This window comes from Mobula hypostoma, chromosome 7 (genome assembly GCF_963921235.1).
Source record: "Mobula hypostoma chromosome 7, sMobHyp1.1, whole genome shotgun sequence".
In the NCBI taxonomy this organism is placed as follows: Eukaryota; Metazoa; Chordata; class Chondrichthyes; order Myliobatiformes; family Myliobatidae; genus Mobula; species Mobula hypostoma.
In genome coordinates, this window is record NC_086103.1 from 116,202,990 (window position 1) to 116,347,168 (window position 144,179).

Here is a 144,179-nt window from a genome sequence, read left to right on the forward strand (position 1 = left end):
TCATGGAATGAGAACAGGCTATTGGACATAAAGCAAAGAGTAGGTACAAAGAAATTGTATGAAGCTCTCTGGTTTCCTTGGCCGTGTAAGTCTAGGGAAGCCAGTCTCCGGCCCCACCATATATGTGACATTGAGACGCGAGCCCTTCCCCCCAAACCCCCAGTTTGTGTGGATACTGTGTCAATCGCTACCCTGTTACAAATTAATGCCATGAAATAACAGACAGTACACTGCATACGATTAGAGGAATTATATTTATGAATCTTAACTAAAGGGTTAGTAAAGAATAACAAAATATAAAGGGCCCATTCTAACTAAACAGTCGAATGTGCACAAGTTGGAGCTCATCTTTGGCAAGAACAGGAAAAAAGATTATTATCTGAATGGTGGCCGATTAGGAAAAGGGGAGGTGCAACGAGACCTGGGTGTCATTATACACCAGTCATTGAAAGTGGGCATGCAGGTACAGCAGGCGGTGAAAAAGGCGAATGGTATGCTGGCATTCATAGCCAGAGGATTCGAGTACAGGAGCAGGGAGGTACTACTGCAGTTGTACAAGGCCTTGGTGAGACCACACCTGCAGTATTGTGTACAGTTTTGGTCACCTAATCTGAGGAAAAACATACTTGCCATAGAGGGAGTACAAAGAAGGTTCACCAGATTGATTCCTGGGATGGCAGGACTTTCATATGGCGAAAGATTGGATCGACTAGGCTTGTACTCTCTGGAATTTAGAAGATTGAGGGGGAATCTTATTGAAACGTATAAAATTCTAAAGGGATTGGACAGGCTAAATGTAGGAAGATTGCTCCCGATGTTGGGGAAGTCCAGAATGAGGGGTCACAGTTTGAGGATAAAGGGGAAGCCTTTTAGGACCGAGATGAGGAAAAACTTCTTCACACAGAGAGAGGTGAATCTGTGGAATTCTCTGCCACAGGAAACAGTTGAGGCCAGTTCATTGGCTATATTTAAGAGGGAGTTAGATATGGCCCTTGTGGCTAAAGGGATCAGGGGGTAAGGAGAGAAGGGTTCTGAGTTGGATGATCAGCCATGATCATACTGAATAGCCGTGCAGGCTCATAGGGCCGAATGGCCTACTCCTGCACCTATTTTCTATGTTTCTATGTTTCTATCTTGAACTCTGTCTCTCACATGCTGGGCCCTCACTCAACGTGAAAGCACACCCCACGGAACATCGCTCGCAATCCGTCTTGAACAATCGGGTCTCCCACCATATCATATGCTACAACCGGATCTCCCCAGCTTCTCTCTCTATCGCCCCCCGAACACAAGCCCAAGACTAAGACCAGCCTTACTGCCCATCACCAAGAAAACCTCCTGCTAATTGGATGGCACACATTCCACATCATCCCTTATCTTCTACAATAACCCAAACAGCCTGAAAGCAGAACAGACTGCTCTTACTTTGCTGCTAAATGAAATATCTACAGCAAAACAGTAAAGATGTGAACCAGGGCATTACACTCCCCCCCCCGCCCCCTCCCCACAAATAGCCATGTCCTCACGACTTTGAAATAATTTATCATCCCGTCATTAATGACGTTGTTTTCACAGGTACTTTGTGATGTCAGAACCTCCAATTCATTTGTAAATGGTAGTGACATACCTCACTAGGGGGATAGTTGCAACCTTCTGTTCTCCGGATACTACATAGGCCAGCCTATCTGGGAGTCTCCTGACTCATTGAGACCTCCGTATCCCATCATCTACGTCTTCAGTTTCAGACGTTCCTTGGGATACTTCTGGTCTACCTGGCGAGGCCTCCCTGTCTATTACTCGTGCCTTCTGGCAACTCAGGCCCCTCTGCCACTTTGCTGAGCTCAGCTTCATTCCCAGTTACTTTAGAGCCCAGCCCTCCTTTGTGGTCCAGCTGCACACCTGCCTGTCCACAGATAGTCCCCCCGTTTCCACCGGCCTCAGCGTGAGAAGGGTTTGGAATCTCTTCCTCAATTGTTGGGGAGTTAGCAAAAGGCAGCGTATGCCACACCCCCATTTCCTCATCCTCCGAATCCATATCCCATTCGGGGCCAGGGGCTGGTCCACTCTTTCCTGCTGCTGATCCTTCAGTCTCTCCACGTCGTCACAGAGTTCTCTTACTAGGTGTAGGGTCCAGGTCAGGCTCTGGGTCAGCACGCACCTCTTGTCCCAGAGTAGAAGGTGGTTCCAATGGAGAATCTTGACACCCCCATTCCCATCCTCTGCTTTCACCCAGAACATTTGACATCTGACTTTCCACCACATTGGGCGTAGCCGCCCAGCCGTCAGCCAACTTATGCTTCCCAGGTAGCCCCAAGTTCTTTATGAGGACTCAGTCTCCAGGGACAAGTTGGGAGAGCCTGACTTTTTGATCATACCTCCTCTTGTTTCCTTGATTCTACTTGGCAGCCGAGACCTCAGCTAATTCATAGGCCTTTTTCAGCTGCCTTCTCATATCAGACACATACTTTTGATAAGTCTTCACTTTATCAGCCTCACTCATGGGTCTTTCGTAACACCCACTCAGGTCCAGCACACTGAACCCCATCGCAACATGCAGGCAAGCCAGTGCATCCTCGATTCTTGGGACTGTATACTGGTCAGGGACTGTATGCATGTTCAGAGTCCAATAGTCCACACTCATCCGTATCTTCCTATTCTTCTTCCTGGCCACTACTATTGGAGAAGCGTAATGGATTCTGGACTCAGTGTTGATCCCAGCTTCCTTCAACTTCCACAGATGCTGCCAAACATCCTCCACCTCTGCAGGTGCCAGTCGCTGTGACCTTTCTCTGAACAGGATGTCCTCTGTCACCCAGATGGTGTGGTGAGTTCGCTTGGAACAACCCACATCAAACTCGTCAGTAGAAACGACACCTTCCAGCTTCAACATTTCCTCTATCAACCTCTTCTTTCAACCTCCAGGTACCGGGAAGTCCCCACAATTGAATGACTCTTTTCAGAGTGAATTTCTCCTCGGCTTGTCTCATAGGGACACTAGACATTACCATCATGGGGAAGAGATGCACCACTGGCATCCCCCGTCTGAGGGTGACTTCCTGCTCCGAAGTGTTCCTGACACTCACTGTCATCTTGTTCACCTGTACAACCGAGAGCTTCTGCAATTCAATACCCCAGCAGGTAAGCCTGACTCCTCTTTGTGGCCTTCCAGAGCATCCCCGAAGAGGGCCTCGGCCTCAGGCATTCTGGGAAATTTGGGGTTTCCCATCACTGTCACTACTTCCCCAGGCCGTAACACAGCTGGTTTTGACTGGGTGAACCACACAGTCCCTCGTTTATGCTCACACACTTCCTCAAAAGCAACTTGGAACACAGGGTGAATGGACAATGTTTTCAGAAGGCCCTCTCCAACTCTCTCCTTGCTGGCTCCTCACAATAGGAGTATTTGTCCCCACAAGAATTGAAGCTTCGTGCCTCTTGACCGGGTCCGGACAAACCAACACTAATGTACTAAGGACGTAAGCTACTCCCACATCTGCGTCTGAAAACTCCAGCTTCAATGAGAAGTAACCATCGTATGGATAGTCGCCTGCACTAAGACTCCAGATCTCTAGAGCACTGAGTAGCATCAATGGTAAATGCGTCAAATACCAGTTGTAAAACAAATGGTACAGCAGAGTAACCTGACAGCCGGTATCAAGTATGGCTCTAACATAAATACCCTCAATCCATAGTGATACACTGGAGCTTGGCCCCACTAAGCCTTCAGGAATAGAATTTTTTGCTTTAGGGTGTACCTTGATAAATTGCTGGGAAAGTGTTCCTCCCGAGATGCCAGGCCGTTCTCTCACTGGATCCCTCTGCTTGGGTACCCAGGGGGTCACTTTCCGAGGGGTTTCCCGTCATTTGTGTTCCCAGCTGAAGTGTCCCTCTTCACCATGGTTATAGCAGACAACACCGGCCACTCCCCTTCTGGTGGAACCCCAGGCACTAGCAGCCCTCTGCATAGTCTGTCCCCTTAGGGGGTCTGCCTCCATATCAGCTCTATCGTATGGGGGTGGGTGGGGGGGACCCGCTGATAACAACCAGGACATCTCCGTCCTAAACTCTGCCATGAGCTTCTTCACCACTCCCCAGGGTGGGTCATCAGTGGTCACCACAGCCAAGGGGACCACTACCAAGGACTGTACCCTGCAAATGGAGGCCTCCTGTGCCTCCATCGCATTCTCCTCCCCTCTTACTTTTCTGATCGGCTCAACAAACGAGAGAGGGGGTTGCGCCTCATGAGACATTTGGAGACCCCAAGTGATCAGGTCCGGCGAAGGGGGTCCATTCTTAATTGATTCACCTCAGCCTTCTGAATGGCCCCTCTATGCCACAAGCAATTTAGCTGCCTCTCTAGCTGAAAAGTGCAGGCAGGAAGCTTCTCTCCCTTCTCCTGAAACATGTTCTGAAACCCTGTCATTAAGCTCCATTGGGCTTCCCGTCACACCAGACACCTTTTCTAGCACTTGTATGTAGGCTGCAGAGGTAACAAAGAGGTTCTGTGTCTTTATGGATCTCACTATGTCAACATCTCCTTCAATCTTTTAACCAGCTGCTGTCTTTTTTCGTCATCAGAGCACTGCCCCTCATCCAGCGAGAGAGAGGTCTGCTCTGCCAAGTCCCATACTGCACTTCCCCTTTAGGGGTGGGCTTCATTCCTGAGAACAGGCTGAGCCTACGATAGTTGGGACTTTGAACCTGGGCATTTTGCCATTTATTCCTCAGGGAGGTAAGGGCCGCTACCAACTCAGAATGCTCAGTCCTTGCTGGAGGACTATTTAGACCCTCTACATCAGACCACTCATTCCCCTCACTCAACAGAAACAAGAGCAATTTGTCTTTAAAGTCTCTGCCCCCAGTTAGGGGAAACTCAGCTTTTGATTTGACATGCTTGCCTTCACTTCCCTCCTCCTGGAAAGTATGGACAGCCCACGGCCCCCCTCTCCCGGGGCCCCGATAGTACCAGGCAGTTCTACTGCTGTTATGTCAGTGCTAGTCTGAACTAGAACAAAGTCTTTGCCTGCCCTTTTATCAAACCTCCATTCCACCCCTGCAGCATCCTTAACCAAGTATCGTAATCACTTTACCGAACAATAGTTTAACACAGACTTAAACACACAACCCACTGGATCAATGTTCAGGGCAATCACACAGCATCCAATCAAAGTGATCCCGGACAAGCCCCCACAGCTGTGTAATTCGCTACCCTGTTACAAATTAATGCCACAAAATAACAGACAGTACACTGCATACAATTAAAGGAATTATATTTATGAATCTTAACTAAAGGGTTGGTAAAGAATAACAAAAAGAAAATGGCCCATTCTAATTAACCAGTCAAATATGCACAAGTTGGAGCTCATCTTGAACTTCTCTATCACTCACATGCTGGGCCCTCAGTCAACGTGAAAACACACAACAGGCTATTGGGGAGAGCTTAAACTAGAATTTCTGGGGGGTGTGAACTGAACTGAAGAGACAGAGAAAGGGGTGTTTGGCTCACAAATAGAGAAAGCTTGTAGGCGGTGTGAGAGGGAGGATAGGCAGGTGATAGAGAAGGGATGCACTCAGACTGATGGTTTGAGATGTGTCTATTTTAATGCAAGGAGTATCATGAACAAAGTGGATGAGCTTAGAACATGGATCAGTACTTGGAGCTATGATGTCGTGGCCATTACAGAGACTTGGATGGCTCAGGGGCAGGAATGGTTACTTAGAGCAGCGGTCCCCAATCACCGGGCCGCAAAGCATGTGCTAACTGGCCGTGAGGAAATGATATGAGTCAGCTGCACCTTTCCTCATTCCCTGTCACGCACTGTTGAACTTGAACATAGGGTTGCCAACTGTCCCGTATTTGCCGGGACATCCTGTATATTGGGCTAAATTGGTTTTCCCATACAGGACCGCCCTTTTCCCGTATTTCCCCCGCTAAGGTAGAGCATTCCTATGAAACCTTTCGTGCCGAAATGGCATGAAGTGAAGAAGCAATTACCATTAATTTATATGGGGAAAATTTTTGAGCATTCCCAGACCCAAAAAATATCCTAACAAAACATACCAATTAACACATAAACCAAAAATAAATAACAATAACATGTAGTAAAAAGCAGGAATGATATGATAAATACACAGCCTATATAAAGTAGAAATAATGTATGTACAGTGTAGTCAGGAAGATGAAGGCAAAACCGATATGTGGGAAAAAAATCGGCATGTAGGCACATTCGCACGTCACGCATGCGCACACAGGTGCCTACGCAAGGCTTCATGGTCATGGTAGTCTTTCTTGGGGTAAACCCAAGTGCCCTGTATTTGACTGCTACTTTTGTCCCTTATTTGGGAGTGAGAAAGTTGGCAACCCTAACTGTAAAAGACATGCTGAGGTGAGCTTAACCCTACTTGAACACCCCCCCCCCCCTGGGTCGGCCGGTCCGCAAGAATATTGTCAATATTAAACCGGTCCGCGGTGCAAAAAAGGTTGGGGACCCCTGCCCTAAAGCAAGGGGCTTAGATGGGATGCAGTTTGTTAGGTGTGTTCAGGAAGGTTTCCTCACACAATATGTAGATAAGCCTACAAGAGGAGAGGCTGTACTTGATCTGGTATTGGGAAATGAACTGGTCAGGTGTCAGGTCTCTTAGTGGGAGAGTATTTTGGAGATAGAATTATGATCACTAGCTTATTTAACATTACTTTGGAGGGTGATAGGAACAAACAAGTTAGGAAAGCGTTTAATTGGAGTAAGGGGAAATTTGAAGCTATCAGGCAGGAACTTGGAAGCATAAATTGGGAACAGATATTCTCAGGGAAATGTACAGCAGAACTGTGGCAAATGTTCAGGGGATATTTGCGTGACATTCTGCATAGGTACGTTCCAATGAGACGGAAAGCATGGTCGGGTACAGGAACTGTGGTGTACAAAGGCTGTTGAAAATCTAGTCAAGATGAAAGAAAAGATATGAAAGGTTCAAAAAACTAGGTAATGATAGAAATGTAGAAAATTATAAGGCTAGCAGCAAGGAGCTTAAGAATGAAATTAGGAGAGCCAGAAGTGGCCAAGAGAAGGCCTTGGCGACAGGATGAAGGAAAACCCCAAGACATTCTACAAGTATGTGAAGAGTAAGAGGATAAGACATGAGAGAATAGGTCCAATCAAATGTGACAGTGGAAAAGTGTCTATGGAACCGGAGGAGGTAGCGCAGGTACTTAATGAATACTTTGCTTCAGTATTCTCTATGGAAATGGACCTTGGCGATTGTAAGGATGACTTATAGCGAACTGAAAAACTTGAGCATATAGACATTAAGAAAGAGGATGTGCTGGAGCTTTTGGAAAGCATCAAGTTGGATAAGTCACCAGGACCCGACGAGATATACCCCAGATTACTGTGGGAAGCGAGGGAGGAGATTGCTGAGCTTCTATCAATGATCTTTGCATCATCAGTGGGCAGGAGGGATTCCGGAGGATTGGAGGGTTGCAGATGTTGTTCCCTTATTCAAGAAAGGAAGTAGAGATAACCCAGGAAATTATAGACCAATGAGTCTTACTTCAGTGGTTGGTAAATTGATGGAGAAGATCCAGAGGGGCAGGATTTATGAACATTTGGAGAGGCATAATATGATTAGGAATAGTCAGCATAGCTTTGTCAAAGGCAGGTCATGCCTTACGAACCTGATTGATTTTTTTGAGGATGTGACTAAACACATTGATGAAGGTAAAGCAGTAGAGGTAGTGTATATGGATTTCAGCAAGGCATTTGATAAGGTATCCTATGCAAGGCTTATTGAGAAAGTGTTACATACCTCATGGATATCTTGTGACTGTCTTATGACCATGAAGTAATGGTTTTTTTTGTTGGAGGTCACCTGATGTAATTTTCCCATTGATGTGAGGTCACATGATGACCTGTTCTCAACAGGTATATAAAAGGGAGACCCCAGTGACGCAGTTTAGTTTTCCAGCTAGAACCTTAGCCAGAGACTCCGTTCCGTTGTGTATTTGCTTTATGACGCAGTTCCGATTTAAAATGGAGTTTTACATTCTCTTGTAAGATACAATAGTGCTGGACTGGCAGTTTACCCATTTCTGCCAGATTTGTTGTTTTCCCTTTTCAGTAGTATTGGAGAGTGAAGACTTCATCGAAGTACAGGACCTGAAGGATTAAAAGAAGTTGGTACCGTTTGGCAGTTTAATAAAGGATCGACCTTATTGAGTCTTCATTGAAGATGTAGCGACCTGCATCAAAGATAACTCCTGCCAAAAGAGCAAGGTAGTTCCTGCAGGATTTGCTTGCCAGAAGAAAGGTCAGTTGCTTTTAAGCTGTTTATTTCCTTCATTGTGAATCCTTTGGACAGAAACAGCAGGAAAGTCGCATCTATGAAGAAATCCTTCTCCAGAGAAGTCTCTCCTAATTGTCTCTATAAATCTCTTGGACTTTCGAATTTACCATTTTAAGAACTGTGTTTGACTTTACCGCTTTAATAACTGTTTTCGCATTTATCGCTTTAAGAACTAGTACGTACTGAGTGGTGGTTTGTGGAATGGCCACATAGCGGTTAATTTCTGGTTGAGGTTTTTGTTCGTTTTTATTTCATTGTTTATTAGTGTTTAATAAATGTTTGGTTGTTCTTATATAACCTGACTCAATTGATATTCATTGTTGCCAGTTACGTAACATAAATTGTGGGCGCTCGTCCAGATTTTGTTCCAAATTTTGAGCTTAAGTGCTTGTTTAATTTCCATTCTGATTTGGAAAAGGGAAATACCCAATTTTTTTTTAGTTTGATTGGTGTGTGCGTGGTATTCGACAGCAATGAATATTGATGACTTTATGACTTTGCCTGACCCAGAGGAATTAGCGAATGTGAGAAAACCTGAGGTATTGGAGATTGCTAAAAGGTTGAACCTTAAAGAAATTACGAAGGGTACAACAAAGCCCTTAATTCAAAGAAAAATCACTGAGTATTATGTAAGTTTGGAAAAGTTTGATGAAGAAATGTTAGATAGGTTTCCAATGAGTAATCTGGAAATGCAGTTACATCTTGAACAAATAAAGTTAAAGCAATCAGAAGCTGATTTGGAAAGAAGTGAGTTAGAAGCTGAAAATAAATAGAAGGAATTCGAGGCTAGAGAGGCCCATAAAATAAGGGAATTTAAAGAAAGAGAAGCTGAAAACCAGAGGAAATTTGAGCTAGAGATGGAGAAATTAAAGTCCGAGAATCGGTCTTCTGGTTATAAGAAACAGTTTATTGCTAGTCGTGGGGTTATTTTGGCTCCTCCATTTAATGAAGCTGAAGTGGACAAATATTTCCAGCATTTCAAAATTGTTGCTCTGAGTTTAGGGTGGCCGAAAGGGCAATGGCCAGTGATGTTACAAAGTGTAATTAAAGGCAAGGCACAACAAGTTTATACAGCTTTAAATGCTGAGCAAGCACTGGATTATGATATTGTTAAACAGTGTATATTGAAGGCATATGAGTTGGTTCCGGAAGCGTATAGAGAAAGATTCAGAAATTTGAAGATATCTGTGGAAAAAACTTATGTGGAATTTGCCTACGAGAAATCTGTGTGTTTTGAGAAATGGGTTTCCTCTAAAAATGTGAATGGGGTGTATAATAAATTAAAAGCGTTGATTTTACTGGAGGAATTTAAAAGGAGCATTCCTGTTGAAGTGAGGACATACTTAAATGAAAGGGACACTACTACATTTCAGGAGACTGCTAAATTAGCTGATGAGTATGCTTTAGTTCATAAGAATAAATTTTCTCCGAGTAGAACTTTTAAAATGAAAAATAGCACAGAGAGTCAAAGTAAACCAGAGATTAAATCTGAAGTTAGTGAGAAAGGTAAGGATGAAGGGAGACATGTGAAGAAAAGACATTTTGGTATTATTTGTAATTATTGTAAGTAACCTGGACATGTAGTAGCTAATTGCTTCTGATTGAAAGGGAAAGAGAAAGAAGTGGTCCCAGATGCTTGTGTGCAGCATATTGAAAAACCTGTAAAACCACAGGGTTTAGAAAATACTAATGAAGATGTGTCAGAGTCTGACCAAGTTAAGAAGGGATATGAAACTTTTATAATAGAAGGATTTGTATCCTTGAACAAGGGATCCAATTCAGTACCAATAAGGATGCTTAGAGATACTGGAGCTTCTCAATCACTAATATTAGACAGTGTGCTAAAGTTTAGTGATGAGTCTGACATTGGTGAGGTAAATTATATAAGAGGAGTTGGAAGTGCCCTTATGCCAGTATATTTACATAGAGTAAATTTAAGGTCAGGATTAGTTACAGGGGTTGTTAAAGTACAATCCAGTTTACCTGTGAATGATGTTTCTCTTTTGTTAGGGAATGATTTAGCAGGTGGACAAGTTTTTCCTGAAGTGCATTTGACAATAAATCCAAATTCTGAGGAACCACAGAGGGATTCTAACACAGATTCTTCCTGTGTTGTAACAAGAGCTATGGCTAAAAAGACTGATGTAAAGGATAAGGTAAAGGATGACAGTTCAAATCAAGATTCGAATTTTGAGGATGTATCAGAAACTTTCTTACCTACATTATTTGATCAGGATTTTGGTGGTAAGTCTGACCAGGAAGATTTGTCTTTATCTCGGAAGGAGATGATAGCAGAGCAGGGTAGAGATCCTGAGATAGTTAAATTAAAGGAGCAAGCTCTTCCAGATAGTGAAATTGAGAAGGTGCCAGTAGGATATTATTTTGAAAAGGGAGTATTAATGAGAAAGTGGAGATTGCCTATAATTCCTGCTAGTGAGGAATGGGAAGTTAATCACCAGGTAATAATTCCTAAAGTTTATCCAAATGAGATTTTAACCATGGCTCATGGTATACTTTTGGGTGGTCATCTAGGTGTAAAGAAAACTATGAACAAGGTTTTTAAACATTTTTACTGGCCTAGTTTAAGAAAAGATGTAGCGACATTTTGCAGAACGTGTCATACATGTCAAATTGTGGGTAAACTCAATCAAGTTACTCCAGTGGCCCCACTGCAACCAATTCCAGCATTTGGTGAGCCGTTTTCCAAAATTATTATAGATTGTGTAGGCCCATTGCCAAAAACTAAAACTGGACATCAATATTTGCTGATTATTACGTGCACAGCGTCTAGGTTTCCAGAGGCTATACCTCTTAGGAATGTAACAGCCAAAACTGTGACAAAGACTCTTATAAATTTCTACTTTCTTTGGGTTGCCGAAAGAAATACAATCAGATCAAGGTAGTAATTTTATGTCTGGATTGTTTCAGCAGATAGTTTATAAACTGGGAGCAAAACAGATTACGTCATCAGCCTATCATCCAGAATTGCAAAGAGCCTTGGAGATTCTACCCTAAAAACTATGATTAGGACATATTGTGTGGAAAATGAAAAGGACTGGGATGAAGGCGTACATTTACTACTTTTTGCAGTAAGGGAGGCAGTACAGGAATCATTAGGTTTTAGTCCTTTTGAACTTGTGTTTGGGCATAGAGTTTGAGGACCTTTGGCCTTGTTGAAAGAACAGTGGATTAATAAAGAGGTACACACTAATTTGCTGAATTATGTTTCAAATTCAAAGAAAGATTACGTAAAGCTTGTAGATTAGCCAAGTAAAATTTAAAATCGGCAGAGGAGAAGATGAAAACTTGCTATGATAAGGAAGCTAGAATGAAGTCATTTAAGCCTGGAGATAAGGTGTTGGTTCTTTTCCCGGTGCAAACAAACCCACTACAAGCTAAATGTCATGGTCCTTATGAGATTAAATCTAAAGTAAATGATGTGGATTACATGATAAAAATCCCAGATTGATGAAAGCCAACACAACTGTGTCATATAAATATGATAAAACCATATTGAGAGAGAAGCTGCTACTATGTTGTGGTCAATAATGAGTCTGATCTTTATAAAAACTTAATGGATGATTCATCTGAAACTCATTTTAAATCCAACTTTATTTCAGCCAGGTTACCAAATTCAAAAATTCTAGAAAATATTGATGAGAAATTAGCTCATTTACAGCCAGAGCAGAGGGAGCAGATGAAACAGTTAATTTTGAAATATAGGGATTTATTTCCAGACGTTCCTAGAAGAACCACCGTAGCTTCACATGATGTAGATGTTGGAGATGCAAAACCCATAAAACAACATCTGTATTGCATGAACAGGGAAAAATGTGAACTTGCTGAACAAGAAATTAAGTATATGTTAGAGAATAATATTATTGGACCTTCTCATTCGAATTGGAGTTCATCTTGTGTTATGGTGCCTAAGCCAGACAATAGTATTAGGTTTTGTACAGATTATAGGAAGATGAATGCTGTGACAAAAACTGATACATATCCAATCCCTAGGGTAGTTGATTGTGTGGATAAAGTTGGACAAGCCAAATTCCTTACAAAGATTGATTTGTTAAAAGGTTATTGGTGTGTTTCATTGATGGATAGAGGTAGAGAGATTTCTGCATTTGTAACTCCATCTGGGTTATATAAATATAATGTTCTTCCATTTGGGATGAAGAATGCACCAGGTACTTTTCAAAGGATGATTAATAGTATGATTCATGGATTAAAAGATACAGATGCTTATATTGATGATTTAGTTACAGGAAATAATACGTGGAAAGCACATATTAATGTGGTGGAGAAACCATTTGAGAGACTTTCAAAAGCTCACTTAACTAGTAACTTAGCTAAAAGTGAATTTGGCCATGCCACAGTGACCTACCTTGGTTATGTCGTGGGTCAAGGAAAATTAGCACCTGTTCGGGTGAAAGTTCAGGCAATTTTAGAAGTACCCACTCCAGCTGGTAAGAAAACTCTCAGAAGATTCTTGGGTATGGTAGGATATTACAGAAAATTTTGTAAGAATTTTGCAAACGTTGCTCTTCCATTAACTAATCTCTTGAAGAAAAATGAAAAGCTTGCTTGGACAGAGCCTTGTCAAGAAGCATTTGATAAATTGAAAACTATAATATGTAGTCAACCTCTGCTCAAATCTCCTGACTTTGAAAAACAATTTTCATTAGCTGTAGATGCTAGTGATGAAGCTGCAGGAGCAGTGTTACTTCAAACAGATGAGGGTGATAAAGTTGATCGTCCGGTAGCTTATTTTTAATGCCCATCAAAGAAATTATTCAACAATAGAAAAGGAATTATTATCTCTTGTTTTGGCTTTACAACATTTTGAAGTGTATATTAGTACTACTCATAAACCACTTACAGTTTATACCGATCATAATCCATTAGTGTTTTTCAGTAAGATGAAAAACAAAAATAGAAGATTATTAAATTGGAGTTTAATGTTACAAGAGTATAATATTTTGATCACTCATATTAAAGGTAAAGATAATGTGATCGCTGATTGTCTATCTAGATGTTACATGTACAATGTGAAATTTTTTGGAGTGGTATTTTAACATTTGTATATTAATTTGTAAAGTGCTGAACGATAATACTGTTTATATTGTGAATGTTGTAAATTTTATACTTTTTTTTGTAAATAGTTGTTAAAAGTTTTTTCTTAAAAGACCAAAAATTTTTTTTGGAGGGAGGTGTTACATACCTCATGGATATCTTGTAACTGTCTTATGAGCATGAAGTAATGTTTTTTTTTGTTGGAGGTCACCTGATGTAATTTTCCCACCGATGTGAGGTCACATGATGACCTGTTCTCAACAGGTATATAAAAGGGAGACCCCAGTGACGCAGTTTAGTTTTCCAGCTAGAACGTTAGCCAGAGACTCCGTTCCATTGCGTATTTGCTTTATGACACAGTTTCGATTTAAAATGGAGTTTTACGTTCTATTGTAAGGTACAATAGTGCTGGACTGGCAATTTACCCATTTCTGCCAGATTTGTTGATTTCCCTTTTCAGTAGTATTGGAGAGCGAAGACTTTATTGAAGTACAGGACTGGAAGGATTAAAAGAAGTTGGTATCGTTCAGCAGTTTAATAAAGGATTGACCTTATTGAATCTTCATTGAAGATGTAGCGACCTGCATCAAAGATAACTCCTGCCGAAAGAACAAGGTAGTTCCTGCAAGATTTGCTCGCGAGAAGAAAGGTCAGTTGCTTTTAAGCCGTTTATTTCCTTCGTTGTGAATCCTTTGGACAGAACCGGCAGGAAAGTCGCATCTATGAAGAAATCCTTCTCCAGAGAAGTCTCTCCTAATTGTCTCTATAAATCTCTTGGACTTTTGAATTTACCATTTTAAGAACTGGGTTTGACTTTACCACTTTAAGAACTGTTTTTGCATTTATGGCTTTAAGAACTGGTACGTACTGAGTGGCGGTTTGTGGAATGGCGGCATAGCGGTTAATTTCCAGTTAAGGTTTTTGTTCGTTTTTTTTCATTGTTTATTAGTGATTAATAAATGTATTAGTTGTTTTTATATAACCTGACTCAATTGATATTCATTGTTGCCGGTTACATAACAAAAGTAAGGTGACATAGGATCCAAGGGGACCTTGCTTTGTGGATCCAGAACTGGCTTGCCCACAGAAGGCAAAAACTGGTTGCAGATGGGTCATATTCTGCATGGAGGTCGGTGACCAGTGGTGTGCCTCAGGGATCTTCTCCTCATGATTTTTTATAAATGACCTGGATGAGGAAGTGGAAGGATGGGTTAGTAACTTTGCTGATGACACAAAGGTTGGGGTGTTGTGGATAGTGTGGAAGGCTGTCAGACATTGATGGGATGCAAAACTGTACTGAGAAGTAGCAAACGTTGTTCAGCCCAGATAAGTGTGAGGTAGTTAATTTTGGTAGATAAAATATGATGGCAGAATATAGTATTTATGGTAAGCCTCTTGGCAGTGTGGAGGATCAGAGGGACCTTGGGGTCCAAGTCCATAGGACACTCAAAGCTGTTGTGCAGTTGACTGTGTGGTTAAGATGGCATATGGTGCATTGGCCTTCATCAATTGTGGGATTGAGTATAAGAGCCGAGAGGTAATGCTACAGCTTTATAGAGCCTTGGTCAGACCCCACTTGGAGTATTGTGCTCAGTTCTGGTCACTTAACTACAGGAAGGATGTGGAAACTATAGAAAGGGTGAAGAGGAGATTTACAGGGATGTTGCCTGCATTGGGAAGCATGCCTTATGAGAATAGGTCAAGGGAACTCGGCCTTTTCTCCTTGGAGCGGCGGAGGATGAGAGGTGACCTGAGAGGTATATAAGGTGATGAAAGACATTGATCGTGTGGATAGTCAGAGGCTTTCTCCCAGGGCTGAAATGGCTAACACGAGAGGGCACAGTTTTGAGGTGCTTGGAAGTAGGTACAGAGGAGATACCAGGGGTAAGTTTTTTACACAGAGGTTGGTGAGTGCGTGGAATTGGCTACCGGTGACAGTGGTGGAGGTGGATACAATAGGGTCTTTTAAGAGACTCCTGGATAGGTACATGGAGCTTAGAAAAATAGAGGTAACCCTAGGTAACTTCTAAAGTAGGTACATGTTCAGTACAGCATCGTGGGCTGTAGGACCTGTATTGTGCCATGGGTTTTCTATATTTCTGTGTTTCTTCTGAATGTTGCTTGCAATCCATCTCAAACAAATGGGTCTCCCACTGGATCGTATGCTACGACCGGTTCTCCCTAGCATCTTCTCTCTTCATCTCCCGCCGAACAAAAGCCCAAGACCAACCTTATTGGCCCTCACCAAGAAAAATGTCCTGCTAATTGGATGGCACACATTCCACATCATCCTTTATCTTCAACAATAACCCAGACAGGCTGAAAGCAGAACAAACAGCTCTTACAGATCTGCTAAATGAAATACCTACAGCATAATTCGAAGAAGGAGTCTGAGAGTCTGAGTGGGAGTGTCGAGAAAGACATTTTTGAAATTTTCGTTATTTTTTTTTCTCCAACGGCGTTCTGAGAGGCGGGACTGCGCAGGCGTGTGACGTCGGGCAGTGCAGCGCGGCAGATTTAAAAGGGCAGACATCCTGCTTCGGGTTTGATTCGAAGAAGGAGTCTGAGAGTCTGAGTGGGAGTGCCGAGAAAGACATTTTTGAAATTTTCGTTATTTTTTTATCTCCAAAGGCGTTCTGAGAGGCGGGACTGCGCAGGCATGTGACGTCGGGCTGTGCAGCGCGGCAGATTTAAAAGGAGCAAAGCCTCATAGAGCGGGCAGCGTAGTTTGCGGGCTGCGGAGTGAGCTGGGAGCAGAGTGAAGACTTAAGGGCTTCGGCTCACCGGGCTTAGGCGGAAGCGGGCGAGGCGAGGAACGTTTGACATTCATTTTCTTTTGCTGTTTGAGGAGAGGGGCATTATGAGTGTGAGGGCAGTTTGCTGTTCTCGGTGCCGGATATGGGAGGTCATGGAGTCTCCAAGCCTCCCGGACGTCTACATCTGCGCCAAGTGCATCGAGATGCAGCTCCTAAGGGACCGCGTTAGGGAACTGGAGCTGCAGCTCGATGACCTTCGTCTGGTCAGGGAGAGTGAGGAGGTGATAGAGAGGAGTGGAAGGCAGGTGGTCACGCCAGGGCCACGAGAGGCAGACAAGTGGGTCACGGTTAGGAGGGGGGTAGGGGAAAAGTCAGGTGATGGGGAGTACCCTGGTGGCTGTGCCCCTTAACAACAGGTACTCCTGTTTGAGTACTGTTGGGGGGGACAGCTTACCCGGGCGAAGCAACAGTGGCCGTGCCTCCGGCACAGAGTCTGGCCCTGTAGCTCAGAAGGGTAGGGCAAGGAAGAGGAGGGCAGTTGTGATAGGGGACTCGATAGTAAGGGGGTCAGATAGGCGATTCTGTGGACGCAGTCCAGAGACCCGGATGGTAGTTTGCCTCCCTGGTGCCAGGGTCCGGGATATTTCTGATCGTGTCCAAGATATCCTGAAGTGGGAGGGTGAGGAGCCAGAGGTCGTGGTACATATAGGTACCAATGACATAGGTAGGAAAAGGGATGAGGTCCTGAAAGGAGAATATAGGGAGCTAGGAAGGGAGTTGAGAAAAAGGACCGCAAAGGTAGTAATCTCGGGATTACTGCCTGTGCCACGCGACAGTGAGAGTAGGAATGCGATGAGGTGGAGGATAAATGCGTGGCTGAGGGATTGGAGCAGGGGGCAGGGATTCAAGTTTTTGGATCATTGGGACCTCTTTTGGCGCAGGCGTGACCTGTACAAAAAGGACGGGTTACACTTGAATCCTAGGGGGACCAATATCCTGGCAGGGAGATTAGCGGGGGCTACTGAGGTGACTTTAAACTAGAATGGTTGGGGGGTGGGAATCAAATTAAAGAGGCTAGGCGTGAGGAGGTTAGTTCACAACAGAGGGATGGGAACCAGTGCAGAGAGACAGAGGGGTGTAAAGTGAGGGTAGAAGCAAAAAGTACAAAGGAGAAAAGTAAAAGTGGCAGGCCGACAAATCCAGGGCAAGCATTAAAAAGGGCCACTTTTCAACATAATTGTATAAGGGCTAAAAGAGTTGTAAAAGAACGCCTGAAGGCTTTATGTGTCAATGCAAGGAGCATTCGTAATAAGGTGGATGAATTGAAAGTGCAGATTGTTATTAATGATTATGATATAGTTAGGATCACAGAGACATGGCTCCAGGGTGACCAGGGATGGGAGCTCAACGTTCAGGGATATTCAATATTCAGGAGGGATAGACATGAAGGAAGGGGAGGTGGGGTGGCATTGCTGGTTAAAGAAGAGATTAACGCAATAGAAAGGAAGGACATAAGCCGGGAAGATGTGGAATCGATATGGGTAGAGCTGCGTAACACTAAGGGGCAGAAGACGCTGGTGGGAGTTGTGTACAGGCCACCTAACAGTAGTGGTGAGGTCGGAGATGGTATTAAATAGGAAATTAGAAATGTGTGCAATAAAGGAACAGCAGTTATAATGGGTGACTTCAATCTACATGTAGACTGGGTGAACCAAATTGGTAAAGGTGCTGAGGAAGAGGATTTCTTGGAATGTATGTGGGATGGTTTTTTGAACCAACATGTCGAGGAACCAACTAGAGAGCAGGCTATTCTGGACTGGGTTTTGAGCAATGAGGAAGGGTTAATTAGCAATCTTGTCGTGAGAGGTCCCTTGGGTAAGAGTGACCATAATATGGTGGAATTCTTCATTAAGATGGAGAGTGACATAGTTAATTCAGAAACAAAGGTTCTGAACTTAAAGAGGGGTAACTTTGAAGGTATGAGACGTGAATTAGCTAAGATAGACTGGCAAATGACACTTAAAGGATTGACGGTGGATATGCAATGGCAAGCATTTAAAGGTTGCATGGATGAACTACAACAATTGTTCATCCCAGTTTGGCAAAAGAATAAATCAAGGAAAGTAGTGCACCCGTGGCTGACAAGAGAAATTAGGGATAGTATCAATTCCAAAGAAGAAGCATACAAATTAGCCTGAGAAAGTGGCTCACCTGAGGACTGGGAGAAATTCAGAGTTCAGCAGAGGAGGACAAAGGGCTTAATTAGGAAGGGGAAAAAAGATTATGAGAGAAAACTGGCAGGGAACATAAAAACGGACTGTAAAAGCTTTTATAGATATGTAAAAAGGAAAAGACTGGTAAAGACAAATGTAGGTCCCCTGCAGACAGAAACAGGTGAATTGATTATGGGGAGCAAGGACATGGCAGACCAATTGAATAATTACTTTGGTTCTGTCTTCACTAAGGAGGACATAAATAATCTTCCAGAAATAGTAAGGGACAGAGGGTCCAGTGAGATGGAGGAACTGAGCGAAATACATGTTAGTAGGGAAGTGGTGTTAGGTAAATTGAAGGGATTGAAGGCAGATAAATCCCCAGGGCCAGATGGTCTGCATCCTAGAGTGCTTAAGGAAGTAGCCCAAGAAATAGTGGATGCATTAGTGATAATTTTTCAAAACTCGTTAGATTCTGGGCTAGTTCCTGAGGATTGGAGGGTGGCTAATGTAACCCCACTTTTTAAAAAGGAGGGAGAGAGAAACCGGGGAATTATAGACCGGTTGGCCTAACGTCGGTGGTGGGGAAACTGCTGGAGTCAGTTATCAAGGATGTGATAACAGCACATTTGGAAAGCGGTGAAATGATCGGACAAAGTCAGCATGGATTTGTGAAAGGAAAATCATGTCTGACGAATCTCATAGAATTTTTTGAGGATGCAACTAGTAGAGTGGATAGGGGAGAACCAGTGGATGTGGTATATTTGGATTTTCAAAAGGCTTTTGACAAGGTCCCACACAGGAGATTAGTGTGCAAACTTAAAGCACACGGTATTGGGGGTAAGGTATTGGTGTGGGTGGAGAATTGGTTAGCAGACAGGAAGCAAAGAGTGGGAATAAACGGGACCTTTTCAGAATGGCAGGCGGTGACTCGTGGGGTACCGCAAGGCTCAGTGCTGGGACCCCAGTTGTTTACAATATATATTAATGACTTGGATGAGGGAATTAAATGCAGCATCTCCAAGTTTGCGGATGACACGAAGCTGGGTGGCAGTGTTAGCAGTGAGGAGGATGCTAAGAGGATGCAGGGTGACTTGGATAGGTTGGGTGAGTGGGCAAATTCATGGCAGATGCAATTTAATGTGGATAAATGTGAAGTTATCCACTTTGGTGGCAAAAATAGGAAAACAGATTATTATCTGAATGGTGGCCGATTAGGAAAAGGGGAGGTGCAACGAGACCTGGGTGTCATTATACACCAGTCATTGAAAGTGGGCATGCAGGTACAGCAGGCGGTGAAAAAGGCGAATGGTATGCTGGCATTTATAGCGAGAGGATTCGAGTACAGGAGCAGGGAGGTACTACTGCAGTTGTACAAGGCCTTGGTGAGACCACACCTGGAGTATTGTGTGCAGTTTTGGTCCCCTAATCTGAGGAAAGACATCTTTGCCATAGAGGGAGTACAAAGAAGGTTCACCAGATTGATTCCTGGGATGGCAGGACTTTCATATGAAGAAAGACTGGATGAACTGGGTTTGTACTCGTTGGAATTTAGAAGATTGAGGGGGGATCTGATTGAAACGTATAAGATCCTAAAGGGATTGGACAGGCTAGATGCAGGAAGATTGTTCCCGATGTTGGGGAAGTCCAGAACGAGGGGCCACCGTTTGAGGATAGAGGGGAAGCCTTTTAGGACCGAGATTAGGAAAAGCTTCTTCACACAGAGAGTGGTGAATCTGTGGAATTCTCTGCCACAGGAAACAGTTGAGGCCAGTTCATTGGCTATATTTAAGAGGGAGTTAGATATGGCCCTTGTGGCTACGGGGGTCAGGGAGTATGGAGGGATGGCTGGGGCGGGGTTCTGAGTTGGATGATCAGCCATGATCATAATAAATGGCAGTGCAGGCTCGAAGGGCCGAATGGCCTACTCCTGCACCTATTTTCTATGTTTCTATGTTTCTATATACAGTAAAGATGTGAACCAGGGTACTACGTGTACATCTGATATTTTTTTCCCCAAAGAAAGGGGTTTCCCTTCCACCACCTTCAATGCTGCCCTCGCCCACTTCTCCTTCATTTCTTACACATCTTTCCTCACCCCATCGTACCAGGGACAGGGTTCCCCTTGTCCCTACCTACTACCCCAAGATCCTCTGTATCCAGAACATTATTCTTTTTGTAACTTCTGCTTTCTGCAACAGGATCCAACCACTAAGCACATCTTCCTCTTCCCCTCCCTCCTGCACTGCTTTGTGTAGGGATCACACTTCAGCTGACTCTTTTGTCACTTATCCTTCTCCACTGATCTCCTTCCTAGCACTTATCCCTGCAAACATGACAAGTGCTAAACCTGCTCCCATAATTCCTCGCTCACCACCATTCAGTACAGTCCTTCCAGGTGAGGCGATACTTTACCTGTGCAGCTGAGAGTCTGTCAGGGTCATCTATTGTATCCAATACTTCTGGTGTTGCCTCCTACGTTGGTTGGACCCGACAGAGATTGGGGGACCACTTTGTTGAGGGCCTTTGCTCTGCTTACTGCAAGACAGGCTCTGCCCAGCAGCTACCCATTTCAAATCAACTTCTCACTTCCCATTCTCTTATCTGTCAATGGCCTCCTCTACAGCCATGATGCAGTCAAATTCAGATAGGAGGATCAACATCTCATATTTCATCTAGGTAGCCTCCAACTTGAATGCTATAAACATAAATTTCTTTAACTTCAGGTAATTTCTCCCTCCTCCCTCATTATTCTTTCCCAAGCTTTTTGTTCTGGTTTCTGCCTCTTTTTGTTTTTAGTCCTGATGAAGGTCTCAGCCTGAAACATTGATAAGTGTATTCCCCTCCTTAGGTGCATGCTGATTTGCTGAGTTCCTGTGGTATTTTCTGCATGTTGGTCTAGAGCTTTAGCAGTTGCAGAATCTTGTGTTTACAAATTTTTAGCAAGCTGTGGCTATTGCTTTGTCACAGGGATCCATGCTTTTGGCCTCTAGCTCTATTAATAAGATGTGTATTTGTAGGTTGTTTGATGATACCAATGTAGATACCCAAGGAAGAGCATGTGATGAGAGTTCAAGGCGATAAAGACAGAGAATAAGTGAACCAGAACCCTTCAGATGAAATGTAATGTGGGAGAATGTCAGGTTATCTTCTTTGGTACAGGTTACACAAAAGTAGATGGTGAAATGATAAATGGTGAACTGACCAAAGATGAAGATGTGCTAGTAAAATATACAAAATGCTGAAGGAACTCAGTAAGCTAGGCAGCATCTATGGAGGGAAATGGACAGCTTGGTTTCGGGTAGAGATGCTTCATCAGGACTGGGAAGAGAGCAGATCAAGTGTGTTGGCACATATATTTTTGATGGTCAATAGATGTGGCAAGTAATTAAGACAAATAGTATGATACTTTTTATTATAGAGTTAAATAAAGAAGTCAAATCACAATTGTATAGGGGTTTGGTTACACAGTTTTGAAGTAAAGGACATATTTTCCCTTGCTAAGGAGTCTTGGACCAGGACGAGGGATTGAGATTTAACAGAGATGAGGGGAGAATACTGCATTCAGGTGGCTTGCAAGAAAGTTGCCCCAGTATCTTTACTTACTTCAGCGGGGGGGGGGGGGTCAAGGAAGTTCCGCTTATCATTGAATGCTCTAACAAACATCTACAGATGTACTCTTGAAACAATTCTGACTGGTTTCATCATGGTCTGGTATGGCAATTCCAATGGGTTGGAAAGTAAGAAGCTGTAGAGAGTAGTGTATTCTGTCCTACATCACAGGTACAGCCTTCACTCTAAGCTGTGTGGGTGCACAGCCATACAGTAATTATTATGCTCCCGTGTGCATAGCCTTTGTTGCCATGCTTTTATATAATGTTAATATAATTTTGAAATTAAGCCAATATGCTTTTGAAATCTGTTACTATATTTGTGAAATACCCTGTTATTAGTTGTGTTAATGAATATAATCCATAAACTTTCTACATAATGAATGTACCAAAACCTTTACTTTTCAGAGTATTTATATTGTCAGGGTTTCAAGTTACAACAATATTACAAATTGTAACAATAAACATAGAATAGAATTCGATAGCTCATTGTTGACAAACTGCCGGCCCGCTGAACGGAGATGCCATCTAAGTTTAAGTTTATGAAAAATGAGATTTTCTTTGTACTGTATTTCATTATACCCTTCAATTAATAAATAGAAGTACATAATATATAGATTTTCATTCTAAATAATCCTAGTACACATATTACAGGAAAAAAACATTCCAAGTGCCGCATATTTTTCAGGCCATGTAATAAGTTCCTGCTTAGAGCAATGGTTGGTCTGTGCAACTGTAAAAAAAATTAGAGGGAACATTGCTCCGCACCATCAGTAGTTTCAACAAGTCCATGATTCAGGTATTTGGACAATACAAAGTTTTCTATTGTGCCGTTCCAAGTGGCTTAATCTTGATTTTGTTCAAAGAAATGTTCTCTGTACGAGACCACTATTTTTACTCAGACATAGGTCTTTGGTACTGGAAATTTTGGGCCATTTTTGCTTCCATAATTTTATTCCACATCTAGGGATGAACAACGTCCAGAGAGCAGGAAAACTACCTGATGACCACGTAGCAAGGAACAGGAGCTTTCCCAGCAAACCGACTCATTCAACCTTTGCAAAACTGGGGAGATGTATACTCGGAACTCATCACATTTTCCTAGACATTTAGAGAAACTCAAGCAACACCTATTTTTAACTGGTAGGAAAACAGCAGAACTTTCCTGATCTTCTAACGGGATCATCAAACCTTTTCTAACATTGATCAGCTCTAGCCAGGTGATGAGTAACTAAAATAGCCATGAACTTTATGCCAATAATCAGTTGATATCTAGCAGGGTTTCTGCGAGGTCTCTAGGGATTCCCCGAGAAATCGTGATAAAAGAAATAAAACATTGTTTTTTGAACTTCACGCTTGCAGTGGTGGGCAGTGACTGAGTGGTCATTCAGTCCAGTATGGCAGTGCGCAGTAGGACCATGCTTATTCTTAGTTTTTGATGTGAAATGGGGAGGCTGTTGATAACTGGTGAGCGCTGTATGGCACAGAGGGGAGGACGGTAGGCCGATAACTGGTGAGCGCTGTATGGCACAGAGGGGAGGATGGTAGGCCGATAACTGGTGAGCGCTGTATGGCACAGAGGGGAGGACGGTAGGCCGATAACTGGTGAGCGCTGTATGGGACAGAGGGGAGGACGGTAGGCCGATAACTGGTGAGCGCTGTATGGCACAGAGGGGAGGACGGTAGGCCGATAATTGGTGAGTGCTATATTGCAGAGGGGAGGATGGTAGGCTGATAATTAGTGAGTGCTGTATTGCACAGAAGGGAGGCCATTGATAATTAGGGATCAGCGTATTGCATGGAGGGGAGGACGGTAGGCTGACGAGGAGCATGAAGTGCGTTTTCTGAGCATTGAATGGACTTGCCCAACTTGAGCTGTGACATCAGCCCCCCCACTCCTCCCAACTTCCCCTTGCTTGCTGCCGACCAACTTATGGGAGCGAACAAACTACCAGTGTAGTAGAAAACTGGAGTGAAATTTTCATTCTAAAGGAGGAATTTTTATGCACTGTGACTCAGCTGCTAGCCTGCCGCTTTGCTGTTGGACTGTGTAGAAGTTTATTGTATTGTGAAGTTTTTGTATTTTTTGTGGTTTTCCTGTTTATTTATTCATTATGCCTTTTTCAAAATATTTTATTAACCCCTATTTCACTGTGCCTAGTCTGCAGCAAACAACTTACAAATGCATCAATAGCTCCAGCAAAACTGAAGACACTTAACTGCAAATCTCAGCCATATCAAAGCGGTAACAGTGGGCCAAATGGCCTACTCCTGCATCTTTTATGTTATTAGATACTGGGGCCAAGAAATTCCTTCACACAATGATGAAAGAAAGCATTGTTCACTTACAAACAGGTTTAACTTGCAGGAGAGTAAAATCACATCCATTTGTGGGCATTTTTGTGACCAGCTTAAAATTTGATCACCAGCTTTCAGCATTTTCCTTGTGCTGGGAACCTTTAGGGCAAGCGTCCCAGTAACATTAATAGTGCAACAGTAAATGCTTGTCTCCAGTGTAATATTATATACACATATCCAATATTTCTCTCAGGCATTCCACTAAAATTACTTCCTTTTCACCTTACCAATGGAAATCCCAACTTACTGTAAGTAACACACTGATTTTTGTTTCAATGCTCTAACATCTCCCTTAGCGTTTTAGAATTTTGCAAGCTACATAGATGGAAAATCTGATACTACAGCATGGAAGAAGCAAAGGATTCAGATCAGAGTAATATTACAGCTAATGGAAAGTAGCTGGGTTATTTTACTCAACTCATTACAACAGAGTAAAAGACACTAACTTCAAAAAAAGTTATATCTTTTCACCAAAAATAGCAACACGTTTTCAATAAGTTGACTAAACACTAATTTATGGGTAAATAGGAAATTGATGGTTTTCATATTGATATTGTAACAGTTACAATATTAATTTAAACTTAGAGATGTACCTAATTTCCACCCAATAAAAATGACCGTGGGTTTGTGTTTAGGTGACTGTACTTTAAAGTGAGTCATTTTGGCCCAGGTACTGAATTTGTGCAGTGTTCTGCAATTTCAAAGAGGTAATAATGAATATTTGTTCGACAAGCAATATCATAGGCTGTCTCACCCAAGTTATTTTTTAGATCAGAATTGATGTAGTGATTCATTAACAACAATTCAATAACTTCCTTGGTGTCTTTACTTCCTGAAGCAAGATGTAATGCTGTATGTAAACCATTAGTCTGGGCATTGACATCTGCATCATGCTGCAGAAGAAATGAAGCTATTTCTGCATTGTTCCATTTACAAGCACTGTGCAATGGTGTCCAGCCATCTATAGTACGAGCATGCACATCTGCTCCTTGAGCTATCAACTTCCGAACCACCTCAATATGACCGCTGTAGGCAGCCCTATGAAGTGGTGTGTAGTGGTCATCGTCTTTAACATTAACAAGACCTGGGTTTTCTGAGAGAAGTCTGCTTACTATAGAAACCTATGAGAAAGACAAAACAGTTGTTATTACATACACATCAATCTGTAATGCCTTTCCTTAATGCAGAGTGTTCTTTAGATACTGAACCTACTATAGAATGCAAAATCATTAATAGCTATTGATAACCCTTTTGAATACTCTTCTTAAATACAAACATAATGAAGTTGCCGTTATTAACATGTATCTATATGCTGTACAAGCGTGCAAGAGAACATACAGATTCAACAATATAAAGTTTGGAAAGGTACACGGATAGTAGCGATATGGAGGACAATGGTCCTGGTGAAAGTCGATGGGAGTAGGCAGTTTAAATGGTTTTGGCATGGACTAGATGGGCCGAAGGGCCTATTTCTGTCCTGTACTTCACTATGACTCTAAGATATAGAAGAAAAATAAACTGAGTAATTCCAAACTATGTTTAAAATTTCAGACTGGCAAAATGTTGAAAATGATGTGCCCCAGGATTTCATTTGGGGTGGGGTGGTGTTATATTTTATTCATATAAATGTCAAAATGAACCATGAAAGGACTTTGTGAATTGTGATAAATTAAGTCAGGTAAGGTAAATTTCAGGATACAGAACAGATAGGTTTCTGGAAGAGGCTACTCGATTAGGAAAATACCTGGAGACACAAAACATGCAGCATATGAAACATGTTAAAATGCAGCTTATATTACTAAAAGCTGATTGCACATTAAAACCATTCCAAAGCAAACTGGATTAAAAAGGGCATTGGATATAACAAAAAAAGTCATTGAATTTGTACCAGTTAGTGCTTCAAATGGATTATAGCATGTCATTTTGGATATCTCCTTAAAAACTAATCCCAAGGAGGAAGAAAATTGAAGATTCTCTATCTTATGAGCATTTATAGATATAAAGAAAGTTTGGAAAAAGGAGCAAACATGAGGAAATCTGCAGATGTTGGAAATTCAAGCAACACACACAAAATGCTGGTGGAACGCAGCAGGCCAGACAGCATCTATAGGAAGTAACACAGTCGACGTTTCATGCCGGGACCCTTCGTCAGGACTAACTGAAAGAAGAAATAGTAAGAGATTTGAAAGTGGGAGGGAGAGGGGGAGATCCGAAATGATAGGAGAAGACGTGAGGGAGAGAGATAGAGCTAAGAGCTGAAAAGTTGATTGGCAAAAGCGATACAAGGCTGGAGAAGGGAGAGGATCATGGGACAGGAGGCCTAGGGAGAGAGACAGGGGGAGGGGAGTGCCAGAGGAAGATGGAGAGCAGGCAAGCAGTAATTGTGAGAGGGACAGAGAGGAAAAAAAAGAGAGAAAAAATATAATAATAAATAAATAAGGGATGGGGTGAGAAAATACTTTCAGTTAGTCCTGACGAAGGGTCCCGACCTGAAACGTTGACTGTGCTTCATTTTGTGTGTGTTGGAAAAAGGAGGTTTTTTTTAAAGCTGTAAGAGGAAAATAAGAAAATTCTGAGAAAGAGAATTTGAATCCAAGCAGCATTTTATCATATTCGGTGAAGTACTTCTGAACAGGTTCCTCCCACATCCCAAAGACATACAGATTGGTAAATTAATTGAACAGAGTAATCTGCATCAGGTGGGCAAGTGAGTGGTAGAGTTTATAGGGAGTCACAAGGGAGAATTAGATAAGGTAAGAATAGGACTAATGAATTGTAAACAGGTGCTTCACAACTGGTGCAGATTTGATAGGCTGAAGAATCTGTTTCCATGCTATTTGTCTATCTTGTAATTTTTCACCTTTAGATCTTGGATCTGATGATTTTGAAGATTTCAGTAATAGACAATCCTGTCAGACACCTACCTGGTTTTTCTCAGATGCCCAAAGTAATAGATTTGCTGGGTCATTTTCCAGCTCTTTCTCTTTCACTTTAAAATAAGCATCATTTTCAGCTTCCTCCTCTTCATCATCGGACTCTCCATGCCACAAACTGTGTGTTCCCACAGGTATCAGATGTCTATGTGTCTCTAATAAATCAAGTTGATTGAAGTAGTTTGCAAAGTCAGCAATCCCTTCAGGGTCACATTCTTGATTTTCATCTTCTTCAAGTATTTTACTTTCTTCTGAAGGTTTTGCAACAAAGGACTTTTTCACTTTACGGCTATTTTTCTCTTCCACATTCATTTTTCTCTGAAATACTTAAATTTTCATGACTTCAAAATATAAATCTTGATTCAACATTGTGATTGAATAAGATCCACTGTGATGAAAAACAAACAAAAATCGCAATTTGCACTGACCTGGTACCATTCTTACATCTTTGTAAACAGTGTAGTGGAGGATTTTGTTTTACTAATTATACTTTGGCAGCTATAGAATCAGAATCACTAGCATATGTTATGAAGTTCATTGTTTTGCAGCAGCACTACATTGTAATACATAATAAACTATAAATTACAACCAGTATATAAAAATTAGGTGCTAAAAGAGAGGAAAGAAAATAGTGATGTAGCATTCCTGGATTCGTTGTCCATTCAGAAATCTGATGAAACAGGGGAAGAAGCTGTTCCTGAAACGTGCATATTGGTGAATACATGATATTGTACATAACTACACTTTACTTTTGTGTCAATAGTACTTGAAAATGATGGAAGTTGGACAGTAGTGCTGATTGCAACACTTTCATGGAGTCCAGATGGATTAAAAGGATTATGTATTCGTAGAACAGACAATAGTAGATATATATAAAAGATGATTTGAATATAAAAAGAAACAAGGACTGCAGAGTGAATGGACGATATGAGCTTTTCTACTTTACAAGTATTTTTGGAGAAGCAAGAACATTCTTCTGCTGTAAATTACGTGATGCAGTTTTGTAAAGGTGGGACACTAAGAGTTTTCCTCCAAAGGCACAGAAGGAGATGGGTCCTATTCCCGTCAGCATTAAGGATACGATGTTATGAGATACAGTAATGGATTAATACATCTACATCAACCATGTTGAGATTTTTACATCAGTACTCTTTTAATGGAGGACAAACAGAAAGCGCAAATAAAAAGTCAAAACATTACGTTTACAGAGAATAAAAATAAGCATAAGTGTAATTACAATTTAATTATTAAAATGAGAATAAGTATCAAAATTCAAGCCACAACAGAGATTAGAGGAAACAAAGCACAAACATTGGAGAATGACTCAAAATAAAGGCCAACTTTTGTCATATGCACAAGTACACGTATGTACAGATGCAATGCAAAAACCTAACTGTACAGCACCAAAGAAAAACAAGTATAAACTGTATTACAAATAACATTAATACAAAAATAATCAAAAATAAAATGGAGATAAGAAATATGAAGGATGATTTGTGACCTACTCACATTAGGCCATAATTTGCCATCTAAACAATGACACAGTCAGAAGAAATTGTTTGGAAAATCTTCAAATGTGGAGTTAAATCAGAAATCCACAAGCTGCTGTGCATGATATGACAATATTTTACTGCTGGATCAAATACACAGCACATGAAGCACAGTGGGTACAAACAAAACACACCAAAGAAAGTCTTTCATTCATTATATTATGGTTATTATTCTATTAATGGATTACTGAGTATGTCACAAGAAAATGAATCTCTGGGTTGTATATGGTGAGATATGTACTTTGATAATAAATTTACTTTGAACGTTGAAATCAAATCTTTCCCATTTCACTCTCAATAGCCCTTTCAACATCGTTCTTGAACATTAACTTTTCTATTATTAATAATTAACTAGTACAAGCATTGAGATTCACTCATGTCTGCTATTATAGATTAACTCTGTTTCTTTTTTCTCCAATTGAATCCAGTATTTTATCACTAGTTATTTCACTTTCTGTAGCTGGTTTGACAAAGGAATGCATTCTAAACTAGATTTGTCATTTTTACAAACCTTAAACTTCATTGGTAGAGATGATATATAATTACTTACCCTTTTGACTTATACGACAAGTTAAATAGTTATATGGTTATTTGAAAAATTATGGTCTTATGGCACAGATGGGAAGTCAATCAGTCATGAGGGGCCTGTGGCCTATTTCTGTTCCCATTTTCTTGTACTTTTTTGCTGTAGCGTTTTCATTGTCCCCAAACTATCATGTAAGATAACTGAAGACTAAATATGAAATAACAAATTATGAAAGCTGCTATAGTCACTTCAACAGAAAATTATGCAGCAATGTACTCAACTATTATAGACCAGAAAAAGAATCATTTTAACTACATGAGGTGAACGCAAAAATCTTAAAAATAAAACCAAAAGGTTAAAATAGATTATCTGAGAAGTGTATCAATTATGCTGCTTTTCATCTGAATTGCAAAAGTATAACAAAATTCTTGGGAAGAGGAGAAATAATTACAACAACTCCTAAAGGAAAGCTTTGTGAAAGAAACGGAAAGAAAATGGGTGTTTGAAGTTGATTTCAGATATATTGGGTTTGCACTTGATTTAAAGAATGAAAAGTGTGCCTGGTGATTTAGATCAGTGCCGTGATAGAATTAGATAGTGCTTCAGTTTTAAAGAGTGGATGTTTCAGGCTCAGATTCTTCATCAGAACTGGAAAGGAAGGGAAGAAGCCAGATAAGAAGGTGAGGGAAGGGGAGGGGAAGAAGTACTAGCTGGCAGGTGATAGGTGAAACCAAGTCAGGGGAAGGTGGATAAGTGGAAATGAAGTTGAGAGGTGATAGGTGAAAGAGGTAAAGGGTTTGAAAGAAGTCGTCTGATAGGAGAGGACAGTGGATCATGGAAGAAAGGAAAGGAGGAAGGGCACCAGAGGAAAGTGATAGGCAGGTGAGGAGAGAAGGGATGAGAGAGGAACCAGAAAGGGGAGGGGTGAGAAATTACTTTGAGTTGGAGAATCAGGTTGGGGGCTACTCAGACAGAATATGAGGTGGCCACCCATTTCAATTCAACTTCCCTTTCCAACAATCAGTCCGTGGCCGCCTCTACTGCCACGATGAGGCCACACTCAGGTTGGAGGCGCAACACCTCATAGTCCATCTGGGTATCCTCCAACCGATGGACATCAATTTCTCTGTCCTCCCCTTCTCTCTATCCTATTCCCCATTATTGTTCCCCTCTCACCCTTTCTCTTTTCCTTGTCTGCCCATCGCCTCCCTCTGGTGCCCTTTCCCCTTCTGTTATGTCCACTGTCCTCTCCTACCAGATTCCTCCTCCTTCAGCCCTTTACCCCTTCCACCTGTCACCTCCTATGCCTCAGCTTTCACCCTGCCTTGTGTAGCTGGATCCTGGACTTCCTGACAGATCGCTGGCAGGTGGTAAGAGTGGGCTCCCCTCACCTCTACCCCTCAGGGCTGTGTACTAAGCCCCTTCCTTTACTCTCTGTATACCCATGACTGTGGCGCCACCCACAGCTCCAATCTAATTAAATTTGCTGATGACACTGCACTGATTGGCCTAATCTCAAATAATAATGAGGCAGCCTTCAGAAAGGAAGTCATCACCCTGACATAGTGGTGTCAAGAAAACCACCTCTCCCTCAATGTCGTAAAAACAAAGGAGCTGGTTGTGGACGACAGGAGGAATAGAGACATGCTAACCCCTATTGACATCAATGGATCTGGGTTGAGAGGGTGAACGGCTTTCAAGTTCCTCGGCATAAACATCACCAAGGATTTCACGTGGTCTGTATATATCAGCTGTGTGGTGAAAAAGACACAACAGCCCTTCTTTCACCTCAGATGGTTGAAGAAGTTTGGTACGGGCCCCCCAAATTCTAATAACTTTCTATAGGGGTTAAGACTGACTGGCTGCATCACTGCCTGGTATGGGAACTGTACTTCCCTCAGTCGCAGGACTCTGCAGAGAGTGGTGCGGACAGCCCAGCACATCTGTAGATGTGAACTTCCCACTATTCAGGACATTTACAAAGACAGGTGTGTAAAAAAGAGCCTGAAGGATCATTGGAGACCCGAGTCACCCCAACCACAAACTGTTCCAGCTGCTACCATCTGGGAAACAGTATCACAGCATAAAAGCCGGGGCCAACAGGCTCCAGGACAGCTTCTTTCACCAGGCCATCAGACGGCTTATTCATGCTGATGTTACGGTATTTCTATGTTACACTGACTGTCCTGTTGTACGTAATACTCATCAGAAATTACTATAATTGCACATTGGAATGGAGACATAATATAAAGATTTAGTCCTCGTGTATTTGAAGGATGTAAGTAGTCAATTCATTTTCACTTCCCCTCCCACCCACCCTTCTCCCCTCTCGCCTTGTACTCCTTTACCTCAGCCCACCTTCTTCTGGCTTCTTCCCCCTTTCCAGTCTTGCTGAAAGGTCTTGACCTGGAACACTGACTACTTATTTCTCTCCATAGATGCTGTCTGACCTGCTGAGTTCCGCCAGCACTCCCTGTACTTTGCTCAGGACTTCCAGCATTGGCAAGATCTCATGTACTTCAGTTATAGAAGTGAATATCCTTCATGACGAGTAAAAAAAAAGCTACTCACAATTGAAATTGCCAACATAATGTTTGCCTCAGCCAGCCGATGTACAAGGAAATGCAATCAAGGTGCAGGGAAGCAAAATAAAATTACAATCAGCTTTAAGTACTCTGTGGTGAGAGAAACAATATTTCAGATCAATCTCCTTTCACAAGTTTAAGTATAGTGGGGGCCAGATGGTGTAGGAAGAATAATTAAAGGAATAGGTGATTGGGTGCAACACCAGAGAGATGACAGTAAGAATAAGAGAGAAAGTCAAAGTAGTATAGCTTGGGTCATGAAAAGAAATGTATTATGGTGTCTGGAAGAAACAAAAATTATAATAGTAGAACAACTCATTTCGCATTATGTTCATATTCCTTATACATGGGAGAGTATTCAGCCCATCAATCTAAGGCAGCTCTCAAAGCTATCCCCAAACCCCGCATTTGTCTGTAATCTATTTTCTTGCACATGCCCAATATAACCCAGACAAACCGTCTACACTAAGGGCAAATTGCAGCAACTTCAGGCAACCAGCACGTCTTTTAACTGGGGAAGCGACGAAAATCACAGGGACCATGCAAACTCTACTCCACACATACCGACCCATCACTGGAGGTCAGAATCGTACCCGGATCATTAGAATGGTAAGGCAGTCATTCTCTGAACGTGTCTATTATGATCCACGATAGTTAAACACAACGTTACGGATTTGACAGGTTCAAATAAAAAAAAAGAGCCGTTCCTGGACTTTGGATAGAAGCCCGATGATTAAAAAGATGGGACAGAAATTTGAAGTGGGGTGGAGGCAATTGGCAACTCAGATGTTGTAATACAAGGCGGGCGAATAATTTCCATTTGTTCTCCTCACTGCTTGGCACATTACTGAAATCATTTTTAACCCGAAACCACCATTTGGGGCTCTGCAAATGGAGTATGCAAAACGGCAGTTAGACCTGCGTTTCCTTGGGAAATTGTCAAAGGGGATAAAGAGCATGCTGGGCATAATTAAGCAGCGGGTTCAAATTACCGCAGAAAAGGCGAATACTGGAATCTGAAACAAACTGCAGCTCTATGGAGGCAAAGGGCTGATCGTGACTTTGCATCAGGAATGATGCTCGAGGAATGTAGATGTTGATGCAAGGAAAAGTCATGTAAGACCTCAGTAAAAAGGGCCCAGGGACAAAGGCGTAACTAAGGGACACGAAGACTCGGACGCTGCCCGAAACCAGCGGAGTACTCACTGCAGTCGCTCGCCGCCGTGTCCAGCTTCCTCCCGCTTCTGCTTCCGGGTTGACCCGACTTTTGGTTCCGGCTGCAGTTAGTGGTGAAATTGGCGGTTCGGGGTAGTGCTGCAGTTCTGAGTGTGCAGGCATTGTGTCTCGTTAAGTCCCAAAGAAAGGTGAAGTGGGGTTGCAGCAGTTCCCGACTGCGCTGCCCATTTATGAGGACTGATCGTTTATTCACCTTCCCATCTTGCGGAAATCCGAGCCTTGTTTCCAGGTGCACGCGAATCTGTGGAGTGGAGCTGAGCAGCCTGTTGAGATGAGTGCTGGAAACACCTTGTAAGTTGTGAAGGTTTCACGTCTAGTTTTCTTTAGCCCTTTTGAGATTTTGGAAAATTTGTCAGTTTCGTTGCAAGGCCGTTTAGAGGAACGTGCAGGCTCTCAATGTCATTTAAATAACAGTTTTATTTTAAGACTGAATTGACTTTATTCTTACATCCTTCACATACACGAGGAGTAATATTTACGTTACGTCTCCGTCTAAATGTGCAACCATAGTAATTTATAATAAATAGAATAGTCAATACAACATAGAAATACACTCAAATCAACGTGAATTAGTCAGCCTGATGGCCTGGTGGAAGAAGCTGTCCCGGAGCTTGTTGGTTCTGGTTTTTTTGCTGTGGTACCGTTTCCCGGATGGTAGCGGCTGGAACAGTTTGTGGTTGGGGTAACTCGGACCCCCAATGATCCTTCGGGCCCTTTTCTCACACTTGTCTTTGTAAATGTCCTGAACCATAGGAAATTTTCATCTACAGATGTGCTGGGCTGTCCACATCACTCTCTGCAGAGTCCTGCGATTAAGGGAGGTACAGTTCCCACACCAGGCAGTGATGCAGCCAATTCTTAGGATGTGGGGGCCCATATCAAACTTCTTCGACCGTCTGAGATGAAAGAGGCGCTATTGTGCCTTTTTCACCATGCAGGCGGAATGTACAGACCACGTGAGGTGAAGTGTATGCTGAGGAATTTAACCCAACGTACTATTCGGGGCAAATTTGACCCATTTTGATATTTGACAGCAGTAAAAACAGCCTAAATGCCATTTTTAGCCGAAATTTGATGAATTTTCCTAAAGTGACCCAAAATGCACAAAAATGAAAATACTTAAAAATTTTATACTTTTGTACAGGTGCTACAAAATTTTGTACATTGGGAATGTTCCGGGTCAAATTTGACCGGTATCTATTGAAATGGATTTTAGATCTCTGAAACATTAATTAAGGATTAATCACCCATTTATTAATGTCAGATATGCGTTTTAAATAGATCTGTGGTTCAAAATTTGGTATAGACACTTGTTATGAGGGGATTCTTGGGCCGGGTCAAAATTGACCCAGAACATACTGTGAAGGTGTAGAATATTAACAGGTTGCCTGGGTTAAAGCTGTTACCCCTCTCAATCCCAGATCCATTAATGTCAATAGGGGTTAGCCCACCTCCATTTCTCCTGTAGTCCACAACCAGCTCCTTTGTTTTTGCGACATTGAGGGTAAAGTTGACACTGTGTCAGAGAGATGGAAATATACAGAGTATTGTTTTTTTCTATTCTGACTAAAGACAACAAAATCATGAACTTTAATCTTAATGCATTTTTTCCTGTACAAGGATATTTTTAAGGAAATTATTTTAAATTTTACTAATTATAGCTGATGATACCTGAATATTACTAAGATGTCCTCAAAGGGCACATACAGGTTTTATGACTGATAGGTTACAGTGATATTTGCTGCTGAATTGGATGCATTTCAAAACAACTTGGTTGGCTTATTGACTGAGTTAAAATGATAGATTTACCAAATGCTGTGATCAGAAAGTCTGAGAAAGTATTCCATACACATACAACAAGCAATCTGCCGGGTACTTGGGTCAAGCAGCATCTTTGGAAGGAAAAAAAATTGTTGATGTTCTGTGTTGAAACCCTATAACAGGGCCTTAATCCCTCTGCTGTTCATTCAGTCTTCTAATTTTAGTCCCCTTTCCCTCCCGATCCTGGTTCCATCCACACAGTTTGCAGCAGGCTCCCCCCTCCCCCCAATTTCCAGTTCGGTTGCATTTGCCATTCGCCTCTCTTGTAAAGGTTCCCATTTTTAAAAAAAGACAGCCATGATGTAAAGTTTCAACTCGAAACCTAGACAGTTCATTTCCCCTCACAGATGCAGCTTGACCTGCTAAATTCCTGCAGCAAATTGCTGCTCCGTATTACATCATCAGCGCTCTGTTGTGTCTTCGTACATACATTATGTATTTACAGCCTGTCTTAGTACTTAATTAGTGGATATACGATGACTCGGTGCTTCATGCACTGGACAAGTCTTTATTTCTCATTCTCGCTCCTGTGCTCCCTCTCATCAGGTATTGTTCTGTCCCTGACTGATGACATCATCACTGTACTTGACAAGAGTCAAACTACATTAACTGATCTTATCATTTCAATACTGTACATGACATCCCTCCTTTCCTGAGAAATGAATTTGAATGTTTTAGAACACATTCAATTCACAGACTTAACCATTTCAATTCAACACACATTCTCTAATATGCATGACTGTAACAAAAACATTTTCTGTTTCAACTTAATGATAACTCTGGAACTGTAAACTGCATTTTCAACTTACAACAGTTTTCATTGTTTCAAAACCCACAACTTAAAACTCTTCTTCAGTACAAGATCGTTAAACTTCAGAGGTTGTTTTCTAACCCTTTGAGGTCTCTCTACCGGTTTCTCTTTGGTTTCAGTGTGTGGTAATGGCTTTTGCTCACTGAATCTGAGCTTGTCTGTAACTGTCCATCATATATTGTCCTCCTGCCTCGGTACCCCATTGTCAAATCCTTGAGTTTCCTCCTGTTTGTCAAAAGTCTCCTTGTGTTGGGCCTTTTTACATGTTTGGTGTTCCTTGCATACTGCACCCCAGTTAGAGATTCAACTACCACTTGATTTCCTGTTTTCCTCACTACCCTGTGTGGTTTTGTGTTAAAAAGACTGGTGAATTTTTCCACTTTTCCTTATTGGATAAGCACAGTGTCCCCAACTTTTACAGTCAACTCTTGAGCACCTCTGTGATCAGCTTGTACTTTCTTGTTTGTTCTGCGTCCCAATCTCATACCTCCAGTTCTTCTATGTGTACCTCCTTGATATCTGGTATCTTTCCCCTTATTTTGCGGTCATAGAGAAGGACTTTTCCCTGTAGTGGTATGTTTCATGCATCTGTACACGGTCACATATTTTCTCAGTTCACGTTTCCAGTCAAGTCCAACTGCGTAAGCAATCCTAATCCTTTTCATCAGTGATGCATTTTGTGGCTGCACTTCACCATTTGCCTGAGCCCACTTTGGTGTTCTTTTCAGGTGCTTGATTCCATTACTCTTACAATATTCCTTGAACTGTTCAGGTCTGAATTGAGGTCCATTATCTGATTTGATAGATATGGGCAGTCCATGTCTATCGAAAATGTTCTCCAGACTATCAGTAACTCTCTGTGCAGTTGCAGAGGTCTAAATGTCATATTCATAAAATCGGCTGTAGGAATCAACTGCTACTAGAATGGAATGGTTTGTTGGTAATGGTCCAAACAAATCAACAGCTACCTCCTGCCAAGGACCATCCGACAACGGTGTCAGTTTTAGTGGTTCTGGAGGGTCAGGTTTAGATACAGTTTGACAGCCGTGACAAGTTTTGCAGTATTTCTCAGCTGCTTTAATCGTACCAAGCCACCAACCCTTGGTTCTGAGGTGCTGTTTTGTACCAACTATTCCCAAGTGTCCTTCATGAGCTCTGGCAAGTGCCCATGTGTGCAAAGCATGTAAGGCACAAGGTAACACAATTTGTGTCCTTCTGAGGATAAGTTGGCCCGCTACACACAGCTCATTTGCAATGGACGCATATGCCCTACAGTTCTCAAAGTGGCTATTCATGATGGCTTTACGCACTTCCTGCAGCTCTGGATCTGTGGCTGAGGCTCCCTCCACCTCTCATGTTGTCAGGGCTTTAGGCGTAGCACTCACATCTATGAACCTGACATTTCTCTGAGTAATGCGTGTCTTTCTCTTTTTGAGCATCCTCTCCCAGTAGCCCCGACAGTGGGTCTGCAATGTTCTCTTTTCCTGGCACGTGCATGACTTTGTAGTCATATGGCTGCACTCTCAAGACCCACCGCTCTGGTGCGTAGTTTAGATCTTGGGCTGTATATCATCTCCAAAGGTTTGTGATCTGTGATCAGGTCAAATTTTCCTCTCTACAAATAAGGATGAAGTCTCTCACAGGCCCACACTAGTGCTACTGCTTTTTGCTCTGTTTGTGAGTATTTTCGTTCACTGTCTGTGAGACTACGACTCACATAGCAGAAAGATACCATTTCTTCATTTTGTTTTTGTATGAGTGCTGCCCCCGGTCTGACTGGGCTGGCATCTGCTATTACTTTAGTTGGTGCATCTTTATCAAAGTTGGCCAATATACCTGCTCTTGCTAGCTCCTCTTTTAGTGCCTTGAATGCTTGCCTCTGTTCTTCTCCGAACTTGAACTGTGTGTCCTTCCTGGTCAATTGTCTCAGTGGTTCTGACAAAGTTGCAAGCTGTGATAAGAATCTGCTGCTGTAGCCAAGAAGACCAAGGAAACTCCTCACTTCTGTGGTGTTCTGTGGTTCAGAAGCCTCCATTACTGCTCGCACTCTCTCCTCAGTTGGTCTGAATCCTTTCTGTGACAAGAGAATTCCCGTGAAAGCTAGTCTGTCCATGTTGAACTGTTATTTCTCCAGGTTCAGTGTCAATCCACGTTCAGCGAACCTCTTTCAGTCTCGCATCATGCAGTTTTTGGTTAGGTGCATGTACACTCACATCATCTGAGATGTTCTCAACTCCTTCAATTCCAGCTAAAGCATTTGCTGTCTCATGCTGGTATTGCTCACTGGCTGATGACACACCAAATATCAGTCTCTACACCCCATTATGCACAGCAAATGTGATCATCTCTCTAGATTCTGGAGTTAGTTCCAGCTGGTGATAGCCCCATTTCAAGTCTAGTTTGCTAAATACTGTAGTTCCATTTGTACTCTGTAGTATCTCACTTAGAGTTGGAATGGGATATATCTCCCTCACAATTGTTTCATTTGTCCTTCTCACGTCTAGGCATATTCTGATGTCCTTGTCGAGTTTTGGTAAAAATTACTACCCGGTTAACCCCAGGAGTTGGGCCTTCAGCCTTCTCAATAATGTCCAGTTTCATTAGCTGTTCATTTTTTTTCCTAACAGCTTCCCTGAAGTTGTAAGTTATGCGTCTGAGTGGCTGGGCCACAGGCTTTACTTTTGGATCAATGTACAGACTGATCTGCTTAGTGTTCAGCTTTCCAACCCCTTCAGACACTTTTGGGTACTGCAGCTTAAGTGACTCTTTAACGTCTGTCACTGCTGACACATTTTCTCCAATCTTTAACACACTCAAAGTTGTAGCTGTTTCTCTACCCAAGACTGGTTCACCATTCCCTTTTATCATGATGAGCTCTGCCTGGTCTGTTCCGTTTCCAATACTTATTTCACATTCAAACACCCCCTTAACCCCCAGTGATGTGCTGGATGAATATGGGTACAGCTTCCTCTTCTGCTTAGGAATAAATGAATGGCACTTTATCTTCTGTGACTTTAGTTTTCCCACACATTTTCACCCAGTATATTACTTCTGGCTCCTGAATCTACTAATGTGCACAAATTTACACCCCTACACAAGAAAGTAATTTTTTCAGAGATCTGTCTCGTTAACAACAAATGCAAATGCTTGTTGTTCATCCTCAACATTGTCCACTTTTTGTGTCTTTAATCCTTTTGTCCGGCACATTTTTGCGAAGTGGTCCTTACTAGTGCACTTTCTGAACATCTGTCCATGAACTGGTCACTTTGGATCTCTACCCAGATGATCTGCGTTTCCTTTTATTTGTATTAGTAGACTGTTTCCCTCTGTCCTTTTGCCATGTGCTGTGTCCTCACAGTGTGAAACACGGCGCGCAGTCTCTGGCTGGCTCCCTTGGAGTGACATGGCTGACAACTATTCCTCTACTTTTTCACATTGTGCCGCTATTTCCAGCATGCAGGCAAGCATTAGGTCCTGCATATTCTCCAGTAGTTTTCTCCGGACATTTTCCCACTTTGGCGTCCCTGATTTAGTTGTCTGTGTCAGTTCGAAAATTGCTGTCTTTTGCTGCCTGCTGAAGGCGAGTTGAACCGTCTCACCTTGTCTTTGGGCAAGCTGATGAAAATGATGCCGGGCAAAAGTAGTGTTGACCCGGGGAACGAAGTAAGCATTCAGCTCTGCCGTGTAGTCCGTGACTTGTCCTGTGTTTGGTCGTGTTGAGAATATATCCTGCCCATCTGGTCCAGCGAGGTGCAAAAGTTCTGCTCTCCTTCTTTGTTTTGTATTATCTGTTGTGTTATTGTCCACTATCAGTCTTTTGCCATTGGCATAAAGTTCAAATGAGTTGACCCATCATATCCATCTCAGACCAAGTCTAGCTGGCTCAGTAAAACATTGGAAGTGTTGGATCCCGGATTTCTCCATTCTTATCAACTTACTTGCAAAATCCATATGCTCGTTGCCACTGTTGTGTATTTACAACCTGTCCTAGTACTTAATCAGATAGTGCATATATCATGACTCAAAGCTTCATGGTCTGAGAATGTCTTTATTTCTCATTCTCGCTTCCATGCTCCCTCACATCACATGTTATTCTGTCCCTGACTGATGACATCATCACCATACCTGACAAGTGTCAAACTACATTAAATGACCTTACTGTTAGTCTTGCGAGACCATGGATCTGCACCTGGAAAGTCTTCACTCTCCAGGACGCAGGCCTAGGCAAGGTTGTATGGAAGACCAGCAGTTGCCCATGCTGCAAGTCTCCCCTCTCCACGACACCAATGTTGTCCAAGGGAAGGGATTAGGACCCATACAGCTTGGCACCAGTGTCGTCGCAGAGCAATGTGTGATTAAGTGCCTTGCTCAAGGACACAACACGTTCCCTCGGCTGGGGCTCGAACTCACGACCTTCAGGTAGCTAGTCCAATGCCTTAACCACCTGGCCACGTGCTTACTGACCTTACCATTTCAATACATAACACTTATATTTACATTTCACATAATGGAGAGAAGAAAAGTAATATAAACATAATTTCAACTGGTATGTTGGTTAGGGAAATGGAAGATGGAAATGCATTCAAACAGGCCCTTGGGACCAACTACTCCCTACAGCACCCTTCCTGTTAGTCCCAGTTGCTCACGTTTAGCCTATAACCTTCCAAGCCCTAATGCTCCACTTACCTAACCAAATTCCTCTTAAATGTTGCATTGTACCTGCCTTGACCCCTTCCTGTGGCAGCTCATTCCAGATACACATTACCTTCTGTGTAAAGAAGTTACCTCTCAGGTCTCTTTTAAATCTTTCCCTTCTCTTGTATCTCTGCCCACAAATCTTGGGCTTGTCAACCCCGGGGAAAAGACTATGACCATCGTCCTTATCCATACCCCTCATGATGTATGAGCTTCTCTGAGGTGACCGCTCATTCTGTTGCGTCCCAAGGAAAAGAGATCCAGCATGGATAATCTCTCCCTATAACTTAGACTGTCTAGTCCAGACAGCATTCTGGTAAATAACTTCTGCACCCTCTGCAGCTTGACAGTGCCTTTCCTACAACAGGGGGACCAAAATTGTATACAATCTCCAAGTTGCAGGAACATCAGTCGTTGCTGTCACCAGCAATTATGTCACTGCAATATGATGTCTGTACTGCTGAACACGATGTGTGGAAGTCAAATCCGGATGAAGTCACTCAGAAACCGTATAAGTACCATCTCTTTATTCAAAGCACCCGGGGCTTACTCAGTTAGTCGCTCAGACAGGAACAGTCTGTAACTGTTCCTACCCGGTCCACCAACTTAACTCACAATTCCCCTTACAAAATGGATATAGTCGTTCAGATATCCCCCCACACATACCAAGCTGGAGTCAGACTTATCTATTGCTTGACAGTACCGAGAGACAAATTACAGAATAGGTCTAATGGCCTCATTAAACAGGCTGGAGTGGTCCTGTCTCTGTGCTTGACTGCACAAAGAAACAAGGATTTTGGAACACTGTCTAACTCCGAGAAGAAATGTGGCTCAGCGTGGCTTAGCACTTCTGTTGATCATCAGCGGTTTCTTTCAGAGAAAACAGCCTGCTATGTTTAACTGACTGTGTTAACCCTTTACATACTTTATCAGATGCCCTGACCAATGAAGGCCAGCATGCTAAATGCCTTTTTCGTAACATTGTCTACTTGTATGACTGCTTTCATGAACGGTGCACTTGTACTCCCGGGTCCTCTGTTCTGCAACACTTGTCAGTACCCTTTCATTCACTGTCTAGGTTCTATGCTGATTCGAATGTCCAGAATACGTCACCTCACACTTACCTAAGTAAAGTCCTTTTGTCATTCCTTGGCCCATCTCCTTAACTGATCAAAACCGCTTCACAAGTCATTAAAACCTGCTTCACTATCAACATGACCGCTTACTTTAGTGCCATCAGCAAAATTACTAATTATGACATATAGCTTCACATCCAAATCATTTACATAAATAACAAATAACAGAGGTTCCCACAGTGACTTCTGGGGCAACCCACTAGTCACAGGCTTCCAGTAGGAGAATTAACCTTCAACCATTATCCTCTGCTTCCTATCATCCAACCAATTCTGAATCTACTTCACTGTCTGCCTCGGAATCCCATGTAACCTTTCCTTCCCAGTCAGTTTACCAGTTGGGACTGTCAAAGCTCTAAAGTCCATGTAAACAACATTCACTGCTTTACCTTCATCTATTCCCTTAGTTACCTTTTCGAAAAACTCCAAATGATTTGTCAAACATCACCCCCCATCCACAGAACCTGCTGACTATTCCTGATCATGCCTTGACTATCGAAGTGATGGTAGATCTTGACCCTCCGAATTCCCTCCAGTAACTTCCCTACAACTGAAGTCAGGTTCACCAGGCTGTGGTTCTGTGGCCTGTCCTTGCTACCCTTCTTGAATAATGGAACAACGTTAGTCAGACTCCAGTCTTCTGGAACTTTATCAGTGGCTAACGACAAAGCAAGTATCTCTGTAAGTGCCTCTGGCCTCCCATAAGATCCAAGGTTACACTTGGTCAGGCCCTGGGAATTTGCTCATTTTAATGTGCTTCAAGGCTGCAAACACCTCCTTCCTCAGTTCTTATCACCCTCAGTAATCACCATGGAGAAATGAACATTCAAATTCCAGTCACCTTCTGCGGGTCCACATTTAGGCAGCCCTGATGGTCTTTAAGAGGACTTCATCTTTCCCTGGTCAACCTTTTATTATTAATAGAACTGAAGAACATTTTGGGATTATCTTGGGATTATCCTACCTGCCAAATCCATCTTGTACCCTCTTTTTGACCTTCTGATTTCCCTCTTAAGCCTGCTCCTCAAGTTTTTATAACTGTTGAGGGATTCATTTGTACCCAGCTACCTAAAATGAGCTAATCTGCTTCTTTGTTTTCCTGACCAGAGCCTTGATATCTCTCATTAGCCAGGGTTCCTTGAACTCGGTATGCCTACCTTTCACCCTAACGGGAACACGTTGCCCCTGGACTTTTGATATGATGCTTATAAAAGCACCCCACATGCCAACTGTTTCTTTGCCTTTACAGGTGCAGCACAGTAGTATAGCAGTTACTATAATACTATTACAGTGCCGGCAGCCTGGGTTCAATTCTGCCACTGTTTGTAAGGGTTGCTTGGGTTTCCTCTGAGTGCTCCAGTTTCCTCCCATGTTCCAAAGATGCATGGGTTTCACGGTTAACTGGTCACATGGGTGTAATTGTACAGCATGGGCTTGTTGGGCCAGAAGTGCCTGATGTTGTGCTGTACCTCTAAATAAACAAACAAACATAAATAGAGTTGCCCAGTCGACCTCAACTAGTTCCTGTCTAATGCCCTCAGAGTTGGTCCTGCTCCAGTTTAGGGCCTGTGGACCTGTTCTATTGTTTTTCACAGCTACTTTAAAACTAAGAAAAAGGTGTTCACTGGACCCAAAGTGCTCCCCAACTGCCACTTCAGTTGCTAGGCCTGCCTCGTTCTCGAAGAGGAGATCCACTATTGCTCCTTCTTCGGTAGGTTCCAATATATATTGTGTGAGCAAACTGTTAAGCCACCCCAATTCGGCCCCATCCTGGCCCTATGTACTCTGGGTGACTAGTCGATACCAGGAAAATGGAAATCTCCCACTAGCACTACCCTACCATTCTCAAAACTTTCTGTAACTTCTTGACACATCTGCTCCTGAAATTCCCACTAACTATTGGAGGAAATCTATAATATAGCCCTACCAAAGTGACTAGCTCCTTCTTATTTCTGGATTCTACCCAAATGGCATCCCTCAAGAATATCCTCTCTAAGCACGACTGTTATATCCTCCCTTTTTAAGAACATAACAAGCCCTCCACTCCTACTTATTCCTCTGTCATTCCTAAAGCATATCATTGGATCCTGGAACATTGACCTGGCAGTCGTGCCCTTCTCTTATCTATGTTTTTGTTATGGCTACTATATCGTTGTGCCTTGAGGTAATCCTTGCCCTCAGTTTGTCCACCTTACCTTTTAAATCTATGTGCATTGAAATCGATGCAATTTGCCATGTCCCTGTCAATCCTTACCAATTTTTATCAATGCACGTTAGAAAGCATCATATCTGGATGCATCACAGTTTGGTATGGCAACTGCTTCGCAAAGAGACTGCAGAGAGTTGTGGACACAGCACATCATGGAAACTTGTCTCCCCTGCATAGGCCTTGTCTATAATTTTTGCTGCCTCAGTAAAGCCAAAGCCTAATCATAGACCCCCAACCACCCCAGACATTTGCTCTTCTCCCTTCTTCCATCTGGCTGAAGATTTTTTTAAAAAAGCCTGAAAGCACATACCACCAGACTTGAGGTCAGCTTCTGCTTGCTGTTATAAGACTATTAAATGGTCACTTAGTTTAATAAGATGGACTCTATTGACTTCACAGTCTACCTCGTTATGATCTTGCACCTTATTGTTTACCCGCATTTCTTTACTGCGTTCTACCACAATGCACTCCGTAATCTTTTGGTCTGTATGAACAGGATACAAGACAAGCTTTTCACTGTATCTTTCAATTCCAATTTAAAGCAGAGGTCCTCTTTTTATTTTCAACAAGTAGAGGTATTAATCTAGTTTTGTATACTATATGCTGAATTGTTATAAATATTTGAGACACTTTATTAAATGAACTATTTAGTTAAAATACCTTGTACTTCTCTAATGTTAACTATCTGACTATTTCATAATTATTACAGAGATGATCAGGATACTTTGAAAATTTTGATTGCAACTGATATTCATCTTGGTTATTTGGAAAAGGATGCCGTAAGGGGAAATGATACTCTTGTAACCTTTGACGAGATTTTAAAATGTGCACAGGATAATGAGGTAAGTTACCATGAGCAACAGTGGTGCAGAGATGTGATTAACTTGATCATTAGTCTGTATGAAAAAAAATAGTTTGTTTTGCAGTGTTTATTTTAACACTACATTTGTTAATGTGCTGAAGTTGAGTTATACCTGTACATATAACTTTATTTATAAAATATAAATTGGAAATGGATCATAAACACAAGACATTTTGTAGATGCTGGAAATCTAGTGGAACACTTAATGTTTGGGGAACTCAACAATGGATTATGGCTTTATGATCTGATGTTAGTCCCACTATTCAGGATTTACAGAATCACAGAAAATTTAACAGAAGTACAGTAAATTTCGATAATTGGGCCATCAGTTAATCAGGGCAGCTGCTTATTTGGGACAACTCTTAAGAAGAAAAAGCTAATTGAGAAAATAGTCGGGATTCTCTTCGTTTATTTAGGACACTATGCTGCTTAATTGGAATGGGAGACGGTTGCCAGTTTCTAACTCGCTTTGGTTGTGTACACTTGTGTGGATATTAGAAACTACACCGTACTTAGAATGAAGTTTTTAAATAGTGTCAGTTCTGTGTGTTCACAAAACAATGATTTTTGCCACTGATTTTTGGCAAGAAATAAACAGTAAGGCAATTCTGAAGGTTTTGCTCACTGTGGTTTTAAACGTTCAGGCTTGGAGATGCCACAAATGGCTGGGAGTGAAAATGAAACAATTTCACTACTTCAAGTTATGAACTACAAAGAATTTGGAAGTATTGACGATGATCTTGAATGTTACAATGAATATGAAGATTTGGAGGATGCAATTGTTGAAAGCGTTGAAGGAAGAAAGTTGATTATCTGTATTATGTGTCTGTGTTGATTTTGTTCATTTGCGTTCAATCAAAAGAAGATGGCAGTGTATACCAGGTGAATTCCTCTCAATAACGATAAGGAACTACTAATGTGCAGTTTTATAGTACTGTAGTAGCATTGGCAGTATTCTAATTTGTTTTTTTGTTTCATTTAAATTCGTAAGTTGTTACTCAGTTAAATGGTAGTTCGTCTTTTTCATTTTTTTAACTATTTTCAGGAAACTTTGGCTAATTGGGGCAGCTGCTTAATTGGGCCAAAATGTACTGACCCTAGTGTGTCCCAATTAACTGCAATCCACTGTAATCCATTCCACTCATGAATCTATGTACCAAAAAGAAACTATCCTGCCTAATGCCACATTGTAGCACTAGGTTTATTACCATTAGGTCACAACTCTTCTAGTACTTTCTAAATGTGAATACTGGTACAGTTTCTGACTACAGTTCCATGCAGTCTGTTTACTGCATGCATTCAAATGTAGCACCTTCAGACCTTTGCCACCCTTCATTTCAACTTTGTCTCCATGTTACCTATAGTTAAATTTTATCCCTTTCTCAACTTTATGAATTATTCTTTATTCTAAAGACTTCAGTAACCTCTCCTGCACTCTTCTACCCTTTTACTTTATCCACACTTTTCCAAGCTGTTGAACCCATCTCCCTATTATTTAAAGTCCTTTCCACAACCCTACTTACGACTTTGTTAGGTAGGACTTGGCCTGGGTCAGGTGGAGCCCATCCCATCAGAACAACTCTCGCCGCCCCAATTACTGTTGCCAATGTCCCACAAAGTCAAATCCCACACTAATTTTTGAGCCGTGCATTTAGTTCTCTGATCTTATTAATTATGCAAATTTGCTTCTGGCTCAGGTAAAATCCAGGTTATTACCTTTTTAGTTCTGCATTTTAATTTAGTCCCTAGTTGCTCAAGTACCCTCAGCAGAACCTTTTTTTTCCTTGTTCTTCCTACATTGTTGGTGCCACATCAATTGCATCTTTCTCTTGTCACTCCAAGTTCCTCTGCACGTCAGATGAAATGAACCCAGGCGGCAGGCGGACAACACAGCCTTCGAGACACTCAATTCTTGCTGCAGAGAATTGTGTCTATTCCTCTGACATTATAACCCCAGTTACAACAACATTTCTCTTCTTTCCTTCCTCTTGGCTCCCTGAACTATGGTACCACAGTCTCACCTGCAGCCATACCAGCTTGTCCGTTGCCACAGACTGTTTTGAAGTATTGATCTAATGGGTATGCTGCATCCTGAAACACAGTGCCCAGGTTACTCTTCCCCCTCCCTGATGCATCACTGTTTGAAGCTCAGATTCCAGGTCATCAAGCTCGAGCCTGAGTTCCTCGAGCAACCAACACCTGATTTAGATGTGGCCATCAGGACCCACAATGGGATCCACCAGCTCTCGTATCATGCAGCAACAACACTTAACCTGTTCCTGCAGCCCAAGATTATTTTATTAGTTGTAATTTGATATCTTTTTAGTTGATTACTTTATATAAAAAAAAACCTCATCTGTTACTCACTTGTGCCTTCTTGCCAAAGCCTCAAACCTTGGACTTTTACATTGGCCCGCTCACGCAGCGGCCAGTCCAAAATGGCCTCTGGAACCTTAGCCTCTGCCTCTTCTTGCCAAAGCTTCAGTTCCCTACTCTAACTCTGTCCGCTAGCACAGTGGCTGCTCCGCTTAAACCCTACTTCTTTTTATTGGCCCAAGTGTAACTCATGCAGCGAGACTTGCTCTTTTCAATGGTTTCTGCTCTTACACAGATCTCACTCTGACTACTCTAGTGGTAGTGAGAGGAAGCCGTATCCTCCTTAACATATCTATAAAATCTCTTTTTATAAAATTTGTATTTTATAAAATCTTTTTAATTTTTCTGCCAAAGTTATCTCGTGCCTTCTTTTTGTCCTCCTGATTTCACTTGAGTACACTTCTGCATCTATTGTACTCCTCCAGGAATCTGCTTAATCCCAGCTGTCTGTACCTGACTCATCCTGATCCATGCTGCCTTTTCCCAGCCAGGGACTCGGTATCCCTTGTTATCCCAGGTTCACTACTCCTGCCAGCCTTGCCTTCACTCCAACAGGAATATGCAGACCTTGAGCTCTCACCTTTAAAAGTCTCCCACGTGTGTAGACCCTTTGCTTTCAAAAAACCTACTCCAATTGACTTTTGCAAGCTCCTGTCTCATGCTGTTAAAATTTGCTTTGCCCCAATTAGGATCTTGAACCCATGGACCAATTCTGTCCTTTACCATAACTATTTTAGAACTAATAGAACTATGGTCACTGGTCCCAAATTGCTTCCCCATTATTACCTCAGTCACTTGCCCTCCCTTATTACCCAAGACTAGGTCAAGCTGTGCCCTTCCCTAGTAGGTCTCTCTATATGTTGCCAAGAAAAGTTTCCTTAACATACCTAACAGATTAATCCCCCTTACCTAGGCTTTCCTCGCTCATGACCTTTCTGCTGCCTGTCTTACCTATTTAATTTGTTGTTACTGACATCTGCATCATTTTCTAGCCTCTCATCTGCCTTCCTGATGCTTGGGATCCACCACCAGTCTAGTTTAAACACACCCTAGTAACACCAGCAAATCTGCCTGCCAGAATGTTGGGATCCCTCCACAAAATCTCCCGTTGCCCCCCGCCCCAAACTGTTGAGTCCCTAATTGTGATACTCCTTTCTGCCTTCACCCATCTCTACTGAACCTCTGAGCCACAGAAGCCTAAACCTACTGCTTGCCTTCTCCTGAACAGTCACTACCCCCAGCTCTATCCAAAGTGGTATTTTTTTTTGAGAGGAATAGCCGCAGAGAAATCTTGATTAACAGCCTGCTACTTTAACCTTTCCTGATGGTTGCCTAACTGCTTTCTGCCTGTACGTTAGGTGGGGTGCCACAGTAGTGTAGTGGTTAGTTCGACGCTATTACAGTGTGGGTTGTCGTAGTTTGGAGTTCAATTCTAGCGCTGTCTGTAAGGAGTTTGTACATTCTTCCCATGATCGCACGGGTTTCCTCCCACAGTCCATTTAGTACCGATTAGTAGGTTAATTGGTCATTGTAAATTGCCCTGTGATTAGACTAGGGTTAAATAGGTTGGTTTCTGGGTAGCACGGTTCATTGGGCTGAAGGGACTGTTCCGCACTGTATCTCCAAATAAAATAAAAATAGACTACCTTGCTAAGACTCGTCTATGAAACCCTCCACATCTTAGACGGTCCTGAATTTGTCCATATCTACCCCCAGCTCCTCCATGTGTTCAGGCAAGAGCTGCAGCTGGACACACCTCTGTACAGATGAAGTCTCCAGGGACACTGGAAGTCTTCCTGATATCCCACATCCCACAGAAGGAAATGCCGCTGCCCTAATTGCCATTTGAATTCTCTGAGGCTGAAAACAAAATGCAAGAAACTTTACCTGTGCCTTTGCTGTCCAGAGCCTGTTAACTTACCTCTCAGCCAATGTCCTTTCACTGTTTTATACTCTTCAGTTAAGTTTCTTCTGTTCTGCAGGTATCTATTTCAAACCCCCCAACAGAACTCTTATGTTCAGCCAAATGCATTTATGTTGCACATCCCTGGATTAACTTTCATTTACTGTACGACTCTGCCCAGTTGACAAGACATACCATGTTTTCCTTGAGCTCTTCTCTTCACTATCATCCATGTAGCCAATTGTTGTATCATTTGTAAACTTGGTCTCTACATTTCAATCTAATTGATATATATTCTGCAGTGTACTGTATCTGGCTGACCGCTAGGAAGCAAATTTACCGTGAAGTAAGGTTTAGTTACTTTCATGCTTCATTATACATGTGTAACACATTTTTAAAAATGCCAAAATTCTATTTATAGTAATAAGAAGCTATTAGGTTTTATTAGAGTATCATCAAGAAATAGTCACTTGTTCTCATAAGTGCCGCTTTGAAATCAGTTGTTAAATTAGTTTCTGCATTGAAATCTTTGATTAAAGACTTCTACTCAGTGAAAATCCATATGTAGATCCCAGCCCAGCTGCTAAAGCATGAAATTATGTTGTCATGGCATTGTTTGAGTATCACAGCCAAAATACGTTTCCCTGAGCAATCCATGTACCCAGTTAGATTATTTCGATAATGTTAAACCTAAGAATAGCTCTGGAAAATGTACATTTATTGGCTTAGATACAAGATTAAACCAAAAAAAAATTATTAGCTTGCATTTCTTTCCATCTCTTAGGTTGATTTTATACTGCTGGGTGGAGACCTCTTTCATGACAACAAACCTTCCCGGAAGACTTTACATACCTGTATGGAGTTAATGAGGAAATACTGCATGGGAGACACTCCAGTACAGTTTGAAATATTAAGTGACCAGTCAGTTAATTTTGGTTATAGTAAGTAAGTACATTTTTATACATGATTTATTTACTGTAGTTTTTTCCAAAATATGAAGTAAGTATAATAATACTCTTAGCAAATGAATGTTTGGAGAGGAGTTTTGAACAGTGACAAAAACTTGGCAATCTTGTTACAGAATAAATTTAAACTCACAGTTTCAGGAGATGAATTTGGTAGGACTCTATTTTGAAATGGGAAAACAAAGCTTGCATGAATATATTGTTTTCATAGCCTCAGAAATTTACAATGGCATCTTATAATAACTTAATTACTTTTGGCATGTAGTCATTTGTGTAGTCAATTTACACACAGCAAGGTACCACAATACAATAATGACAGGTTAACCTAGTTTATAATATTGATTGAAAGGTAAAATTGGCTGAGAGATTGGAAACAATTTCCCTGTACTTTTTCAAAATACCTTCTGGGGTTTATTTTCTCCACCAGAGAAAAAGCTGTGCAACATTCCAACAATATCGCACAAGTTGTGCCAAATTCTCTGTTGTAACTCAGTTGCTGAAGTAACATAATCTTCTGATTTGGAGAGCACTGTCAACTGACTGATGCTGGCTGATTACCAGTGACCTCTGAATAACGATAACCACTGCTTCTACTGTTCACTTTATTTTGGTAGAAAATCCTAAATGTATTCTCATATATACTGCAAGTTATCCATTTGAAATCAACTACTCTAGTGCTTATCCACAGAACTGTAAACAAGACTAAGACTTCAGCTGCATTTACTTTAAATACGGTACAAACTTTAATTTCAAATAGTTTGAAAATGATTCTGTGGTTCAATTTCCCTTTTGTATTGTATTTAATTAATTTTAGCTGACTGTTCAATGAACTGCAGTTGACTTTAGTGCCGTGGGCTGATTATGGCATTACTGTCAGAAGTGCATTTATATAGGAGAATGAGGTGACTTTCACTTTGTTTTTACTTGCGATGTTCTTATTTTCAAGTATGCTATAACTAATCTCAGTCAAAACTCTAGATGCTTTATGGTTGATCTGACTGAAATGCTGGGAAAGTCTTATTAGAATACCATTGAAGCTTTAATAGATTGAGTAAGAGAAGGCAATCAACTTAAATCTAAAACTGAAACTTGGTGTTACTCAAATTATAACTATAAATTATTTTATTTTTTTCAGGTTTCCCTGGGTAAACTATCAAGATGGAAATTTAAATATCTCCATTCCTGTTTTCAGTATTCATGGTAACCATGACGACCCTACAGGGGTAAGATTTGTGTTTTTAATTATTTTACACATTCGGGATCAAATGATCAATCAATTCTTGGCAGTGTCCTTTCCTACTGCTGTAAATTTGGTACTTCAGATACTGCTCGCATTAAAAGCTGCACTTTGAGGAGATTATTTCTGTGAGCAGGGCAGTCTCCATTATATTGATGGATCCAGTTGGATAAAAGAAGAAATTGTCCACCTCATCAGCTTATAGTAGCAAATAAGAGTAATTTAGTCTGGTTTGTTGAATAGAGTTTAATTATCTAAGTAAGAAATAGTAATGTCCTATCAATGGGCTTTAGCCAATGTTACAAAGGAGTTAGTGGAAAGAATGTTTCATATGAAAAGTTAACTTAATACAACTACTCGCAGATCCACTGAGTATTTCAGCTTTTTCTGTTTTTAATTTGAATTATGAACTGCTAGACTCATTAACATTTTTAAAATGCTGGTCTACCTGCTAGGATTAGGTGTCCTGTGATCCACTTCAGACTGGAACTGGGTGCCGAATGTATTCAGAGTTTTCATCGCTTCCAACCTCCTTTCCTCTCATCCTGTCCCATCTGTGCCATGTACTTTCAATAGTCATAACTGTTGAGGAGGCCTTGGATTCTTTCTTTAAATGCACTTTTCAATTCTGAATTTATTTGAAATAAGTTGTAAGTGCAATGCTTATCTATTAAAATTTCTGAAACATTTAACCCAGATAGGCATTATTTAATGGGTGAAATCATGGAAATTAAAGCAAAGAAGAGATGATTAGATCTTTCATTTGCTTTGCTACTAGGGATTACATTTGGTGTATGTATGCCATCTTCAGCTGAGACTTTCTCTATATTTCATTTCTGTTGCAGGCTGCTGCACTGTGTGCTTTGGATCTCTTGAGCTGTGTGGGATTAATGAACCATTTTGGGCGTTCTATGTCAGTTGAGAAGATTGACATTAGCCCCATTCTGATTCAGAAAGGAGGTACCAAGCTGGCCCTCTATGGGTTAGGTGAGTCTCGAGCTTAGGGAAGCAAAAGCTATTGATTTAATTGAATAGGTGTATAACCATGCTTTATTATAAACTGAAAGTTTGCTCTTGCTCTCTGCAGACAGAAATTACTTGGATTTTATACAGTTTTGCAGTTTGTCTTTTAAATATTGAAAGGCAAGCTTCTCCAAATGATACCAACTTAGCAGCTTTGCACAGTGTGTATACAGACTTTGGCAGATGATGTGCTTTAAATGCGGGTTCAAAGTCACAGCTTCCACCACCCACCTCAGTCATTCCCCACCCTTGGACACCAGTTTGCCTCCACGCCTCCTGGTGGGGTATAGGTGCAGGGAGTAGGGGATTTCCTATTGCCAAGATGTCGCTGCTTTGTGTAGCCAGTACTATTGTAACTATAGAACTCACATTTTACATTATAATAATATTTGTCTTTGGGCGAATTTTAATATTCAGTCTAATCAATTAGCATATGTGTAATCAGAGTCAGTCCCGAAAGGTCAGGTATGTATAATGTTTAATGGAGAAATATGGAAATTATCGCACAGCATAGTGTTAAAAGAAATATGAAAATGATATTAGGAGAGCTATTGAAATTCATAGCCCTGTTAAATGATGGTCCTCACAAGTTTGACAATTGTTTATATTTTCCAGTGAGTGCAAAGTTCTGTCGAAAGTGAAAGCTGTGACTTTAAGCTCCCCCTGTAAATGTCACCAATACTGCAAATGCCAGTGAACTCAATTATTTAGAGAGTAATCTCCCTCACAGGGAGGCTTTTTGTGAATGGGAGAAACTGCAGAAAGCCAAGCAGCCTGCTTTCTTTCTCCAGCGGGTACATAATTAAAATTTTCGGATACAGAACAGCAGTACTTGATCAGAAGTGGAAAGTGTAGCACAGGCCTTGCATCGCATTCTGTGTCCACTCAAGTGAAAAGCCACCATAATGCTGAGAGCCCTGCACCATAATATCACCTGCATTGCACACCCTCCGTGTAAGCCCACACCCTCCAGATAATACTTACTGGATGTTTTTCCAAAGTCTCTGTTAGTAGTATAAGTTCCAAATATGGTCCAGCAGTAGTCTGCCATCTTAGCTTGCTGCTTAGGGCTGTCAGCAAGTGAAGAAAACCGATTGGATACATATTGAGGAAAGAGAGGAAGAAGGAGGCAATTGAGAGAAAGGGGAAGAGAGATAGAGAAAGAGGGCAAGAGAGAGAATGAGAAAAGAGAGCAAGAATGAGGAAGAGAGAAAGGGAGAGAGAAAAAGAGAGGGAGATAGAGAAAAAGGAAGTGTGGGTACTCAGTATGGGCGACTGAAGAGAGTGGGGTAAGAACAAGAAAGGGAAGAGTGAGGGAGATGGCACAGTGGGATGTAATAGAGTTGAGCAGGTGCTGGATGAGGAGGGAGGGTAGGGGAGAGTGGTGGGGGGGAGGAAACTGAATGGTGAGGAGAGATACAGAATTTCAGAGGGAAGGGAGTAGGAAAGAGAGAGGCAAGACCCTTAACAGTGTTGCTGAGCAGAGAGATCTTGGGGTTCGTGTATGTGGCTACACAGGATGATAGGGTGGTTAAGGAGGATAATGGAATGCTTGCTTTTATTAGTCGAGACATTGAGTTCAAAAGTCAAGCCATTATGTTGCAACTTTGTAAAACTCTGGTTAGGCCACATCTGAAGTATTGTGTACAGTTCTGGTTGCCCAACTATACAAAGAATATTGAGGCTTTGGAGAGGGTGCAGAGGAGGTTTTCCAGGATGCTGCCTGGTCTAGATGGCGTGTGCTGTCATGAGAGGCTGGACAAACCTGGGCTATTTTCTTTGGAGCTGAGGAGAGAGAAACCAGAGGGCATGCAATTAAGCTGAGAGGGGGTAGGTTCAAAGCAGATGTGAGGGGTAAATTTTTACTCGGAGAGTGGTGGATGCCTGGAATACACTGCCTGTATGGCGATAGAGGCAAATACATTAGAGGCTTTCAAGGGACATTTGGATAGGAAAATGGAGGGATATAGACATTGTGTAGCTAGAAGGGATTTTTTTGGGGGGGGGGTTTTGATTTACTTTTTGGCTGGTTCAGCACAGCATGATGGGCCAAAGGGCCTTTTCCTGTGCTGTACTGTTCTAGGTTCTAAGTTCTTTCTTCCTGAAGTTCCATTATGGTTTATACTGAGTTGTTTTTGAAATATAGAGTGATAGAGCAGCCAGTTTACCAAAAAAGAACAAGTAAACTTGATACTACAACTTTAAACTTGTGGCAATGAACTTAATTGTACCTCAAGGAGCAAAAGAATTCTTCAGACACTTTGAAACAGCCTGATGGAAACAAGTGTTAAATATTTACCTTGTTAAACAGGGGTCCCCAACCTTTTTTGCACCGCGGACCGGTTTAATATTGACAATATTCTTGCGGACCGGCCGACCCGGGGGGGGGGGGGGGGTGGCGGGGAGCGGGGGTGCTGTTAATCACGACCGGAATATCGGTGATAAGTCAACTATTAGTCACTTATAAGTGACTAATATGCTCAATTTCATTTCTAAAGGGGTTTATCTAACGAATTTAGTATTAAACACACAGCGCATATTTTCCTCGCATGAATATAACGATAAGTCAATTATAACAGTTGTCCCCAACCTCTGGGCTGTGGACCGATACATTGCTGCGAAGAATGCAGCGGTACAGCGGTGGTCGGAACGCACCCAGCACACCTTTAAGGAAAAAGCCAAAATAAACAAGTTAATTGATTAGGTGCTACCCGGCACATAAATGTCGGCCCAGATCAGAGGTGACGCAATCGGCAACCGCCTCTGTTCTGGGCCAACATTTACATGCCTGGCAGCACCTAATTAATTAGCTTGTTTATTTTGGCTTTTTTCTCAAAGATGTGCTGGGTGCGTTCTGGCTACCGCTGCACTGCTGCATTCTTCGCGGCCTGGTATTGGCCCACGGCCTGGAGGTTGGAGACCACTGAATTGTAAGTCACTTGTAAGTCAATAGCATCGTAACATTTTAAGTAACGTTTGGATATTAAACACACAGCACATATTTTCCTCGTATGAACATATAAAATCATTGCAACACACCAATATCGCTGAACCAGTGGGAGCCCTGGGCTTGTCTTCTTGCAACAAGACGGTGCCATCGAGGGGTGATGGGAGACAGCGATACTCGAAGGGGGTTCCTTATGTCCAGTCTATTCCGCAATTTAGTTTTCATTGCAGAAAACTCCGCTTCGCAGCGATATGATTTTGGAAATGGAAGCAACGTTTTCAGTGCTTTCGTGGCTATCTCAGGATATTCAGCCTTGACTTTGATCCAGAATGCCAGCAGAGATGTTATGTCAAACTTACTTTTCAGCCCACCGTCATTTGCAAGCTCGAGGAGTTGATCTATTTCCCGTGTTGACATGGATGATTCACCGGAAACATTCACAAATGGGTCACGGACCCATTCCTTTGCACATCTTGGGTCACTGATAACCTCACGTGCGTTAAAGTTCAACGGTGGGCGTGACAGGGAATGAGGAAAGGTGCAGCTGACTCATTCATATCGCCAAATCATATCGTTTCCTCGTGGCCCGGTAGCACATGCTTTGCAGCACGGTGGTTGGGGACCACTGTTGTTAAAGATGCAACCATAAATAGGTTTTTAAGAAGTTTCCATGATTAATCCAGGTCCACTATCCCTTATCCGAAATCCTTGGGGCCAGTTACATTTTGGAATTCAGAATTTTATGGATTTCAGAACCGCCCCCCCCATACCAAAAAACACGTATGCTCAAGTCCCTTATTTAACCTGACTCAGTGTGGTGGACTTTAGGACCCAGCGGCGCACCAAACCTACGCACATCCTCCCGTATACTTTAAATCATCTCTAGATTACTTATAATACCTAATACAATGTAAATAATTGTTGTACTGTATTGTTTAGGGAATAATGACAAGAAGAGATTTTATTTCCATCAAAAACATTCAATAAAACATAAAAATATACAGCTTCAAACGAACCGAATCAAACACATGGTAAATGACTTATTAGAATAAATGTAGAACATCACTGTCATTGTCACTATAAAACTTCAGTAACTTGTCTTTCTGTTTATTTAAATCATGTACAGTGATAATTCCGGCACTATTTTCTTTAGTAAGACGCCGCACAGACATACCACGATTAAGCTTCTGCAATAACTCCACTTTCTACGTTATTGACAGAGAAGATTCCTTCTCTTTTTCTCGTTGTTACCCATAGGGGTATCTGCTGCGCTTTTTGACATTTTCACAGTGAAATTAAACACAAAGTCAACAGTGAACACAAAATATCAGCGAACAGTAAATGCACATGTAACCAGTACGAGCGCTGAGCCACAACTGACGTCTGGGGGCCTCTGCTAGTGCTGCCACGTCACACCTGAGTGACGTCAGCTGTTGGCGAAAAAAACTTCAGTTTTCGGAGCTTTTTGGATTTCAGAATTTCCGATAAAGGAATGTGCACCTGTAGTGAGAATTCTTTTACATTTACATTTTCACTCCTGGCACCATGGCAGCTATTACACCTCAGAGCATTCCAGAATTCGGAGATCAATTCTGGCCCTGACTGTAAGGAGTTTGTATGTTCAACCTTGTGAGATGTGTGAGTTTCCTCCGGGTGCTCTGGTTTCCTCCCACAGTCCAAAGGTGACCCGGTAGTGGATTGATAGGTCATTGTAAATTGTCCTGTGATTAGGCTAGTGTTAAATAGATAGGATGCTGGTCAGCGTGGCTTATTGGGCTGGAAGGGCCTGTTGCTTATTATATCTCTAAATAAATAAATAATAAAGTACCCAGATTTTTCTTTGACTATATCAATTTCTTTCACAGTTGACCTGAGTTTTAAAAAGAGCAACTTTTCAACATTAGATTACTGAAGCATAGTAGGAACTTGTTTCAATGCAAGGAACATCTTACCTAATTATCCCTCAAAGTCTCGTAGTCATCCAAAAGAGCAAGTTAGAAACTGAATAGAACATCCCCATGAGTAGATGCAATCTGTGCACCAGATATTGGTGCATTGTTATGTGACAACTTCACCAATGCATTTTTCTCTCAAAACTTTAATGTAAAATTAAAGCAATGGCCATTCAAAGATCCCTTCAGACTCATAATCACATTCCCTTATCATTATTGGGTTAATATTTTTATACTCACAGCAAAATAGTTGGAGCACCTTAACCACATGCATTCAAAGAGAAAGTTCACCACCAGCTTTTTGATATCTCTAAGAACTGCACTCATCCCACAAACACTTAGTAATATTGCAGTCTGGATTGCTTCTTCTGGAGATGGGGAGGAATGAGATTTTGGATGCTGGTCCAAAGAATGAAGCTATACTATTTTAAACAAAGCCATCAAACTTGAAAATCTGTAAACTGTAGATGCTAGAAATCAGGTAAAACAAATGCTGCAAACATGCAGGAGGTCAGCCAGTATTTGTGGAAAGCAAAGTAGTTGATGTTTCAGGTATCAGAATGTTTTATTTCTCCCTGAACTACAAACCTTGGTTCTGTCATCGCTGTTTTGTCAGTCTTCTCAGTGGATGTAACCGACTGCAGTTCAGTTCAGCTCCTCATTGTTTGCCTTCATTTTCTCTCATTTGCCAACCACTTTATCTGCGTGACTAAAATTGAAATCACTTGTATGAAGAAAAAAGTACTACTCACTCCAATGTACTGACTAATCATTACCAAAATTTTCAAATCTTCCATTGTTCAAAATGTATCAACTGCCAATTTTAGGCTAACACTTCGGGACTGAAGACTAATTTTAGTTTTTTTCTCAGGTTGAATACTGAAATTTAATAAGTCATGAATCAGATTTATTGCAAACGGTAACTATTCCAGTTTAAGAAAATTGGGACAAAATATCAAGATTTTGCAATATCTGACATTTTAATTAAGTTGTAAGGGGGAAAAGAAACAAATGTCAGTGGAGAACAAATATTGACAACAATGCTTATGAGACTCATTTAACTGAAGATATTCAGGATAATGTAATAACACATTAAGCAGAAATAAGGCTGTTAATACCATTGTAGTTCTCAAAGTTATTTTGTAATGTACACCGCATTGAACATGAAATTCTGTTGGTAGTTTGGTGAAGTGCTTTATGTGCTTTAATTCGTAGGAGCCATTCCAGATGAACGTCTCTACCGAATGTTTGTAAATAAACAGGTCACAATGCTGAGGCCAAAGGAAGAGGAAGACAGCTGGTTTAACATGTTTGTCATTCATCAAAATAGGCAAGAAAACAATCATTTTATGATTTAGTGAAAAGTGACATTAATAAGCAACTTAAAAGAATTTGACTGAATAAAATTTCTCCTTTAAGTGAAAGCATATACAAGTACAGAATGTATAATCCCAAATGCTGCTCCAGTTGAGATTTTCAGTAACATTTTTGTGAAAAGGAATTTTAATTCCTGCTTCGTTCTCATAATGATTTACAAAACATTGCATGGGATTTCAATCTTTGGGCCATTTTGTACAGGAACATATACTCAGAAATTTTATAGATAATTTGACATGGGTAAGGTTTGGATGTGTGGAATATCATTTAATATAGAGGATCCCAAATAGTTTGAAGTACGTAATTTTCAGGGTCTATCTTTAGTACTGTTCTTTTTGATGCAATTTCAAACTTGAGAAAGAACTGTCTTCAAGGAGATGTTCATATCAAAGTGCTTTTAAATTCTGTAGTGAAATCAAAGGCTTATAAGCCAGTCATTATTTGTTCACGAGCGGAGCAGACTTAACAGGCCATGTGGTCTAATTCTGCTCCTGTCTTATGGTCAATTTAAAAATTCAGAATAATTTTATTTTCATCAGTAGTTATCACTGATAGATTAAAAGAGTGAAATAATAATTTAAAGTTAATGTTGTGCTTTCAAATATCTCTACTACTGAGCGCAATCTAACTTTGTAATTATGTGTTTCTCAAACAGGAGCAAGCATGGAGCTACGAGTTACATTCCAGAGCAATTTTTGGATGACTTCCTTGACCTTGTCATTTGGGGACATGAGCATGAATGTAAAATAGCTCCCACAAGAAATGAACAACAGCTGTTCTATGTTTCACAGCCTGGAAGCTCTGTTGTCACTTCCCTTTCTCCAGGAGAAGCTGTAAAAAAGTGTGCATCTTGTTTTTGATTGTTACAGCTTTTCTAGCACAGGGTGAAGAGTTAATAGTTATTTCTGTTGCATTAGCAATAGGTGTAAAAAATATGATTTAGAAGTGTTATTTTTATGGCCTATCGCTAACTTCCTTAAGAATGAGTTCCAAGCTTAGTTCTTGAACTCATGTAGAGCTTCCATGATGTACTTAGGTTGGAAATCTCTGCACATTAGCTTGACACAGGTGAAAGTATAACATGCGATGATAATATTCCTACGACCTTTTTAATTCCTGTGTTTGAGATGAGATTTTAATGTTTTAGCTCAGGTTAAAGCTTATAATTCTATTATTTAGCAAAATAGACACATTACTGAACCAAATAGATGTGGCAATGCAAAATGGTCCTCCCACAATAATTATTAAAATGTTCTGAGATATGAATATATCATGATTTATTGAATATGTTGTTAAGTCAGTGGATGGATGGACAAAATTAATTTTGTGGCAGTTCCTTAGGATGGAGGATGATTTGCTTCCATTTTATTTTTGTGGCTTCTGAGGTGGCTGATGAAGCCTGTTTGAAAATACAAATTCTTGCCCAGATGACTGACAGGGCAGTTAGATATTTGTGAGGTGGTGTGCATTTTCCAATACTTATGAAGGTTTGTGTATGTCCTCGGTACATGGACTCGTTCTTGGTACCATCCCCAATATTCAGTTTTCACCTTGAGCTGTCATGTGTCAAGGTTCCTTAGAACCAATGGAAATGTTGCACTTTTTTCTTCAGACACTGTCCAAAAAAACTAATTATATTATATTATTGGGTCCATCCATTGGTTGCAAAATATTTCTATTAAATGCTACAGAGCTTTCCATCTTAAACATCCAGTTGTCACCCAAAAGTAAAACAGATGTTGTATCTGCGTGCTTACCACAAAGTTTCATTGACCAAACGAAAAATAATTTGGCTGCAAAAGTCATAGTGCCAATCCAGTGACATACGTTGACTTCTGTGCTAAATTGCTGTTATTCTTACCAGTGGCATGTACTGTATAATTCTTTCCGATATTAATACTAAACTTCATCCACATAGTACTCAGTTATGTGCAGGTATTAGGTGATATTGATATGGAATACCATTTAAATATCATTTAAATGGTTACCATATATGAATGTTGTGCTTCCAATATTTATGGCTATTTATTTCTCTCATATAGGCATATTGGATTGCTGCGAATCAAAGGAAAGAAAATGAATATGCAGAAAATTCCTTTGAAAACAATTCGTCGGTTCTTTATTGAGGATGTTGTCCTGGCAGATCATCCTGCCATATTTAACCCAGATCACCCCAAAGTCACGCAGAAAATAGAAGCTTTCTGTATAGAGAAGGTAAGGCAATGGAGAGTAAGGCAAAGGTAAGGCAATGGCCACTTCATCATCATCATTCATAGAACATAGAACATAGAATAGTACAGCACGTTACAGGCCCTTCGGCCCACAAAAGATGATGCTGATCATATACCAAAAAAATAACTGGAGCAAGAGTTCTTTATGGTGTTGCAGGATTCTTGATTCTTGAAATATTTTAGCAAAGGCCTGAGCTTTCTTGTTCTTATAGCTGGCAAGGTATACAAGAACAAGGAGAAGAAATGGTTAAAAGGATAATAGGAGCTACATTAACGGACAAATTAATTTTAAATCCAAAGCACTGGAACTGAAAGATTTGGAATTATGTGATTAATTGTACTATTTTGACCAAAGTTAATGATTTCATTCAATAACTGTCTAATTCCATTCAATCCAAATGAACCTTGAAACGTTGACAATTCCTTCCATTCCATAGATAGTTCCCGACCTGCTGAAAGACCTCTGGTTATAGTCCCGCCCAACCTTAGTGGAAAAAGCCTGCTTGCTTTTACCCTATCTATACCCCTCATAATTTTGTATATCTTTGTCAAATCTCCTCTCAGTCTTCTACATTCCAAAGAATAAAGTCCTAACGTTTTCATCTTTCCTTATAACTCAGGTCCTCCAGACTCAGCAACATCATTTTTTTTTTGTACCCTCATTTACATCCTTCCGGTAGGTAGGTGACCAAAACTGTACACAATTCTCTGAATTAGGCCTCATGCAGAAGCCAGCATACATTCCTGTACATTCTAGTAGAGTTTCTGCTTAGCAGTGACTTTGGATATAGATGGAGGTGATGGCAGTACATTGAATATTGAGCATAGGTGGTTATGGTTTCATGGTGAGTAGTTGAAGAATAAGGTTAAAATGGTGAGAATGGTTGGAAGGTTCTTAATTAATCATTTATTTTGGAACATTAATCAGTCTTCATTTTGTTGTTGTATTTTATCTTTTAGGTGGAAGGATTATTGGATGTTGCTGAAAGAGAACGCATTGGAAATCCACGTCAGCCAGAAAAGCCTTTAATAAGACTGAGGGTTAGTTTGCTTAATTGGTTTAGTTTCTATTCAAAACACACATTCTAAAAAATAGAGCTAGTTATGAAGAACAGAGGTGCCAAAGGATTTTTCCATTTTGATTAAGTATTAAGTGGATCACCGCTCTTTTCTAAAGGATGAGTTGTTCAAGGCTGTTTCTAGAAGAAAATCTGGGTGTTGGAGTTCATGTGTCATTGAAGGTGTATATCAGCTTTTATGGTATTAATGGAAATGAGATGGGGAAAAGAACTCCAATGTGGTATGAAATAGGATGCCTTCATATATATGATTTAATGTGAAGTTTTCCCAGAAGGCCTGTTTCATCATTGGTCTGTTTATAGATAAAATATCTTGATTAGGTCTCATTTCAAATTCTGTTTTAATGAGAAACATAAAAATCCTAGTGAAGATTCAGTGGAAGGTCCAGCAGTTTAAGGACGTTCAGCTAACAGGATAAGATATTGGGGCTTTTATCTTGAGAGATACATCATGAAACTTTGAAGAGATTTCCCTAAGAACTTCTTTTGGAAAAAAATATAAATGAATTTGAATTAATCAATGTGTTAGACAAGTTGATCTAGATAAGTTACGGAGTTGAGGAAATAAGTATAAATTGGGAAAATCCAAAAGTAGATTTGATGCTAAGAAGTTCTTCATTTTGACCTTCGCAGTAGTAAATTGGAGAAAATTTGAAAGCCTTTTCATGATCAACGGACCTTAATAACTGAGCTGGCCAGTTTATGATCTTATTGGCTGGTAGAACAAAGTTGTATGCTCTACTTCTCTGGCGTTTTCATAATAAGATGAAGGAGAATAATGGCATCTTGTCAGAATAGCACAGGATTGATCTTATACATATATGCATTAAATAAATTAACCAAGTCAATAATTTCTTATCTTTCAACAGTGATTATACTTCAAGCGTCATAGTCATTTAGCAGTATAGCACAGATACAGGCCTTTCGGCCCAACCAGTCCATGCTGCCCCAGCTAGTGGCAGTTTCCTGCAACTGGCCTACATCCTTCCTCCACCTGCCTCAATACACCTCTGCATGTACTTTCCAAATAATAATGTGTCTTTGAAAACATTTAATGTCTGGGTTGCCTTCAGGTAGTGAAGGGAATTGTATAATTGCACTTCTCTTCTAAAGTTTGGACCATTTGAAAATTAATGAATTATAATGGTTTATAATGAAATTTTATGTCAATTTTAGGAATTATAATCAAAGTGCTCTTGGTCAAAAATTTGGATTCATAATTTTGGATTTTGCTGTATTTGGTTTGTGTACAAATATTGAGGTTTTGTTGCACTATTGCCTTAATTTGGCTGACAAGCAACCTATCAGCGGGGCTGCTGTATGCAACATCCAGCATCTAATTTATTATTAGCAGCTGTTATTGGAATTTTAAACAAGCTAATTTATTTATGAATCTAAAATTATCAGAAAGCAGAGTGCTGGGTGTTCAAAAATACTCCAGGCAGTTTATCAGATAATGAAAAATAAGTTGTGCTGAGCTTTGCAATTCCTTGTCTTGATATGGTTTAGGTGGATTACAGTGGTGGATTTGAACCTTTCAATACTCTTCGATTTAGCCAGAGATTTGTTGAGAGAGTGGCGAACCCCAAGGACGTCATTCACTTTTTCCGACAGAGAGAACATAAAGATAAAAAATGTAAGCCTTCATTCTGTAGTTGATGACAAATGTTTGTACGTTATTGTTTGCCTATAACTGTGATGGAGTTTGTACATTAGTGTTTGCCTATAACTGGGGTTTGTACACTATTATTTGCCTATAACTGTGACAGAGTCGTAGAGTTATACAGCATGTCCAACTGGCCCTTGCTGGCCAAGGTACCTTCCTGAGCTAGTCCCAGTTGCCTGCTTTTTTGGCTTGTATTCCTCTGAAACTGTCCTATCCATAAATCTGTCCAAGTAGTCTTTTCAATGTTTTAATTGTACTTGCACTTGCCACTTTACCTGGCGGCTTCGTCTGCCGCTCTCTGTGTGGAAGAGCTTGCCTCGTTGGTCTCCTCTTTCCCTTCTCACCTTAAACCTCTGCCCTTTAGACTTTAGACTTCCTTATTTTGACTATCTTCTTTTGAGGAAAAAAACTGTGACTATTTGCCTTGTCTATGCCCCTGTGGTTGTACAAATTCCTAAAAGGTCACCCCAAAGAGAAGAGTAAGGAGGATAGGAAACTGGGGAGGAAATTCATCTTTCAGCAGGACAATGACCCAAAGCACACTGCCAGCACAATCATGGAGTGGCTTCAGATGAAGAAAATTGATGTCCTTGAGTGTTCTGACCTTAACCCGATCGAACATATCTCGTAAGATCTGAAGATTGCTGTCCAGTGCCGCTCCCCAACTAACCTGGCACAGCTTGAGCAATTATGCAAGGAGGAATGGCAAATCTTGCTTAATCACATTGTGCGAAGCTAATAGAGACTTGTCCAAAACTAAACTACTGATTGTAATAGCTGTAAGAGGTGGTTCAACTAAGTACTGAGCAAAGTGGCGGTGAATACTTTTGAACTGCTGACATTTCAGTTTTTGAATTTTTGATTTTTCATGCTTTACTATTTTCCTTGTTTTTTGGGCTCTACTGTGGTGAGGGGGAGCATGTGATTCACAAATATCAACTCAATTAAATTGATCAAAATCTCTGGTTGTAATGCTCATTTATGTGAACAAGGGGTTGAGGGCAGAATACTTTTACAAGGCACTACATATCCTCTGGTCAAGGTGAAGAACCTTATCCAATCGGGTTGCAGAATCTTCTCTGAGACTTTAAGGAGGAGTTCATATTTCTGTTAGTGGAGGAGTTTGGGAATAGTTTAGAGGCTTAAAACTAAAAGAGTCAATATAGTGAATTTGGCCTTTTTACCTTGGAGCGACAGAGGTTGAGAGGTGACCTAATAGAGTTGTACAAGATGATGAGAGACATTGATTGTGTGGATAGCCAGAAGCTTTCTCCCAGGGCTGAAGTGGCTAACACAAGGGGGCATAGTTTTAAGCTGCTTGGAAGCAGATACGGAGCGGATGTCAGGAGTAAGTTTTTCACACAGAGTGGTGGGTGAGTGGAATGCACTGCCGGCAATGGTGGTGGAGGCGGATACAATAGGGTCTTTTAAGAGACTCCTGGATAGGTACATGGAGCTTAGAAAAATAGAGGGCTATGCAGTAGGTTAATTTTAGGCAGTTTCTAGAGTAGGTTACATGGTTGTCACAACATCGTGGGCCGAAGGGCCTGGAATGTGCTGAAGATTTCTATGTTCTATATCAAAAAATTGGCATCAATCTGCTGACTGTACTTAATCCAAATGAATTGGGTTGTGTGGTAATCTCCTTTTAAAGACATGTTATGGCAATTTCAGTTGTTAGTTGCTTGATCAACAATATTAAGACACTTCATTGAGGAATTGAATTTCTTAAGTTTTTCTAGATCTCAACAATAAAACTAAGATAACATGGCATTTCACTGAGACTTGATGGACAGATTTGGCAATAAATGCCATGACTGCTTACCTTAGTAACGCTTTATTGAGTTGAATGGAATGTGTTCTGATTAAGTAACACTTTTACTGATAGCAATTTATCTAGTTCTTTCTTTCATCAAATCCAATTTTTAAACCGTTGTGTTGGGTTTTGAAGTTAGGCTTTAGAATCGCTATTCATTTGTTTTTTTTGTATTTTCCTTTATCGGCATTGGGTGCATGTCTTGTTTTCCACCTCTACTTTAATGCTTGTAATGGCTTATTGTAATCAAATTGCAAAATTAATCTTGGTAATATGTCTAATTTACTGCATTTGGTGCTCATTGTGGTCTCCTTTGCATATGACCTCTCCAAAGTAGATTGGTGATCATTTTGGAGAGCACTTCCATTTGCTTTCTCAAGTGTAGACAACGGGTTTCCTGAAGATTCTATTTTCCTGTCACTTTAATTCTCCATCCACTCCTACTCTCACCTCTGTCTCTGGCTTCCTACACTTTTACATTGAGGCACATCATATGCTTGAGAGACAACACCCCATCTTCTGTCATAGCACATTCTGGCCATAGAACCCAATACCAAATTCTCCAAATTAAGGTGATAGAACTGGCCATTTTTGTCAGTCAATATTTTGGTTGTGTTTTCCTTTTTTGATTGGTATGCTGTGAACACCTGAGTTAGCAAATTTTACACAAGAAGCATATTCTGATCCTAATTGCTAAAACAATCTGACATTATTACATTTAACTTCATCCTATCGGAGATATTCCCTTTGTTCTATATATCCCTTTCCTACTTCCTCTGCTACTGAAAACTAACTTGTTTCCTAGTTTCTAGTTTTCAATCCTGAGCTATTAAATTTTTCTTTCCACAGATGTTGCCTAATTTGCTGAATGTTTCTTGAATTTTATATTTTTATTTCAATTAACCAGAGTCTGCATCTCTTGATTTTAATAGATTCCTACTTTCATTAATTTCATTCTTAGACATCCACATGTTAGCAATTGGAAAAATAAAAAAAAAAATTAAGGGTCTGCGCTGTAGAATGTATTACCATTTTTGGGATGAAGATGAATGTTTTGGCTCATACTGGCAGCATGAAGATTTGCACATGGTTCAAGTTATGTTGTTATCTTGACAGCTTGTTCTTAAGTAAAGCCTCCTGGTTTCTGTCTGGCACCATGCTGATGGTGTCATGTCTTGGAGCTTGGTACATTATTTTTAAAAATTTTCAAACATCTGCTGAACAGGAACATAATACACAAGGCATCTTTCCTACTTGTATTAATATATTTGGCTTTTTGGACACCTCTGCAAAGTTAACAATTGGTAATTTTAAATAATGACACTGAATGAGGTAGAAATAAACTTAAGAAACGAGATAATTCAATGACAAATTATCAAAAGTGAAATAGAGTGGGAAGAAAAAGCAGTACATTGAGATTGAAAAGCAAGAAAAATGTAACACTTATTCTAATAGTTTTACGGTCTTTTGAATATTCAAACTTGAGGAAGGATCGTTGTGATATTTAATTTTTGATGATGAGAAGATAGATTGGAGAATGGTAACACTCAAATCAGATCAAGTTTTATTATCATACATGGATACTGTCGAACGAGACAGTGTTCCTCTGGGGCCCAAGTGCCTAACGTATTTTCAAAATAGTGTGAGAGAAAACAAACACACATATTGTTACGTAAGAAAACACATGTATGGACCAAGTTCCTAAGCGACATGCAAATTGATGGTACAGCTCCTGGCAATCTAGCCTGTCCTTCCACCAGTCGAACACTGGAGGGCAGCACCAACAGGAGAGGCCAGCTCCCAACTGAACACAGACTGCACGCCATATCGCCTCCAGCATCGTCTCACTTAGACTGCAGCAACAGGCAAGCGTGCTTGAGGCCTGGTCCTCGCTACAACCTAGGCCACGCTGCTGCCTTGTCACCTGTCTAGCCACCAAACAAGGGAAACAGGTCTGCGGCATCTCACATTATCAACATCCAACAGGGTCTTAAAATTGCAAGAGAAACACCCAAGTCAGTCACAGTTACACTGCACGCTGCTTTTGTGCACCAACTCTGAGTAGCAGGCAGCAGCAACACAGTCAGCTCCCATGAAGTCCTCTCTTGCTCGTCAGCCAGCTTTGCCTTTTCTCAGCCTGTCGGCCAGCGCCACCCTCTCCCGGCCTGTCGGCCAGCGCCGCCTTCTCCCAGTCCATCCACTGAACCCATTATTCTTAGAGTGCAGTATAGTTTAACGATTAAACTAAAAAACATATTTTATAAAGAAAAGTGCAACTTCGGTTGGCCCCCGAGAAGCTGCTGTATTCGAACCCACCGCCATCTTACCAGAAGAACTTGTATTTCATAGAGAAATAGAACAATTGAAAAGAAAAGAAATGAAAGGTTGGGTGTTGATCATATGAAATAAACAATGGAACAGCATAAACTGGCCAATAATTTCAAATAATCTGTGGTTAGTTGCCCACCTTTTCTTTGTTCAACTTTGCTGTTCTACTTATTCTTAATGCAGAGCTCTATAAGCCTTGCAGTTATCTTAATTACAGTTAATCAGATTTATTATCATTGTTTTATTTCTGTTTGGCATGAAAGTAGTTGTAGTCTTAACTCTTTTTCCTCTCAAGGTAGTGGCTTTGTTTTATGGAGGGCTATTCATGGAAAGAGAGTGATGGAGTTTGACAATGTTTTATTTTGATTTTGCAGCAGATACAGAGATTAATTTTGAGAAAATTACAAGTACATCTTTAGAAGGGATGACATTAAGAGTGGAGGACCTAGTGAAACAGTATTTTGAGACGGCCGAAAAAGTAAGTTAATCTCATTTTGATACTCTGTCAATTATAAATATACCTTCATAGCAAGTTATAGAATGTTTAAAAAAACATTTTTGAATTTCATTAAGTGAATCCCTAAGATATAGTTTTCTTTATCTGCCTTAAAGTAATAGTCTATTTTAAAACGATTAGAGTTAATCCCACTGATTTTTTAAAAAATCCATTTTTTGTTGATGGCCTTTTGCAGTTAATACTTGTGAAATTACATTGTTTTTGTTCGGTTGTTTTAGATACATGTAAAGGTGATGAAAAACCGATTTTTTTTGTGCAAAGAGCAAGAACAATATAGATACAAATATAGGCTGCTTTTCATCAATTTTTTCTGTATTAGTATATTGTCTTCAAATTCTGCAGCTGCTGCGATGGATTTGTGAAGGTTTTTTTTGCTGTTACATAGTCCATTCGTGAACTTCTAGAGATGTACCAAGCCATTACTATTTACAATCCCAAAAACTCAGTTTTATGTATGTGCGTTGTTATTTTCCTGCATTAGTATTTTAAAATTAATGGATTTAAGCTATTTTTGAAATTGTGTGGTATTTCAACTATTTTAACATGAGTATTCAGCATTTTTAAGCATTACAGTAGCAGGATTCAGTATAAGTCCCTTTCCAAGAATATTGCTAGATTTTTGTGGTGAGGTTTTTTTTTCAGAGATGACAGATGACTGGGAAGTCTTGTCAATTCATCTGTGTCCTTGGCACGTTCTATTTAATTTGTGTATTTTTGGTGGGGAAAAAATGAGGCAAAGGATTCAGTGTTCAGCATTTTGGTTGTATTAAATAGACCTCCAGTATCATAGAGAGCAGTCGTTTTTTTTCTTTATTTCATCTCCATCATGTCAACCTTGATAGTATTTGACAATCTATGATTGGTTATAATCAGAATTATTCTCCATGTTCTTAGCTTGTAGAGTATTTACATGCCAATAGGTAGAACAGGTGATCAACTCACTTTGTATTAGAACAATCCACTAGAATACTGAAGCTTTACTTCAGCTGCCTTAACAAATATATTTGGCAATTTGCTATTTCATTTCACATTTAATATAAAATCTTCACTGCATATTATCAATCCTGTCTGGTAAGTTACAAAAACAAATATCAAATCTTTAACAACAGCAGTGCTTTCATGTGCGATGTAATCGGGTAATTAATATGGTTGTAGCTGATGTGTAAAGGAAGGCTGATCCTTTTACTTATAAGGTACCAGCGTATGGGTATTCTTGAACGTGCACAATACATGAAATGCTGCGCAGCATGCATTTTGATTTGAGTGTAATAGAGTCATAAAAATGACATGAGATTTGCGATTTGCACATTAAGGCTGTCTTTAGAATGTTGTGGACTGCATCAGCATTATTTAAAAGGTACCCTTTCTTCTGGGCCAGTGCTGGGGAGTTAGAGATAACCATCTGTCTTCCCATTCACCCTTAGCCATCTTCTTGACTGATGCCTTCTTGCCTCATTTCATCCCTTTTCCTCCTTCTCCTCATTCATCCATTGGTATCACTCTGCCTATAATAATATATTCACTGATTGCCTCTAAGCTGTGCACCTTAGATCTTCTTTCCTTGTCCCTAATCGCTTTCTCCCTTTTATATTTTTGCTTCTCTTTGCCATTTCCCTAAGTATCCCCTTTTTCCCCTGTGAGACACCCCATCCTCCTCCACTACTATATGTACCCCATCACTTAGCACAACACTGAGAAAGGTTATTGTTTTAATTATGTCTATGTTAGTTTTCAGTAGAGTAGTCTCATTAGTCTCACTCACTTTCCTTATTTCCCTGTTGCTCTCACATGTCTCTCAAATCTTTCTCAATTCTTCTCGCCACTTAAATATATTAAGGGATATTTTACTTAGCCAATTGATTTTCCAGCATATCTTTGGGAAATGGGAGCAATTTGGAGCACCTGATGAAAGCTCTCGCCGGGAGAACATGCAAACTCCACATACCATCCCTGGTCAGGATCGAACTTGAGTTTCAGAAACTGAGGCAGCATCATTAATTGCTACACATTCATGCTTTCCTCTCTCCCTTTGTGATATTCTTTATTTGCAATGGTGGGGGATTATTGATGAAACAGCAAATTTCCACTTCAAGGCTTATTCTGTAAATAACAACTTGGGACTCTGGTGTCAGACTATCATCTGAGGAGCTCTCACAAAATTGGCTCAGGCACCCTGTACAGAGGAGTTAATTTGTAGGCTCTCGTTTTTTAGAAAATCCATACAGATGAAAGGTTTGAGATTTATTTCTATTTGAACCATTGAGGTCAGATATAACACTTTTCAGTGATGCTGATGTCTTTCAAGGTAATCTCCTCCTAGCTTCGATTGAAAATGATATTTGTCTCAGGCTCCCTCCTTGCCTACATTAATACAGGCTCAGACATCCCACCCTGCAAAAACTCATTTCAGGGAGGTAGCACTATCAATATGCGGGAGACTCCCAGAACTTCCGGGAGAGGTGGAATGTCTGCAATAGAGTAGCTCCTTAGCAGCTAGCCAGCTAGTTTAAATAACGTTAGCTATGCTAATGAACCAATGACACCTGTTAAACTCACCTCAACATGTCTTTTACAGTCTTAACCCACCATGGGCAATAGAAAAGTCACTGTTGCAAACAGTGCAGTGAGCAACACTGTCATTATTTTGACCCCTATTAGGCAGGGGTACACTTTAGTGTCGTCTGGGGTGACGTACGTTTTATATTTTTTTTGGAACACTCTGCCACTCTGACTTCTTTTGGAACTCTCTCACTCTTGCTCTCTCCTCTTGCACGCACGTTCTCTCGCTCGTTGCTCACACTTGCTCTCTTGTGCGCTCTCTTGTCGCTCTCACTCGCGCTCGCTCTCTCGCACTTGCTTTCTCGCTTTCGCGCGCTCTCGTGGTCTCTCGCACTTGCTTTCTCGCTCTTGCTCTCACTCTCTCGTGGTCGCTCTCACTTGCGCTCGCTCTCGTGCTTGCTTTCTTGAGCTTGCTCTCTCGCTGGCTTTTTCGCTCTTGCGCTCACTCGCGCGCTCTCTCACGCTCGCTCTCAAAAAAATCAATTTCTGGGACATTGTATATAATTTGCGGGCGTAAGGGAGCCACTATTAATATTGTTACATACCCCGTAACTGGATTGCCAAACCAGCAGAAATGGATCACTCAGTTGGAGTTTGGATTACTAGAACTAAGAAAGTTTTATTAAAGAAACAAGCAACACAGTACTCTAATCAAAAGGATAATAAATGCAACAGTTCAGCAATGATAAACACACATGTACACAGAATTAAGATAACAGGATCAATCAAGCTCTATCGTTGTCTAGGGGTAAATGACCAGTTTCAAAGTGATGCAAAGTTCAGTTCAATTTAGTTCAGTTCAGTTCGCAGTAATCGCTGCCGTGGGAGATGGACAGTGGGGGGAAGGAGAGAGAGAGCAAAACGAATGAATATTCAAACGGCTTCCGCACAGACCTTCGATATTCTTCGCAATCAGCTTTCGGGCGAGCCCTTTGTGATGTCATCTGAGGTCACCGACTGTGACCCCTTCGTTTCCAGATACGATCGTTTCTCTGCGGTGAACCTGGCACCCAGGCAAGGGTGGACACACACCAGGTTCCCGCCAATCGTGCCTTTCCACCCTGTGCGTCTATGGCTTGTCCCGCGACCAGCCGTCCAAAACCTCCCACCAACTTGTGGGAGACGCACCACTTCCAGGGTCTCATTACCTCGGGGTGTCATGTGTGTTGCCTTAGCGAACCTGTCCCTTTTTATCCTCCTGCTGGGGTATCGCCTGTCCATCACTTCAAACAGTTCAGGGTTCAAAGGGGGAGCCGATCTTGACAGCTCTCCTTCCGTTAAACTTTCCCGTCCCTTCATTAACATCTCCAAATGCTGCTCCATTGTTTTCTTTATCTCTCTTTCTCCTGAAGACAGGTGGCAGACCAACTGCTGATCCCACTGGTGCCAGCACAGGACAGCTAACATCTTAATCTATGTATATTCTCGTCACAATATGTGGGAGACTCCCGGAACTTCCAGGAGAGGTGGGATGTCTGCAGGCTGCTGGGATGTATCTATCTGTTGAAATCCCAAAAGCCAAGGACAATGTTATGAGCATCACTGGGTAAAGTAAAAAAAATTGAATCTCAGTAACTCCTGTGAAGTTATGTTCTAGCCCATCTCTTAGAAGGGGTAATAATTTGAACATTCAGGGCTTCTTTCTGAATTGTTTCCACGTTTATTAACTGGAGTGCCTGACTGTCACAAAAATGTTTTTTTAATCCCATGGTATGGCAACATTGTGGAGCAAGCTTACTTATCCAACTGCTTAAAGTCACTGTGCTGCTTTTTGGTGCACAGGTGCAGCTTTTCTTATTTATGTGAGTTAAAGACAAGTAATGCAGAGCAATTTGAAGTTTCCCTCCAATTGTTCTTTAAACTTTCATTTGTCTATTTCCAGAAGTTCACAAATACCATGTTTGTTCATTTCTTTGTGCAACATTTTCCTCTCTCTCAGTTCTAATCATAACAGTTGTTGCAAGACAACGAATTCCATGACATATGTCAGTGATAATAAACCTGATTCTGTTTGTTTTTTTAAACTTTAAATGTATTTTTACGTTACCCTTCCTCCACTGCAGAGTATCCAATTGTCACTGCTAACGGAAAGGAGCATGGGAGAAGCAGTGCAAGAGTTTGTTGACAAGGAAGAAAAAGATGCTATTGATATCATCGTAAAATTACAATTGGAAAAGACTCAACAGTTTTTGAAAGAGCGTCATATTGATGGTATCGAGGACAAGATTGATGAAGTAGTAAGTAGTCCTGTTGCTTTACCATAACAATCTGCACTAGAAAATGCTGGTTTGCATTTTTTAATGCAACAATTTAGACAAATATCCCAAAGTAAACATAAGTGAACTAAATGTAACCTGAATCACAGAAAATCAGCAACATCTTGTTCAGTGGAGTGTTATGTTATTAATCTGGGTCTTACAGAAAGTGAGGGCTACGAAGAAGTTTAGGAAGAGAATTCCACTGTTTACAGCTGAGGAAGCTGAAGGTATAGCTGCCAATGGTGGTGAAAGTGAAAAAGCTGGGAAATAGGGCATATTGGTGAGGAAAGAAGACTGAGAAAGAAGTGTAGTGTCTGTAATCTGATCCAACAGAGTAATGGTTCAGAAAATCAAATACATATGAATACAATGAATGAGTTTTTGGTGACAAGAAGCCATTGGAAGACAATGAAGAAATGGGTTAAGAGCATAAATAGATTTGAAACTGGTATGTTCCAGCTTTCTGCAGAAAATTTGATAAAGCAAGGTTAGAGATGTGGAAGGTTATGAAACTATATGTAACTTATATTAGAGAATATGGAGTTTGAAGTAAGGTTTGCAATGAATGCTGTGGTTGCAAACAGCTTGAGCCTGAGATTTTTTTGGAGAAAAATAAAGTTTGCAGATTTTATGCCTTTCTATGCCTTCAATTTTTACTTGGATGTTATTGTAGCATTGTGACAAGGTGCATTGGTTTTAATTGTTCAAAATTCTCTATATTTGTAGAAGGAGCCAATAGGTTGTAAAATATGTATTGTGACAGAACGTTGGGCAGGCAATTATAAGGGACTTTGGAGAGTAGAGCTTGCCGTCTTCATTTTGAAAATGAAAACTGACGTGTCTGCAGATGAGAAGTGGTCAGAAGGTGGATCCCTGGTGAATTTGGAATATGTGGGGCAGAGGTATAAAGGTTTGTGGACCCTCTGGAGATAATAGATTGTGAAAGGAAGCTATGTCTGAATCCACTCTGCCAAAAGTTGAGTGGATAAGAGTGATACAGAGGTACGGAGAAGAGATATTCATGTAGACTACTGCACTAGTTGCTTAGTGCTACTCTGATTTAAATTTTCTGAACTGCCTACCTGTCTTCCGTTTCCATGCTACTTCTGGGATGTTACTTTGAATCTTTTACTTTAAAATACCCGTTTAATTCATCTGCTATCTACTTGATGTTCATTATTAATTTTCCATTCTCATTCTCTATAGGATTAAACATAACTTTAACATCAATAGAAACTTTTGCTATCTGTGTTGTATTTAAGGCTAGATTTATCTCATATTCTTAATTCTTTTCTTCACTCTTATAGTCAATTTTGTATTCCATCTGATCTTTTGATCCACTGTCTCACTTTGCCCAATCCCATTTCTTTTAAGCTTGATGCTACTTCAAAGTTCAAAGAAATTTATTATCAAAATACATACAAACGTATATATCACCATATACAACCCTGAAAGTCATTTTCTTGCGAGCATACTCAGTAAATCCAAGAACCATAATAGAATCAATGAAGGACTGCACCCAACAGGGCAGACAAACAACCAATATGCAAAAGACAGCAAACTGCAAATACAAAAGTAAAGAAATAATAATGAATAAATAAGCAACAAATATGAGTGAGTCCGTAGGTTGTGGGAACAGTTTAGTAATGGGGCAAATGAAGTTATCCCTTTTGGTTCAACGGCCTGATGGTAGAGGGGTAATAACGGGTCCTGAACCTGGTGGTCTGAGTCCTGAAGCTCCTGTACCACCTTCCTGATGACAGCAGTGAGAAGAGAGCATAGCCTGGGTGGTGGGGCTCCCGGATGATGAACGCTGCTTTCTCGTGACCTTTCTTTGTGTAGTTGTGCTCAATTGTGGGGAGGGCTTCACCCATAATGGACTGAGCTGTGTCCACTACTTTTTGTAGGATTTTCTGTTCAAGGGCATTGGTATTTCCATGTCAGACCTAACATCATATGATGGGTCATCCCATGGAATTATCTTTCCTGTTGGAGTGTTTATGTTCTGTGAGTTCTGAAAGACCCTCTGCCATTTCATTGAAATTCACTGATCCCTTAAATTAATTGTTCAGTTCAGTTTTAGATATTTTGATGCCCCTACAATTGCCCTTATTTAATTTTAATAATTTTCCTCTCAAGCTAAGAGGTGCCTTCATGAAGAGCACATTAACTGATTGTGCAGCAGTTCAAAATACCAGACAAGTTGCAATCCAGATTGTTTCATGATTGGCTCCAGAAAATCTTTAACAAGTGGAAAAATGTGAAGCTCCAGCTTTTTTGCAGGAACTATTTTTTTAAAAATGTAACTAATGATAATACTCTGAGGTGCAGAAGGATTTCCAATTCTAGTGCATGATTCACAAAGGGTGAGTACTCAGGTACCACATAAAGTTTCGAAAACTAACGAATTATTACTGTTTATTGCTTGGGACTTGAATGCAAAAGTAGGGAGGTTGTGCTTCATTAGGGCATTCATGAGACCTTGTCTGGAACACTATAAGGTAGCAGTGTCCCAAGGATAACATCAGCTTAAAAGAGAAAATGAGCTCATATAAGAAAGAAACAGAGAGTACATCAGAACTAGGATGGGAAGCCTTGGAGATTTAGCTTGATGGGAATAACAGCAGAGATAACTAAATGGATACTCTCCATTGCAATAACAAGGCAGTAGGTTCATGTCAGTTGAGAGAGAGGCATTTAAGAATGTAGTTTGAAATGAATTAAATCAAGTTGGGTTTACTTTTGGTACCAACATGATCCTGGATTAGTGATCAGTTTTTTTAAAAACGCAAACACGAGCAATTCTGCAGATGCTGGAAATTCAAGCAACACACATCAAAGTTGCTGGTGAACGCAGCAGGCCAGGCAGCATCTCTAGGAAGAGGTACAGTCGATGTTTCAGGCTGAGACCCTTCGTCAGGACTAACTGAAGGAAGAAAAGAGTGATCAGTTAGTGATCAGTTTTGCAGTTTTGTAAGAGAATTTGAAACACAGAGTCTGATTATGGATGTCTCAGAAAGTTTTGCACCAGAATTTATAACCCTTCAGTCATATGGAGTTGAGACAAGAGCCATAACAACGTGGGAAAAGCTCTACTTCAGAGGTATATGATTGGAAAACTAATAATTTTCAGTTTAATTTTTTTTTATATAAGTTGATAGCAATAAAAGAAACTATGCCTTTAGCTTCCTAAAGAAACATTACTCTGCAATAAATTACTTGGATCTAAGATTGGTGGTGCCTCCAGTTCCTGGTTATTGTCCAGTGTGTCTGGTGCACAGTTAGTTAAGTAGATTTTGAATAAAGACAGGATAGGAATCAAATGTGGTATCTGTGATCAGAAAGCAATACCAATATTGCTCAATTTCATGGAGAATAATCATTGAGGGAGGTTGTAGTAACCTGACTGTGCCAGTAGATGATGCAAGTGAGCTTTGTAACTGGTAAAACAAACAGTCCTTTTGCTCATGACCTTTTACTTCATACTTTATTGTTGCCAAACAATTGGTACTAGAACGTACAATCATCACAGCAATATTTGATTCTGCGCTTCACACTCCCTGGATTACAAATATTAAATATTAAAAATAAGTAAGTATTAAAAATTTAAATTATAAATCATAAATAGAAAATAGAAAAATGGGAAGTAAGTTAGTGCAAAAAAACCGAGAGGCATGTCCGGATATTTGGAAGGTATGGCCCAGATCCGGGTGAGGATCCGTTCAGCAGTCTTATCACAGTTGGAAAGAAGGTGTTCCCAAATCTGGCCATACGAGTCTTCAAGCTCCTGAACCTTCTCCAAGATATTAGAGCAGTTGTTAAATATAAATATTACATTATGTAGTGATTAACAGAAAAAAACTGCAAAAGAGCAATATCCAATTGAATTGTACTGAAAAGTTTTCAGAGCACCCCTGATAGATCACCTTACCTGATCTACAGCATTATTTGGATCCAACTAGGAATAATCCTGGTCTCCTTTTGCATTTTATGTTTGACCCACAACTATAAATCCATTTGTTTAGAGGCTCTGATTTGAGGCCGACACAGAGGACTGACATTCCTACTTCTGTAGGCATGCCATTCTGAAGTCACTTTAGTCATAGAGAGACCCTGCCAACTTACTGTCCCCAGGTTCATTTATAGGTAAAATGTACAAATGATTCTGAAAATTTGCAGTAAAATGTGTGTATAGGGTCAGCAGAATTAGTCAAATGGAGTTAGAATATCTGCCAAATTTTTCCAGATTGGGTTATTGTTAGAATCAAAGATAGTCAACAAGGTTACAGGTCCTTCAGCCCAATAAGGATCAGTTCAGAACAATGTGACACATCCCATTTTATTGCCCCCCTATTCCTATCAAATTCCCTCAGATCCTATTACTCCTATAACTTTAGTTAATTAATCAATCAAGTTGGACTTCTGTGGGATATGGGAAGAAACAGGAGGACTGGAAGAAACCCAGACTTTCAAACGGGGAATGTGCCAACTCCACAAAGATGGCACTAGAGGACAGGGTTGACTCCGTATTGCTTAAACTGTGATGCACATCTCATTACTGTCACAATGAATGCTGATAAATGCATTGCCTATTGAATTATACTGAGAATGCTGGCAAATCTAGGGAGAGCTTTCACTCTGATTGGTAATCTGCAACTTCTGATGAATTTAAAGTGTATAGGTATTAGGTGGTGATATGATCTAATTTAGTTTGATACTCATTGTAATTTCATTGCCAGTCTGCTTTCACTATCTAGGAATCCCATGAAATATTACCTTTCTGGCAAAATGCAGGAGGTGCCACATTGGCTGGTTTCACATGTGATATGTGGTTTTTGCTCTGTTGGTCTTTGAGTTCTTTATAGGGAAAATTGTGTGGAGTTTTGATTTTCTCTTATGACTGTTGTCAAAACAACAGTGCTGACATTGTGCAGGCAGGCATATCAGGTGTTGGCATTTTCAGGCTTGGATGTGATGTACAGTTGCAATTGTTTAGCCTGCTGGTGCACTTTTGAGAGGTGAGTTCCTAGACCTGTAACTACTTGGGCATGATTCCAATGGCTGCCCCTTCCTCAGGGAATTGGACACCACTCCCACTGATGTATTCTTGTTGAGTTTTCTTCTTATCTCCTTGGTCCTCCTAGTTTTGTCCCTGGCATTCTGATTTCCCCAGCCTCTTCCTCTAACTTGTTTAAAGCTCCATGTAGACTGCTCTGCTCCTTTTCATATCAGTCATTTCCATGTTCCTCTCCCCTCTGATCAGATCTTCCCAGCTCACTCCATTACCTTCCCCTACATCCCCTCTGCCCTTCAAAATGTCTGTATACTTTGTCCACAGCATTGTCTGTATTATCCAGTTTCTCCAATGCTGAGAAAACAGTTTATTAGTATGTTTAGAAGTCTATTAATATAATAAGCCTATTAGTAAATGAAGTTGATTAATATGATTCAGAAGTTGCATAATTAAAGTTATCTGTTAAACATCTAGGTAATACTTGACTGGTTTAATGTTGGGAGAATACCTGGTCTGGTTTTTGGGCTAGGCAAAGATTTGATCATTTTTGGAATGTATCACACAGACTGATTTGTCTCTGATCAATTTAACTTTCAGGTAAAGCAATTTCGTGAAATGAGAAAAAGTAACACAGCAGAAGAAGATAAAGAAGTTAAAGAAGTATGTATTATGTATTTTGTTTTGAATTGGTATAATTTTTTTCTAGCCTTCAAATAATATATCTGGCACTTTTCTCATTCCCTGCTTCTGAATTTGAGCAACGTGACATCACTCACTGGGCTGATTTTCTCTTCGTAAGCTGCAGTATGTATCCAGATTTTTACAATGACCTGTTGCTGGCCTGTGTACTTATGGATAATGCAAAGATCTCTTCCCGCATTCTCCAGCAATCTGGGCTACTTTCTAAGTCACGGCATTAAATAAACTTTTGATCAATTAAGTCAAAGTTTTAACAATGTGGAAACTTGTTTCAATTTGTAATCAAAATTGCTTTCACATTAATTGGAAATTTGATTAAATTGTGAAATCAACTTTTTTTAAGCTATTTTCAAATTGAATTAAACGTAAATTGAACATAAATGTCATGATCTGGTTGATTAATTCTTGCTTTGTGCCATTGCAGTAAATAGTTTTTCTGATTCAGTATTTTTCCCTCCATTATTTAAAGGCAATCATTCGAACTAGGGCACATAGGGTTGAAGAAAAAGGTGTCTCATCATTTCAGAGTGATGATGACATGGATTACATGGAGACTATTGAAGAAAACGTTGCAGACTCTGATGAAAATGTATTGGGACCTACGAGCAGGCGAGGAAGAGGTCGTGGAAGAGGCACCACCAGAAAACAGAGTTCCTCCACTGGAAGAGGAGGATCTAGAAGAGGGGGCAGTAAGAGTTGTTTACATTTTTACAAATGTCAAAAAATTGCCAGATTAGAGGTTGTCAGCTGGTCCACCAAGCCAGACCCCAGAACATGCTGACAGTGCCATCATTGTCAAGCACTTCTTCCCATCCTCATTGTCATAACTTCATTTATTAATCTCTCATAAGGTGCTATGTTCGCGGAATTCCTCTAAACTGGTTGAGTCAGGTAATCAGTATCACTTCAGGTAATCAAAATCGCTCCAGATAATCAGTCAGACCAAATGTTAGGAATTGCTTTTAATAGTATATAAGCAGCACTGTACTTTAATGGGCTTTCGGGCAACCATGAATAGGCTAAACATGCTTCTGGTCTGTGAGGTTCATGTAAAAAGAAAGTGTACATTAAATATTTGGATCATTACGATTACTGATTAACAGAGGATTATTCTGGCAAGTCCATTGTTCCCTGATTGTGGCAGCACATAAATTGGGTAACGAAGAGGGCGTATGACATAGTTGTTTTATCATTAGAGTGTTGACTAAACAGTCAGGAAGTCATGTTACGTTTGTCTAAAACTTTGGTGAGGCATATTTGGAGCATTCTGGTTCCCACACACACCACAGGAACGATGTGGAGGACTTGGAAGGGATGCAGAAGAAATTCATCAAAGTGTTATCTGGATTTGAGACTGTTGGAGGAAAGGCTGAATACACTTGGATAGTTTTCTGTGGAGTGTGGGACGCTGACAGGTGTTGTGACAGAAGTGTATAAAATTATGAGAGGCGTAGATGGAGTAGAGAGTCAAGAGTCTTTTTCCTGGGGTGGAAATGTCGAAAACAAGGTGATATACAACAAACAAGTTAAATTTATTATCAAAGTACATGTATCTCACCATGTACAACCTGAGATTTATTTTTTTTTTCGGGCATACTCAGAAAATCCAAGAAACATAATAGAATCAATGAAAGACTGCACCCAACAGGATGGACAAACAACAAACAATGCAAATACAAGAGAAAAAAATAATAAATAAGTAAGCAATAAATATGGAGAACATGAGATGAAGAGTACTTGAAAGTGAATCCATAAATTGTGGGAACGTTTCGGTGAAGTTATCCCAACTGGTTCAAGAGCCTGATGGTTGAGTGGTAATAACTGTTCCTGAACCTGGTGCTGTGGGTCCTGAGGCTCCTGTACCACCATCCTGATGGCAGCAGTGAAAAGAGAGCATGGCCAGGGTGGTGGGGTTCCTTGATGATGGATGCTGCTTTCCTGTGATAGTGCTCTGTGTAGATGTGGTGAGTAGTGGAGAGGGCTTTACCGATGATGGACTGGGCTGTGTCCACTAATTATGTAGAATTTTCCGTTCAAGGGCATTTGTGTTTCCATACCAGGCCATGATACAACCAGTTAATATACCCTCCAACACATCTATAGAAGTTTGTCGAAGTTTTAGATGTTTTGCTGAATCTTCGCAAACTTCTAAGGATGTATATGCACTGCCGTGCTTTCTTCGTAGTTGCACTCATGTGCTGGGCCCAGAAATTTAAAGCAGCTGACCCTCTCCACTTCCGATCCTCCAATGAGGACTGACTCATGGACCTCTGGTTTCCTCCTCCTGAAGTCAATATTCAGCTCCTTGGTCTTGCTGACATTGAGTGAGAGGTGGCTGTTGTGGCATCACTCAGCTAGATTTTCAACCTCCCTCCTATATGCTGATTCATCGCCACCTTTGATTTGACCAATGATGATGGTGTCCTCAGCAAACAAATATGGCATTGGAGCTGTGCTTAGCCTTACATTCATAAGTATAAAGCAAGTACAGTGAGGGGCTAAGCACACAGCCTCGTGGTGTACCTGTACTGATGGAGATTGTGGAGAAGATATTGTTGCCAATCTGAGCTGACCAGGATCTGCAAGTGAGGAAATGGAGCATCCTATTGCTCAAGAAGGTATTGAGACCAAGGTCTTGATGCATATTGATTAGTTTTGAGAGGATGATGGTACTGAATGCTGGCTGTTGTCGATAAAGAGCATCCTGATCTATGCATCTTTACTATCCAGATGTTCCAGGGTTGAGTGAAGAGCCAATGAAATGGCATCTGCTGTGAACCTGTTGTGACAGTAGGCAAAATTGGAGCAAATCCAAGTTGTTTCTCAGGCAGGAGTTGATATATTTCATCAACAACCACTGGAAGAACTTCATCACAGTGGATGTTAATGCTAGTGGATGATAGTTATTGAGGCAGGTCGCTATGTTCTTCGGCACCTGTATAATTGAAGCCTGCTAGAAGCAGGTGGGTACTTAGACTGCCACAGTGAGAGATTAAAGCTGTTGGTGAACACACCAGCCAGTTGATCAGCACAGGTCTTTAGTACTCAGCCAGGTACCCTGTCTGGGTCAGATGCTTTCTATGTGTTCACCCTCTTGCAGGATGCTCTCTTCCTGGCCTCAGAGACAGGAATCACAAGGTCATCGGGGGCTGTGGAAGTTTGGTGAATGATTTTGAGGGGACACACTCGTCTATAACTGCTATAATAAAGTCTGTGACAACCATGGTGTTTTCATTCAGATCCACAGATGAGTCATTGAACATGGCCCAGCCCACTGACTTGAAGCATTCCCTACACCCCCACGCCCCCCCGACCGAAACTTTGTTGTCCTGATCTCTGAAGCCTTGCTCTTTAGCCTCTGCCTGTATGCAGGTGGGAGGACAGCCAAGTGATCAGATTTCCCGAAATGTGCCTGGGCTTGGAACAGATGGAGTGGATGTAGCTTTCAGGAGAGAGGAGGAAAGTTAATGAGGCAAATTTTTCTTCCACTGAGAGTAGTGGATATCTGGATTGCTCTTCCAGGGGAGGTGGTAGAGGCAGATGAAATAGCCTGTTTAAGAGACATTTAGATGTGTACATGGACAGTGGTGACCAGAGGGATGTAGACCACGTACTGGACAGATGGATCAGTCTCGATTTGCATTGTGGGCTGTATGGCCTGTGCCTGTTCTGTATTGATTGTTCTATGTACTTTCAAATTAATGCAGACTTTTTCCAACTCATGATCTGATTCAAATACCACTTGAAGGCCTGAAGAGAGTTCTCACATTATAAGCCACCTTTTGTGGCTGTTTTCTCTATCAGCTTCAAGTCTAATTTTGTCAGCATCTGAAGTCTTAACAATTTTAATCATGTCCATATGGCCATGTACAAACATCTCTTACTCTCACACTTCAGATCTAGGAAAATAGTATTTATAACAAGTTTTATTGAAGAAAATGTCTTGCACTGTAGTTTTCTTTGAGAGACAGCTTCTGTCAATTTGCACATGAAGCAGTGTTACTATCCATAGAGCAGTCAACAGACGTGATCCAAATTTTATAGTATGTACAGCCTTCAAATATCAATGATAATAAATAATGTTATATATTTTATGTTTTATGTCTTAATCATATAAATATATTTCTTTCTGTCTCATAAGAGCACTGTGCATATTTTTTTTATCGAGAATGCACTTCATCCTTTGCACCTTTGGAAAAAGTGCTGTGATATACAGTGATTTGTGAAGCAGGCAAGCACCAGACCAACATCACTGTCACTCACCTACCTTGAAATTTAAACATCAGATTGTTTTGTAACTTCTATTGTCTATATATGTTTTCTTTTGATTAGTTGATTCATTATTAATTATTTTCCAAATCAATCAGAATTGTTTGCATTTAAAAGAATTGTAACTTGATTACCTGGCCAACTATATATACAGTATGTTCATTTATAACTTGATATGCAAAATGCTTAATCATGCACGTAAAACATTTCTTTGTCTTATTTAACAGCTGCTGTCAAAGTAAAATAATTTTGGGCTACTCTGGGGTCACAACATTTTTTTGTGATTATGATATAATAATCTGAAATTTATAAGCTAACATGATTTTCTCTTATGACTCACTAGGAAGCAGTGGAAGGGAAACCAGCAAAGAATCAAAGGCTCCCAGCAGCAGCAAGGCATACAAGGCTCCAGTAGTTACACAAGCAAAAAGTGTACTAATCACAGAAGGTAGACAAAAGTGTAATCCAGTCACTGAAGATGCCTTGTATATTGGAGTGTAATATGTAATTCTTTTATGCCAAGCTTTTTCTTTTTTTTCCTGATGTAGTTATCTTCATTATAGAAGGTATAAAATAGTGCTATTACATAACATGATATTAATTATGTTTACATAACATTATTTTTATTATATGCAATAACTGATTCAATGAAAGTGAATTTAAAATTAGTTACCATAAGATTCTTGTTCTTTGGATTCGGCCCTTACTCATCCATGTGGCTCATAGTGCCATCGAACACTATAACACAGAAACAGGCCCTTCAGCCCATCTAGTCCATGCCAAACTACAAACGTATTAATCTCATTGACCTGCACCTGGACTATAGCCCCCAACACCCCTCCCAACCATGTATCGAACCAAATTTCTTTTTAGATGATTGAAATCGAATCCACGTCCACTATTTCTGCTCGCAGCTCATTCTACACTCTCACCACTTTCCGAGTAAAAAAGTTCCCCCTCGTGTTCCTCTTAAACATTTCACCTTTCACTCTTAACCCGTGACCTCTAGTCTCATCCAACCTCAGTGGAAAAAGCGTGCTTGCATTTACCTTATCTATACTCATAATTTTGTAGACCTTTATCAAATCTCCCTTTATTCTTCTACGCTCCAGGGAATGAAGTCCTCACCTATTCAGCCTTTCCCTACAACTCAGGTCCTCAAGTCCTGGCAGCATCCTTGTAAATTTTGTGTGCACTCTTTCAATCTTATTTACATATTTCCTATAGGTAGGTGACTAAAACTGCATACAATACTCCAGATTTAGCCTTGCCAGCATCTTATATATTTCAACATAACATGTCAACTCTTGTACTCAAAACATTGATTTATGGTTTATGAAGGCCTTTTGTTCTGACAGGAGCACACAAACTCTACTCCTAAAATTTCACTTTCGAAGGCCGTCCAAGTACGGTAAATCTTTGCCAGACATCAAGCTGTCCCAATCCACACTTGCCAGATCCTTTCTGATACCATTAAAATTGGCCGTTCTCCAATTTAGAATGTCAACCTGAGGTCCAGACCTATCCTTCTCCATAATTACTGTATCTTGAAGCTAATGGCATTATAATCACTAGCTGCAAAGCGTTCTCCTGCGCAAACTTCTGTCACCTTCCCTGTCTCATTCCTTAATAGGAATTCTAGAGCTTCATGTACCAGTTAAGGAAACTTTCCTGAACGCATTTGACAAACTATCCCATCCAGCCCTTTTACAGAATGGGAGTCCTAACCAATATGTGGAAAGTTAAAATCATCTACTGTCACAACCGTATGTTTCTTGCAACAGTCTGTGGTTTCTCTACAAAGTTACTTCTCTAAATCCTGCAGTCTTTTGGGTGGCCTGTAATATTAATTAATGTGGTCACCCCTTTCCTATTCCTCAGTTCTAATCATATAGCCTCAGTAGATGAGCTCTGCAGTCTGTCCTGTCTGAGCCCAGACATGACATATTCCCTGACTAGTAATGCCACCCTCTTGCTCTATCACGTCAAAAGCAACGGAGTCCTGGAACACTGAGCTGCCAGTCCTGCCCCTCCCTCAACCAAGTCTCACTAATGGCTACAATGTGGTAATTCCATGTGCTCATCTGCCTTTCCTACAATACTCCTTACATTAAAATATACACATAAGGGATGCCTGCCAATTTTATCTGTGGAGTTGTTGAAGTAGTACAAATCATGCTGAATAGATACTTTTCAATACTGAAGTTTATTGCTTTAAGTGTGATGATCTTGAGCAGTCTTGCCGGACATCAATGTAAATTATGTATTCTAGTTTTGTTGAAATAATTATAGTTTTTGAAGCTGCTTGTTTACACAAGGCTGCTGCAGAATACAACTTTCCACCATTGTACAGAACATTACCACTGACCAAATTTTTCTTTACCAGCTTTTAAAGCAGCAAGCCAGCGGCAAGCATGGACCCCACCCATAGAGGTACAGTATTTAATCTCTTGTTAAATATTTAGTATTTATCTTTAATGTTTTCAACTTGATACAATGTTGCTGGGAAACAGGAGTTAAGTACAGTCATTCTGTCAGTTGGACAGCTGATGGGGAACATAAGGAACCAGCCAGGGAAAGGAACAGGGTGAAGCAGGATCTAAAAGGAGAAAAAAAGAGTGGGGAGGGGGAATGGAAGAAAGAAGTTGTTTGTACTTTTGAGCTGTCCTCCTCTTCATTGAGCTGTGCTCTGTTACTTTCCTGCAGACTTTAATTTTTATCTTGGTTTGGGAAGCTATTCCTCCAGTCCTATAGTTTTCATCATTTTTCATTGAAGTAGTGGCTTTGTATTCATTCGTTTAGGCTGAGGATTGGCTGATGGTGAGAGAAGGGGGTGGGATTTGAAACTGACCTCTTTGGAGATGGAGTAGTAAAGATGACCAAAAAGTCATCTTTATATGATTCTATTGCAAAAAAAATTGAATGCAAGAGCATTTGCAATCATATTGAGCCCTGATGAGAGGTCACCTGAAATATTGTGCATAAGGGTAATTCCCTACATAACTACGATTATGTTGACAATAGAGGGATTTCAATGAAGATTCACTAGATTGGTTCCTGGGAAGAAGATTTTGACCTATATGGGGAAGTTAAGCAGTTTGGGCATTTAAGATTAGTTCTCATTCTTCCATTGACGTATACAGGGTTTGAAAAAGTAGCTATTTCCCCTGCTGCGAAATTTCAAACAAGAGATCTCAGTCTCAAATTAAAGCAATGGTCATTCAGCACTGAGATGGGAAGAAACTTAGAGGATAGTATATGTCTGGAATTCTCAACCCAGCATTGTCATGGTCATGGTCATGGCCATGGACAGTCACTGCACGTTCAAGACGGGTTTCTGGGTCACTACAGGTGTAGGTTTAGGACAGGAAAGTGGCACTGACATTAAAGGTTAATGATGACTGTGACGGCCAGTTCTAACAAATCAATTGCCGCTGATAGCAACCTAGCACGGGTTGTTATCCTTGAATGACACGCCCTCTAGTCACTCCAGTAATGATGTTCCAAAAGTCAAAGAACTGTATTCAATCCTTTATTAGCAACTAGCAAACGTATACGGTCTTGAAGCAATGAAACAAGCGTAACTAAGCATAAGTGGTTAATAAAAGATGTGACATCAGTCAGTCCCCAGCTCCAAACTGTCCAGAACAAAGCACAAATATGTAACTTACTCCCTTTGCTTCTACCACAGCCCCACTCACATGACTAGTTACTATAATACACGTAATAACCACGCAAGACCAAATACAATGCAGATAGAAAACAGATGAATGGCTCCTACATTCCAGCCCCCTAATTATTATAATAATAATTACAGCTACATGCTGTCAAAACACATGAGACATGAAATCTTAACATTCACATAAATATCCTCTTTCTGGTAAGTGGTCTATTCTGGATCGTGATCTTCTCTTGACAGACCAGATTGTCCCTCTTGACTGCATTCAGAAAAATCTTTCTTGAATTGCTGCTGCCAAAGCTCATCCAAGTGCAAAACTGAAATCCTGTTAACTGTCAGCTCTGGCCGAGCGTGGTCTCTTCTGCCACCACCATGGTCTCCTTTCAATGTTCCATTAACAGTCCATCCCAACATTGTTCTGATTGCATAGTGTTAATCATTAACACTGCAAATCACTTGCACCAGCTCCAATACTTCAGGCACGTTCTCCACAATCAGCAGCTCCATTTCTGACTCCATTTCCAGCAAATGAATATGCTTCTGGTGAGACCATTCCTGAAGATCTTCTGACAGGAATGTTTCCTTTCTGGACAGGCATATGTTCCTGCGTACGGATTTTAGGCGGTTCACAATAGTTTACACTAGGCTAGCCACTTCCAATCCTGAAACGATGTAGCTATTCGCAACCTTGTCTTGACCCATGGTGCATAAGAGAATGGGTGTTCCTTTTCCTGTCAGGTCGAGCTTGTTCATGAAGCTCACTGTGCTGAACACTGCTGTACTTCCTTGATGTAGGAAAGCATAAGCAACCACTGTCTTGTTACTCTTAGACTTCACCTGATATAGAAAGTTTACAATCATGATCGTGTGTTGGCGTGTGGCCAAATCGTTAAGGCGTTCATCTAGTGATTTGAAGGTCGCTAGTTCGAGCCTTTGCTGAGGCAGCGTGTGTGTCCTTGAGCAAGGCACTTAACCACACATTGCTCTGTGATGACACCGGTGCCAAGCTGTGGGTCCTAATGCCCTTCCCTTGGACAACATCGGTGGCATGGAGAGGGGAGACTTGCAGCATGGGCAACTGCCAGTCTTCCATACAACCTTGCCCAGGCCTACGCCCTGGAAACCTTCCAAGGTGCAAATCCATGGTCTCATGAGACTAATGGATGCCTATAACAATCATGATCACCAGCCCCTGTAAGGCCAATAGAAACCAGGGCATTTCTTGCTGCTTTGTTTGATTCTTTCACATCCGTTATTTATTTATCTTTTATTATTATTAGTAATTTTTTTCTCACTCTCCTTTTTCTCCCTCTGTCCCTCTCATTACCTCTGTCCCTCTCATTATATTCTTTGCCCATCCTCTGGGCTTCCCCGCTACCTCTTTCTTTCCCCCTAGGCCTCCCGTCCGTCCCATGATCCTCTCCTATCCCTTTTGCCAATCAACTTTCCAGCTCTTAGCTCCATCCCTTCCCGCTCCTGTCTTCTCCTATCATTTCGGATCTCCCCCTCCCGCTTTCAAATCTCTTACTATCTCTTCTTTCAGTTATAATCATAGTTATACTTTATTGATCCTGGGGGAAATTAGTTTTCGTTACAGTTGCACCATAAGTAATTAAATAGTAATAAAACCATAAATAGTTAAATAGTAATATGTAAATTATGCCAGGAAATAAGTCCAGGACCAGCCTATTGGCTCAGGGTGTCTCACCCTCCAGGAGAGGAGTTGTAAAGTTTGATGGCCACAGGCAGGAATGACTTCCTATGACACTCTGTGTTGCATCTCGGTGGAATGAGTCTCTGGCTGAATGTACTCCTGTGCCCAACCAGTACATTATGTAGTGGATGGGAGACATTGTCCAAGATGGCATGCAACTTGGACAGCATCCTCTTTTCAGACACCACCATCAGAGAGTCCAGTTCCATCCCCACAACATCACTGGCCTTACGAATGAGTTTGTTGATTCTGTTGGTGTCTGCTACCCTCAGCCTGCTGCCCCAGCACACAATAGCAAACATGATCGCACTGGCCACCACAAACTCGTAGAACATCCTCAGCATCGTCTGGCAGATGTTAAAGAACCTCAGTCTCCTCAGGAAATAGAGAGGGCTCTGACCCTTCTTGCAGACAGCCTCAGTGTTCTTTGACCAGTCCAGTTTATTGTCAATTTGTATCCCCAGGTATTTGTAATCCTCCACCATGTCCACACTGACCCCCTGGATGGAAACAGGGGTCACCGGTATCTTAGCTCTCCTCAGGTCTACCACCAGCTCCTTAGTCTTTTTCACATTAAGCTGCAGGTAATTCTGCTCACACCATGTGACAAAGTTTCCTACCGTAGCCCTGTATTCAGCCTCATCTCCCTTGCTGATGCATCCAACTATGGCAGAGTCATCAGAAAACTTCTGAAGATGACAAGACTCTGTGCAGTAATTGAAATCCGAGGTGTAAATGGTGAAGAGAAAGGCCTGACGAAGGGTCTCGGCCCGAAACGTCGACTCTACCTCTTCCTAGAGATGCTGCCAGGCCTGCTGCGTTCACCAGTAATTTTTATGTGTGTTGTTTGAAGTTACAACATCTGCAGATTTCCTTGTGTTTGCCCTTCAGCTTTAGAACGAATTTGTGACCTAGTCTTGTTCACACCTTTGCTTACTGCCGGTGGTGTAGTCTCTCATATATTTCCATACATCGGATGTGTAGAAATCTTCACTTGTTTTTTTGATAAGCTCAGCAAGGTCGGTGAAAGTAACCTTAAAGGCAGAACATCCCTAATCCCTTTACCCCTAATCATATAAGGCAACTTCTTTACATTTGATATACTAATCAGCCTGTCCTGCTCTCGCATATACTGAACATCTCCCACTGCATTACAATAGCCTCTTAAGAAAAAGGCTGTGGTCTCGAAGAATGTTCACATCTTCTGATTTGATATGCAGCCAAGAAAGAGCCTTTTCCACGTAGGCTGATGCAATTTTATGCTCATTACCAAAATGTTCTCATAGTAAAAGCCTTTTAGATAAGCTAACCTCCGGTTGGCTTACTAGCAACTTCTGACAGTCTCTCTAGGGCGATCTGTAAAGAACTGTTCAAGAAAATAGAGACGGTTGTCATAATTATCAGTCTTGCCTTCAATGCTATTCTTGAAAGCTCTCATAAATGAATGAGACTGCAGTGGATCGCCATCGATGATTTGAATCAGTATTTTAGTAGTGTGTTGGTATTGCACCACTAAGCTTGCTATTTTCTTTTGTGTCCTTATGACCTCCGGTGTACTATTTAGACTTTTGTCATCTGAAACACGAGTGTCATCAAACTGTAAATTAATGTCCTTAGAAGCACCTTGTGCTATTGGATATGGCATAGGTTCAGAGTGCCTCCTTGGTGCAGGCTGAGGGTGAACATCCTGAACTATCCCTAGGCATCCAAGCTCAGGGCTCATAGACTTTTGAGGAGCAAGTGTATCCACATTGACATCGAGTATGTTGGATTTTCTCTGTGCCATGTCAACATAGGAATTCACACCATAGAACTGTCCTGCTGGAGCACGTTTAGGTCCCGTAGCACTTAAAGTCTTCATCGTTTTCACTCTGAACATCTTAGCTACAATTTTTTCCTGCAACTTAAGCTGCTCCTTTCGTCTCCATAACTGTTTTTTCAGCTGCTCTTTTCCTTTTCACAGCTGCTCCTCTTGCTCTTCCAATGCATGTTTGTCTTTCAATAATTGTTGCTGTGCGAATGATGCAGATAAATTGGCCTCCATTTTAATGCGTGCCAAGGAGGTATCAGATGTATGGGATGCTCTGCTAGCACGCACGTTAGACGCAGTGTCTTCAGGGTACATGTCATCCTGAAGATCAGCAGTTTTATACGTAGTCAAAGCATGCCCTGTGGCTCTATAAATATTTTCATTTCCTCCAACAATTTGACCTTCAACATCATATGTTTGTTTCAACCATTGCTCAGCCGCTGCCGTGACTGTATTAATAAGAGTGTCAATATTTACATAGCTTTTTGTTTATCTTGCTCTGAGGTAGACATTAAAGACAACAGCAAGTTATGTTGCTTAGCAACATCTTCATGAAGACTTTTTTAAATCATCCAAATGAGACTGCACTTGCGAGACATTTTGCTTTTCTTGTAAAAGACTTCTAATTAACGGCATTAAATCTTTAATCTTCTTAACAATTTTATAGTAGTCCTTCCGAACATTGTCAGTTGTAGTTCCCAAAGCTTCCCAGTAAGTTTAATTTCTCTTTTAGTCCTGACCTCAAGGTCACTGCATCCAGCTTGACTTGTGCTGTATTCCAAGTGTGTGAACCAGACTGTTGGCCAGAAAGAACTACAGTCCACAAATCAGTGAACTTGAATGAATCAAGGACAGTAGAAGCAGACAGACCAATTGTCTTTGTTCTTGCCATGAGGTCAAAGGAGATGGAGATCGCCATTTTGTGAAGTAGCTTGGTGTCCTCCACTTTGTGAACTAAAGTTGCTTGGCTTGATTAATGTTTTAAAGTGGACACAATGATGCTCCAGGTAGTCTGCTAGACTAGGGATCATTTCCAAAAAAGAAGTTACTTGTGAGGTGATCTTTGCTTGTGCATACTTGCAGGTTTTTGATTGTTGGGGTCTGTGTCTACCCTGAGTGATTCGAAACACCATTCTAAACTGTGTTCCAAACCCATATACACAGAATGAATCAACAAAAGGTTGTTGCTTGCCACAAGCCGCTACTGGCTGCAGTGCTTCTAATTTCGCAGTCATGTCCGAATGCTGATGTTTGTTTGGTATAACTATTGAAATATTTTGTTGACAGAATATAGCGGTCAATTCTTGCAAGTCATTTGCCACTGTTACTGACATAACACGAGTTGTTATCCTTGTATGACACACCCTCCAATCACTCTAGTAATGATGTTACAAAAGTCGAAGAACTGCATTCGATCCCTTATTAGCAACTACCAAACATACATAAGACCATAAGACATAGGAGCAGAATTAGGCCATTTGGCCCATCGAGTCTGCTCCGCGATTCAATCATGGCTGATCCTTTCTTTCCCCTTCTCAGCCCCACTCCCCAGCCTTCTCCCTGTAACCTTTGGTGTAGTGTCCACTCAAGAACCTATCAAGCTCTGCCTTAAATACACCCTTATCCAATCTTAAAGCAATGAAAATTAAGCGTAACTAAGTGAAAATTAAGCAGTCAGAAAAAGATCTGACATCCGTCGGTCTCCAGCTCCAAATTGCCCAGAATAAAGCACAGATATGTAACTTGCTTTTACCATGCCCCTACTCACGTGACTAGATACCATAATACACATAATAAATGCACAACACAGAAAACAGGTGCATGGCTCCTACAGTGGCCTTAGGAATAGCAAATAATCAGCAAAGGCCAAAACCTAGCTATAGGAATTTTTTTTTTGGTTATTAATTGGTACTGGTTTATTATTGCCATATGTACCAAGGGACAGTGAAAAGCTTGTCTTGCATACTGTTTATACAGATTAAGTTATTACATAGTGCATTGAGCTGGAATAGGGTGAAACAACAATGCAAAATGAAGTGTAACAGCTAAGGAGAAAGTGCACTCTACGTTTTAGGAGCATCTTCTCCCCCCCCCCCCCCCGCAGCAGATTTCTGAATTGACAGTTAATCTATGTACACTACCTCAATTTTTGTTTGCTCGTTTATTTTGCACTACCTATTTAATTTAATTTTAAAAGATGTATTTCTTATTGCAAGTTTTAGTTCTTTTATGATTATGTATTGCAATGTACTGCTGCCACAAAACAACAAATTTCACAACATACGTCATTGTGTTAAACCTGATTCTGAAGTGAAGGACAAAAGAGCTGAAAGGTATGAGTTAAGGGAAAAGAAGAAATGGCCTCAGAGAGAAGTAGGAAACAAGTGTAGAAAGCTCTATTATGTTTTTTTAAGGAAAATCACAGGAGTATAAATTTGTCAGCTGACATAGCAAACTAAGAGCACATAGGGGTATGCTCTCTTTTCATAATCTCCACGGTTCGTAAATCCAATCCGTGAGGCTATTACATCCACCTCCCTTGGTGGTGATGGGGAATGATTGTACTTAAGCTACAGGTTTCTCATATATTACCACAGTATCAGCTATTTGTGAACTGAAATTGCGTGATAATTCATTACAAAGTGAACATTTAACTACATTTAACTTTGATACTGAATTTTGCAACATACTGAGATTTTACTCAAAGTGTAATTATTGAGGCAAATAATTTTCTGCAAAAGCTTTTATATTTTGCAATCCACACTTTTTAAAATCAAACTTTATTTTTGCAGTATGGCATCAGAAACACAAAATTAAGTATAATCAAAATTAAGTATAAACTTACAGATATTTAGAACTTTAAAATGGGCATATGTTAATTTTTGCACTTTGCAGGTTATAAGTAGTGATGATTCAGATATGGAAATTGTTTCTTCATGTAGTTCTTCAAAGCCAAATCAAAGGTATGTATGCTATGCATGTCTTCAAAACTGTGGGATAATAACTTTTAATGATAAGTACATTTTACTGGAAATTCAGAGATACATCCTTCCTGATACATTAAAAATTATAACATTGTACTGGTTTAATGTAAAATTGTGGTTACATTTTACATATACTTAATGCAAACTAAAATTAAATCAACATGCATGACAACAAGTAGATATCAAAAGAACATAGTAACTGATGATGATGTTCACAGCAGCCATAGTATTCCATTGCTCTCCCTGAAGGATATTTAATATAAATATAATGTAATATAATTTACATTCTGTTTTGAGGAGATAGTAATAATTTTAAGAACAAATGAAGGTAATTGAAAAGCATTTTCAATTTAGAATAAGTTCTGTTTGGTTCCAGCTTTTGTGAAATATTGTGAATAAAAAATGTGCATGAGCAGCAAACCTGAACCAAAATACAAAGATAGGATTTGTGTTTGTTTTATCTGTACAGTCCAGATGAAAATGTTCAAATTACCACAACACATCTTGGATTTTAAAGGCATGCTGTGTTGAGTTTAAATCAGATTTTCTATCATCTTTAAAGATGATTTAAAAAAAATCAGTCTCATCGATGAAATTATTAACAATCCCTCAATGTAATAATGAGAATTCCAAATGCTCGTTGATTGAAACCATATAAAGAAGGCCTTTAAATTGATCATGAACTTAAACAGGTTATAAATACCTGATATCCCTAGAAATTGAATTAAGAACACCAGTGTAAAATGTAAACATTCAGAATAGTTCCTGTTAGCTTCAGTGACTTTGAGATGTGGTTGCACAGAGGTGGAGGACCAGGTGCATTCAGTTGTTTATTATCAAGTTATTTTCAACTTTATTAATAAATATTCTTGAATACATTAGTGAATATCTTTTAAATACAAGCAGAAAAATAATTTTGATTATTTAAGCAAGTTGCTGTGGTCCATGGAAGATTCTAAAGTTGTGATGTCATAAATGCTTTTAAGCAAACAACATGAAATCTAAACTATTTAGAGCCGGGGTCCCCAACCTTTTTCGCACTGCAGACCGGTTTCATATTGACAATATTCTTGCGGACCGGCTGTCCGGGGGGCGGGGGGCGGGTGGAGGTGGTAGAGTTGCCAACGAACAAGAGTAGCAGTCGAATACGTTGGGTTTACCCCCAAGAAAGACTACAATGACCATGAAGCCTTGCGCGGGCACCAGTGTGCATGCGTGATTTGCGCATGCGTGTATGTGCCCATTTTTTCTACGGATCGTTTTTGGCGGGGTTTCTGTTCGGGGGGTTGTTAATCATGAACGCAATATAGGTGATAAGTGGCTAATACACTCAATTTCGTTTCTAAAAGAGTTTCTCTAACAAATTTAATATTAAACACACAGCGCATATTTTCCTCGCATGAATATAGCGATAAGTCAATTATCAGGGGAACCTGAAGTAAGTGTTGAACGAACTTCCAGTAGAAGTGGTAGAGGCAGGTTCGATATTATCATTTAAAGAAAAATTGGATAGGTATATAGACAGGAAAGGAATGGAGGGTTATGGGCTGAGTGCAGGTCGGCGGGATTAGGTGAGAGTAGCGTTCGGCATGGACTAGAAGGGCCGAGATGGCCTGTTTCCGTGCTGTAATTGTTATATGGTTATATAAGTCAATAGCATCATAACATTTTAAGTAACGTTTGGATATTAAACACACAGCACATATTTTCCCCGTATGACAATATAAAATCGTTGCAACACACCAATATCGCTGAACCAGTGGGAGCCCTGGGCTTGTTTTCCTGCAACAAGACGGTTCTTTCGAGGGGTGACGGGAGACAGCAATACTCGAAGGAGGTTCCTTATGTCCAGTCTATTCCGCATTTTAGTTTTCGTTGCTTATTGCAGAGATATGTTGGAAATGGAAGCAACATTTTCAGTGCTTTCGTGGCTATCTCAGGATATTTAGCCTTGACTTTGATCCAGAATGCCAGCAGAGATGTTATGTCAAATATGCTTTTCAGCCCGCCATCATTTGCAAGCTCGAGGAGTTGATCTCCTTCCCGCGCTGACATGGATGACGCGTGCGTAATGGCTCAACAGTGGCCGTGACAAGGAATGAGGAAAGGTCCAGCTGACTCCTATCGCCAAATCATATCGTTTCCTCGCAGCCTGGTAACGCATGGTTTGCGGCCCGGTGGTTGGGGACTGCTGATTTAGAGCAACTTTCCCCATATTTCCCAGTTGTCAGTAAAGCAGAAACTTATCCCACAAGGTGGGAAAAGCAGGAGTTCAGTCAATTTGCATTAATGTAATATGTTCTATTTTCAAGAAAGTCTTCACTTATCTGCCAGAATGTCGTAATAGGCACTTCAACCACTTCTTGCAGTGTAAGAAAAGTCACCAAATTCTATATACTACTGCATTAATTCTACCTACAGAATCGCTACAAAGACAAGAGGTATATAATAAAATGGCCACTGAGTTTATATTTGTGACGTTGTGTTGTAGCATGTCTACTTCAAGATTTGACATGTTATGCATCTAGAGATGCTTTTTTTCACACTACTTTTGTAATGTGTGATTATTTGAGTTACAGTCACCTTCCTGTCAGTGTGGCCATTCTCCTCTGACCTCTCTCATTAAAAATGTTTTTGGCCACAAAAATACTGCTCACTGGATTGTTTTTGTTTGGTTTTCACACCATTCTCCTAAATGCTAGAGATTGTTGTGCGTGAAAATTCCAGGAGATCAGCAGTTTCTGAGATAATCAAACCAGCCCATCTTGCACCAACAATTATTCCACCGTCAAAGTCACTTAGAACACATTTTTTCCCAATTCTGATGTTTGTTCTGAACATCAACTGAATATCTTGACCGTGTCTACATGGTTTTTGTGTCCTGAGTTCTGCCACATGATTATCAGGTTAGATGTTTCCATTAAGGAACAGGTGTGCAGATCTACCTTATAAAGTTGCCACTGAGTGTGCATTTTGCAATTTAAATGTAACAGATTTCGTACTAAAGAGTTTTTCATAATACTGACTTTTCTCTGGCAGCTCCCAGAAATATTGTTATGGTGTCCTAGTATGATAGCAATACCTACGTTGGGTTACTGTTTATTGACAGCAGCTCAGCATTCAACACAACCATACCCTCCATTCTAATCAACAAACTCCCAAACGTGTACCTTCCTCTGCAACTGGATCCTTGACTTCCTCACCAAGAGACCACAGTCTGTGCAGGTCAGAAATAACATCTGCTCCTGAATGGCAGTCAACACTGGTGCTGCTCAAGGATTTGTGCTTAGCCCACTGCTCCACTCTCTCTACACCCACAACTGTGTGGCTCAAATGGCATCCATGAATTTGCTGACGACACAACTATAGTTGGCAGAATTTCAGATCAGTTTGGTTGAGTGGTGTCGCAACAACTTTGCACTCAATGTCAGTAAGATCAAGGAATTAGTTGTGAACTTCAGGAAGGGGAAGTTGAGGAAACACACACCAGTCCTCATCGGGGGATCAGCAGTGGAAGGGGTGAGCAATGTCAACATCTCTGAAGATCTGTCCTGGACCCAACATATTGATGCAATTACAAAGAAGCACAGCAGCAATGTTTCATTAGGAGTTTGAGAAGTATTAATATGTCCCCAGAGATGCTCGCAAATTTCTCCAGGTGTACCGTGGAGAGCATTCTAACTGGTTGCATCACTGTCTGGTATAGAGGGGCCACTGAACAGGATCAGAAAGCTGTAAACTCATCCAGCTTGATCATGGGCACCTGCCTCTCCAGCAACCAGGCCGTCTTCAAGGATTGATGCTTCAAAAAGGCAGCATCCATCATTAACGACCCCCATCACCCAGGACATGGCTTCTCATTGCTACCATCAAGCAGGGGGTAAAGGAGCTTGGAGCCACATGTGTTATTTACAGTTTCTTTTCACAATAATATTTACTGTAATTTATAGCCTTTGTTATTCTGCATTGCAATGTGCTGCTGCTGCGGAACGACATATCTTACAACATAGAATGCCAGATATTACACCTGATTCTCATTCCATAAATTGTCGGTGTTTTTATTAAGCTGAGTTCCTTCATCTGTCCTTTGACATGCATCTTAGAATAGATTTTTCTTTACAAGTACCTGGTGTTGTTTGACATGGATGCTATGGTTGATGGGTTATGAATCTGCTCCAAGTTTCATGTCTTTTGGAGAAAATGAGGTTCTTTCCCAGAGACACTAACTTAGGAGTAAATGATAGAACTAATTGTTTTGTTAAATAGTTCCATTTTAAAGCAGCCCTTGTATTTCATTCACGGGAATTGGGCTAGCTTATGAAAATTAAATGAGGGAATGGCACAAGGACTATTTTGTCAGAACCTCTGACCTAAGAGGAAAAGGTAGCTAGGAATTTCTATTTTTATATTTTGTTCAGTTTGACATAATTGCACATAACTTGTTTCTGATTGCAGTTCTGCCCATGCTGTTACTCCTGCGGCTTTCTTTCAAAAATCAAGTTATGATCAGTGTATCCTACAGATAGGTGCAGATTGCTGAGCAATTCTGTTCATGTTTTGATAGCCATAAGCAGTAATCTTTTTAATGTAAAGTCTGCATGATGTACATTTATGGCCAATGTACAGTATTAACTGTTAGGTGCATGCATTAAAACAAAAACATTCAAACCCTAATCTTATTTGGGCTTCAACATAGTCTCCTTTGAATGTTATGTGGTAAGGAAACTAAATACAGTTGCTGTTCTTATTTCATTTGTAAAGGACTTCAAGTACGTCAGAATCTTTCAGTAACAGAGGCCCACAAAACTCCTCTAAAGGAGTAAATTTTTGTGATGATGAAGACGATGATGAGGTAATTTTATTTATCTTCTCTGTAAACTAATCAAGGTAATGGTTTCCTTTTGTGCCTTTTTCTGTTTTAAACCTTCCTCATCCATTTTGCAATGATTGCTTTCCATTTTCAAAACCTCAAATATACTGCTGTTTCCTTTAGCTTCTAAACGACTGACCTGTCTCCAGCCTCTCTTTCAATCCCCTAAATCCATCCTCCAAAATCTATATTTCCTTCAGCTTTTATATTTGTATATCTCCAAGCAGGTTCCTGATTCTTATCAAAGCTGCAGAAGTTATTTGGTGTGATTGTGGTAAAACTTTGTTTTCAGTTTGTGTGCTGGCTTTGATACAGTTGATGTCATTGTGGTCCAAAGCCTGTCACTCGGCTGGGTAGTTCTGTTTTGCCTGGTTCCATTCGTTTGATAGTCAGAGTTCTTTGGTGCTCTCCTATTTCAACTTCACATCCTAGCTGTTGATGACATTAGACAATAAGAAAAAAAACTCTAACTAACCAATGTCACACTCAATCCGGCCACAGTCTCTGATTGTTACATTGCGTATGGCAGCCCTGGATGAATAGAATTCTCCCCTATCTAACTATTAGGAAGACTGAAGCCATGAGATTGGTTCATGCTTGATTTATTTTTCTGGTTCTGTGGGACCCATTCATCCCTGAAGCTTGACAAAGAAGTTGTTCTACAGAAGCAGTTAGATCTCAGGTAAGCAGTCATGATCCTGAAATGTCCTGATACCTCTTTGGCAATTTATTGCTGTAAAAATATATTTGAACAGTTTTTAAATGTTTCAGATGATCAGGGCATTTAAAGCAATGGAAAGGAATCCAGATAATTTTTTTAAAAGTCCTTAAGAGCAAATTTATAAACATTAAATTAAGCCGAGAGGTGAGATAGCAAGTGGCGTATTCAGCATTTTCTTTTTGTGTTTTAACTCTCTGCAACACCTGTAATGAGCAATTCATGGCTTTTATATCTGGCTTTATTTGATTTCTCTCTCTCTCCAAATGCTCTCATTGATCTTAGCAGCCAGGTGGCCTTTTATACAGCACCTGACCATAACAACCATCCTGTCAGAAATATTCCCTTTATCCTGTCCTGTCCTACCCTCCACCCATAGCAACTTAAAGCTAGCTTGTTTTTGTTTTCACTCTCCCAGTTCTGATAGGATGGCAGTGTGGCTCAGTTGGTTGTGCTGCTTTCCTTCAGCTCCAGTGGCCTAGGCTCAGTGCTGACCTGGTGTGAAGTTAGCACGTTCTGTGACAGTGTGAGTTTCCTCTGGTCTAGTTTTCCTCCCACTGGTTTTGTAGGTCAAATGGAACTGGTGCATGATTGAGAGGTCGAACCTGCAGAAGTTGGTGGAATGTGGTGGTGGTGGGGGTGGGTTAATGTAAATGGGTTGATACACTCTCATTGGGCTGAAGTGTCTTCAAGCTAAAATGTTAACCTTTCTCTTTCCATGAATGCTGCCTGACCCCGATGTTTCCAGCATTTACAGCTTTATTTCAGAGTTTATTTTAAAAAATCATTCTTTAAAACCTATGCCATTTTAGTTATTTCCTTCTATAGTTTAATTTAAAATGTTTGAAGGCCCTTTGAAGTTCTTTGTGATATGTATTTGTATTGACGTACAGAGGCAAGTTGTTAATCAAGGATTCCTTCACCCGTAATCTGAGTTACTGCTAAGCATAAGTAACTTTGCACATTGCTGAAGAATCACTTAACTTTAAAATGTAACAGTGCATTTTATCTCAAGTTGTCACACACGTTGATTGTTTAATTGAATAAATGACTTGGAAAGTATACTCACGGTTGCATTGTTACATTATTTATCTTTTAAATGAGGCCCTAAATTGAGGTTTTGGCTGCCTAATTGGGTGGATATGAAATATTCTGGGTCAGATTTCTGCAGGTTCCCTTTTATTCTGGACAAGTTTTACTCCTTATCCAGTCATACACCAGATTAATTGGCAAATTCATCTCCTTTGCTACTTTAGATTTTTTTCTGTACCAAAGCTGACTTTCTCTTCCCATCTGAAAGTTGGATATTAATTATGTAATTCATTGTCTGTGAAATATTTTGCGATATCCTGAAGGACTGAGCCAGTGCATTAGGATAATAGAAGTAGCTTTTCTCAGCCAAATTCAGCACAAAATTATGGTTATATATCATTATGTGCTGTGCCATATGACGTGGGCAATCATGATCTATCCATGACTATGATTGTTGGCAAATTTTTCTACAGAAGTGGTTTGCCATTACCAGCTTCTGGGCAGTGTCTTTACAAGACGGATGACTCCAGCCATTAACACTCTTCAGAGATTGTCTGCCTGGCATCTGAGGTCACATTAGCACAACTTGTGATCTGCACCAGCTGCTCATATGACCACCCACCACCTGCTCCCGTGGTCTCACATGACCCTGATCGGAGGGGCTAAGCAGCTTGCCCAAGGGTGACCTGCTGGTTAGTGGAGGGAAGGAGTGCCTTACACCTCCTTTGGTAGGGACGTATGTCCAGCCTGTCACTGTGCTGGCATCCCATTCCATTCAAAAATAAGAAAGAAGTGATAACATGGAAAGCAGATGTTTTCATTTAGCCTGGATACGTAGGCAGTTGGAATTTAGGCTGGGTGACAAATCCAATTGGCCTTTGACCATCTGGAGATTGTGATCTCTCTGAGAGCCCTCTGCACCCTGTACATGGGTGCACCACTTTTCTTCTGCCTGCTTTGTAGTTTATGGATGCCTGATTTATAGACAGTCCATCCATACGAACAACTGTTTGGGAGACTGGCAGGATGGATAGGCATGGATCGGCATGGCTGCAGGTGTCTTCTGTTGGGTGGAAGTGGACATTTCTGCATGCCTTCTTTGCCCATTCACCCAACCCCTGAGCTGCAGCAACTGGTCCAAACAGAGTTGAGAGCACCGAGAAGACTCACTTGCCCACGCGGTCAGCCACTGAAGCTGGCTGGCACCAGCTCTTCCTGTGCCTGCTCACACTTCTACCATGACTTTTATTTGACCCTCTTCCACATTATGCTTTTGTTCCTTTCATTTCTAAGAACTGTTTGAGGTACAAGCATGTATTGGGAACAGAACCCTGTCTTAATCTGGGAAGGATCCGTTACTAGTTTTTAATTGTGTCATAAACATGAGGTGGCTTCTGTGCCATTTAAAAGGATCCTTGGCTGCAGTCAATTAAAATAATTTTATGGTTGCGTTACGTTACAGTTTTGGATCCCGCAACCCGCCTGGGCCATGAGGTCGCTGTACAGATGAGCGCTGCACAGATGAGAGTTGTCTCCATCTCTCACAGTTGTGGACGAGTGCCTTGGTTGTAGCACAGCTCTCTCCGGTCCACTCTGCAATGTTGTCTGCCCATTTCTCCCTCTGTCTGCCCCTTTTTCTTTTTCCTTGCACCATTTCCTGCAGAATAGTCTTTTATAGTCCACTTGATCATGTTATGTGGCCATAACATCTCAGTTTCCTCTCTACTATGGACAGTAGATCTTTGTAGAGTCTCATGTGCTGGGTGATGGTTCTTCATACTTCGTCGTTTGAGACATGGTCTGTATAGGAGATGCCAAGGAGCCTTCTGAAGTCTCTCATTTCTGTTGCCTGTATCTCTTTTTTCCCACAGGCAGTAGAAAAGAAATAATTTTACTTCTGCAATTCAGGGGTCTTTTAGTTTACATTATATGGGTGTTGTAGTCTCTATTATTTTAACCTGTTCCTATGTTCGAACCACTGTGAAAATAGTTGCATATTGTTAACAAAAACATTTATGACACCTTGATATCTCAAAAGTGGTGTAGAGTCAATGGAGTACTTAAGAAGTAAATTGTCTGTAGAAATGAGGGTGAATTTTAATCATCCCATAAACAACAATGAGATCCATGAGATATAATAATCAAGTAATCTATTTTTGTGATATTGGTTGTGGGATTAATGTGACAAGGACATTTGGGGAAAATTCCTGTGCTCTACTTTAACGTAATCCCATTGCGTTCGTAGCATTTAAGTTTGAGCCATGTGGCGTCTTGGTTTGAAGTCTCATTCAAAGGTTGCACTTCTAACAGTGCAGCACTCCCTCAGTGCTGCAATGAAGTGTCGGCGCAGATCTGTGCTCAAATATCTGGAGCAGGACTTGCCATTCACAATCTTCTGATTTGGGTCACTGGTCACAACTATGGTGTTTTGAGTGACACAGCTATTTTTTTTTCAAATTAAACATTGATTCTTTTTTTAATTCTCTGCCCTCAGGAGCAGCTTTTTAATAATCCTCTGCTGCAAGGGAATTAGTGAGTTGTGACTGGATTTCCTCCAGCATGTGAATATGGAATGAGATGACTGATGTTGTTACATTAATAAAAGATGCCAGCTTGATAAGTAACACAAATTTCCGCACCCATATCCTATTAAATTTATAAATGAGTCTTATTTCAGTTTCTTAACTTTAATATTAAAAACAAACTCCATTTTAAGGCTCAAAGTTCAATAAACTGTAAATTATACTTAACAACAAACCAAACCAGACTTAATTAAATATATGGAATTGAAAGTGTTAGCCTGGAACAAATTGTTGTGTTATTAAAATTCCTGAATAAAAGAGCATTGTTAACTATGTGTCATTATAAAATATGAAAACAGTTCAGTTAGTCATTAATTTACCCTTTGCCTAAGAATATAGAGTGAGATAACTGACTCATGGTGTCATTTAATGAAAACTAACTTCTTCTTAACCATAGAGACTATTAATTAGAGACTATCTAATGCCCCACCTCCCCCCATACCCCATCTGTTATTTATTTATTTATATACACACATCTTTTTCTCTCTCTCCTTTTTCTTCCTCTGTCCCCCTCACTATACCCCTTGCCCATCCTCTGGGCTTCCCCCCTCCTTCTTTTCTTTCTCCCTGGGCCTTCTGTCGCATGATCCTCTCATGTCCCCTTTTGCCAATCACCTGTCCAGCTCTTGGCTCCATCCCTCCCCCTCCTGTCTTCTTCTATCATTTCAGATCTCCCCCTCCCCCTCCCACTTTCAAATCTCTTACTAGCTCTTCCTTCAGTTAGTCCTGACGAAGGGTCTTGGCCCGAAACGTCGACTGTACCTCTTCCTAGAGATGCTGCCTGGCCTGCTGCGTTCACTAGCAACTTTTATGTGTGTTGCTTGAAATTCCAGCATCTGCAGATTTCCTCGTTCTGTTTTGATACTTGGCATGTACCTTCCACTGTTTTATCTTGTTACTTAATGTATATCATAAACTGTGCATAAACTTGTATTCTTACAGTGCATTTTTAATTGTGCAAACCATTGCTTGCAGCTGTACTTTTATAATAGATATTTGTATTTCTGTACTATATTTGAAATAGTATATTTGACGAGTATCACATTTAGTTTTGTTATATGGCGAGTCCAGTGTTTACACTTAACACAACATTTAGACTCAATGTTAGACTGATTATTTTGATGCAGTGTAGACAACAGTTGCCTTGAGAGAAACCTCCATGATTGTGGTTGGATCTATTTATCAATTAAGTCCTTGTATGTGAGTTTGATGCATTAAATGTATGTAGTAGTTTTCATTAATTTTCAACTAGCCTGGACAAGAAGGCATTTATGCATCATTTGTCACCAATTATCTTTTGGGCTCTTAAATTTGTTTCAGGATCACTTTACAATTCCAATCTAGAAATCTTTAATACTAATTTAGCAAGAGCTGAATTGAATCGAATTGACTTTATTTCTTACGTCCTTCACATACATGAGGAGTAAAAATCTTTTACATTACGCCTGTCTAAATGTGCAATGTGCAATCATAGTAATTTATAATAAATAGAACAGTCAGTGCAGCATAGAAATACATTCAAATCAGCATGAGTTAACCAGTCTGATGTCCCGGTGGAAGAAGCTGTCCTGGAGCCTGTAGGTCCTGGCTTTTATGCTGACGTACCATTTCCCGGATGGTAGCAGCTGAAATAGATTGTGGTTGGGGTGACTCGGGTCCCCAATGATCCTTCGGGCCCTTTTTTCACACCTGTCTTTGTAAATGTCCTGAATCATGGGAAGTTCACAACTACAGATGCTCTGGGCTGCCCGCATCACTCTCTGCAGAGTCCTACGATTGAGGGAGTTGCCCAGTGCTGCTGGGTTTCATGGGCAATGAGCCTCAAGTATTTCTGCATTGGTTACAAATATGCAAACGGGGGAAGGAAACAGAGCTCTGTTTAGATTATTTAAATGCAGCTAACCTATGGAGAGTGGTGAACAGAGAGAACGAATTTTAACAATGATCTAGAGGGGGCCAAATATGTTCCCTGAATACTGATTCAGACATAGCCTGAGAGGGAAGATGTAGTTTTTGCCTTCCCAGCCAAGGAAAAGCAAAAACCTCACCACCCCAAGCATTACCTCAGAAGTAATTTTTACTTGCAGTATATGTGGGGAGGTTGTTGTTTGTCCACTGGTCTATTACTGCAACCTGAATGATTTTCCTTTTCTTTATCTCCTGTGCCCACACCTGAGACCCAGGTGCAGAATTCAAACTGATGGATTAACAAAATTATTACATTAAGTGATTCTTTCTTATAGTTGAAATGCTAAATAAAAGTCTTCCAGATGTTTCCACTGTGCTATTTCCATAAGATCAAGGTTGTCCTGATGTTGTCATCCCTTGTGGAACTTTGGTACAGTTGGCAGTATAAGCAGTGGCAGCTAAGAAATGTTTAATCAATCATGGTGTACTTTGGGACATCTACAAATGCAAAAGATAGTATAACTAGATGTTATTTCTGGCATTAAGCCCTGTTTAAAATCGATCTATTTGATCAAGGATTGTCATTTAATTCCAATCTATTCTCCTTCAGCTTTGCGGTTTTTCTTGCTCCTGTGAAAACCTCAGATTTTTAAATATTCTATATTAAAGCCTGATGTAAATGCAAATTGTAGTGGCATAGTACCAAAATTGAAGAATTGTTATTTGAAGCCATATAAAGAAATGTTTCAGTCATAGGGTGATTCTGTTAACTTCAAGCTATCCCTTAAAGTTATATAATTTAGAAGTTGTTGGAACTAAATAATATATTTCTACAATGATTTATAAATTTTGTTCTTTTAATAGGCTTAATCAAACTTTTGAGTGTGTTGGAAATTTGTGCATGTAGTTAACTTGCTGTGAATAAATTGAGTTAACTGAAACAGTAATGTTGATGAAAAGAGACTTGTCATATCTCAGCACTTTGCCTCTTCCTCACTACCTGCTTTTATTATTTTAAGGCACATTCAGTTTTTTTCCATGAAGTGATGTTACAGCTTATCTACCTTTGATTGACCATGCGCCATGCATGACCACAGTGTTTAAGTTGTCCCTTTAAGATACAGATATTTAATACATTTAGATTTCAAACTCTGGATATCATAACCTTACGGCTATTAACTGATTACAATTTCTGATTGTACAAAATTCTACAAAGTGAGACTAATTTTATCAATGCATTATGTTTGTACCCAGGACGAATATGATCCCTTTAAAAGTTCTGCAAACTCAAGAAGAGGCAACAGATAACTTGTCAATCCTCGGGATTGTGCTGCCGTTTACATTCTGGATCAATTTTGTTGTTAAGAATTTGATTCAGTATCAATGCTCTTGTATAACAATGTTTAAACAGATTTTAAAATAAAAGCACGTATCATTTGTATGTTGATACACAGTATTAGATGTGAATACTTTTTTGTGAGTATATTAAGAAATCTGATCCACTCTGAATCGATCTCCTTAAGAAGTCTTATTATTTGAAAGCTTCAGCATGATGCCTCTAAAATAGTCTCCAGCTACCCTGAGATTTTGTTATAATTAATCGGATAACCTGTCAATTACAAAAAAGTCTTGTCAGTGGCCAGTGGATCTGCAATGAATAATCAAATATAAATTACTGATGCAATTAAAATACGAGAGGTGACTGATAAGTTCGTGGCCTAAGGTAGAAGGAGTCAATTTTAGAAAATGTAGCACATTTATTTTTCAACATAGTCCCCTCCTACATTTACACACTTAGTCCAGCGATCATGGAGCATACGGATCCCTTCTTTGTAGAAGTCGGCGTCTTGGACCTCCAGAAAGTGGTCTGCAGCAGGGGTGATTGATAAGTTCGTGGCCTAAGGTAGAAGGAGATGAGTTATTAACTTCAAACTTTCTGCATTTTCACTCAAAGAGTTGAACTGCACGTGCATGTAACGAGAGCAGTATAACTCATCTCCTTCTACCGTAGGCCATGAACTTATCAATCGCCCCTGCTATGGACCACCTGGAGGTCCAAGACACCTCATTACATGCTTGTGCAGTTCAACTCTTTGAGTGATAATGCAGAAAGTTTGAAGTAAATAACTCAGCACCTACCTTAGGCCACGAACTTATCAATCACCCCTGCTGTGGACTACATCTACAAAGAAGGGATCCGTATGCTCCATGACCGCTGGGCTGAGTGTGTACATGTAGGAGGGGACTACGTTGAAAAATAAATGTGCTAGGTTTTCTAAAATTGACTCCTTTTACCTTAGGCCACGAACTTATCAATCACCCCCCCCCCGTAAAATTGCAATATGATTTGTGTGATGAAGGCCTGTTTCTCTCTGCCATTCATTAATTAACCTTGCATATAAATAGCCCCTTGTTTGGAATTATACATGCATCATCTTCACTTTTGTTTTGAAATAGAAATGTTGATCATCTTGCATCATTTAGTGCAAAATGTTATTTACTTAACCTGATTTTTTTTCAGGTAAAAAGTAATTGGTTTAAAAATGCAGTATTAAGATGTGAATTGTGTTAACAGTTAATCTGTTGAAAGTTGGCTTGACTTGTTGAATACATATAAATAATTGTGTCAAAGGCTGTTAATGTTCTGACTGTATTTTTGATCGAATGAAAGACTGACTTCATGTAAAAATGTTTTAACTGTGAAGTTTTGGGTAAGAAATAATTAGTGTACGAAAAAAATACTATTAAAATGGTACAAAAGATCAGATTTATGAATATTTTCTGAAAAGACTTTTGTAATTCCTCTCTCTACATCAGTGCCAGACTGCCAGAGTGTTCTGGAGGTGGAAGCAACAAAGCAAGTAAAGGTGGTTTAGTACTTTGAACCTTCTCTACCATTCATGGTGGGCTTACTTCAGTTTTACTGTCCTGGGATATCCTTGTCCCCTCAGAACTGAAAAATATATTAGCTGCTGACTTGAAAGTAACTGTACTCCACAAATAGAGTAGAAGAAGCACAGCACAGAAGCAGGCCCCTTGGCCCATCTAGTCCATGCCAAAAGCATTTAAACTTCCTAGTCCCATTGACTTGCACTGGGACCATAGCCCTCCATACCCCTGCCATCTATGTACCTATCCAAACTTCTCTTAAGCGTTGTAATCAAGCTCACATGGACCACTTGCACTTAGAGCATATTCTACATTCTCAAGGCCCTCTGAGGAAAGATGCTTCTCACCCAGCCTCAGTGGAAAAAGCCTGCTTGCATTTACCGTATCTATAGACCTCATAATTTTGAATACCTCTATCAAACCTCCCCTCGATCCTCTATGTTCCAGGAATAAAGTCCTAACCTATTCAGTTTTTCCTTATAAGACAGGTCCTCCAGTCCTCGCAACATCCTTGTAAGTTTTCTCTGAACTCTTTCAATTTTATTTGCATCTTTCCTGTAGGTAGGTGACCAAAACTGCACGCAATACTCCATATGAGGCCTCACCAATGTCCTATACAACTGCTACATAATATCCAATCTCCTGCACTCAGTACTTTGATTTTTGAAGGCCAATGTGCCAAAAGCTTTCTTTATGACCCTATCTCTCTGTGCCACCACTTTCAATGAGTTATGGACCTATATTCCCAGATCCCTTTGTTCTACCACGCTCCACGGTGTCTTACTGTTCACTGTGCAACCACCTCACACTTGTCTGCATTAACTTCCGTCTGCCATTTTACAGCCCATTTTCAAAAAATCTGATCCAGATCCTCCTGCAAGTCATGGTAGCCTTGCTCACTGTCCACTGCACCCCCAATCTTGGTATCATCATCTGCAAATTTGCCATCTAGTTAATCACATTATCATCCAGATGATTGATATAGATGGCTGACAAAAATGGAGCCAGCACCTATCCCTGTGGCACTCCGCTAGTCACAGGCCTCCAGTTGGAGAGGCAACCATCTACTACCACTCTCTGGCTTCTCCCACGGTCAATGTCTAATCCAATTTACTACCTCATCTTCAATGCCAAGCAATTGAACCTTCTTGACCAACCTCCCATGCAGACCTTGTTAAATGTTTTGCTAAAGTCCATGTAGACAACATCCAATGCCTTGCCTTCATCAACTTTACTGGTACCTTTCTCGAAAAAATCTGTACGATTGGTTAGTCACTCCCTAACATGCACAAAGTCATACTGACTTACTGACATAATAATACATACTTAATCAGTCCCTGTCAATCCAAATACTCAGATATCTGGTCCCTTATAATACCTGCCAATAACTTTCCCACTACTGATGTCAGGGCAAAAAAGGAGCCATTAAATTTCTTTGGCAAATGGGATTGTTAATGGAAAGCCTGCTTGTGATGGTGGTTGTATTTGCCTGATGACTTTGTCATTATTGATAGATATTACAAGTTTGGGAAGTGCTGTTGGAGTAACTTAAGTGAATGAACGCAGTGCATTTTATCGACATTCCCCACAGCAGCCACTTTGTGACGATAGTGGAGGGAATGATTGTCTTTGGTGGTGTGTACAAAAGAAGTCAAGCCCGGGATGCTGTTGAGCTTTATAGAGTAGTTGGAGCAGCACAGAAGCTTCTGCTTTGTAGATTGCATAAAAGCTTTGTAGTGTCAGGAGTAGCTGGCACCAAAGTAGCACACGACTTGGATTGTCATCTCATTAAAGTCCTCATGCTGCAGCAAAACTTAACTTTCTTTGGCTTCCTCTTCAGCTATTACCTATTCCAATAGTCCACCTCACTAAAAGTTTAAAGCAAATTTATTATCAAAGTACAGATGGCACTGTATACAGCCCTGAGATTCATTTTCTTGCAGTCATACTTAATAAATCCATAATAGAATAATAAGCATAACAATCAATGAAAGACCACTCCAACTGGGGTGTTCACCAGTGTGCAAAAGACAACAAACTGCAAATACAAAAATAAAGAGATAATAATAATAAATGAATAAGCAATAAATTCTGAGAACATGAGATAAAGAGTCTTTGAAAGTGAGTCCATAAATTGTGGGAATATTTCAATGATGGGGCAAATGAAGTTATCCCCTTTGGTTCAAGAGCCTGATGGTTGAGGGGTAATAATTGTTCCTGAACCTGGTGGTGTGAGTCCTGAAGCTCCTGAACTTTCTTTGTGATTGAAGCAGCAGGAAGAGAGCTTGTCCTGCATGGTGGGGGTGCTTGATGATGGATGCTTTCCTACAACAGTGTTTCATGTAGATATTCTCAATGGTGGGAGGGCTTTACAAATAATGGACTGGGCCATATCCACTACTTTTTGTAGGATTTTCCATTCAAGGGCATTGGTGTTTCCACACCAAGCTATGATGCAGCCAGATAATAAATTCTCCACTACACATCTATAGAAGTTAGTCAAAGTTTTAGATGTCATGCCGAAACTTAGCAAAATCCTAAGAAAGTAGACACATTACCATGATTTCTTTGTAATTGCATTCACATGCTGGGGCCAGGACGGGTCCTCCAAAATAATAACACCAAGGAATTTAAAGTTGCTCACTCTCTCCACCTCTGATCCTCTTGTGCTGCAATGGCACAACTCAGCCAGATTTGCAATCTCCCTCCTGAGTCATCACTACCTTTGATTCGACCTCTGACAGTGGTGTCATCAGCAAACTTGAGTATGGCATTGGAGCCGTGCTTAGCCACACAGTCATAAGTGTAAAGACAGTAGAGCAGGGGGCTAAGCACACAGCCTTGTGGTTCACCTGTGCTAATGGAGATCATGGAGGAGATGTTGTCAGTCTGAACTAACTGCGGTCTGCAAATGAAGAAATCAAGGATCCAATTGCACAAGGAGGTATTGAGGCCAAGGTCTTGGAGTTTATAGATTAGTTTTGAGGGGATGATGGTATTGAATGCTGAGCTGCAGTCGATAAAGACATTCCTGACGTATGCATCTTTGCTTGGCAGATGTTCCGTGGTTGAATGAAGAGCCAATGAGATGGCATCTGCTATGGACTTCTTCCTCAAGAAGGCAAATTGAAGCTATTATGTTTCATCACCAACTTCTCAGAACACTTCATCACTGTGGACGTAAGCGCTACTAGACCAAAGTCATTGAGGCAGGTTACTATGTTCTTCTTGGGCACCAGTATAATTGAAGCCTGCTTGAAGCAGCTGGGTACCTTGACAGATTGAAGATCTCACTGAACACTCCAGCTGAATGATCAGCACAGGTCTTTAGTACTTGACCAGGTACCCTGTCAGGGGCAGATACATTTCATGGGTTCACCCTCCTGAAGGCTGCTCACACGTTGGCCTCAGGGACTGAAATCACAGGATCATCAGGAGTCTGTGATGGTTCCTCCACATTTTGTTGGCCAAAGTGAGCATCGAAGGCATTGAATTCATCTGGAAGTGAAACCCTATTCCTATGTCGCATGATTTAACTTTATAGGGGGTAATAATATTCAAGCCCTGCCCCAACTGTTGAGCATCCTTTGTTAATTCAAATTTAGTCTGGTATTGCCACTTTGTCTGTGAGATGGCTTTCTGGAGAGCCGTACTTTTCTTGATCACCAGACGTGAATGCCTCTGATGTGGCCCTTAACAGATTACGGATCTCATGGTTCATCCAGGGCTTCTGATTGGGGGAGACTGAATGAATTTCTGGGGACGCACTTTTTGACAACTGTTTTAATAAAATCCATGACAACTGTGGTGTATTCATTCAGATCCACAGATGAGTCTTTGAACACAGCCCAGTCCACTGATTTGAAGCAATTTCGTAGCTGATTCTTCACACCTCCAAGGGCTTAGGTAGCTCTTCCAGATGAAGCAGCATTTTACTTGAAGCTGTAGTTCGTCTGTAACTCTTCAAATCAAGTGTGCTGCATTGGTCTTCATAATATGCTGTTAGCACTGGAGAACCAAACACAGATTGGTGACTGTTTTGTGGAGTACCTTTATTGTGTCTGCAGGGATAGCCCTAATCTTCAAGTTTCTTTCACTTTAGTTCTCAATTCCAGCCCAACTCTGACTGTGGCACCCTACGCTGTTTCAAGGAGGCCGAATGTAAAGTTGAGGAATAGTGCTTCATCTTCTGCCTGGGCAGATGACAGTCTTCAGAACTCAGTATTGATTTTAGCAAACTCAGATAACTTCCATTTTTCACAAATGGTCAGCTTTACGGTACATTATTCATAGAGTCACAAAGAACTACAACACGGAAACAGACCCTTCTGGTCAGTTCCAATCTGTTTTCTCCCTAATCCCATCTACCTGATCAGTGCTCTCCATATTGCTCTCATCCATGTACTTATCCTAACTTCTCTTAAATGTTGCAGTTGGACCTGCATCCACCACCTCCGCTGGCAGCTTGTTCCACACTCGCACCACCCTTTGAGTGAAGAAGGTCCCCCTCAGGCTGCCTTTCAATATTTCACCTTTCACCATTAACCTAATTCTAGTCTCACCCAACCTCAGACGAAAAAAAAACCCTCTGTATCTCTAGAAGATCTCCCTCATTTTCCTACACTTCAGGAAATAAAATCCTAACCTATTGAATCTTTCCCTATAACCCAGATCCTTAGGTCCCAGCAGCACCCTTGTAAATTTTCTCTGCACTCTTTAAACCACATTGATAACCTCCCTGTAGGTAGGTGACCAGAGCTGCACAGAATACTTCAAATTCCAACATCAACATAACATTCCAACTATTGTACTCAGTGCTCTGATTTATGAAGGCCAATGTGCCAAAAACTCTCTTTACGGCCCCATCTACTTGTGATGCCGCTTTCAAGGAATTATGAGTACGTATTCCCAGATCCCCTTGTACTGGACACCTCAGCCCCTACCATTTACTGTCTACGTCCTACCCTGCTGTGTCCTCCCAAACTGCAACTCTGTATTAAATTCCATCTGCCATTTTTCATCCCATTTGTCCAGATCCAACTGCGACCTTTGATAGCCTTCCTCTATACCCCTAGCTTGCTGTCATCCACAAAATTTGCTCATCCAAATTTCCACATTATCATCTAAATCATTAAATAATAAGGACCCAGCACCAATCCCTGTGGCGGACCACTAATCACAGGCCTCTGGTCAGAGAGGATTCCACCTACTACTGCTCTTTCTTCTGCTGAGCCAATGTTAAATCCAATTTACCACTTCATCCTGAATGCCAAGCGACTTAACCTTCTGAAACATCCTCCCATGTGGGACTTTGTCCAAGGCCTTGTGAAGGCCCATGTAGACATATTCACTGTCTTTCCCTCATCAGCCTTCCTCATATCCTCCACAAAACTCTATAAGATTGGATAGGAACAACCTACCATGCACAAAGCTGTGTCCACCATCACTAATCAGTCCCTGTCTATCCAAATACCTACGTAGCTTGTCTCTTAGAATACCTTCCAAAAATTTACCCCCAACTGATGTTCTTAAAGCCCTTCTTGAATAACAGAACAAAATTTGCTATCCTCCTGTCCTCTGGCAACTCACCCATGGCTAAGGATATTTTTAATATCTCTGCCAGGGCCCCTGCAATTTCTACACTAGCCTCCTGCGAAGTCTGAGTGGATGCCTTGACACGCCTGAGGACTTATCCACCCTAATTTTCTTCAAGGCAGCAAGCACCTCTTCTGTAATCTGGATATAGTCCATGACATCACTACTTTTTTGCCCCAGTTCTATAGACTTTGTGTCTGTATGTCTCCCAAGGAAATACACATGCAAAAAATTCATTCAAGATCTCCCCCATCTCTTTCAGCTTTATCCATAGATGACAACACTGATCTTCAAAACAACCAATTTTATTTATCCTTTGCTCTTCTTTTGCTCTCAATACAGTATATCTGTAGAAGCCCTTGAGATTCTCTTTCATTTTGTCTGCCAGGGCAACGGCATGCCACTTCTCTCTCTTAAGTTTTCTCCTGGATTTATTTTACTCTTCAAACACCTTATTTGTTCCTTGCTGCCTATACCTGATCTGCACCTCCTTCTCTATCTTAACCGAGGTCTCAATATCCCTCGAAAATTAAGGTTCTATAACCCTATTAGCTTTGACGTAGCAGGAACATAAAAATGTCAAGTTCTCAATATTTCAGTTTTGAAGGCTTCCCACTTACCAAGAGGACAGCCTGGCCCAATCCACACCTGCCAGCTCTCTTATGATGCCATCAAAATAGGCCTTTGGAGATTTAGAATCATAACCCTAGGGCCAGTTCGATCCTTCTCCATAATAATCTTGAAAGTAATGGGATTATGATCACTAGAACCAATTTCCCCTACTCACATTTCTGTCACTTACCCTGTCTCGTTCCCTAAGAGGAGATCCAGTATTGTGCTCTCTGTAGATGGGACCTCTATGTATTGATTAAAGAAGCTTACTTTTATCATCAGCATAGTTTCCTTAAGGTGAAGTATCGCCTGACAAATCTATTGGAATTATTTAAGGAAGTAACAAACAGAATAGACAAAGGAGGGTCAGTGGATACACAAAATAATCTGCAGATGCTGTTGTCAAAGGAACACTCACAATGCACTGGAGGAACTCAGCAGGTCAGTCAGCATCAGTTGAAAAGATTAGTCGACGTTTCGGGCCACCTCTTCCTCTTCCCACCCCGCCTCATGCTAAAATGCCATTCCCTATTCCCAGTTCCTCCGTCTCCGCCACATCTGCACCCAGGATGAGGCTTTCCATTCCAGGACATCTCAAATGTCCTCTTTCTTTAAGGATCGTGGTTTCCCTTCTACAGTGATCAATGATGCCCTCACCTGCACCTCCTCCATTTCCCGTACTTAGGCCCTCACCCCATCTTCCCGCCACCACAACAGGGACAGAGTTCCCCTTGTCCTCACCTACCACCCCACCAGCCTCCGGATCCAGCATATTATCCTCCGCAACTTCCGCCACCTTCAACAGGACCCCACCACTAAGCACATATTTCCCTCCCCACCCCTCTCCGCTTTCCGCAGGGATTGATCCCTCCATGACTCACTTATCCGCACGTCCATCCCCAACGGATCTCCCACCCGGCACTTATCCCTGTAAGCGTAAGTGCTACACCTGTCCCTACACCTCCTCTCTTGCCACCATTTAGGGCCCCAAACAATCCTTCCAGGTGAGGCAACACTTCATTTGCGAATCTGTTGGAGTCATGTATTGCATCCGGTGCTCCCGGTGCGGCCTCCTCTACATCGGTAAAACCCGACGCAGATTGGGGGACCACTTCGTCGAGCACCTCCACTCCGTCCGCCACAACAGACAGGATCTCCCGGTAGCTACCCACTTCAACTCTGCTTCCCATTCCCATTCAGGTATGTCCATACATGGCCTCCTCTACTGCCATGATGAGGCTAAACTCAGGTTGGGGGAGCAACACCTCATATACCGTCTAGGTAGTCTCCAGCCCTTTGGAATGAACATAGAATTCTCCAACTTCTGGTAATTCCCTCTCCCTCCCTTCCCCTACCCCTATTTCACATCATCTCCCTCATAGTTCCGTCTCCTTCTACTACTTTGCATTGTTCTCCTGCCAATCACCTCCCTGCTTCCCCTCCCCCACCCCTTTGTCTTTAAAATTACTGTTTTTTTCAACTACCAGCATTCTTCAAACCCTCCCCAAAGTTCTTCCTTCAGTACTGACAAAGGGTTTCGGCCCAAAACATCGACTAACTTTCAAACTGATGCTGACTGACCTGCTGAGTTCCTCCAGTGCATTGTGAGGGTCAGTGGATGCTGTTTACTTGGATTTGCAAAAGTTTTTCGTAAAGATGCTACACATGTGGCTGCTAAATACGATAGGGGCCTGTGGTATTACAGGAAAGATACTAGCATGGATGGAAGATTGACATTTCTAGCAGGAAGCAAAGAAGGGGTATAAATGTGGCCTTTTCTGGTTGGCAGCCAGTGACTGGTGGTGTCCCGTAGGGCTCAGTTTTGGATCGGCTGTTTTTCATGCTATGTGTTAATAATCTAGATGACAGGGTTGATGTCTTTGTGATGAAGTTTGTGGGTGATACAACAATAGCTGGAGGGGCAGATAGTGCTGAGGAAGCAGAGAGTAGGCAGAAGGACTTTGACAGATTAGGAGAATGGGCAAAGAAGTGGCAGATGGAATATAGTTTGATAAGTACATAGCCATGTACTTTGGTAGAAGGATAAGAATAGAAAAGCAAGGATGTAATGCTGAGGCTTTATAAGACATTGGTCAGATCACATTCGGAGTATTGTGAGCCGTTGTGGGACCCACATGTAAGAAACACACTGGAAAGGGTACAGGTGAGGTTCACAAAAATGATCCCAGAAATGAAAGGGTTAATGTATGAGGAGCATTTGTTGATTCACTGGAGTTTAGAAGAATGAGGGAAGTTCTCATTGAATATTGAATACAGAATATTGATAGGCCTCAATAGAGTTGATATGGAAAGGATGTTTCCAAAGTGGTAGCGTCTAGGACCAGAGGACCAGAGGGCACAGACTCAGAATAGAATGATGTTCCTTTAGGATAGAGATGAAGAGTTATTTCTTTTAGCTAGAGAGTGATGAGTCTGTGAAATTCATTGCCACGGAATGCTGTGGGGGCAAAGTAATTGGATATATTTAAAGTGGAGGTTGACAGGTTCTGATTAGTAAGGGTGTCAAAAGTTAAAGGGAAAAGGCAGGAGAATCGGGTTGAAAGGAAAGATAAATCAACCAGGTTGGATTGGCAGAGCAGACTTGATGGGCAGACTAATTCTGCTCCAATGTCTTATAGTCTTATCTGCCAGGTATTTGTATCATTTCCCCATTGGTTTCAGGTTTCAATGGCTCTGACCTGCATTTCAGAACTTTAACATGTCTCTTCACTGGCTCTCTGTCTTGCTGTCCTCATTAATCTATTAAGCAATAGCTCTGTAAGTACTAGAACCACTTCTGCATCTCCCAATCTTGTCCTTCCCCATTCTCTCTGCATCTTAAAATGACCATGTTTTTTCACTTTCTCAGTACTGGTGAAGTGTCTATAACCTGAAATATTAACTCTCTTTCTCTTCATAGATTCTGCTTTCCTGTGAAGTGTTTCCAAGTTTTTCTGCTTTTATTTAAGTTACAGGGCCTTAAGGCTGAGTTTCCCTATGGCAAATATAAAGAGGGGCTTGGCAGGTACTTTGATTGTTTTTACAGTCCTGTCCAATGTTGCAGGTAGTAATTTAGGACCTTCAAAGTTCACACACCAATGTCACATTCCACATTGGTGGTGGTTCCACTTTGACTCTGTCTTTCCAGGGTGTTTCACTCTGTCCCATATCATTTGAATCTTTATCGGTCTTTCGATCTCCATCTCTGTTCGAACATCTCTGGCTCCCTCCCATAGTTTGATTCATTATTTATCTCTCACATAGTTTATTTGATCACAATTATTTTTCCTCATTATGTCTTGTATTTTACTCTTTCTTTCAATGTGTCTTTCAATTTTTATTGCTACCTTACACTTACTTTTTCTCTCCTACTTTTCATTGTCTATCTCTCAATCTGGTTTAGTTTTTGGCCCTGAGAGGCACACAAGCCTCCAAGCCATGATAAGTTTGTGGTACATTTGGAGGGTTAAATATATATGAAGGCATAAAACTAAGGTTAATATTGCCTAGACTGGACTGTGATTTGCTGGAGGAATGGAATTTAGTGTACCAGGCATTTTTAGTCAGAGATAAGAAATCCAGTCCAATATTACTCTATGGATATTGTAAACAAGAGAGAATCTGCAACTAATTATCTGCAAGCTCTGGAAGATGCTTCTGGCACTGCTGAAAGTGCAGCCAATCTTAGGATAAAGTTTTGGGCACACATTCCAGGAGGAAGGAGAGAAGTTGTCTGTCTACATTTTCAGGTTGGAGAAGCTACTGCACTGATTTTGCCACAAACGGGGCATTCAACTGTCTTGAGAGAAATTGCTTGAGGATGGAGCAAGCTGAGAAGGGTGCCCACTGTCACATGGTGTGATTGCTGTATGTATTCAAATGACCCACAAGATGTGCCCTCCTCCACCTTTTACTGAGTTACTCAGAGAAGTTAGAGAGGAGGAAAGAGCGATGGAGGAGTGGGAGGCTTCTGTCAGCAGGGCACAGTCCCGGTATTCGCCTCTGTTGCTAAAGTGTCCCCTCCTGCCACACAAGCGGAGGTTTTGCAGGATGTTGGGAAAGATCTGAGGGCCGAGGTATTGTGAATGATATCGGTTGGTGCTGCCACCAAGCCTGACAAGGCCAACAGAAAACTGGACCCACTTGGTGGGATGTGCCAAGATGAGGATTGTGGCTGAGCAGGGTCCCGTGACCAGAGAAGTGAGCGGCATTTTCTGTTACAACTGGGGAGAAGATGGACATTTCAAGTGAGAGTGTGAAGGACAGGGAAAACCTTTGGAAAGTAAATGAACGGTTAATCAATCAGAAAGGAAAAGAGGTAAAACTATGGAGGGACCCAGTAAATGAACAGGCTGATGTTTCAGAGAGGATGTATTCCTACCAGTGTATCAAGGGAAATACTAAAGTATCAAACACTATTCCTGAGGGTTTAGTGGGACCAAGCTAGGATGTATCCATACGGATTGAAGATGTTTATGCTAGAGTCATACTTGACACAGGTTCTCAAGTTACTTTGCTTTATAGATCCTTTTACAACTGGTATTTGATGCATTTACCATTAACACCACTCAGTGCCCTTGAGATTCGAGGGCCTAGTACTGATGAGTACCCATACAATGGTTACTTGTCGTTGAAGCCCTGAGTTTTCGGAAACAGATATGGGCTATTTAGCTATGGGCACCCGTATGGGTCCTAGCTATGCCTGCCTTTTTGTTGGCTTTGTGGAACAATCTATGTTCCGTGCCTATTCTGGTATCTGTCCTCCACTTTTCCTTCGCTACATCGACGACTGCATTGGCGCTGCTTCCTGCACGCATGCAGAGCTCGTTGACTTTATTAACTTTGCCTCCAACTTTCACCCTGCCCTCAAGTTTACCTGGTCCATTTCCGACACCTCCCTCCCCTTTCTAGATCTTTCTGTCTCTGTCTCTGGAGACAGCTTATCCACTGATGTCTATTATAAGCCTACTGACTCTCACAGCTATCTGGACTATTCCTCTTCTCACCCTGTCTCTTGCAAAAACGCCATCCCCTTCTGGCAATTCCTCCGTCTCCACCGCATCTGCTCTCAGGATGAGGCTTTTCATTCTAGGACGAGGGAGATGTCTTCCTTTTTTAAAGAGGCTTCCCTTTTTAGGGGCTTCCCTTCCTCCACTATCAACTCTGCTCTTAAACGCATCTCCCCCATTTCACGTACATCTGCTCTCACTCCATCCTCCCGCCACCCCACTAGGAATAGGGTTCCCCTGGTCCTCACCTACCACCCCACCAGCCTCCGGGTCCAACATATTATTCTCCGTAACTTCCACCACCTCCAACGGGATCCCACCACTAAGCACATCTTTCCCTCCCCCCCCCTCTGCATTCCGCAGGGATCGCTCCCTACGTGACTCCCTTGTCCATTCGTCCCCCCCATCCCTCCCCACTGATCTCCCTCCTGGCACTTATCCGTGTAAGCGGAACAAGTGCTACACATGCCCTTACACTTCTTCCCTTACCACCATTCAGGACCCCAAACAGTCCTTCCAGGTGAGGCGACACTTCACCTGTGAGTCGGCTGGGGTGATATACTGCGTCCGGTGCTCCCGATGTGGCCTTTTATATATTGGCGAGACCCGACGCAGACTGGGAGACCGCTTTGCTGAACACCTACGCTCTGTCCGCCAGAGAAAGCAGGATCTCCCAGTGGCCACACATTTTAATTCCACATCCCATTCCCATTCTGACATGTCTATCCACGGCCTCCTCTACTGTAAAGATGAAGCCACACTCGGGTTGGAGGAACAACACCTTATATTCCGTCTGGGTAGCCTCCAACCTGGTGGCATGAACATCGACTTCTCTAACTTCCACTAATGCCCCACCTCCCCCTCGTACCCCATCTGTTACTTATTTTTATACACACATTCTTTCTCTCACTCTCCTTTTTCTCCCTCTGTCCCTCTGAATATACCCCTTGCCCATCCTCTGGGCTTCCCCCCCCCCCGCCCTCCTTGTCTTTCTTCCCGGACCTCCTGTCCCATGATCCTCTCGTATCCCCTTTTGCCTATCACCTGTCCAGCTCTTGGCTCCATCGCTCCCCCTCCTGTCTTCTCCTATCATTTTGGATCTCCCCCTCCCCCTCCAACTTTCAAATCCCTTACTCACTCTTCCTTCAGTTAGTCCTGACGAAGGGTCTCGGCCTGAAACGTCGACTGCACCTCTTCCTATAGATGCTGCCTGGCCTGCTGCGTTCACCAGCAACTTTTATGTGTGTTGCTTGAATTTCCAGTATCTGCAGAATTCCTGTTGTTTGGAGTAACTGATGCTATTGGCACACCCATGTTGATCTGCCTGGATCTGGTTGAAAAGGGTGGAGCTTCCATTCTTGTGGGAACAAATACTCCCATTGTGAGAAGGCTCCTGGGAACATACAAGGAGAGAAATGGAGAGAACTTTTTGAAAATCTTGTCCATTCACCCTGTGTTCAGAGTTGCTTTTCAGAAGATGCAAGTTTCTCCTAAGCAGGATGATTAGCAGAAACGAGAAATTGTGTGGTGTACCCAGTCTAAACCTGTCATATTACATCCTGGAGGAGTGACAGGAACCCAAGAATTTGCTGGAATGTCCGAGGAATGGAAAAGAAGATTAATTGAGAAGATGTTGGGACATGTAGATATGTTTTCTACTGACCAGTCTGATGTTGGTTACTCCAGGAGTACTTGCCACACTATTGGAGAGACCGACGGCACCCCTTTCCAAGAGAGGTCTCATCGGTTAGCACCAGCGGAGGGTGAGGCTGTTTGGCTGCACCGGCTTAAACTGATGAAAGTTAAATTTGGGCAAGCAGGGGGACCTGAGTCACCAGAAGACACGGGTAGTGGACAGGGAGAGGCACCCTCCAGTAGACAGGAAGCGTCACAAGGGGCGGTTAAAGCCGGAGGAGCTGAAAATGGGATAATGCGGTCTCAAAGATTCAGGAAACCCCAGATAGGCTGGCCTATGATGCACCAGGAGACAGAGTGTTGCGTCCATCCCCCAAGTGAGATAAGACGCTATCATTCACAAATGGATTGGAGGTCCTGACATCACGAAATTCCTTTGGAAACTGTGTTGTTAATGATGGGTTGATAAGTTTCAAAGTCATGAGGACATGACTATTTTTGGTGTGCGTGGGTGGGGGGGGGGAGAGTGTAACACCCTGGTTAATGTTTTTATTGCTAGGCTGTCAGTATTTCATTTTAGCAGTTCTGAAAGAGCAGTCTGTTCCACTTTCAGCATGTTTGGGTTTGAGCTGAGATAAATAAGAGGCTTTGTTGTTCAACTTAAGAAAGTGGTGTCAACCAGTCTGGATGGTGGAATTGGGATAAGTTTCTAGAGAACACTGGGCAGAGGGGTTTGTGTGGGACACTGGGGTGGGTTGAGGTCTTTTTTGGGAAGGAGCTGGGAGAAGATAAGAGGGAAGATGCTGAGGATGCCGTCCCTCTTGCACAGGGTGCTTTGTGAAGATGAATGGCATCAAGGAGGAAGGACCAATACTCCCGTAGGAGAGTCGTTTGTTCAAGCTGGATTTTGAGCGACATTTGGAAGGTGGTGTGTGCTTTCATGTAAACGGAGGGTCCAGCACGCGAGTTACAGACAAGTTCAAGATGAGCTCCAACTCATGTGCACATTTGACTGTTTAATTATAAAGGGCCCTTTTTGTTTTTTTTCTTTACTTACTAACTCTTTGGTTAAGTTAATGTTCATAAATATACTTCTTTATAAGATTGTGTGCAGTGTACGATCTGTTATTTCTTGCCAACAGGCGATTGCAGGGGTGCAGAAAGTCACACAGCATTCACACAAACCGGGGTTTGGGTGGGCGAGACAGCCCAACCTCACGGGTTTGGTGGGACCAAAGTCGTATACACCCTAGAGGCATGGAGCCTGAGAAAGGTGGGTTTCTCGCTGCGGAGTCCAGTGGCCATTAGCGAGGGACTAATGAGCTGCATTTCCAGAGGCGCCCAGTAGAAAGGGGTTTCATGTGGTTGCTATGTCCTGCACTATGGGCAGGATTGGCGGCACCCACTACAACATACTCTCTGGGACCTAGTAACTGCAATAAACAAGTGGATCGATAACATAGTCATTGAAAGATAAAACGTGGAAAAGGCTATTCTGCCCAGTGTCTCCATGCCAACTGTCAACCATCTAATTACACCACTCCTTTTTAAATCCATTTTCTTATTCTCTCAACATTCTCATAAACTGTACCTGGCTTCTCCCAGTCACCTAGATACTAGATGCAATATGCACTCAGTGGCCACTTGATTAGGTTTAGTTAATAAAGTTTGTATTCTCCTGCTGCTGTAGCACATCCACTTCAAGGATTGACATGTTGTGCGTTCAGAGGTGCTCTTTTGCACACCACTGTTGTAAAGCGTTGTTATTTGAGTTACTGTCGTCTTCCTGCCAGCTTGAATCAGTCAGGCCATTCTCCTCTGACTTCTCTCATTAACAAGGCGTAGTTGTCCACAGAACTGCTGCTCGCTGGATGTTCTTGTTTTTCCACACCACTCTCTGTAAACTCTAGAGAGCGTTGTGGATAAAAATCCCAGGAGATCAGCAGTTTCTGAGATACTCATACTAACAAGGCTGGCATCAACAATCATCCCAAGGTCAAAGTCACTTAGATCACACTTCTTCCCCATTCTGATGTTTGGTCTGAGCAACAACTGAACCTCTTGACCATGTGTGCATGCTTTTATGCATTGAGTTGCTGCCTCATGATTGGCTGATTAGATATCTGCATTAATAAGCAGGTGTACCTAATGAAGTGGCCACTGAGTGTTTGCATGATGTACATCATGATGATCTAATAAGTTGAAGGCTTGGCCCCTGTTTTATTGTACCTAATAACAAGTGTACAAAGGGTTTTTAACCTACCAACCTGCAGATCTTTGGATAGTGAGAGGAAACTGCAGAGCCAGGAGGAAGCCTATGTGATAACAGGGAGAATGGGAAAAAGCCACATAGACAGCATCCAAGGTTAAGATTGAACCAGGGCCTTGTGCCGAGGCAACATCTCTACCAGCTGTATAACTGCGCTGCCTATGGAACAGGCCACCATCCATATGGCATCAACATCAAAATAAATGCTGACACAAAATCAATGTTCTGAACCAAATTAATAAAATGACTCGTGACAAATAACATACAAAATTTCATCAAGTCAGCATCATGAACTCTGCTGGTGCCTTTGGGCTGTTGCTCTTCATATAATGCCACATATACTGTAGGTAGATCTTAAAAACAAAACTAAAGCAATAATTTATGTGGGGGTGTACTACAGACTTCCTAACAGTCAGCAGGAGATTGAAGAGCATATATCCAGGTACAATATACTACAGAAAGTTGTAAGAATAGTAGGATTAGAATGGCAGGGTATTTCAACTTCTCCAGTATAACCTGGGATTGTCTTAGTGTGAACTTTTAGAACTATAGCCGGGGATAGTGACCAAAACTCTTAGTTTCAAGGTAGTTGTGGAAAAGGACAAATCCTAGAGAAACCTGAATCCTAAATTGTCTTGGTAATAGGTGGAAGGGTGTTGGAAGAGGGTTGTTCTTGGTGACTGGAAGCTTATGGCCAGTGGCTTACCACAAGGATCACAAGAACACAACATGGGAGTATAAGAAATAGGAGCAGGAAGACGCATCTGGCCCATCAAGCTTGCTCCACCATTCAAAAACATCCTGGATGATCTGTGCATAGACTCAGCTTCACCTACCTGCCTTTTCCCCAAAATCCCAAATTTCCCTGCTATACTAAAGCATATTTAATGAGATAGTCTCTACTGCTTCCCTGGGCAGTAAATTCCACAGGTTCACTATTCTCTGGTAAAAGCAGTTCCTCCTCATCTCCATCCTAAATCTATTCCCCCAAATCTTGAGTCTATACCCCCCAGTTCTAATCTCACTTACCAGTGGAAGCAACGTTCCCTCCTCTATCCCTTTCATTATTTTAAATGTTTCTGTAAGGTCCCCTCTTATTCTCCTGAACTTAATGCTAGGTGACTAAATCTCCCCTCAAAGGTTAACCTCTTCATCTCTGGAAGCAACCTGGTGAACCTCCTCTGAACCGCCTCCAAAGCCAGTATATCTTACATCAAATAAGGAGACCAGAACAGCAGGCAATACTTCAGGCGTAACCTCACCAGTATCCTGTACAATTGCAGCATTATATCCCTGATCTTAAATTCAATCCCTCCAGCAATGAAGAACAACTTTCCATTTGCCCTCTTGATAACCTGTTACACCTGCAAATCAATAATTTGTGCTTCATGCAAAAAAAGACTCCCATGTATTTCATAATGACAACACGCTGCAATCTTTCAGCATTTAAATAATAATCTGATCTTCTATTTTTCCTTCCAAAGCGGATGAATTCGCATTTACCAATGATGTACTTTATCTGCCAGATCCATGCCCACTTATTTAACCCATCTGTATCTATCTGCAGACTCTCCACATCCTCTGCACAATTTGCTTTTCCGCTAAATTTACTGTCATCGGCGTACTTAAATAAGTTACACTTGGTCCCCTCTTTCAAATCGTTAATGTATGTTGTGAACAGTTGTGGGCCCAGCACTGATCCCTGCATCACTCTGCTCACCAATGACTCCCAACCAGATAAACACCCAACGCTTTGCTTTCCAATGCCAACATGTTGCCCCCAATTCCATGCATCTTTATCTTATGGATAAATCTTCTATGTGGCAGCTTATCAAACACCTTATGATAAAAACAAGGATATGACATCCACCTGTTCCCCTCTATCCATTGCACTCATTATATCCCAAAAAACAATTCCAGTAAGTTTGTCAAACAGGACTTGCCCTTCATGACTCCATGCTGTGTCTTCCTAGTGAAACCTTTTCTATCCAGATGTCTCATTATATCTTTCTTAATGATAGGTTCAAGCATTCTCCGGACTACAGATATTAAGTGAACTAGCCTATCATTACCCAGCTTTTGCCTACATCTTTTGTTAAACAGTGGCATGACATTCGCTGTCTTCCATTCCATCAGAACCTATCCAGACTCCAGAGAATTTAGGTAAATTATCACAAATGTATCTAATATAACATCTGCCATTTCTTTCGGTATTCTAGAGTGCATCCTATCACAAGCAGAGTACTTGTCTACCTTTAGGCCCACTAGTTTGATAATCACTGAACCTTCCTTTGGTGACACCAATTGCATTGAGGTCTTCACCTCCCATTACATTCGTAACATCTCTCTTTGGCATGTTAACAGTATCCTCCACTGTGAAAACCAACACAAAATAGTCATTCAAGGCCTTGGCCATTTCTATATTGTCAGTATTAATTCCCCCTTCACACCTTTCAAGGGACCTATGTTCATCTTAGCCACCAAATTATAAAGACATTTACTGCCTGTTTTTAAATGTTGTGCCAGTTTACCTTCATAATCTATCTTCCCTTTCCTTTTGGTGCAGACAATTTAACCTACTCTAAGGGCAATTTAACCCTTCCCTCTTATATAGCCCTCCATTTCTCTATCATCCAGAGTTTCTTAAATGCCCCTGATGCATCTGCCTCTACCATCACCCTGGCAGACTGTTCCATACACTCACCACTCTCTGTGTCAAAAAAAGCCCTCTGTCATCCTCCATACTTCCCTCCGATCACCTTAAGATTATGTCCCCTTGTATTAGCCATGTCTGCCCTGGGGGACAAAGGTCTTTAGCTATCTGCTTCTTCTATGCCTCTAATCATCTTGTACACCTCTATTGTCACCTCTCATCCTCCTTCACTCCAGAGAGGAAGGCCCTAGCTCACTGAACATTTGCTTATAATACATACTCACAAATCCTGGCAGCATCCTGGTAAATCTCCTCTGCAGTCTCTCCAAAACTTCCACGTCCTTTCTATATTGTGGCAACCAGAACTGAACACAATATTCCAAGTATGATCTAACCAGGGTTTTTTTTTAATAGAGCCAACACACCATACACCCTCTTAACAACCCTACCAACTTGCATTGCAACTTTGAGGGATCTATGGATGTGGACCCGAAGATCTGTCTGTTCCTCTGCTCTGCTAAGAATCCTGACATTAACCTTGTATTCTGCATTCAGATTTGAATTTCCAAAATCAATCACTTCACACTTGTTCAGGTTGAACTCAGCCAATCAGTGTCACATACAATAATCTTCTACACTATCAACAACTCCACCAATCATTGTGTTCATCTGCAAACTGATTATCAAGTTTGCAGATGACATAAATATTGATGGTATTACCACTAGAGAGGAAGGTAAATCGTATTCCACAGGACAAAACTAATAACGCTTTAAAATGGGCAGAACAATGTTGGAAGGAATTTAATTCCAATAAGTGGGAGATGTGTGAGGACCAACGATTCTTGGATCAACACAATGAATGGTAAGAACTTAAGGATTGCTAAGGAACAAGGGACTTAAGTGTTCAAATGCAGGATACCTAAAGGAAGCAGCACAGGTTGAGAAGGCAAATGGAATACGCCTTCAATAACCACAGCACAATCATAATTTGGGCGTGGATAGAGTATAGTGTGCAATTTTGCTTGCCAGGTTACATGTGAATTTTCTGGCACACTTGATTCACCAGGATGCTGCTTGGAATGGAGTGTTTTATAATGAAAATAAAATACAGGATAGGCTGGGTTTTGTTTCTTTCTGTGGAAGAGACAGACATGGGATCTGATTGAAGTACATACAATCATGCTGGTTAAAGTCTAGATAATACGAAAATTCTGCCCATAGCAGAGAAGTATCAAAACAGAGTAAAGGTAAGAGTAAGAGGTTTAGAGGGAGTCAGAGGAAGATTATTTTCATTTGAGGGTGCTTGAAGTCTGGAATGCATTGGTGGAAGTAGGTACAATCACAATATTTAAGACATATCTGGAGGAGCGCTTGAATCTGCAAGGCATGAAAGCTATAGGTCAAGTGCTGAAAAAAGGGATTAGTATAGATGGGTACTTAATGGTTGACGTGGACATGATGGACTGAAGAACCTGTTTCTGTGGTCTTTTTCTTTGAGTGTATGAAACCCTTGCACCTCAAGAGTCCCTTTCCTTGATCACCCCCTCCTCACACACAGTGAAGCTAAGTAATACACATGATGCAGGGTCATGACCCAAAAACATCCACTACCTTTATGCCCCCGACAGCTACTGACTAATCTGTTGAGTTCCTCTAGCCATTTGATTTGTTTCACCCCAGATTCCAGCATCTGAAGTCTGTTTTTTAACTCCAGATTCCAGCATCTGCAGTCTATTTTAAACTCCAGATTCCAGCATCTGCAGTCAGTTTTTTAATCTCCAGATTCCAGCATCTGCAGTCTATTTTTAACTCCAGATTCCAGCATCTGCAGTCTATTTTTAACTCCAGATTCCAGCATCTGCAGTCAGTTTTTTAAACTCCAGATTCCAGCGTTTGCAGTCTATTTTTAACACCAGATTCCAGCATCTGCAGTCTATTTCTAATTCCAGATTCCAGCATCTGCAGTCTTTTTGTAACTCTAGATCCAGATCTGCAGTCTCTTCTATCTCCCTACAGCCTCTATGGTCTGGTCTCTGGTAGATCCAAATAATACTCCCAAACTTTAATGCAGTCACGAAGTCTAAAGAAAAATAAAGAATCCCTCTTGTAATCCCACGCAAGCCAACCGAAATGAATTAATGAACATGAAAGGTTACTTGCAAGCAATCCAGGAATACTAACTCGAAATACTCCAGGGTTTTATAATTACTCTTTTTAAAAAAATCCAGGACAAGTCGATAGTCATTTGTATGAAGGCTTTATGCCGTTTAGAAATGACGTCGGCAACGTCCGTATCCTACAGAGAAGCAAATTGAGTTAATGAATCAAATTACTGGAGAGGGAGAGAAACTTGAATGGCTACTTAAAATAAATATCTGAGAACAATATCACTGGCGACTGAGTGTAGATTGACACAGAGAAAAGGGCTAGAAAAGGATGTGCTACTCTGTTTAAAAAGTTACTGGTAATGCAAGAATAATTCTGCTTGTTCAATTTATAATTTGAGCAGAACAAATTGAAAATTTAAGGGAGGGCGGAATATAAAGCAAATCATCGCAAAGGGAAGACTTAAAGAATTAAAGAGTCAATTCTCTGATTGAGCCATTGAAGGGAAAATAAAGCACAAGGTGATGCTTTGCAATCTTCAATAAACAAAAAGCGATGGTTGACGAGGAAAATACGTCATCATGTTATAGGAGCCGAGGCATCAATTGGTTACAGTACGTGTCACCCTGTGCGTGGGTTTCCGCTGGGTTCATATATAAAAGAGCTCGCACAGTAGTCTCTCGGCGGCTGGAAGGTATTGGCTCAGTGTGACCAAAAACACACTCCAGTACCTGTCAAATTGAACTGCACTTTCTAAAAGAGCTGCCAACGGGTTGACTTTCAAATCGGTTTCTTATTTAAGACCGAACAGGGCAGATGACAGCGCCGCTGCAACTTTTCAGACTGCAACTTTGCCACGATTTGACGCGCTATAACTCCAGAGACTTTTGGTACATAGCTTTTGCATAACAATGACCCGTTATATGTGGCTCTCTCTTCCTTACGCAAACAAAGCTTTTCAAAGATCAGACAATTTACTTAACACCAGTTTCTCCGGATTGCCTTTAATGGCTAACAGGTCGACTTTCTTTCCTTGGGGCAACTTTACTCTGGACGATTGGGAGAGCTTTGTGGGGTCGGCAAAATATGAGGCCGGATCCCAAAATACAACCGTCAAGGCTTTGCTAATCGTAGCATATTCGGTTATTATAGTGATTTCCCTCTTTGGAAATGTTCTTGTGTGCCAGGTCGTGATAAAGAACAAACGGATGCATTCTGCCACCAGCCTGTTCATTGTTAATCTCGCTGTATCGGATATCATGATAACTCTTCTTAATACTCCTTTTACACTGGTAAGACTAAAATTATTTATTGGGGGGCGGGGGCAATGTTTGAACTTTATCTTTTTCATCGCTTGATTCCACTGAAAATTATATAAAGTCAGAAATGCAAAACACATCCACGCGTGATCTGTGTAACGATCTCTATTAAAAAAAAAGTGCATTATGGAGTTTGTAGGTTTTCTATGCAGTATTATACCCAACTGCTCGTGCTTTTGTAGACTCCGAATAAAAGCTTTCAGCGTGCTGCTTCAGTGGGCATATGCAAGTATGAATCATCCAATGGCAGGCTTGGTTTCTATTTTTCAGCATGCTTTCCCTTCAAGTTACGAAAAACTGTCATGCAAGTGTGCGGCATATGTAAAACAAAAAAATACTTAAGAAACATGCTAGTACAAATCGATACTGAGATAAATATAATTATATTTCTGGCATGGAGTAAAAACAATAGTGGAGGACTACTTTCATACTTTCCATAGACATTCACGTCTTTGGCTTTGCCCAACACCGGCCCCCAGGTTGTAACGTGTCATTGTAATTTCCTCTATATTTCGCTCAAGGAAAATGGGCTCCAATCCATGTGGAAATGCTGTTGATAACAGTAAAGTTCTGACCATGTGCTAAAATGTACACCTCTATCTCCAGCTGTGCATCCAGATCCAACAATGTACGGATACGTCAAACATCAAAAGATAGCTATTTTGCATTTATGTAACCACTTGGATTGACCAAATAAAGCTTTGTTCTCTCGGTATTTTGCAGCTCCTAGAAAATAGATTCAGCAATTTCAGTCAACCAGCCTTTCCCGTTTGTGTTAGAACTGACCACGTCTCACGTGAGGTCATGCACCCGTAATGTTAATTCGCTTTTTCTCTCTCCGCAGATGCTGCCCGTTTTCCGTGTATATCCAGTGTTTTTTTTTGCTTCAGGTTATTAACACCTGCCGTGTTCTGCTTCTCACAGATTCGACACGTTCTCGGTGTTTTGAACTATTCATGTATTTGAGGATATGGTGCTCTGTCCGCCAGAGAAAGCAGGATCTCCCAGTGGCCGCACATTTTAATTCCACGTCCCCTTCCCATTCTGATATGTCTATCCACGGCCTCCTCTACTGTCAAGATGAAGCCACACTCAGATTGGAGGAACAACACCTTATATTCCGTCTGGGTAGCCTCCAACCTGATGGCATGAACATTGACTTCTCTAACTTCCGTTAATGGCCCTCCTCCCGTTCTTACCCCATCATTCATTCATTCTTTTTACTTTTCTCTCTCTCTCTCTCTCTGTCCCTCTCACAATGACTCCTTGCCTGCTCTCCATCTTCCTCTGGTGCTCCCCTCCCCCTTTCTTTCTCCCTTGGCCTCCCGTCCCATGATCCTCTCCCTTCTCCAGCCTTGTATCCCTTTTGCCAATCAACTTTCCAGCTCTTAGCGCCATCCCTCCCCCTCCTGTCTTCTCCTATCATTTCGGATCTCCCACTTTCAAATCCCTTACTCTCTCTTCTTTCAGTTAGTCCTGACGAAGGGTCTCGGCCCGAAACGTCGACTATAGATGCTGCCTGGCCTGCTGCGTTCACCAACATTTCGTGTGTGTTCTTGAATTTTCAGCATCTGGAGATTTCCTCGTGTTGGCGCGTAAAGAGTTGTGTCACTTGGACAACTTTGATGTGGGTCCTATCTCAGACGTTCTCCCTCACCTAGCAACCCCCACCTTCTCACCCCACCCCGGCCACATACACAAACGGCTCAAAACGGGCTTATTTCCTCGCTTTTCCATTTCTGACGGAAGGTCCTTGACCGTAGGCGTAAACTCTGCCCCTCTTTCCACAGATGTAGCCTTGCCTGTTAAATTTTACCAGCACTATATGCCTTTGTACTAAACTGAAATTTTTAGCGACTGAGATGCAATACATCTGGTTGGCAGCCTGCGCACAGCGTGCCCCTTCGTCGTACGTTTGTCTCTCATGTGGTCAACACACAGTAGCCGCGAATGGGTAATAAACTGTATTGTTCAGTGTACATTTATTTTACGGTGTTTGAAGTACTGCATGTGTGATCCTCTTCTATTTTTCATTGATAGGTTCGGTTTGTTAATAGCACTTGGGTTTTTGGGACGGTCATGTGCCACATCAGCCGCTTTGCTCAGTACTGCTCGCTACACGTGTCCACTCTCACCCTGACAGCCATCGCTTTGGACAGGCATCAGGTAACTGGCCACTCATCCAAAACGGTCCAGCCCAGCCGTGCTTCCCAGGACGTTTAAATGCGCCCGTTGTCATTTCTGAAGCTCTTTAGAGCACACAGCCACCAAGAGAAATGTGAACCTAATACTGCTTTTTTCAGCAAATTACCAGCAAATTAGTGTCACTTCATTCAGCAAACATGAAAACTGACCAAGGCTGATATTAGCTACTGCCTTTAGAGAGAGATGTTGGTCTTATACTGACTGTGGAGTTTTGTATGTATACATATACAAATGCATGTACGTGTATTCCTATATGTATATAGTGCATATATGTACAAAATATGTATATCTATTCATTTCCCATAGCTCTCTATTCTTACTCAATTCCCACGAATCTGATAAAAACACATTTTGTAGCCTTACAGGTCAGCACGCTCCCTATCTGATCTGATCTGATCTCCAGGCTCAGTCAGGACCACACAAAGCCACCCCGTACCCAACGGCAGACCAGTTCACTTAAGATTAGGTCACTTCTTGAGCGCAATTATATTGTGATCTGAGATCGGGAGCTAGAGCAGGTTTTTATTATTCGATCCAACGGCAAATCTCCTAAAACACTGCAGTGATTTCGAAAGATCCCCGCAGTTCACTGGTCCTCACTCAATCCAATCCATATTTCAATCTCTTCAAAGTTATCAAACGCACATTGAACCATAAGACAATTTTTACCCAGTGGCGAAACGGAACAAAACGGAAATCTTTAAACACGTTTCATTTGTTCAGAACTTGGAGCTTGGGCAACAGAGTCAACACCGTCCACGATCTGAACGCCCTCCCTAGAACGTCTCACCTACCGAGCCTTGCATATCTTGTCCTGAAAACAGACGCAAGTTACAACGTAGTGGGATATTTCTGTGTTCTTTTGAATCGATGTTAGTTAATAGCAATATTTTTGTTAACAATTCAGCAGTTTTGATAGCGAAATCGGATCCAAAAGCGCACAACGACTCGGTAGTTGGTGATTTTAAATTCCTTGCTCGTTTCCCTGTCTATTTTTGTTCATTCCCACGTTTTATTTTCTAATATCCCAGCATATAAATCGTTCTGGACGTCAGCCAATTAAATTCAGCTACGCAGCAGCACCATCGCAGTCTGACAGGGGCTCTGCGGCAGTTGTTTGGATTGATGTTGGCTGACATATTCTTTCCGTTTCAAGTCTGCAAATAAAGCCGCGCCGCAGCCAAAGATTCGAGACCTTGCCCTGAAACTGGGATGCAGCTGAGCTGAAGGCGGGGGGAGCCCAGCGCACGCACGCTTACCGCCGCCCACTTACAAAATTATATCAACTCGCTGCACAGCGTGAGCGAGCGGTTTTAAATCCACCGAGATTTCCGTGGAATCTCCTTCCCGAAATTGCATTGAGATCTGCAGTTAATTTCAAAACGAGAAGGAAGTCGTGGCCCCTGACGTACTGTGTGGGCAACGATGGCTATATCACCAGTTACAAAATCCCACATCTCTGTTACGTTACTATAGCTTTCGTTTAAATAGTGCAGTCAGCTTCTGGACAGAGCAAATTCAAACACAACGTTTAATGTTTGTAAATTATCAACTGCTAACGCAATTAAATTATATGAGTAATGCAAAACTGTTTCGTTTTGGGACATTACCCGTGTTAGAAGTTAATGGTTTTTATCTTCTGTAGGTTATTATGCATCCGTTAAAAGCACGCATGTCGACTGCTAAAGGTGTACTGTATATCAGCGTCATCTGGATTATGGCGAGTTGTTTCTCTCTTCCTCATGCCATCTATCAGAAGCTCTTCAAATTTGAATACAGGTATATTTGCAGAAATGATTATCGAGATCCGGCTCCCTGCGTACCTTTTGTATTTTAGTACCAAAAGATCTCTTAAGTATAAAATTAGATTCAAATCACTGGTCTCTCTTACGTCACTGACGATTATATGAAGCTGAGATATGACATATTTTAAACCGAGCCTATTTGGGAAGAGGTTGACGAGTTTTGATCCCCCAAAGTCTTCCACTGCTGGGAGTGTTCCTCACCTGGTCTGCGTTTGTGGGAGAAAAACTAACAAAGGTTAAGTAGTCACAACCTATTATTGTTTCCTGATGCCAGCAGAAACTCACGGTTGCATAAACAATTACTTTCCTTTAGGAATCTGATAAAACATACAACCCATGCTGACATTTCAGTACGGCAATGATTGGACTTGCCCTCTTTTTCAGATTAAACATAGAATGAGTCCTTATCATATCTTCCCCTGTGATAGTAAAATACTTCCCTATGCTATTCAGCAATGAGAACAGAGTTCTCTCAGGGTATTTGTTTCTCAACCAATGTCTCAGAAAATGGATTACCTAATCATGCCAATCTGTGTTTCTGATGGGATCTTGCTGTGTGAAAATCGGCTGTTGCATTTCTCAGCATTAGAAACGACCAATACTGATGAAGAGTGTGACAGCTCTGATATCTTCTTCATTGCCCAGTAGCACCTGGAATGTCTGAGCTTCTGGAAGATGTGTAAACATATTCTTCCATTTTCTTTACATTTAGTACAATGCCAAGTCTTCATAAACTGTATAATCTACAGCACCTTGATAACAACTGAAGCTAACACCAAACATTAGTCAGTTGTTCAAACAGATTTCCCAATTGGCTTACTTTTCCTTATTTTCTGTGGAGTATGATGTAGTTATGTCAAATTAATTTGTTCATTCAATCCAGTCACATTTTCCTTGATAAAAAAATCTATCATCATAAGACATGGTGAGTAGGATTTGTTTGAGAATTACAGTTAGTATTAATAATCAAACTATTTATTGCTGGCTGTCATTGAAAATGGAAGGAAAAAGTCAAGTAAAATGTACATAACGTTATTAAATGTATGACAGCTCGCTTAAAAATGATTTATTTTGTTATAAACTTTTTACTGTAATCCATTGATAATCATCTGTTTTGATTTCCAGTAAAGAAAAGATTCGGAGTTTATGTGTCCCAAACTTTCCAGAGCCGGCAGATCTGTTTTGGAAGTACCTGGACTTGGCCACATTTATGATGTTGTATGTGCTGCCCCTTTTAGTCATCACTGTCACGTACACTACTGTGGCCAAAAAGTTATGGTTTCGCAATGCAATTGGGGATATAACGACAGAGCAGTACTTTGCACATCGACGGAAAAAGAAAAAGACAATTAAAATGCTGATGCTGGTTGTGGTAGTATTTGCTGTCTGCTGGTTTCCACTTAATTGTTATGTCGTCCTCATATCTAGTCAAATAATTCATACAAACAATGCTCTCTATTTTGCATTCCACTGGTTTGCCCTGAGTAGCACTTGCTATAACCCATTTATCTATTGCTGGTTGAATGAAAGTTTTCGTTTAGAACTCACATCACTCTTGAATATATTCAGAAGAGAACATGGAGTGCAGGAACATATTCTCCCTTCTATGGTCCCCTCTTACAGATTAGCCTGGCCAGAAGAGAGTAACTACAAGAGAAGACAAGATCCTCAGAGTCTTCACTCAAACAGTAACATCCAGTCAGGAAAGACAGACATTTCATCAGTTGAGCCAGTAGTAGCTATGAGCTAGAAATGGGATATCTGTCAATTTCTGTCATCATCTTATGAGAAAGTAGTATCATGTATGGTTCTAAGGAGCTGATCTATCACAGTGACTTTGTGCAGATTTTTTGTGCTTTATTAACAAGCTGGCAATATTGAAAATAATACTTCATTTATCTATTGTCTTAATCATGATAACATACATTTCTCCAAAACATTCACCAATGAGCTCGTGGATTAATTACTCTCATTGTCCAGGGAGGAGGAGACAGATTGAGACAGTGACCTACATGGAGGAGGACGTATGTTAAGTGAGGATAGGACCAGAGGATATTATTGGTGGTGCCAGTGCAGTGCAGTGGTTTGTGCTGCTGCCTCTCAGCTCCAGGGATCTCAGTTCAATACTGACTTCAAGTGCGATCTCCCTGGAATTACCATATTCACACTATGACTCCCAGCCCCCAGGTGCTACAGTTCTTTCCCTCAGCTCTCCACATTCCCCAATGAGTTCCTGTTTTCTCTGTTTTCTCCAATTTCCCCTGGGTGCTTCAGTTTCTCTCTAGTGCTCCTATTTTCTCCCAAATCCCAAAGAAGAGCTGGTAGTTTGCCAGTCCACTGTCAATCAACCCTAGTGTTGATAGTGACAAAAAGGAAGCGAGACGAAATTGATAGGAACCTGAGAGAGAATAAGTTGCAGGCTACAAGGAGATAATGGAGAATGGTAATAAGGCTGATGAGATTACTTTGCATGGACTTGATAGCTTAATGACCACTTTATCAAACATTATGTTGCTGAAACTTGTGGAGTAGTCAGTGCCTTTAAGACTGAGCTTATAAGTATATGAAGAATAAAACAACTAATCAATGATATGAGCTATAAAGATTGCAAATATATAAGATGCTTCTAATCGTGTCTTGTAGGAATAATAGATGTGGCACAGTTAGCTAGTATTGCAATTACATGCAAGAGAATGCACAGTCATAAGAGGAACAGACACTACTGAATATTTTAATGCGAAGCCACACAGCTTAGATTTGAAACAGGCATTCAACATTATGGGGACACTTTCCAATTTGCTGGAACTGGAGAGGATTGTTTGCCAGTGGTGTGAATTGAGAATTCAGTCATAGAGGTCAACAGGGCTCAGTGCATTTTTTATCAATTCATTTCAATGTTATGAAGATCCTGTGAGACCAACTGACCTCTGCCTCAAGTCCCGATTACATGTTCTGAGTGCACCATGTATCAATCTGTGAATGTGTAGAATCTCTTCACAGAAACATCAGGCATTGTGATATGCTTGTATTTAAATGGACTATTTTGTTCTATAATCGAAGTTGAACCTCTTTATGGTATGGAATTTTTGTTCATAGATATTTTAATAATTTATAAACTGTAAATAAGTGCTGTGCTATCCACACTTGAAATAAAAATTCCAACCAGCGAAAAGGGTAAAAGCTGCTCATTAAATTTTTGTACTTTTTTTGAATAATTGGTATTGATTGCAGAGGACATCGGTTAACCAGCATGGAAATTGTGATTGGTTAATATCACCAATGGCTCTAGATATAGTGCATCTTTAAAATCATAACTACTTATTTAAGGCTTGGACCATGTTTTAACATGCTAGCTCTTTGAGTATTTTGAAATCATTTTTTCTTTCAAAATAATAAAACTGTTGAAGCACTGAAGAAGTGTCTATTAAGCAAGCTATGGATATTGAATATAAACATCAGCATATATCAGTTTACTTATGGATAACTGCTGATCTTCTATGCCTCTGCTGACTCCAGGTGTGACCATGCCAAGGCAGTCGACTTAACTCTGATGAAGTTATTATTCAGCACCCAGCTGCTCATAGCTACATGCACCATCATAAACAGCATTCTTGCTGATTATAGTGGTCTCTGTTTGAACTTCATCTTTTTAAAATTCTTATCCTTACTTATAAATACTTCCATAGTATTGTCCCTCCTCATGACTGTAACTGTTCCTTGATCAACAACCTCTTGTGATATCTATGATCCTCTGTTGCTAGTCTAACATGTATCTCAGATTTTGCTTTATTATTTCACAATATCTTCAGGTGAATTAGAATCAGAATCAGGTTTATTATCACCGATATATAGAAACATAGAAAACCTACAGCACAATACAAGCCCACAAAGTTGTGGTGAACATGTCCTTACCTGAGAAATTACCTAGGGTTACCCACAGCCCTCTATTTTTCAGAGCTCCATATATGTTGTTAAATTTGTTGTTCCTTGGCAGCAGTGCAGCACATAAAAAGTTCTATGTTACAGTAATAAATAAGTAGTGCACAAGAGGAATAACGATGTAGTGTGTTTATGGACCATTTGGAAATCTGATGGCAGAAGGGAAGAAGCTGTTCCTAAGACATTAAGTATGAGTCTTCAGACTCCTGTATCTCCTCCCCGATGGTAATAATGAGAGGAGGGCATGTCCCAGGTGGTGAGTTTTCTCAATGATGGATGCTGCCTTTTGAGGCAAAGTCTTTTGAAGATGTCCTTGATGGTGAGGAGGCTTGTGCCTCTGATAGGACTGGCTGAGCCCACACACTCTCCAGCCCACTGTGCAGTGGAACTGCAATATGAGGTGGTGACGCAAATAAGCCAGGATCTTCTTCACAGACACCTGTAGAAATTTTTTTAGTCCTTGGAGACATATCAAATCTCCTCAAACTCCTCATGAGGTACAGTCACTGGCATGCCGTCTTCATGATTGCATCAACATTTTGGGCCCAAGGTAGACTGAGATGTTGATACCCGGGAATTTGAAGCTGCTCACTCTTTACACCGCTGACCCCTCAGTAAGGATTTGCATGCTTCCTCTTCCTGAAGTCCACAGTCGGTTCCTTGGTCTTGATGATGTTCAGTGTATGTTTGTTGTTGCGATACCACACAAACAGCCAATCTGTCTTACTTCTGTACTCCTCCAGCTGGCAAGGACTTAAGACGTGGAATTCCTTTTATGAGCTTCTCTACCTCACTAATTCTACAAAAGTGCATTTTAAAACCTCCCACTTTCCTCTACTATCTCCTTATGTGGCTCAATGTAAAATTATGTTCAAGTTTTGTATTGGAGAGCTTTGTTGTTTTGAATACACTGTTAAGTTCCATTAAGCATGTCCTATTACTTGCATGATCTTTAGTTAATGGAAAGAGAAAGCCCATCTAAGATACTGAAGTGTTGGGCTGTAGTGTTTGATGGCCTCTAGATCAGGTGTCTTTGGGAGCTTTCACTATTGCTTGCATGTTAGGGATCTGGAGCTGCAGCTTGATGACCTACTGCTTATTAGGGAAAGTGAAGAGGTGATAGTCAGGAGCTACAGGGAGGTAGTCATCCCTAGGCTACAGGGGTCAGAAAGCTGGGTGACTGTCAGGAGAGAGAAGGAAAATGCCCGGATAGTGGAGAGCACACCTGTGGCTGTCCCCCTCAGCAACAAATATCTTGTTCTGGATGCTGTTGAGGGGGATGACCTGACAGGGGATGGCCATGGTGACCGGGTCTCTGGCACTGAGCCTGGCGCTGTTGTGCAGGAGGGAAGGAGGGAGAGGAGGAATGCAGTAGTCATAGGGGATTCCATAGTCAGGGGAACAGACAGGAGATTCTGTGAGCCTGACAGAGATACCCGCATGGTGTGTTGCCTCCCAGGTGCCAGGGTACGAGATGTCTTGGATCGGGTCCAGAATATTCTGAAGGGAGAGGGCGAGCAGCCAGTTGTCTTGGTACATGTTGGTACAAATGACATAGATAGGAGAAGGGAGGAGGTCCTGAGGAGAGATTTCCGGGAGTTAGGAAGGAAGCTGAGAAGCAGGACCTCCAGGGTAGTAATCTCAGGATTGCTACCTGTGCCACGTTCTAGCGAGGGCAAGAATAGTAGGATCAGGCAGATGAATGCGTGGCTGAGAGACTGGTGCAGGGGGCAGGGCTTCAGATTCTTGGATCATTGGGATCTCTTCTGGGGGAAGTACGACCTGTTCAAAATGCACAGGTTACACCTGAACCTGAAGGGGACCAATACCCTGGCGGGAAGGTTTAATAGAGCTGTTAGGGAGGGTTTAAATTAATTTGGCAGGGGGATGGGAACCGGAATGATAGAGTGGAGGCAGGGAAAAACAGAAATAAATCTAAGATAGTGAGCAGTAAAGATGTCAGGAAAGACAGGCAGGTGATGGGGCAAATTTGTAGCCACTGGGATGAGTTGCAGTGCAATAAAGTTGCAGTGAAATCAAAGCGAAAAGTACCAAATACTGGTCTTAAGGTGTTATACTTAAATGCATGCAGCATAAGGAATAAGGTGGATGATCTTGTCGTACAGCTACAGATTGGCAGGTATGATATTGTGGCCATCACTGAGACCTGGCTAAAGGATGCTTGTCTCTGGGAGCTGAACGTCCAAGGATACACGGTGTATCGGAAGGATAGGAAGGTAGGCAGAGGGGGAGGCGTGGCTTTCTTGGTAAGAAATGATATTATATCATTAGAAAGAGGTGACATAGGATCTGAAGGTGCAGAGTCTTTATGGGTTGAGCTAAGAAATCACAGGGGTAAAAGGACCCAGATGGCAGTTATATACAGGCCTCCAAACAGCTGCAGTGATGTGGACTACAAATTACAACAGGAAATAGAAAAGGCTTGTCAGAATGGCAATATTATGATAATTGTGGGGGATCTTAACATGCGAGTGGATTGGGAAAATCAGGTCAGCACTGGATCTCAAGAGAGAGAATTTGTAGTATGTCTGTGGGATGGCTTTTTAGAACAGCTTGTTGTTGAGCCCACTAGGGGATCGGCTGTACTGGATTGGGTATTGTGTAATGAACCGGAGGTGATTAGAGAGATTGAAGTGAAGGAACCTTTAGGAGGCAGTGATTATAACATGATTGAGTTCACTGTGAAATTTGAAAAAGGGAAGCCGAAATCTGATGTGTCAGTATTTCAGTGGAGTAAAGGAAATTATAGTGACATGAGAGAGGAACTGGCCAAAGTTGACTGGAAAGAGACACTGGTGGGAAAGACGGCAGAGCAGCAGTGGCTGGAGTTTATGCGAGAAGTGAGGAAGGTGCAAGATAGGTATATTCCAAAAAAGAAGAAATTTTTGAATGGAAAAAGGATGCAACCGTGGCTGACAAGAGAAGTCAAAGCCAAAGTTAAAGCAAAGGAGAGGGCATACAAGGAAACAAAAATTAGTGGGAAGACAGAGGATTAGGAAGTTTTTAAAAGCTTACAAAAGGAAACTAAGAACGTCATTAAGAGGGAAAAGTTGAACTATGAAAGGAAGCTAGCAAATAATATCAAAGAGGATACTAAAAGCTTTTTCAAGTATATAAAGAGTAAAAGACAGGTGAGAGTAGATATAGGACCGATAGAAAATGATGCTGGAGAAATTGTAATGGGAGATAAGGAAATGGCGGAGGAACTGAATGAGTATTTTGCATCAGTCTTCACAGAGGAAGACATCAGCAGTACACCAGACATTCAAGGGTGGCAGGGAAGAGAAGTGTGCGCAGTCACAATTATGACAGAGAAAGTACTCAGGAAGCTGAATAGTCTAAAGGTAGATAAATCTCCCGGACCAGATGGAATGCACCCTCGTGTTCTGAAGGAAGTAGCTGTGGAGATTGCAGAGGCATTAGCGATGTTCTTTCGAAAGTTCATAGATTCTGGTATGGTTCCAGAGGACTAGAAGATTGCAAATATCACTTCGCTATTTAAGAAGGGGGCAAGGAAGCAAAAAGGAAATTATAGACCTGTTAGCTTGATATCGGTGGTTGGGAAGTTGTTGGAGTCGATTGTCAAGGATGAGGTTACAGAGTACCTGGAGGCATATGACAAGATAGGCAGAACTCAGCATGGATTCCTTAAAGGAAAATCCTGCCTGACAAACCTATTACAATTTTTTGAGGGAGATGCAGTGAATGTTGTATATTTGGATTTTCAGAAGGCCTTTAACAAGGTGCCACACATGGGGCTACTTAACAAGATAAGAACCCATGGAATTAAGGGAAAGTTGCATACATGGATAGAGCGTTGGCTGATTGGCAGGAAACAGAGAGTGGGAATAAAAGGATCCTATTCTGGTTGGCTGCTGGCTACCAGTGGTGTTCCACAGGGGTCCGTGTTGTGGACAATCCTTTTTAAGTTGTACATCAATGATTTGGATAATGGAATAGATGGCTTTGTGGCTAAGTTTGCTGACGATATGAAGATAGGTGGAGGGGCCGGTAGTGCTGAGGAAACAGAGAGACTTGGATAGATTGGAAGAATGGGCAGAGAAGTGGCAAATGAAATACAATGTTGGAAAGTGTACGGTTGTGCACTTTAGCAGAAGGAATAAACGGGCAGACTATTATTTAAATGGGGAGAGAATTCAAAGTTCTGAGATGCAACAGGACTTGGAAGTCCTCGTGCAGGATACCCTTAAGGTTAACCTCCAGGCTGAGTCGGTGGTGAAGAAGGCGAATGCAATGTTGGCATTCATTTCTAGAGGAATAGAGTATAGAAGCAGAGATGTGATGTCAAGGCTCTATAAGGTGCTGGTGAGACTCACTTGGAGTACTGTGGGCCGTTTTGGTCTCCTTATTTAAGAAAGGATGTGCTGACGTTGGAGAGGGTACAGAGAAGATTCACTAGAATGATTCTGGGAATGAGAGGGTTAACATATGAGGAATGTTTGTCCACTCTTGGACTGTATTCCTTGGAGTTTAGAAGAATGAGGGGAGACCTCATAGAAACATTTTGAATGTTGAAAGGCATGGACAGAGTGGATGTGGCAAAGTTGTTTCCCATGATGGGGGAGTCTAGTATGAGAGGGCATGACTTAAGGATTGAAGGGCGCCCGTTCAGAACAGAGATGCGAAGAAATTTTTTTGGCCAGAGAGTGGTGAATCTATGGAATTTGTTGACACGTGCAGCAGTGGAGGCCAAGTCATTGGGTGTATTTAAGGCAGAGATTGATAGGTATCTGAGTAGCCAGGGCATCAAAAGTTATGGTGAGAAGGCGGGGGAGTGAGACTAAGTGGGAGAGTGGATCAGCTCATGATAAAATGGCGGAGCAGACTCGATGGGCCGAATGGCTGACTTCTGCTGCTTTGTCTTATGGTCTTATGGGTGGGGGCAAGGGCTGGCGCAAGTGGGGGGAGGGGTGGGAGGGTCACTGCTCCTGCAGCTGCATGTGTGTGGGAGGGGGAGGAGCTTGCTGGTTCTGAAGTCACTGTCATTCATCCTTTGTGGTTCTTGTTTCGTAGATGTCTTTGTGAAGAGTAGGAATTTCAGGTTTTATACTGTATGTATTCTCTGATATTAAATTGAACTATTTGATTTGAAAAGTATATAGATTGAAAGCAGGTAACTGAGGGCCAATTAGCTTAATGTCTCTAGTTGGGAAAATGCTTGAGCCTATCATTAAGGAAGAAATAGTGGTTCTACTGTGCAGACAGAGCATGGATTCAAGAAGAGCAGTCTTGCTTGATACACTTACTGCAGCCTTTGGAAAATAATGAGGGTAATGTCCCTGAGTGTATCATATCAACGAAATTTGTAAATAATACCAAATCAAGTGGAAAAGCAAATTGTGCAGAAGGTGCAGAGAGTCTGTGGAAAGATAGAAAGGTGAAGTGACTGGACACTTTTCTATCTGGAGGATGGAGTACAATGTTAGTAAATGCCTGATCATCTACTTTGAAAGGAAAATAGAAGTCAGATTATTATTTAAATGGAAAAAGATTACAGCATGCTGTTCTGCAGAAGGACTTGCAAGTACTTATGCATGAATGCACAAAGTTGGTTTGCATGTGCAACAGGTTATCAAGAAGGCAAATGGGATGGAATTTAAGAACAGAGATATTATGCTGCAATTGTACAGGGTACTGGTGAGAACTGTATGCTGTCCTGCTCTCCTTACTTGAGAAATGTACCCTGGCTCTGGAGACAGTGAACTCGAGTGACTCTGAAGGTGAGGAGTTAACCTATTAGGAGAGACTGAATTGCCTGGGACTATACTCAATGGAATTCAGAAGAATGAGCACGGATCTTATAGAAACATATAAAATTATGAAAGGAACATATAAAATAGAGACAGGAAACTTGTTTCCACTGGTAGGTGAGATTAGAACTGTGGGATATAGCCTCAAGTTTCGGAGGAGTAGATTTAGGACAGAGATGAGGAAGAACTATTTTTCCCACACAGTGAATCTGTAAAATTCTTTGCTCAGGGAGCAGTAGAGTCTACTTCTTGAAATATATTTTAGACAGAGTTGGGTAGATTTCTTGCATGCTGGGAGAATGAAGGGTTGTGGGGAAAAGGCAGGTAGGTGGGCTGAGTCCACGTCACTTCTCACTGAATGGTGGAGCAGGCTCGTCAGGTCAGATGGTTGACGCCTGCCTGATTTCTTACGTTTTTTTTTCTTATGTTACAAATAGCTTCATTGAAATTCTCTATGCCCGTCCTTTTCTTATTTTCCTTGATTTCTTCAAATGCTTAGCAAATCTATTCTTGCTTGGCCATGCCAGTAATAGTGGTGCAATAAATAACTTCACAGCCCTGTGCAACAAGATCCTCTGTCTCCAGACCGCACTGACACTCTTAGAATCTCATATTTACAGTATTCTTTCCAGACCTCTCAATGACAAGGAAAAGCTGTTTTCAATTGCATTCTATCATAAGGTAAAACCCGATTAAATCTCCAAGTTTTTTTATTGTAAAGTAAGTGGCACTTAGCTTTCAAATCACTTTCAGTTCATGTTTACAAATACTTGATAATATCCTTGTGATCTCCACTGTTTCAATGGCTGAACACAGAAAACTGGGACTAGCTGAGTGGATACCCTGGTCAGCATGAACTAGTTGGGCCAAGGGGCCTGTCATTCAATTCAATTCAAGTTTAATTGTCTTTTAACCATGCATGAATACTCATGAATGCAGCCAAACGAGACAGAGCTACTGCGGGGTCATAATGCAAAGACACAATACCAACAGCCACACAAAATCACCATCGCGTAATATGAGTCCCGACGTCTACCTTCCCCCTCCCCCACGACACCGTGGCTTGATGCATCCAAGTCAACAAACCTATATAAAATATCAGTAAAAACAAAACGATGCAAAACATGCATATGTGGTCTCGACCCCCCCCCCCCAGCCCACTGCTATCATCTGTAGACTGGCCCCTGACACCCCCTAGGTGAATCTGTGGCTTCGATGCTCACTCATCACATATACAAGCAGATATACAGTACTGTATAGATTAGTAAAAACACAAGCAGGCAAATATATGTGTATCAACACACATCAAAGTTGCTGGTGAACGCAGCAGGCCAGGCAGCATCTATAGGAAGAGGCGCAGTCGACGTTTCAGGCCGAGACCCTTCGTCAGTCCTGACGAAGGGTCTCGGCCTGAAACGTCGACTGCGCCTCTTCCTATAGATGCTGCCTGGCCTGCTGCGTTCACCAGCAACTTTGATGTGTGTTGCTTGAATTTCCAGCATCTGCAGAATTCCTGTTGTTTGCGTTTAAATATATGTGTATATTGTCCAGACCCCTCAGTCTATTTTAAATCTTCAGTCGCCACAGCTGTGCTACGCTCCCCTCCAGTAGAGTGTGATGGCTCAGACGCCTCTCCTCCGGCGACTGAAAGGCAAACATGTTACATTGCAAAATCTCGGTTGCTTCAAAACCGTTCCCAGGTTCTGCAGTGTAAAATTACACATAGCAACCCATTTGTGGTCTTGCTAAGATTTGATTTGGATTCACTGTTACATCTATATTTATGGATAGTTATTTGAAGTGCTGCTTTTAATGCCGTGTGAACCTAAAGCATTAAATTGGTTTTTAATAAAAAATAATTATGACACATTTTTTTCTCTCTCTCTTTTTAGAACACTCCTCCTCAAAGGATGGTGGAAAGAAATTCTTTAAGTATTTTTAAGGCAGTAGTAAGTAGAAACTTGAGAAGTAGAGGAGTGAAAAGTTAGCAGAAATGCGACATTGAGGTTTCAGTTAGATTCAAAGTACATTTATTATCAAAGAATGTATACATTATACAACTGTGAGATTTGCTTGCTCACAGGTAGCCACGAAGCAAGAACCCATTTAAAGAAAAAAAAACAACA

At 41.2% G+C, this 144,179-nt stretch overlaps 3 protein-coding genes across 6 annotated transcripts; 2 read left to right on the forward strand and 1 right to left on the reverse strand.

Moving 5' to 3' along the window:
- Nucleotides 1-22,380: 22,380 nt before the first annotated feature.
- ankrd49 (ankyrin repeat domain 49) lies at nt 22,381-33,229 on the reverse strand. Of its 4 annotated transcripts, none has more exons than XM_063053844.1 (3): nt 33,152-33,229; nt 27,276-27,672; nt 22,381-25,472 (listed from the first exon to the last, which is right to left on the reverse strand). In XM_063053844.1, the coding sequence occupies exons 2-3, from the start codon at nt 27,594-27,596 to the stop codon at nt 25,008-25,010; spliced, it is 786 nt and encodes a 261-aa protein (XP_062909914.1). In that variant the 5' UTR covers nt 27,597-27,672; nt 33,152-33,229; the 3' UTR covers nt 22,381-25,007. The 4 variants fall into 4 exon arrangements, with proteins under 4 accessions (XP_062909914.1, XP_062909917.1, XP_062909915.1 ...); XM_063053847.1 differs by lacking the exon at nt 33,152-33,229 and adding an exon at nt 32,938-32,952; XM_063053845.1 differs by lacking the exon at nt 33,152-33,229 and adding an exon at nt 31,932-32,398.
- Nucleotides 33,230-33,333: 104 nt separating this feature from the next.
- mre11a (MRE11 homolog A, double strand break repair nuclease) lies at nt 33,334-106,001 on the forward strand. The gene is made up of 19 exons (XM_063053841.1): nt 33,334-33,472; nt 44,560-44,692; nt 49,776-49,936; nt 51,092-51,179; nt 52,039-52,180; nt 58,331-58,445; nt 59,148-59,333; nt 60,535-60,706; nt 61,684-61,764; nt 63,312-63,438; nt 67,987-68,090; nt 72,752-72,925; nt 78,558-78,620; nt 79,129-79,348; nt 83,272-83,376; nt 85,315-85,361; nt 93,027-93,094; nt 97,877-97,967; nt 105,480-106,001. The coding sequence occupies exons 1-19, from the start codon at nt 33,453-33,455 to the stop codon at nt 105,531-105,533; spliced, it is 2,151 nt and encodes a 716-aa protein (XP_062909911.1). The 5' UTR covers nt 33,334-33,452; the 3' UTR covers nt 105,534-106,001.
- A 21,903-nt stretch (nt 106,002-127,904) lies between these two features.
- On the forward strand, nt 127,905-134,131 carry LOC134348999 (G-protein coupled receptor 83-like). The gene is made up of 4 exons (XM_063052831.1): nt 127,905-128,285; nt 130,353-130,478; nt 132,163-132,296; nt 133,448-134,131. The coding sequence occupies exons 1-4, from the start codon at nt 127,905-127,907 to the stop codon at nt 134,070-134,072; spliced, it is 1,266 nt and encodes a 421-aa protein (XP_062908901.1). The 3' UTR covers nt 134,073-134,131.
- Nucleotides 134,132-144,179: the final 10,048 nt, after the last annotated feature.

Bases quoted from the DNA above. Each gene is read 5' to 3' on its own strand.
- LOC134348999 (XM_063052831.1), top strand. From the start codon at position 127,905: ATGACCCGTTATATGTGGCTCTCTCTTCCTTACGCAAACAAAGCTTTT. The intron at 130,479-132,162 runs GTAACTGGCCAC...TATCTTCTGTAG, and splicing joins TCGCTTTGGACAGGCATCAG to GTTATTATGCATCCGTTAAA. The intron at 132,297-133,447 runs GTATATTTGCAG...TTTGATTTCCAG, and splicing joins CTCTTCAAATTTGAATACAG to TAAAGAAAAGATTCGGAGTT.
- ankrd49 (XM_063053844.1), bottom strand. From the start codon at position 27,596: ATGAATGTGGAAGAGAAAAATAGCCGTAAAGTGAAAAAGTCCTTTGTT. The intron at 25,473-27,275 runs GTAGGTGTCTGA...TCTTTCTCATAG, and splicing joins GGGCATCTGAGAAAAACCAG to GTTTCTATAGTAAGCAGACT.
- mre11a (XM_063053841.1), top strand. From the start codon at position 33,453: ATGAGTGCTGGAAACACCTT. The intron at 72,926-78,557 runs GTAAGTAGTCCT...TTTAACTTTCAG, and splicing joins AGGACAAGATTGATGAAGTA to GTAAAGCAATTTCGTGAAAT. The intron at 83,377-85,314 runs GTAGACAAAAGT...TTTCTTTACCAG, and splicing joins AAGTGTACTAATCACAGAAG to CTTTTAAAGCAGCAAGCCAG.